Source organism: Arvicola amphibius, chromosome 7, assembly GCF_903992535.2.
Source record: "Arvicola amphibius chromosome 7, mArvAmp1.2, whole genome shotgun sequence".
NCBI classification, from domain to species: domain Eukaryota; kingdom Metazoa; phylum Chordata; class Mammalia; order Rodentia; family Cricetidae; genus Arvicola; species Arvicola amphibius.
Genome location: NC_052053.1, coordinates 1,882,507 through 2,010,558, shown reverse-complemented (window position 1 = coordinate 2,010,558; position 128,052 = coordinate 1,882,507). Strand labels below are relative to the sequence as shown.

At 46.9% G+C, this 128,052-nt stretch overlaps 8 protein-coding genes, 2 long non-coding RNA genes and 1 other non-coding gene across 15 annotated transcripts; 5 read left to right on the top strand and 6 right to left on the bottom strand.

Annotated features, from left to right (window-relative positions):
* Positions 1 to 10,139: 10,139 nt before the first annotated feature.
* Btbd18 (BTB domain containing 18) lies at positions 10,140 to 15,306 on the top strand. Its single transcript, XM_038335741.1, has 2 exons — positions 10,140 to 10,263; positions 13,268 to 15,306. The coding sequence occupies exons 1-2, from the start codon at positions 10,140 to 10,142 to the stop codon at positions 15,304 to 15,306; spliced, it is 2,163 nt and encodes a 720-aa protein (XP_038191669.1).
* A 1,013-nt stretch (positions 15,307 to 16,319) lies between these two features.
* Selenoh (selenoprotein H) lies at positions 16,320 to 17,647 on the bottom strand. Its single transcript, XM_038337759.2, has 4 exons — positions 17,409 to 17,647; positions 17,164 to 17,309; positions 16,920 to 17,050; positions 16,320 to 16,476 (listed from the first exon to the last, which is right to left on the bottom strand). Exons 1-3 carry the CDS (start codon positions 17,504 to 17,506, stop codon positions 16,950 to 16,952), a joined length of 345 nt encoding a protein of 114 aa, XP_038193687.1. The 5' UTR covers positions 17,507 to 17,647; the 3' UTR covers positions 16,320 to 16,476; positions 16,920 to 16,949.
* Positions 17,648 to 18,331: 684 nt separating this feature from the next.
* On the bottom strand, positions 18,332 to 24,683 carry Tmx2 (thioredoxin related transmembrane protein 2). Of its 2 annotated transcripts, XM_038336738.2 has the most exons (8): positions 24,463 to 24,683; positions 22,127 to 22,187; positions 21,798 to 21,911; positions 21,416 to 21,492; positions 20,277 to 20,383; positions 20,041 to 20,106; positions 19,835 to 19,964; positions 18,332 to 19,364 (listed from the first exon to the last, which is right to left on the bottom strand). In XM_038336738.2, exons 1-8 carry the CDS (start codon positions 24,649 to 24,651, stop codon positions 19,218 to 19,220), a joined length of 891 nt encoding a protein of 296 aa, XP_038192666.1. In that variant the 5' UTR covers positions 24,652 to 24,683; the 3' UTR covers positions 18,332 to 19,217. The 2 variants fall into 2 exon arrangements, with proteins under 2 accessions (XP_038192666.1, XP_038192667.1); XM_038336739.1 differs by lacking the exon at positions 18,332 to 19,364 and having other exon boundaries at positions 19,872 to 19,964; positions 20,052 to 20,106.
* A 321-nt stretch (positions 24,684 to 25,004) lies between these two features.
* On the top strand, positions 25,005 to 32,667 carry Med19 (mediator complex subunit 19). The gene is made up of 5 exons (XM_038336723.1): positions 25,005 to 25,233; positions 30,850 to 31,106; positions 31,199 to 31,295; positions 31,536 to 31,630; positions 32,458 to 32,667. The coding sequence occupies exons 1-5, from the start codon at positions 25,017 to 25,019 to the stop codon at positions 32,524 to 32,526; spliced, it is 735 nt and encodes a 244-aa protein (XP_038192651.1). The 5' UTR covers positions 25,005 to 25,016; the 3' UTR covers positions 32,527 to 32,667.
* Positions 32,668 to 33,962: 1,295 nt separating this feature from the next.
* Zdhhc5 (zinc finger DHHC-type palmitoyltransferase 5) lies at positions 33,963 to 59,453 on the bottom strand. Of its 3 annotated transcripts, none has more exons than XM_038336816.1 (12): positions 59,318 to 59,453; positions 54,372 to 55,482; positions 46,680 to 46,801; positions 42,691 to 42,848; positions 40,850 to 41,022; positions 40,600 to 40,702; positions 39,462 to 39,553; positions 38,958 to 39,090; positions 38,523 to 38,646; positions 37,266 to 37,378; positions 35,646 to 36,505; positions 33,963 to 35,265 (listed from the first exon to the last, which is right to left on the bottom strand). In XM_038336816.1, the coding sequence occupies exons 2-12, from the start codon at positions 54,473 to 54,475 to the stop codon at positions 35,100 to 35,102; spliced, it is 2,148 nt and encodes a 715-aa protein (XP_038192744.1). In that variant the 5' UTR covers positions 54,476 to 55,482; positions 59,318 to 59,453; the 3' UTR covers positions 33,963 to 35,099. The 3 variants fall into 3 exon arrangements, with proteins under 3 accessions (XP_038192744.1, XP_038192746.1, XP_038192745.1); XM_038336818.1 differs by lacking the exon at positions 59,318 to 59,453 and adding an exon at positions 58,846 to 59,237; XM_038336817.1 differs by lacking the exon at positions 59,318 to 59,453 and adding an exon at positions 58,554 to 58,795.
* Positions 59,454 to 65,745: 6,292 nt separating this feature from the next.
* Positions 65,746 to 70,352, bottom strand: Clp1 (cleavage factor polyribonucleotide kinase subunit 1). Its single transcript, XM_038337132.1, has 3 exons — positions 70,233 to 70,352; positions 68,007 to 68,631; positions 65,746 to 66,819 (listed from the first exon to the last, which is right to left on the bottom strand). Exons 2-3 carry the CDS (start codon positions 68,610 to 68,612, stop codon positions 66,148 to 66,150), a joined length of 1,278 nt encoding a protein of 425 aa, XP_038193060.1. The 5' UTR covers positions 68,613 to 68,631; positions 70,233 to 70,352; the 3' UTR covers positions 65,746 to 66,147.
* An 8,066-nt stretch (positions 70,353 to 78,418) lies between these two features.
* On the top strand, positions 78,419 to 80,353 carry Ypel4 (yippee like 4). Its single transcript, XM_038337004.1, is given in 5 exon segments — positions 78,419 to 78,691; positions 78,846 to 78,889; positions 79,173 to 79,249; positions 79,252 to 79,280; positions 79,467 to 80,353. Coding segments are annotated over 5 exon segments (558 nt in total). The 5' UTR covers positions 78,419 to 78,550; the 3' UTR covers positions 79,734 to 80,353.
* A 5,377-nt stretch (positions 80,354 to 85,730) lies between these two features.
* LOC121677270 lies at positions 85,731 to 87,884 on the top strand. Its single transcript, XR_006020859.1, has 3 exons — positions 85,731 to 86,092; positions 87,153 to 87,354; positions 87,621 to 87,884. It is a non-coding gene; the product is annotated as an uncharacterized LOC121677270 (long non-coding RNA).
* Positions 87,885 to 99,135: 11,251 nt separating this feature from the next.
* Positions 99,136 to 99,789, top strand: LOC119818567. 2 transcript variants are annotated; one of them, XR_005286160.1, is made up of 3 exons: positions 99,136 to 99,256; positions 99,529 to 99,625; positions 99,732 to 99,789. It is a non-coding gene; the product is annotated as an uncharacterized LOC119818567 (long non-coding RNA). The 2 variants fall into 2 exon arrangements; XR_005286161.1 differs by having other exon boundaries at positions 99,728 to 99,786.
* A 5,604-nt stretch (positions 99,790 to 105,393) lies between these two features.
* Serping1 (serpin family G member 1) lies at positions 105,394 to 116,344 on the bottom strand. The gene is made up of 8 exons (XM_038336073.2): positions 116,260 to 116,344; positions 115,692 to 115,766; positions 114,068 to 114,674; positions 112,611 to 112,745; positions 110,027 to 110,230; positions 109,725 to 109,861; positions 107,181 to 107,400; positions 105,394 to 105,867 (listed from the first exon to the last, which is right to left on the bottom strand). The coding sequence occupies exons 2-8, from the start codon at positions 115,740 to 115,742 to the stop codon at positions 105,614 to 105,616; spliced, it is 1,608 nt and encodes a 535-aa protein (XP_038192001.1). The 5' UTR covers positions 115,743 to 115,766; positions 116,260 to 116,344; the 3' UTR covers positions 105,394 to 105,613.
* Positions 116,345 to 120,537: 4,193 nt separating this feature from the next.
* On the bottom strand, positions 120,538 to 120,643 carry LOC119820056. The gene has a single exon (XR_005286335.1). It is a non-coding gene; the product is annotated as a U6 spliceosomal RNA (small nuclear RNA).
* Between the last annotated feature and the right edge of the window lie 7,409 nt (positions 120,644 to 128,052).

Here is a 128,052-nt window from a genome sequence, read left to right as displayed (position 1 = left end):
AGGGGTATTATTTGTTGTTGGGTTTTGTTTTTTTTTCCTTCGGTGGGCAGGTTGCTTTGTTTTACTTGAGACAAGGTCTCATTGGACCATTGGCTGACCTCAAACTCAAAATCCCTCTACCTTCTCGGTGGTGGGAATGCTGGCATATTACCACCTGATAAGACTGGTATTATTTACTCACTAATTACTAAGCCAAGATGACGAATTAAAAGGGCTCTCTGACTATTTAAAATGCATTTGTGTGCATCTATGTTTGCACATGTGCTAGGCACACATGTCCCACAGCACTCATGTTCAGGTCAGAGGAAAATCTGTAGGGATCCATGCTCTCCTTAGGGGATCATGAGAACTTAGGTCAGGAAGCTTGGCAGTGAGCACTTCTGCCCCAAAGACCTCCTGCTGATGCTATTTCTTATTTATTTTTTACTTTTATTTTTTTAGACAGGGTCTGTCTCGCTGTGTAGCCATGGCTGTTCTGGAATTCTATGTGTACACAGGCTGGCCTTGAACTCACAGAGATGCCCCTGCCTCTGCTTCCTGAGTGCTAGATAAGAGGTGCGTGTTCCTACTGGCTGCTGCAGAGTGACTCTTCATAAAGCTCATCATCTATAGTGGGAATACAGGGGCAAGAGAGAGACTGCAGCCAGACTGCTGTCCTCCTGCTGCTCCTACCCAAGTACTCCAGCACCACCATGTGCCCTTGGCCAAATTATGTAATTTCCAAACCTCTTTCCTTAACAATAAAATAGAACCAACTATCTTTCATTGGAGAGATGGCTCAGGGGATAACAGCTCACTTGCTGCTCAAACGTGAGAACCTGAATTCAGATACCAGCACCTATGTAAAAATACAGACATGGTCATATATGCATGCCTATGGGTAGGACAGAGCCAAGAAGATCGCTAGAGTTTGTTGGTCACCAGCCCAGCTCCAGGCTCAAAGACATAAACCACAGAGTGCTCGACAGAACCCTGGGTATCCGTCTCTAGTCTTTGCATGGGCACACATCGCCCTCATCACAGACAAATCTGTGGGAAGAATAAAAATACACATAAATGTCATTTTTGGTTTTTTTAGCCAGACCTTGCTATATAGCTCCTACTGTTCTGAAACTCACTATATAGCCCAAGGTGCCCTTGAACTTCAAGTAATCCTACTGCTTCAGTCTACAAAGTACCACAATTACAGACAAGTCTGGTAACATAAATGTCTAAAAGTGTCTGGCATATAGTACAGACTAATTAAGGATAAACTATTGTCTGGTGGTGAAGGCACACACCTGTAATCCCAGTACTCAGAAGGCAGAGGCAGGTGGATCTCAGTAGGTGAGTTTGAGGCCAGCCTGGTCTATAAAGTGAGTCCCAGGACAGCCAGAACTGTTACACAGAGAAGCACTGTTGGGGCTGGAGAGATGGCTCAGCAGTTAAGAGCACTGACTGTTCTTCCAGAGGACCAGGGTTCAATTCCCAGCACCCACATGGCAGCTCACAACTGTCTGAAAATGCAGTTCCACAAGATCTGACACATTCACACCAATGCACATAAAATAAAGTTAAATAAATCATAAAAAAGAAGCCCTGTCTCAATAATAATAATAGCTCACCACTGCCCAGTAATAGCAACCAATGGAGCATCTGCTAAATGAAATACACTTTGAACTCTTACTACCTCTGTCTTCTTTTTCTCTCTCTCTCCTTTCTTTTCAAGTGTGTGCTCTGCCAGTGAGTCAATGCTCTCAGCTTATTTTTCCAGCTTTTTTCTTTTTTGTTTCCTTTTCTTTCTTTCTTTGTTTTCATTTTTTGTTTGTTTGTTTGTTTGTTTGTTTGTTTTGGTTTGTTTGGCTTGGTTTGGTTTGGTTTTTCGAGACAGGGTTTCTCTGTGTGACAGCCCTGGCTGTCCTGGAATGTACTCCGTAGACCAGATTGGCCTTGAGCTCACAGAAATCCACCTGCTTTTGCCCCCATGTGCCAGGATTAAAGGCATTAAAGGCATGTGCCACCACTGCCCAGCTACTACCTTTACCTTCCAAAGCACCACTATGGACAGAATACTGCCATTTTATAGATGTGAAGTGGATGGTCACCAAGGTTCACTTATTCGCTCTATGTATGACAGAACAACCGTCTGTCACACTTCTTTATCTATATAACCCAACATTCCTGGTCATTTAATCAGGCTGGTATTTATACTACTGTTTTGAAGACCCTCCTCTTTATTTGGTCTATTGTACTCAAAGACCATACAGGCAGTATAACATTTGTTTGATCTATTTTTTAGTCATAGTGGAATGAGAAAGAAATACATTGTCAAGAAGATAATAGTAAGAACTACCTCATTATCTAAGAATCTTCTCTCGCCGGGCGGTGGTGGCGCACGCCTTTAATCCCAGCACTCGGGAGGCAGAGGCAGGCGGATCTCTGGGAGTTTGAGGCCAGCCTGGTCTACAAGAGCTAGTTCCAGGACAGGCTCCAAAGCCACAGAGAAACCCTGTCTCGAAAATCCAGAAAAAAAAAAATCTTCTCTCATTACTTAGGATATCTTCTATATCCAAACTTCATCCCTGCCAAGTACAACAGCCAAAGATAATTGCTAGAGGCAATCAATATTTGTGAGGCAGAAACAGGAGATACAGCCTGGACCATATGAAGTCCAGCTAGGACTAAATAACCAAAAACACTATCTCAAAAAACAAAAAATAAAACTGAATATAAGTTAATGAATTGAAGTATATTTTAGACATACATAGCTGTTCTCTTTTCCTGCTTCTCTTTTTTATGCATGGAACATTATATTCAATGTTCAATAACCTTCAAAAGTTTAACTTCCCCACCCACAACCGTCACTGAAAAGCAAGATACCATAAAATAATGAAAGATTAGGAAAAAGCTGGGAGAAAAAAAAATAAAAGTATGTCTAAAAAGAAATAGGAACTGGGCCTGGTGGTGCACACCTTTAACCGCAGCACTCAGAGACAAAGGCAGGCAGATCTCTGTGAGTTCCAGTCCAGCCTGGTCTACAGAGTGAGAAGAAAAAGAAGAAGCTGGGCCTGGTGGTGAACACTATAACCAAGCCTACTAGGGACTGAGGTAAAAGAACTGCAGATCTGAGACAGGCCTAGGCAGCACTGTGAAAACATCCTGTTTTTTCTTTAAAAAAAAAAAAGTGAAAAGAGAAGTTCTGTTGGGCTGAGATTTAAATGGCTCAATACGTTAAAGTACATGCTCATCATATACAAAGAAGGCCTGGATTTCAATACTTAGCAACATTCAAATCAGCAGGTGGAGTATAGGATAAAGTGTTGTGCATTATAATGAATCTACGTATTTTTCTTCTTCTTTTTTTTTTTTTTTTGGTTTTTCAAGACTGTGTAACAGCCCTAGCTGTCCTGGAACTAGCTCTTGTAGACCACGCTGGCCTCAAACTCACAGAGATCCATCTGCCTCTGCCTCCCGAGTGCTGTCATCACCGTCCGGCCTATTTTTATTCATTTTTAAATGTATTACATTTATTTATTTATGAACAGTGTGCCAGTGGAGGTCAGAGGGCAACTTTCCAGAGTCTGTTCTCTCTTTCCACCATGTGGGTCCCTGGGATAAAGACCAGGTCAGCAAGCTTAGCAGCAAGCAACCTTACCTGCTAAACCATCTCAGCAGGCAAATTGATTATCATCATCATCATCATCATCATCATCGTAGTTTTTTAAGACAGGGCCTCGGGGCTGGAGAGATGGCTCAGAGGTTAAGAACACTGGCTGCTCTTCCAGAGATCCTGAGTTCAATTCCCAGCACCTACATGGTGGCTCACAACCATCAGTAATGTGATCTGGTGCCCTCTCTGGCCTGCAGCATACATGCAGGCAAAACACTGTATACATAACAAATAAATAAACCTTTAAAAAAAAAAGACAGGGTTGCATCATCATTATTTTAGGTTTTTAAGACAGGGTCTCATGTAGCTCCTAGGTGGTCTCATACTGCCTCTGTAGCTAAGGACGACCTTGAATTTTGCTCTTTCTGCCTCCACCTCCCAAGTGTTGGATTACAAGTATGTGCCACCTCACCCAGTGTTTCTAGAGTGTGGGAATCAAACCCAGGACTTCACATAAACTGACTAAGCATTCTACTGTGATACAGCTCTAATCCCTTATCTTCAGCCCCTTATTCCTCCTCCTTTCTTTTTCCTTCTTCCTTGTCCTCTTTCCTTCTCCCTCTTTGAGACAGCTCAAGCTGTCCTCCACCTCTGTTCTCCTGAAATTAGAAGTGTGAGCCACAAGACCCAGCCTTGATTCTAGTTCTGAAACAGAACAAAACTATAAATGACATGATGAAATGAAAAAGTTCATCCTTCAAAACACTGGCTATCTGTATAAGGAAAAGCAGAGTATTTTTGTTCCTACCGTATGGTGGCTATGTACCCAGAGTGAGTCATTTTTGAAGCCCTGGGGAGGATGGACATATATCATTCATTCCTTTTACAAACTTTACTACCACAAGCCGGGTGTGGTGATGCCAGCCTTTAATCCCAGCACTAGGGCAGCAGAGGCAGAGGCAGAGGCAGGGAGATCTCTTGTGAGTTTGAGCCCAACTTAGTTTAAGTATCAGGTTCCAGGACAGCCAGGGCTGTTATGCAGAGAAATCCTGTTTCAAAAACACAAAACAAAAAAAGAAAAGAGAGAGAGCAAGGATAACAAATTTTACTACCAAAAAAAGGTACTTGATTTAAAAAAAAAAGCCAACCAAGAGGTCATCCCTATTTATTAATTTAACCTTGATAAAAATGCATTAATAAGTGGATAACACATTTTCCTTATACCTTCACAGAATAACCCACAAGGGTATTGTACCTGCTCAATCAAATCTTAATTCTACAGTCAGAGGCGGCATACACAAGTTTTGTTCTATTCCCTTTCTTGCTTGCATCTGCTGCTACTGCTGCTAGTATCCTGACTCTCTTTCAGCTACGGTGCTGCTGCCACCAGTATCTGGACTCTCTTTCAGGTATGGTGTGTGTCTTCATAAACTGCTTCCCCTTCAGGATGTGACAACTGCAACTGAAAATGTCCTGCTTATTCTATTTTCATCCTTTTTCTTTTGTTTTTTTCAAGAAAGAGTTTCTCTGTAGCTTTGGAGCCTGTCCTGGAACTAGCTCTTGTAGACCAGCCTGGTCTCAAACTCAGAGATCCGCCTGTCTCTGCCTCCCGAGTGCTGGGATTCAAAGTGTTTAGAATTTCTTTACAAGCCCTCTCAGGTTTTACGTGGATTTAGCATACCGGAGGAGGCCGCTTGTTCATCCCAACCACCCAAAACTGAAATTATCACACAATAACTGTATTAATTAAATCACTGCTTGGCCCATTAGCTCTAGCTTCTTATTGACTAACTTTTACATATTAATTTAACCCATCTCCATTAATCTGTGTATCGCCATGTGGCTGTGGTTTACCAGATAAAGTTCTGTGTGGCTCCGGTGGGGCTACATGGCTTCTCTCCCACTCCGCCTCCTTTCTCCCAGCATTCAGTTTAGTTTTCCCCTCCTAGTTCTGCTCTACCCTATCATGAGTTCAAGACAGTTTCTTTATTCATTAACCAACAAAAGCAACACATAGACAGAAGGACCTCCCACACCAATGCGCCACCACAACTGACTCAAATCCTTTTCTTAAAAAAAGAAAAAAATAATGGACTGGAGAGTTGTCTCAGAGAGATGCTCTTCCAGAGGTCCTAAGTTCAATTCCCAGCAGCCACAAGAGAGCTCACAATCGTCTATAATAGGATCCTATGCCATCTGCTGGTATACAGGTATACATGCAGAATACTCGTACATAAAATATAAAGAAATAAAGCCGGGCGGTGGTGGTGCACACCTTTAATCCCAGCACTCGGGAGGCAGAGGCGGGCAGATCTCTGTGAGTTTGAGGCCAGCCTGGTCTACCAGAACTAGTTCCAGGACAGGCTCCAAAGCTACAGAGAAACCCTGTCTTGAAAAAAAGAAAGATAGGAAGGAAGGAAGGAAGGAAGGAAGGAAGGAAGGAAGGAAGGAATTTAAAAAAAAAAAACAGTGCTAGGAGTAGAACCCAGGGCCTCCTACATGCTAGTAAAACATTCTACTATTAAGTTACACACGAAACCCCCAGATCCTTTGGGAAAACGTGGTAAATCTCATTAAGGACACATTTAAACACACTGTCTTACTTGCCCATTAAATGTTTTGTTTCTGCAGGTTCTTCTTTTACTACATCCTCTTGGCTATTACATTTCCTTAACCACATTATATAATAGGTAACTTTGAATTGGGTCATTTTTACCCAGAGCAAGACATCATCAGGTATCTACTAAGGGTCAGGGTCAGCAATCCAAACTAGATCATGGTCCCAATGCACACTGGTAAAGAAGTGCTTTACGGATTTATAGTATGGGTTGACATATTCTCTCTCTCTCTCTCTCTCTCTCTCTCTCTCTCTCTCTGTGTGTGTGTGTGTGTGTGTGTGTGTGTGTTTGTGTGTGTGATGAGTTTTTTCTTGTTGCTGTTGTGGGTCTTTGTTGTAGTGCTTTGTTTGCTTGATTTGGTGTTTTAAGACAGGGACTCTATATAGCTTCTCGCTGTCCTAGACCCACTATGTAGACTAGGCTGGCCTGGAATTTACAGAGATCAACTGCCTCTGCCTTCCAAGAGTGAGGATTAAAGACACGTGCCACCATTCCTGGCCTCATTCTCTGTAATTTTTTAAAAATCATTCTTTGTAATACCACCTATAAAAACAGCTATTTCCTGTCAGAAACTGAGTTAAATAAATTGTCTGTAAAAAACTGCAGGAACTCGGCCGGGTGGTGGTGGCACGCACCTTTAATCCCAGCCCTTCCAAGGCAGAGGCAGGCGCATCTCTGTGACTTCAAGGCCATCCTGGTTTACAGAGCAAGTTCCAGGACAGGCTCCAAAGCCACAGGGAAACCTTGTCTTGAAAAACGAAAACAAAACAAAAACAAAAGGGTGCAGAACTCACTTCAAGTAGGTGTTCCCACAACTCCCTTGGGTCACCAGTTCTACAAGATTCAAGGTTGGAATGACATCCTGGGGGGTGGAGTGGGGGGTGGGATGTCATAAACCAGTCCCGTGATCTTTTGTTTTCCCCTCGAACCTTTTTAGTCCTAGAAAATATCTATCTTAATTGGCCACATTGCAAGCAGAAACACATACCGTCTTTTCCTCCCCACAAATGAGGCCTAGACGGACGAAGGCAGGGCCAAGGTTATTTGTCGCCTTTCAAAGGAGACCAAAGAACTGTACCTCGATGTCCCTGGAGCCCGCCCCACTGAGCCGGGAGTCGTGGCCGGGCTCTCGCCGTGCGGCAGCCGAGTCAGGCTCCAGAAGGAGCCTTCCCGCGCCGCCCATACCCCCGTACCTCTCGCGCGCGCGCGCAGCCCAGCCATCTTCCCTGGGCCTCTGCTCCCGCCAAAGCGCTCCTCGCCCTCTGATTGGCTCTCCCGGGAGCCGCCGTCCAATGGGGATGACGTCTTCGCGCACGTCGGGAGCGCTGGGCGGAGGAAGGAAGTCGTCGGAGCCCTCGACGCCTGGCCTCCCGGAGCGCGAGGATGGCAGCGCGCGGTGTGTAGCCCGGGCCGCGTGGCCTCAGGCCCTCGTCCGTCATCACTGCCCGGTGCATGTGGCTGCTGGCTACCCGGGGAGACTGCAGGACCCGTGTGGGCCTAGCCAGCGGTGGCCGTGGGGGGCAGCCCCGACCTCGGGCCTGCACTGGCTCCATGCTCCATTCCCAGAAACCCTCGCGCCCGAGATCCCTCTTCCGAGGAGTTGGGCCCCGGGGCCGAGGCGTGCGAGGCCATCTGCTTTGCAGGACCTTCTGTGACACAGTTGCCTCCGCCTAACCCTCGCTCCCTGGTTTCGGGATTGTGAGCGAGCGCCATCACTGAGACGGTGAGCCCACCTGGGCTGCTTTGCGCAACCTCCCGGCTAGAAACAACTAGAGGAAACACAGGACAGCAGGACCGAATTTACTGCAGAACCGTTCCAGGCTGGGTCTGAGGACAAGGCTAGGTATTGGTACTTTGGAAAGTTTCCTTGTTCATCCACATTTCCTCTGGCTGGTGTGAGAATTAGTGTCACGCCCCCACTCCCCCGTGCCCCCAATCCCTTTTTTTTTAAAAAAAAAAAGATTTATTTATTTATTATATATACAGCATTCTGTCTGGATGTTTGCTTGCAGGCCAGAAGAGGGCACTAGATCTCATTTTGGATGGTTGTGGGCCACCATGTGGTTGCTGGGAATTGAACTCAGGACCTCTGGAAGAGCAGCCAGTGCCCTTAACCTCTGAGTCATCTCTCCAGCCCCACCCCCCAATCCCTTCTTGGTATAAGGCCTCACTTTTTTTTTTTTTTTTTTTAAATATTTTATTTATTATGTATACAATATCCTATCAGTGTGTGTGCCTGCAGGCCAGAAGAGGGCACCAGACCCCATTACAGATGGTTATGAGCCACCATGTGGTTGCTGGGAATTGAACTCAGGACCTTTGGAAGAGCAGGCAATGCTCTTAACCTCTGAGCCATCTCTCCAGCTCCAAGGCCTCACTTTTTAAAATTATGTTTTGAGAACTGAGTTCACTAAATTGCCCATGCTGGTCTGAAGCATATAATACTCCTGCTTGGCCTTCTGAATAATAGCTAGGATTACAGACATGGAATCACCAAGCCCAGCTGATGCTTCTCTTTTCTTAATTTTCCTACTTGCTGTTTTCTTTCCTGATAGTTTTGACGTGAACTATTCGGACTCTTCAGTGCTACCTGAGAGAAAACTCCATAATCATACCGGAAAAAGAACACAGCTGTGGAGTAAGTGGGGCTGGGGGAGTAGGCCTGGTGGGTGGGATCACACACACACACACACACACACACACACACACACACATCCACATCTAAAAACTTAAGTCAGAATATCCATTTTGTTTGGGTGGGAAAAGAGGGTCAAATGCACACCTTTGTTTGCTCTGCTGTTAATCAGGCAATTAACCAAGCTCATGAAGTCCATACATTTGCAAACTGACGAGATCATTCTGGTTCACTTTGATCAATCAACAGTGATTTTTTTTTTTTTTTTTTTTTTTTGGTTTTTTTCGAGACAGGGTTTCTCTGTAGCTTTAGAGCCTGTCCTGGAACTAGTTCTTGTAGACCAGGCTGGCCTCGAACTCACAGAGATCCTCCTGCCTCTGCCTCCTGAGTGCTGGGATTAAAAGCGTGAGCCACCACCATCAGGCTTCAACCGTGACTTTATATATATATATGCAAGGCCTTCCAAATCCTCTTTTCTTGATTGTGCACCCTCTGCTGGTTAGTGTGATAAGTGAGCTTAAAGAAAGGTTCACATGGCTTCCCAGAGTCAGTTTTATAGCCAGCAGTATTGTCTTTCCAAGTGTGAAATTCAAAGTGTACTGACGCGGTGCTCAGGAATGATGTGAATAGTTCACACTATATGAGCAAATGAGAAAGGCTGAAGTATTGAATTTTCTTTTGAGTCCGAGTCTTTCTGTGCAGTCCAGGCTGGCCTCAAACTCATTCCTCCCACCTTTTCCGCTCAGTTGTTTGAGTTACAGACACGTACCACTATCGCCCACATTTGTTGTGTTTGAGACAGGGGCTCACGTAGCCTAGGCTGGCCTTGAACTAGTTATATATGAGAGGATGGATGTCCTTGAATTCCTGATGTTACACTCTGCCTCCCAAAGACTGGAATACAGACATACTTCACCATGTCTGGCTTGTTTAAAGTTTTTTAAAAGCCCTACAGGATAAGTACTGTTATTTCTGTTTCGTGCATAAGAGAAAGGAGTCTCTGAGAAGTTAGGTCACCTGCGTGATGTTATACAGCTAGGTTAGTTAAGAGCAGAGCCAAGTTTCAAATGTAGACTTATCTCGCAGCTTCTGCCTGAAACCACTGTTGCAATAGTCTTTCTTGAGATTATCCTCAGCATAACTTCTCAGCTGATGTTTCTTCAACTTGTTGTCTCTCAAATTTCTCCACCATTTCAAAGACAAAAAATAAATTAGGTTTAATTATACCTCTGAAATATATTATCTCACCCACAGGAATCTGAGCCGTGAAAACTTAGATTTATTGACCAGATACAACATGTGCTCTCCTGCCACTTCCAAAATCCTCTACAGGAATCCCCGGTTCCTCCGGGTAGCTTTTCTGCAGCTTCGTCACCAGCAGCAGAGCGGTGTGTTTTGTGATGCCCTTCTGCAGGCAGAGGGTAAGGAAATAAAGGAGGTTCAGCTGAAAATCACTGTAGACCAAGGTAAAATGAGTCCAAGGCCAGAGGTAAATAATAAACCCAGGAGAATGTTCTTGCCTATAAATATTCTTTGATGGAAAGTTGTTTTGTTTCCAGGATAATCAGTGTTGGGAGGAGATAGGGTATTGGTGGTGGTGTTTTGTTAAGGTGGGGGTCTCACTGTGTCGCTCTGTAGAACTCACTATGTAGACCAGGAACTCACAGGGATCTAGGACTTGTCTCTGCCTCCCCAGGGCAGGGATTAAAGGCTTTCTTTCACCACCACACTTGTATTAGGGTAAGTCTTGTTTTTGAGACAGGGACTCATTCAGCCTAGGCTTTCCTCAAACTCCATGTAGCTGAAAAGGGCCTGGGACTTCTAATTTTCCTGCCTCCTAAATGTACTACCATCCTAATGTGATGCAGAGCTGAGGATCAATCCTGGGGTTTTTTTTTGCATGCTAGGCAGTCATTCTATCAAATGAGCTCTCTCCCCAGCCCCTCTAAAACTCTTCTTAAAAGGAAAATTGTTGGGGACCGGAAAGCTAGTTATGGCTACAAGCACCGACTGCTCTTCCAGAGGACCCTGGTTCAGTTCCCAGCACCCACATTTCAGTTTATCACTGTCTGTAACTCACACATGTTGTGCACAGATATATACGTGCATGTAAAGCACTAAAATAAGGAAAATTTTAAACAGAGTTAAACTGTTACTATGCTTTTTCCTCCTACAATTAAACTAGAATGGGGGAGAGAGAGAGAACTCATTAGCTAAGAACATCTGCTGATTTTTGTACCAGCTTACAACCATTCATAACTCAGGGGATCCAATGCCCTGTCAGCAACAGACACACGTGCATATAGATACATATGAACAAAATATTCATATAATAAATCTGAATTTAAAACATAAAATTAGGAAGTTAAAGGATCACCAATTCAGGGAAAGCCCAGGCTACAGAGTGAGTCATACTCATGCATGCTACTCCTATGTGTACTTAGGCTCAGTCACACACGTATACACGTTTATTTTGTGAGCTGGGAGGTGTGCTGCAGTCCCTAGGTGAAGGTCAGTATCCTCTGGGTTTAAGGACTGAACTCAGATCTGTAGGCGTGGTCAGCTGCTAACACTTTCCATGATAAGCCATCTTTCGAGACCTTGTCTCAAAACAAAAAAGCAAACATAATCTGTCAGTGGTGGCACATACCTGTAATCCCAACACTCAGGAGACAGAGGCATGAAAATTTCTGAGTTCAAGGCTAGAGATAATTCCAGGACAGCCAAAAAACAACCCAAACAACAAAAATGATACAAAGCTGGGGTAGGAGGTGTTGACTGGAGAGATGGCTCATCAGTTAAAAGTACTTATGTTTTGCTGAGAACCTTGGTCCCGTTCCCAGCACCCACATGGCAGCTTAGTGGTTATCCAGTTCCAATAAAGCTAGTGCCCTCTTCTGGTCTCAGGCATCACTGAAAGCAAAACATTTATACAAATAAAATAAAAATATATAAAATTTTAAAAAGTTGGCCTGGAGAGATGGCTCAGAGGTTAAGAGTGCTGGCTGCTTGCTCTTCCAGAGGTCCTGAATTCAATTCCCAGCAACCACATTGTGGCTTACAACTGTCTGTAATGAGATATGGTGCATATGTGTAGGCAGAAGACTATATATAAAATATTTTTTTAAAAAGTCGGGCATATAGCTCAGTTGACAGAGCCTTAGTACAGCTTCATGAAGCTGTAGGTTCAATTCCCCAGAATAGACTACACCAGGCACAGTGGTGCATGCCTGTAGCAGGACCAGCGTTCAGCTCATACTTCAGAGGGAATTTTAAGCCAGCCTAGATCACATGATATTTGGCCTAAAAATAACTAAATATGAAGGTAGCGAGATGGCTCATTGGCTGAAAGTACTAGGTGTGCAAGCATGAGGACCTGAGCTCAAATTCCTAAAACCCAAGTCATAGTACAACTGTCTATGCCTTGACTGCCCCCGTATAAGGAGATGGGAGGCCAAAGACAGAACCCTGGAATCTCAAACACAGCTGGTCTGGTGTAGAGAGCAGGTAGAAGCAAACAGATCCTGTGTCAAAGGAAGTGAAGAGGACAGATAGCCCAGGGTGTCCCCTGACCTGTATGTATATGCTATCTCTCTCACACACACCTGTACCCACAGACACACAAATAGGAGCTAGGGAGATGGCTCAGTTGCTTGTCTTTCGAGCATGAACTCACAAAGATCCACTTGCTTCTGCCTCCCAAGTGCTGGGATTAAAGGTGTGTGCCGCCACACCCAGCAGTTTATAATGGCAGAACATCGCAGAGCATAACAGACAAGAATTTTTTTATACTTATTTATTATGTATACAATATTCTGTGTGTGTGCCTGCAGGCCAGAAGAGGGCACCAGACCTCATTACAAATGGTTGTGAGCCACCATGTGGTTGCTGGGAATTGAACTCAGGACCTTTGGAAGAGCAGGCAATACTCTTAACCTCTGAGCCATCTCTCCAGCCCTAGAATATGGTTTTTAAATACTATAGTTGGAGGTTGCTCATTCATTTCCTGGCCACCCAGACCCGAAATAACCATACAGAAACTGTATTATTACAACACTGCTTGGCCTATTAGCTCATACTTTTTATTCGCTAGCTCTTTTCTATTAATCTGTGTATCGCCATGTGGTTGTGGCCTACGGACAAGGTCACATCCAGTATCTGCCTCCTGCAGTGGCTACATGGCATCTCTTTGACTCCGCCTACTCTCTCTATATATTTTTAGCCTGGCTATATTGTTAAGCCATTGGCTGAAAGCAGTTTATTAACCAATGGCAATAAACATTCGTAACATACAGAGGGGAATCCCACATCACCCTACATTATATGATACTGTTTTTTTGTTTTTATTTTCAAATTAGTGATTTTTGTTATTGGAACTAAAAACAGACCAAAAAAAAAGCATAACAAGTGTGTATTTTCCCCCAGGTGAGGCTGTCCCAGCCCACTGCTGCATCCTGTCTGCCTGTAGTCCCTTCTTCACAGAACGGCTGGAGCGAGAGAGGCCAGTTCAGGGTCGGAAGGTGGTGCTGGAACTGGGAGGCCTAAAGATCAGGACACTCAGGAAGCTGGTGGATTTCCTGTACACTTCAGAGATGGAAGTATCTCAGGAAGAAGCCCAGGATGTGCTTTCTGCTGCCCGTCAGCTCCGAGTCTCCGAGCTGGAAACCCTTCAGCTGGAGGGTGGGAAGTTAGTAAAGGCTCCCCAGGGCCGAAGACTAAACAGAGAGTGCTTACAACCACCCAGTGCCGCACCGATCTCTGCCAGAGTGGTCGCACCCAGCCGCCGCCCCCGCGCTCCACTGCCTGCCCCCCAGACTCCTGGTCCTCTTGGAGCAGTGAGGTTGAAGTCTTCAGGGGAAGAAGAGGGGCCTCACAAAAAGAGCAGCGTAACAGCAGTGGATAGCTTGCCAGAGACCCTTTTACTCAAGAAGAAAGCCAGGGTTTGCTCGACTCAAGAAAGAAGCTCGTCTCCACCGAGCCAGAGAGAAGGGCCTAAGGAGAAGAGTGACCCGGCTCTAGGCCCTACAGCACATTGCCATCCCACCTTGTACCCTTCTGTGGATGAGCAGCTGTTGCCCCGAAAGATCAGGCTGAGTCGCTCCAAGCCATCACCCCATGTCTGCACATCTGGGCCTTCGAGCGTTGTAAGTGGTCCCAGTTCAGTGCCCACAGCTCCTGGCCGGCGTCTTTGGAGGCAGAGAAATGTAAGTGGAACAGCACAGGCAGTGGACAAGCAGAAGCTAGGGGACGTCAGTCCTCTGGAGAGCACTCCAGACCCATCAGATGTTAGGAAGACTGGTGGGGGCAAGAAGCAGAGCCCCGAATTCCGAGCCCTTGCCTCCAGCTCTGTAGAGGAGGGGCAGGTTGGGAGAGTAAAGCTTAGGAAGATTGTCAATGGTACCTGCTGGGAGGTGGTGCAGGAGCCTCCCCTCAGAAACACCCGAGACAGCCCCCAGGTCCCAGGACCCTCAGACGTAGAAGAGCCTTCAGGAACTCTGCTGGCCTCAGTCAATGCGCAGGAAATACCTGCTAGATCCCAGCTGTGTCAGGACTCCCCAGAGAGCCCGGGGCTGCAGGACATTTTGCTCTGTGCTAGCCACTCCCCAGACCACCCTGTGGTGAAGTCAGAGTTTGGGTCCAGCCCGATGCTGATAGGAAAGGAACCTGTGCTGAACCTCGACTGCAGCGAGCCCTACACGTTTGACACAGCCCTGCTAGGCCAGCCCTGTGAAGCTGAGCAGTATCGGATCACAAGCACTGCGGCCACCAGTGAGCTGGAAGAGATTCTGGACTTCATGCTATGTGGTTCAGATGCTGAACCACCAGTAGGATCTCTGGAGAGTCCTGGGGCTGAAGGCTGCAGAACCCCAAGTTATCACCTGTCAGAAACAGGAAAGAATTGGATTGAAGGGGAAGAATGGTGCTTGCCAGACATAGAACTCTGGCCCAGAGACCTCACAGGATTGGAAAAGGAACTGGTTGGCGAGAACAAAGAGCCAGTTGAGCCACTTAGCCCCCTTGTCATGCCCTCTGAGAACACAGAATCAGCTGAGCCCCTTAGCCCCCTTGTCATGCCCTCTGAGGTAAACAGAGAGGCACTTTCCCTGAGAAGCTCTTGGACTCCAGACCTTGAAATTACCAGCTCCCAGCCACTGGATGGTCAGGGAGAAAAACTTCTCCACCTTGACTCCCCCGACTCTTCACAAAGGTCTTACAGGGATCTCTCACTTCCATGCTCAAACTGGGCAGAGACAGGGCTGGATGAGGTATTGTATCCCGTGCCCAAGGCAGTCGGGGAAGTGTCTGCTAACCCTCAACTGCGGGACCCATGTCCTGGCAGTTCTGAAGATGAAGAGGTTGACGTGGAGAACTGGGCAGAGGAGGGCAGGCTGGGGCCTGGTGTTCCCTCTGTCTGGCCTGACCCTTCCTCAGAGTCAGACACAGAGATTGATATACTAACGTAGTGGACAGGCAGGGCAGGGCTCCTAGCAGGGTGACAACTGTTGATCAGCAAAAGGCTTCCTTGGGAGAAAAGCCAAGCACATGTCCCCTCCTCAGCACTGATCTCCCTTCCCCAGGTTTGTGCGCCAGGCAGAAGTTAAATAAATAGCAATACCATGGATAGAAAATTATGAACCTGAGCTATTTCTTTGTAATCCATTTTTCAGTGACAAAATAATTGTGGTCCCCAACTCTAGTTAAGATATAGGAATAGTTAAGACTAGGCCTTTCACAATTCAAGAGATCTGACAGTCACTGAAAATTCAGGGACACTGTTTGTGTTCTATTTAAGGAATGTCTGCAAAAGAATGAAGCTATGTTACATAGAGCACCAGAATGAGTGGGATCTCAAATGTCCTGGCTGGTGTCACAGTCAGCCATGGTCCCAGCCACGGGGCTTACTCACTGCCAGTATGACAAGCCTAGCAAAAGCCTCAATGGGCCTAGATGTTCTCCATAACCACTTCCAAGAAGTAGATTAAAAGTAGTTAGCTGCTTTAAAAACTTTACTTTGGGGGATGCAGAGATGGCTCGGTGGTTAAGAGCACTGTCAGAAGTCCTGAGTTCAATTTCTGGCAAGTACATGGTGGCTCACAACCATCTGTAATGAGATCTGGTGCCCTCTTCTGGCCTGCAGGCATATATGCAGACAACACTGTATACATAATAAATAAATAAATTTTTATAGTTTTGTTTTGTTTTACAAAAAAACAATCTGGTCTTGTAGGCTAGGTTGGCCATGAATTTCCAGTCTTCCTGTCAGTCTCCCAGGTGCTGAGATTGCAGGCATACAGCACCAAACACAGCAACATCCATGTTTTTTATAAGCATTTCACATGTTTTACCATAGACCCTACAATTTCCACACAGAAGTTACTTTACATTATGAAAAATACAAAGACCAACAACAACCCATGAAGCTGGTTGTGTCCGTCCTTTAAGACTAAATTTAAATTTGACCCATGCTCGCAGACACTTTAATTTTAACTTTTATTAAACCAAATAACTTTTACAAGGGCTGCCTCACAACGGAACCATCATTTCTGGTGAGGAAGAAACTATGGCTTCAGGTACATAGCTTAAGTTTGGCCATGCACTATCATAAATGCTTCGACATCTCCAGGGAATGAAAGCTGCAAATAGATAAGGGAACATGAGTAGGTTCCAGAAATCACAGGGACCAAGAGAGACATGCGCAGCCCCAGCTATGGTTAACAACACAAAAACCCAAAATCCAGAGCGCACCCAACATACAAGTGCAGAAAACATGCCAAAGCACTGTATGAAGCACTAGGGACAAAAGTCCACGTGGCTAATGAGGGAGTTGGGGGGGGGATGATTTTATCTTAATCACACAGACTATTACAAAACCCAGAAAAGTGCAGGTAAAGCTAAGTAACAGCAAAGATTCTGGAGGGACCTTAACTACAGAAACTGACATGTCACACCAGTAACATTTCCAAGAGGCATGGAATTAAAATAGTCACCAAAAATAGGTGATTATTCTGTGAGATAGCTGTAAGGGTAAGACTTGCACAGTCTACACCAATGTGCGTCCCTGAGTCATGATGCAAACCTCAGCATGGGGGCTCCCTGCCCAACGTCCTTAGGAAAGGTACTTCTTCAATTCTTTAACCACCTCTTGAGGCTCAGGAAATTTGAGCTTTCGTGGCGGGCCCTTCTTTATACCGGTCCAGAGTTCAGCACCTGGGAAGGATCGGATAAAGCTAAATCATGATGGCACCCACTACCCCATCCCCTCAGTCTTAGGTGCTCGGGTTTCGTTTCCCGCCCCTAACCCCATCGCGGCCTCCACTCACGGCTGTTGTCCGCACGCAGCAGCGTCACCTCGAAGCTGCCCCTCCGCGGCTTGGAGGGGTTCACCTGCACAGGCAGCTCTGGGGCCTCCAGCTGCAGAGCCTGGCTCAGGGCAGCAGCGTGGCGCCCGTAGACGCGTCAGCTCGTGCTGCGGACACAGGGATGATTGCAGACGGGGCCTGTGGTCCCAGCGGCCCGGGTCTACGCTTCCCGCCCGCCCCCTCCCCGCGAATCCCCGGCCCCTCACCAGTGCTCAATGACCACCGCCGGGCCCTCTGCCAATTTCTCGCGCTTGTCCACAGTCTCTGCCGGCGCGGCCTTCCGCTTTCTTCCGATAGGGGCCATGGTGGGGACCTCCGGCGGCAGATGCAGTGTGGGGTTGGGGCGCTGGTAGGACAGGGTGGCGATGCAAACCCGAAGGACAAAGCCGCAGCCCGAATTCGCAGCTTCCAAGTACAAATCTATCGGGGAAGGAAGCGCGGGTAAAGGCACCCACGTGACTTAAAGGCGGGCCCTTCAAGCACGACCATGCTGCCTATCAGAAGGGGGTGGGGGCGGTGCAGAGGACCGGATCAAACCACCCTGTGCTGCCTAGGGGACCTGCACGAGGGACTCAGGGAAAAAGCAAAAACAAAACAAAACAAAACAAAACAAAAAAACACTACCACACAGGCTTAGCGCCGGGTAGGGACTCTCTGTACCTAAACCGTCTACCCCGTAATCTGTGGACCAATTCCACGTGAAGTTTACACCGCATTTCCGTGCTGTTTGTTCAGACTACAGAAACTCGCTAACTGGCACTGAACTTGGAGATCCAAGTTCTCACAGGGGGACACCAAAGGGTGTGGCCTTTTATGTTAAGTGGACTTTAAACCCCAGCCCATTTACTACCGAGGCGCAGTAGCTGGCACCTTTAGTCTCAGGTGACTCTCGGGTGATTTAGGTGAATCAAGGGGATGGTGACTCAGAGGTTAATCCCTCCAACAGATCAAGACCCTCACCCACAAACTTAAAAAAAAAAAAAGGAGTTAATTAGGCTCTAGAGATGTGTTTGGCTTAGAGTCCCTGAGTTCAATGTTCAATATTAGATTCAAAAAACAGAAACAACAAAAATCAGAGCAGTCCCTTTGCAGCTGCCCACTTTCTAATAAAGGAGAAACACCAAGGCAATCAAAATAACAATCCCTTTATTAGGGAAAGCTGTGTGGACAGTAGGAGAAAACGGCTGCCCAGCCTTGGCGCTTTCTTCTGGTCCCACCACGCAAAAGAAACTCTCAAGCTTACATTGCCCTTCCTCTCGGTTCCCAATACAGGCGGATCATTCAATTATATTTCCAACGATGGAAATTCTGGTTGAAGGGTTTTCATCGGATCAGCGACACTTAAATTACAACACACACCCCTTTTCGGTGTTCTGCCTTCATGGATGATCGTGCACCACATGCATACAGGGCCAGCCAAGGCCAGGAGGTGATGTTGGAGTCCCTGGACTACAGATGCGGACAGTCCAGGCCCCCATGCGGCTGCTAGGAACCCTACAGGAGAGCCAGTGCCCTTAACCACTGGGCCATATCACCAATCCCTTAAACTTAACTGTTTCATGAATGCCACAGATCAAACCAGAAAGGCCTAAAGGAAGAACGGCTCCTTGAGGAAGAATTCTTAGTGCTTCAAACTCTGACATCTAATATTAGAGTTTAATTTAGTCGATGCTTTGCAGGCTTACTAGGAGGAATAATGAAACCACAGCCTGGTGATATCCAAGCGTTGAAAAGCAGTTTACACACTGATCCAACCTTGGAGGGAAACCTTTTCTACCTCTATGAGATCATCTCTCCCTTCCAGAAATACTTGGCCAGGGTAGAACAGTCCTTCATTGCTTCATGGTTCCCTAGAATCTTCTTTAAAAACCAGAAGCAGGCACCCTGCCCCAACCCAGGCACAGCCAAACAGGAGAAAACAAACAGCCACAGCCTCAGGCAAGGATTGTGGTTACAGCTGGAATTGGGCCTCAAAGGTGCCGGAAATCCAGAGGCAGCAAGAACAAAGCAGGGTCCTATTTGTCCTTCTTGTTTTCCCCATCTGGCACAGCAGCAGGAGCGGGGCCCACAGGCTTCTCTTCCGACACACTGTCTCCACCCTTTGACAGCTTCTTGGCTCGTTGGTAGAGCTCGTTCAGATTGAATTCTCGAATCACGTTCTCCTATGCAAAAGTGATGAAAACATCAGACACTAGGTGGGAAGGTAAAGTTCAGAGCTGGGGAGTAGGAAGTATTTAGCTAACACAGTCTAGAAACCAGAGGAACCAGAGAGCAGAAATCTGCCCTGACTTTTTTTTGGCATTTATGTGTTTGTTAGCAGTCAATTTTTGTGCCAATATTGTATGTACACACATGCAACTGTGAAGCAAGCCCATGAGCCAGGTGTTACTGCCTCCAGTGTACTGATGAGGACCTAACCGCCTACAGACCACAGGCACCTCACAGAGCAAGTCTTTATGGTTTTCCTCAGTATTAGCAGCAAGCAAATAACAAACCTGATGAGCAACTTACTAGGTGACACCCTCAAAAATGGTGGGCAAGCGGCAGAATTCAGGATTAAACGCAGACTAACTATAGAGCCCATTCACTGCTGTATATCCTTCTCCAAACCATTGCCCATTTCTTCATGTACCTCAGAAAAGGTCCACGAGACAGCTCGTCCTTTCTTGTCAATCTGTGGCCGCCGCATAACCTCCTTGCCACCTTGGAACAGGATCAGGGTAGGGAGTTGTTTGGTGAGGGGTGACGTGCTCACTTTGTACCTACAAGGCCAGAGAGGACTTCTTACATCACTCTAAGAAAGTCTCAGCTCCGACCCTCTGCCAGGCATCTACATACCGTGTGCTAACGTCAGTATAGCGTCCAACATCTACCTTCCCAAAACTGAGCCCTGGGCAGTTGTACCTGCAAAAACATATACTATTTAACATGCTGAAAAACACAGGGATAGATCAAGGGAACTGGAAGTACAGGTAACTAGGTAAGAAAGGGAGAAAGAACTTTGGATGTGCAAAATTAGAGCAAAGTAAGGCAGGCACAGCACTTCATTGACATGCTTCACCCCGCATACTCACTTGAGGGAAAGGTCAGCATAGATGGGAGCAAATGACTGACAATCATTAGACCAATTGGCAAAGAACTCCACGATCCAAGTGACCCTCTTGTCCCGCTCCAGCTCCTCCTGCCACACAGAGGGGAGAGAGAATAGGCTCAAACAGCTGGGCATGCCCTTCCCCATAACGAACCAGTACCCTGACAACCTTCCCAGGTTTGTTGGTACCAAAGACTGAATCCAGTGCCTCACACATGTGAGGTAAGCACTCTATCATAAGCGAAATGGCCAATTTTTTTTAATAACCTAAAAATTTTTTAATTACATTTATTATGTGGGTATAGGCACATAGGCCACTGCCCACTTACAGTTTTCTCTTTCCAGACTGAAGACAGAGGTTTGGTAGCAAGGACCTTCTTTTTATCCACTGAACTTTCTCTTTTAAAAGTCTATCTATCTATCTATCTATCTATCTTTATCTATCATCTATCTATCAATCAATCTATCATCTATCAATCACTCTATCATCTATCATCTATCATCTATCTATCAATCTGTCATCTATCATCTATTATCTATCAATCTATCAATCATCTATCTATCTATCAATCATCTAACTATGGAGGACAACTTTGAGGAGTGGGTTCCCTCCTCTACCTTTCCATGGGTTCCAGGGACCCAGTTCAGGTTGTCAGGTTTATGTGGCAAACACTTTCACCTGATGAGCCAACTTACCTGCCTACCAGCCTTTCCTTTGACAGACTCTTACTACTATGTAGCTGGGGCTGCCCTGGCACTCACTAGGAGCCTACACTGGCCTGAAACTTGCAGCAATCCACTGGGTGAGGGGGCATACACCTTTAATCCCAGCATCTGGGAGGCAGAGCAAGGCGGATCTCTTCGTTAGAGGCCAGTCTGCTCCATGGAGTGAGTTCCAGGACAGGCAAGGCTATATAGAGAAATCTAGTCTAAAAAACAAAAACGAGCAAACAAACAAGCAGGAAAAAGCTCCTGCGGCAGTTCTGCCCCAGCCTCCCGGCCACCAGCGCATGCCACAAGTACCACCAAGCCCAGTACTGACTGCTGTCCTCAAGCAGCATCTTGATGAACAGTGAGCACAGCCCACACAGCAGGAGCCAAGCACAGGAGCAGGATACTCACGTCAATGGTTTTATCACTGAAGTACTTGATGTACTCAGGACCCATGTACAGGGGGGGCTTGCAGGTCATCAGGAACACTGAGCAGAGTTAACATGCATGTCAGAGATAACATATGGGGTCTCTTACAGATTTGCAAACCCACTTAGTATTTCAGACACCAAAGAATACACATGTCTACATAGATCACCAGCATATATTCTTCTTAAAGTACTGTCCAAGTAAATACTTACTGCGTACATATAATTAAAAGCTACAAGTATAATTCATTAGGTGTAAGATAAGGATTGGAACCTGGTTCTCAAAAATCAAGCCTTTATCAAAGATCTTTACTATTCCAAATTATTAATTATAGAACCTTAACGTAATAAATGCAGTTTCTCACCTATACAGAGTGTGAGGTACAGTAGACCCATTCGAATATCCAGGCGGAAGAAGAGGATCGCGTTGGCCACTTTACTGAACATAAAGATGTTACCCACATGCTGCTCCACGGTGACTGGAACAGAGACCAGAGTCAGGCTGGGCACAAGGCTCACTCTGTCCCTCTTCCTGGGGTACTTAGAAGTGGGAACGGGGTGAGAGGACACAGAAGTCCAAGGTCAAACTAGCCCCAGGCAGGAAATGTGGAACTATTTATTTAGTTCATTAAATAATGCTCCTCTCTGATAGCCCGAGTCCTAACCCCCAGCAGTACAAAGCAGGTCGGCTTACTGGATCTGCGGTTCTTCATCATCACAATGGCACTGAGGAACATCAGGATCTCCACTTCTCTCTGGAAGACAGTCAGTGACAGCCACATGGTGAACAAGGCTGATGGGACAGAGGGCAGCATGTGAAATGCAAAACAAGAAATCCAGCTCGGGCTGGTCATAAAGAGATAACTGGAGCTGGCTGAGGTGTAGTGGGACCAACAGGTCAAAAGACCAGGTTCAGAGTCTACCCTTGGCAACTGCATGTGTCTTTGAGCAAGTCCCTGACATTTGGGTCTTCTCTTTTTCCTCCCTCCCCACTTCTGTCCTTGAGACTTGCTCTCACTATCTTGCCCAGGCAATTCTGCCTCAGCCTCTAAAGCACTAGGATTGTCGTGGCACATCACCATGCCCCACTGATTTTTTTGTGTGTGTGCACACCCGTGCCACAGCACACATGTGGAGGTTAGATAACATGCCAGACTCACTTCTTTCCTTCTGTCTCACTGTGCCAGCCAGTGAGGTTTCAAACTCACTATGCTCCTCCCACCTCAGCCTCTCAAGGGTCGGATTCTTTTTCATCATTTGGTTTTGAGGAAGGATCTTGCTATATAGTTTAGGTGATATGTTTTTAATTTTGTTTTGTTTTCGAGAACGTTTCGTAGGTCAGTGATATTTCATTTGTATTTTGATAAATAAAGCTTGCCTAAAGATCAGAAAGTAAAACAGTGGCATTTGATCAGCCTTACAGACCAGGCAGTGGTGACACACACCTTTAATTCTAGCCCGAGAGAGGGATGTAAGACAGCTCTCAGATGCGGTCTCCTAGATTCCCTGGAGGCAGGATTGCCATTTCCGACTGAGGTAGAGGTAAGAGCCAGTGGCTGGCTGGCTGTTTTGCTTTTCTGACCTTCAGGTTGAACTCCAGCTTCTGTCTCTGGGTTTTTATTAATTGTGCTACAGTCTGTTTTTGGTTTTTTGAGACAGGGTTTCACTGTGTAGCCCTGGCTGTCCTGGAACTCATTCTGTAGACCAGGCTGGCCTCAAATTCAAAGAGATCCACCTGTTTCTGCCTCCCAAGTGCTGGCATTAAAGACTTGCGCCCCCACCACCCAGTTTCATAAGGCATTTCTTAAGAGGCACCTTCCAGTGTTACAACTTATAAGGTATGACTCTAGAGCACTGGGAAGGGGGAAATTAGGGTCTTTGGTGTGGTGTCCTTTTGAGACAGGGTCTCACTATGTAGTCTTGACTGACCGGAATGTGTGATACAGACCAGGAGAGCCTACATCAATCTCACAGAGATCCACCTGCCTCTGTCTCCAGAGTGCTAGGACCAGTGGGGTACAACACAAATCCTGGCAAAAGTATGGTATCTTTATGTAAACAAAGTTAATAATCTTGTTTGAGAGTCCCAGAAGTGTGTGAACAAAGAAACGCGGCCTACCCATGGTTACAGTAATACCTTCAGGCCTTGAGTCTGGGTCACTGCCATTCTAACATAAATATTTGTACAGGAAAGGAATATTAGCTCTATGTTCAGTACCTTCACAGCAATGTTAATTGTTCTGAAATTATTGCCCCCCTCCCCGCCTCATGCTTTTGTAGCCTTCCCTGTTTCTCTATCCCCCTGAAGATGATAGGGTGTGCAGTTACAGTGGCCTGGGCAGTCCTGCGGTTGCTTTTCCACCTGAGTCATTTTGAGTTAGCGACCTAAATCGGCCAGCCTATCAGAATTGAACAAGGTAAGGCAGCACTTTCTGATCGGTGTGTGACCTTGGGAAAGTTGCCTACCTACGCTGAGATCAATTTGCCAAACAGACAGATGACAGATGATAGATTAGATAGATAGATGATAGATAGATAGATAGATAGATGACAGATACATGACAGATATAGACAGATGATAGATAAATACATAGACAGATAAATGATAGATAGATGATAGATAGATAGATGATAGATAGATAGATAGATGACAGATACATGACAGATATAGACAGATGATAGATAAATACATAGACAGATAAATGATAGATAGATGATAGATAGATAGATGATAGATAGATAGATGATAGATAGATAGATAGATAGATAGATAGATAGATAGATAGATAGATAGATAGATAGATAGATAGAAAAACGGTATTTCTGCTACTGGTCTGTCTTCCTCGCCAGCGCCCCGGGAAGCCTGGCATCCCTGTAGAACACCGTTCCTGTGTGGAGGAAACCCTGGGTTCTGTTTCCCCACCTTAAGCCAGGACGGTCACGTCCCGAAACGTCCCCCAACACTTTCCCGTGCGCCCGCCGGCCCGGAGATGGTCAAGGTCGGGAGCTACCGAGGCAGGGGGAGCTCACCCAGTCAAAGTCACACGGGTTGCCATCCTCGCGCTGCGTGGGGAGACCGCTGCAGATCGGCGGCAGTTTCCTTACGAGGAGGAACGCGGCGGACAGCAGCGCGGACAGAAGGCAATAGGGCCGGGCCAGCCATCGAGAAAGCCGCGGCACCGAGTACACCAGGGTGATCAGAGGCGCGAGGACAGCCATCTTCCCGGCTCGGTCCCCGCCGGCTCCGTCCCGCCCCCGGCTAGTCCCTCCGCCGCCCCCCGACAGCGAGGCTTCTATTGGGCCGGAGAGCAAAGGCCACGCCTCCAAACCCGGATGTAGATGTGAGTTAGGTAGTCTATTGGTCCGTAGGGTTGTCGCTTTTCCACCTGAGTCATTTTATTGGCTATAGGACCTCCGGAACCGTCTCTTAGAGCGACGGAAGTGGTCGCCGGAAGTCGGCAGGCGGGGCCTAATGTATCCAATGACGAGAAGCCCTTAGAGGACGAGGGTGGGACCCTGCGAGAGCGCTGTCCAATAAACGTCGCTAACGCCGGATCCCGGGTAACCCGGGAGCCGAGGGTGCCATGGAGAACTTCACGGCGCTGTTCGGAGCTCAAGCCGACCCCCCACCGCCCCCGAGCGCCCTGGGCTTCGGGCCCGGGAAGCCGCCCCCGCCGCCTCCGCCTCCTCAGGGAGGGGGTCCAGGCGCGGCCCCGCCGCCGCCCGCGAGCTCGGCCCCCGCGGGCGCAGACAAGTCGGCTGCTGGGAGCGGCCCCTTCTACCTGATGCGGGAGTTGCCGGGTGAGGAGCTCGCCTTCGCCTTCGCCTTCGTGGGGTGGGTCTGGGCGCTTCTGGACGCTGTCCGCCGTCCGTGACTCTGTCACAGCCTGAGCCGTTGTTTGGAACTCGGGAGGCGTGTGTAGCAATGTGTAGTATTTATTGTAGCCCTTTTAGAGAGGTCTCGCCTGTATTCCTGTATTGTATTTTGTAATTGAGAAACTGAAGCATAAAGACTGTGCTTTAGAGATAGGTGTCTTGCAACAGTTTTATTTTAGTTTTGACTGTTCTGTTTTGTTGAGACGGGGTCTCACTGTGTGGCTCAGGCTTGCCTGGAATTCACTGTAGTCCTGACTGGTCTTGAATTCACTTGAGATCCACCTCCCTCTGTACCACCAGGCCCAGCTTCCTCCGGTAGTTTCTTTATCTTTTGCATTATCTGTTCTGATTGTACCTGTTTCTGTAAATCAGTTGACAAATACTGAATTTCCTCCGAGGCAAATGCTGGGTAAGGAATAGAGGAATGAGTGTGAGAAGTGGAGATTGGCAAACTTAGTCTTTAGGTAGCTTTTTTTTTTTTTTTTTGAGATATAAAATATATGGTTTAATGATCGTGCTTGTATTCTTGTTAGTGTCAGTCTTATTACTTTGTAGTTACACTTCACACATCTTAATGTGCTGTTAGCCAAAATAACATCAAGAATAAGATGTCAGCCAAGCCAGAGGTCGTGCACACCTCTAATCAGGAGGCAGAGGCAGACGGATCTCTGTGAGTTCGAGGCCAGTCTGGTCTACAGAGTTCCAGGACAGCCAGAGCTGTTAACACAGACAAACCTTGTCTCAAAAAAACGAAGGAGGGGGGGGAGGGGGAGAGGAGAGGGGGGGGGGGAGAGAGATTAATTTCGCATGGAAAAATAATGGTTGATGAGGCTCCAAAGCTAAGTTGGAATAAAACTATGAATTGGATTGGAAGGCTGGAGATGTACCTCAGCTGGTAAAGTTCATGCTTCACAAGCATGGAGTTCTGGAGACCAGGCATGGTGGTACATGTCTATAATCTCAGCGCTAGGCAGGAAGATCAGGAGTCCAAGGGCATCCTTGGCTCCATCAAAAGTTCAAGGCCAGTCTTGTCTACAGGGGAACTGGAGAGATGGCTCCAAGGTTATGAGGTTGAGGGCACTTGGTTCCCAGAACCCACGTGGGGAGCCTCATAGTTCTCCTTTGCTCCTGCTCCTGGGAACCCAGCACCCTCTGCTGGGCCTCCACAGGTGCTCAAATGGTATGTGGAGTACATTCAAACAGCACAGACACATATACACACAAATATGATAAAAATAAATCTTTCAGTCTGAGTTCATATGTTTAATTCCAGCACTTGGGAGGCAGAAACAGGGTGGATCTCTTCGAGTTTGAGGCCAGCTTGGTCTACATAGTGAGTTACAAGTCGTCCAAGACCAGAAAGAGAGGCTCTGTCTCCAAAAAAAAAAAAAAAATATTTTAATGAATCATTTTTTTAAAAGTATTAGGCTCGGGAGCTGGAGCTGGCTCAGTGGTTAGGAGCTCTTGTTCTTGCACGTGCTCAGAGGCTTATCACTTCTATAGACATCATACGTGCATGTGGCAAACAGGCATGCATGCACTCATACATACAAAAGAAGTAAATCTTAAACCAGGCGGTGGTGGCACATGCCTTTAATCCCAGCTTAATCCCAGCACTCGGGAGGCAGAAGCGGGGCTAGCCTGGTCTACAAGAGGTAGTTCCAGGACAGGCTCCAAAGCTACAGAGAAACCCTGTCTCGAAAAACAAAAAATAAAATAAAAAATAGTAAACCTTTAAAAAAAATCAATTAAAAAATAATATTAGACTCAAGTACCACGATTTGTTTGTTTGTTTTTCAAAAAGTAGGGTTTCTCTGTGTAGCTATGGCTGTCCTGGAACTTGTTTTGTAAATCAGACTCGCCTGCCTATGCTTCCGAGTACTGAAATTAAAATTAAAAGCATGCACCATCGTGTATTATGGGAATTTAAGTAGCAGTTTCCTTCCCCCACTCCCAGGACTGAGAATCACTGAAGGTCTCCCACATTGCTGCACAAGCACTCTACCACTGTTTCTAACTTTGTCTTAACTAAGAAGTATTGTTTTCATCAAGCAGTGCTGGCACACAGCTTTCATCCCAGCACTCAGGGGGCAGAGGCAGGCGGATCTCTGTGAGTTCAAGGCCACCTGGTTTGAAGTTCCAAGACAGCCTCCAAAGCTACAGAGAAACCCTGTCTCAAAATAACAACAACAAAAAAGTTTTGTTTTCTGCACTTACAGAATGTATTACAGAATGTTGAGGTCCAATAATTGGAAGAGGCCATAGTGATGTTAGCAGGATTTAAAATTTCAAGGAGAGAAAAAATGAATCTGCATAGGATTGACATTTTAGGATTTGTTTTCAGGAGCCATGGCTTCTGAAAGAAATTTGTAAGTCATTTTCAGAGAACTAGCAGTTTAAATAGAAGTTAAACTCATGTCTGTATTTTAGTGTTTATTTTATATGTATGAATGTTTTCCTTCATGTGTGTATGTGACATGCGTGTGCCTGGTACCCATGGAAGTCAGAGGAGACATCAGATTCCCTGGAACTGGAATGACATACAAATGCCTATCAGCTGTGTGGGTGCTGGGCATGGAATCTGGGTCATGGTCATGTGCTGAGCCATCTAGCCAGCCTCTGGCACTTACTTTCTTAATTCCCCCTTTGATGCAGTCTTGTGTCATCCGGGATGGCCTCAAACTAGTGTAGCAAGGATAAGCATCAGCTCCTGTGCTTTCTACCCCTCCTCCTGGATGCGGGATTACTGGTGTGTGCCACTTTGATCAGCTTGTTTAGAGATGATGAAAAGCACTAAGTTCCTTATCATCTGTAAGGAGACACCCTGGCAAGCAGAAGGCAGTGCCAATTGTGAGAGGCATTGTGATGCCAAGTACCCCAACCTTGTTGCTCATCGCTCTACAGAGTCATTGACAGCAAAGAGAAGCAGACAGGTGGAGGGAGGCCTAGACCAGAAAAAAAATGCTTATTTCAGAAACATTTTAGTGTGTGACCTGGGCACTAACTAGTCATGTGCACAAAACACCAATCTGCCCTCAGCTTTCCCAAGTAAATAATCATAAACAAGTCACTCTTGCTGTGTGCTGTCGTACTTATCAGTGCAGTTGCCAGGTAACTATGTCTACTCTGTTTGGTCCATATTTTAGCATATGTCTATTCTTTTAAAAAAAAAAGTCAGCCACTAAATATATTGGTAGTATCTTTTTTAACCAGTGAGCCTTGAAAATAATGGAATAGGAGCTGGAGAGATGGCTCAGAGGTTAAGAGCACTAGTTGTTCTTCCAGAGGTCCTGAGTTCAATTTCCAGCAACCACACGGTGGCTCACAACCATCTATAATGAGATGTGGTGCCCTCTTCTGGCCTGCAAGCACACATGCAAACAGAATACTGTATACATAATAAATCTTTAAAAAAGCAGTGAAACACAAAGCTATTGTCCCATTACATAGATAAAAGAAAAGAGCAACAGAGAGGACAGCTAGTATTAGAATTCTGGTTGCTCATATTTTCATTGAGTATTTCTTCCTAAGTAATACTTGATATCATTAAGAGGTTAAGACTGCTCTTCCAGAGGTCCTGAGTTCAATTCCCAGCAACCACATGGTGGCTCACAGCCATCTGTAATGAGATCTGGTGCCCTTTTCTTGCCAGCAAGCATACAGACAGAACACTGTACATATAATAAGTAAATAAGTAAATAAATAAATCTAAAAAAAAAATAAACATATTGGTCACAAGGTAGTCACAGCCACAAAATCTGTTTTCCTGTGGTGACTAGTCTTCCTATTAAAGCTGGGTTCCAGCCGGGCGGTGGTGGCGCACGCCTTTAATCCCAGCACTCGGGAGGCAGAGGTAGGCGGATCTTTGTGAGTTCGAGGCCAGACTGGTCTACAAGAGCTAGTTTCAGGACAGGCTCTAAAGCTGCAGAGAAACCCTGTCTCGAAAAAACCAAAAAGAAAGAAAGAAAAAGAAAGAAAGAAAGAAAGAAAGAAAGAAAGAAAGAAAGAAAGAAAGCAAGCAAGCAAGCAAGCAAGCTGGGTTCCATCTCTGTCCTACTTTGCTCCATTTGTTCCATTCCTCTAGCCCACAGTTTAATATTTGTGTTTATTGTATGTTCCCGAGTTGGGGGTGTTTGAGATGGGATTCACTGCACAGCCCAAGCTGGCCTTGAATGGAGCTATCTTGCCTCATCCTCCTGAGAGCTGGCATTCCAGGCTTACAGGTGTGCGCCACTACATCTGACTATTATTATTATTGTTATTATATTATTATGTTATTATATATATTATGTTATTACTATTGTTATTATAGCCTTAGTGTCTATTATCTGAAATGTTTCGAGTTTTTCAGAATATTTGCATAGAGGAAGTCTGTCACTGGGGGGGGGCTTTGAAGTTTCAAAAGCCCATGCCAGGTCTACACCCTTTCTGCCTGCAGATCAGTAGGTAGCTCTCCCCTCCTCCAGCACCATGCTGCCATCATCCTGCCCACCATGATAATGAATTAAGTGCTCTCTCAGTTTTGAGTTGCCGTGATCACGTCTCTTCGTAGCAATAGAACAGTGACTAAGACAATAGTTTTTGTTTTATAATAGATTCCTCATTAGTATTAAAATATAGTCCTTCATGGGGCTGGAGAGATGGCTTAACAGTTAGGAGTATGGGCTGCCCTTGTAAAAGACCCAGGTTCAGTTCCTAGGGCAGCTCACAACCATCTGACTTCTAGGAGATCTAACCCCTCTTCTGACCTCTGCAGGCACCAGACACACACATGGTACACATGTATACATATAGGCAAAATAAACATATACATAAAGTAAACCTAAAAATTGTTTTTTCCTTCAGTTCCTTTGTTGGACCCTAGAGTCCAATCACTGAGGAGGAGTCGCATCCCCCCCCCCCCAAAAAAAAAAACCGTCTCTCACACATCTGATGTAAAAGCATGATGATTTTATTAATTCTGTCATGGCAGGGTCTTCCAGCATTCAGGAGGCTAGAAAGACCCCAAATGGCTGGTACAGGCTATTTTTAAAGGGAAAAACCACAGAAGGAAGGGAGTCTGGGGGTTGTTCTTTAACTATTATGATTGGCTTATTCAATAGGGCTATTACCAATAATTGGCTGGAGAATGGTTGCCAGATCAGATGAGGTAAAGGGAAACTTCTGAGGGTCACTTTGACCCTTTCCCAGGGCCTAAGTCAAAACATCATTCACTGAGTCAACACCTAAGGGTTATCTTGCCCCATTCAATAACTGAGTTCTATTTGGAGAACATTCACAAGGACTCGGGGAGATGATGGAAAGTTCCCCACATTTCAGTATGTGTGTGGGCAGTTGTTAGGTCCTTGGTTCCCGGGGGGGGGGGGGGGGGGGGGGGGGAGGGGACACTGCTGCTGAGACTGAGAGGGCTCAGAATTGTCAGAAATGACTTCAGAATTGTCTTAAAGTTTTACATCTTCTGGGTTAGTGGCACCAAACAAACAAACAAGCAAACCCTATCATCTGTTTTTGGTATATAAGTTCATTATTGCTGTTTTCTAGGCAGCACAGAGCTGACGGGCAGCACCAATTTAATCACACACTACAACCTGGAACAGGCCTATAATAAGTTCTGTGGAAAGAAGGTGAAGGAGAAGTTAAGTAACTTCCTGCCTGACCTGCCAGGGATGATCGACCTCCCTGGCTCCCATGACAACAGCAGCCTCCGCTCCCTCATCGAGAAGCCTCCTATTCTTAGTAGCTCCTTTAATCCAATCACAGGGACCATGCTGTCTGGTTTCCGCCTCCATACTGGCCCGGTGAGTCCCTTCTTGGGGAGGCCTAAAAGGCACAGAGGAAGTTTTCTGTCTAGTTTCCTCTATTCACCTGGACTTTCCTCTCGTCCCCTCAGTTGCCAGAGCAGTGTCGTCTGATGCACATCCAGCCTCCCAAGAAGAAGAACAAGCATAAGCATAAACAGAGCCGGACCCAGGATCCTGTCCCCCCAGGTAAGAAGCACTTCTCTTCAGCCCAAGTCTGCCTGGCCTTCAGTTAAGCTTAGTTCCTCGGGACGCCCAGATTTCCCCCAAGAAACTCGTGTCTTGACGTTGCTTGGGCAAGCAGGGACTTGGCAGCTGCTCTACCAGCACCTCTCTATCCTTTCTGAACTCAGGTGCTCGGTTTCCTGCAGCCTTAAGAGTGCATAGCAATAGATCTTATGCTCAACAGGCTCTTAATGTCTCCTACAGAAACGCCATCTGATTCAGATCACAAAAAGAAGAAAAAGAAAAAAGAAGAGGATCCTGAACGGAAAAGGAAAAAGAAAGAAAAGAAGAAGAAGAAGGTAGAGGGCTGTCGTAGCGCCTGTTGAGTTTTCCATGTAGCCATTTTTGTTTTCTGTTTAATTTACGTATACAAATTTCCTTACACAGGTACAGTGCCCACAGAGACCAGGAGAGGGCAGCCCTGGAGCTGGAGTCACTATCCTGTGGGGGTGCTGGGAACTGAACTTGGGTTTTCCACAAGACAGTACATGCTCATAACTGGAGCCATCTCTCCACCCTTTTTAAGTAGAACCCTTTGCCTCAAGTTGGACCCAAGATTGAAAACCCAGGGCAAACATTTGACTTTTCCAGTACTGGCCAAGGCTAGTTCTCTTGTTCTTTTTCTCTTTGAGGCAGTACCCTACACACTGAGCCAGATCCAGTCTTGTAAAATTATTGCAGTCCTCCTACCTCTGCCTCCTAAGCAGTTGCAAGAGGTTACAAGTCTATGCTAAGCAGGCTCATCTTGTATTATGAAGGTTTTTGGTTTTTTTTTTTTTTTTTTTTTTTGGTTTTTCGAGACAGGGTTTCCTTGTAGTTTCTAGAGCCTGTCCTGGAACTAGCTCTTGTAGACCAGGCTGGCCTCGAACTCAGAGATCCACCTGCCTCTGCCTCCACGTGCGCCACCACACCTTTAATCTTTAAGATTTGTTGTTTTAAGACAGCCTTGAGATATAGACTTGGTTAGCTGGCCTGGAACTCACTAAATAGACCAGTCTGGCTTCTCAGAGAGATAGGCTTGCCTCTGGCTCTCTCCAAAGCCCTGGGATTAAAGGCGTGCACCATGTCCAGCCAGGTCTGTTTTTGCGTTTCTAAATGTTCTTTCCCCCTTTTCTGTCTCCTCCAGAACCGACATAGTCCAGATCACCCTGGTATGGGCAGCTCGCAGGCCAGCAGCAGCAGCAGCCTCCGCTAACAGGACTACTGAACTCTGCCAAGGATGGCTTTCATGTTATATTGAACCTTGGGGCATCACAGCTAGTCAGAAGCCAGCTCCTGCTACGCTTATGACGAGTTTATGACGAATACACTTTTAAAAAGGGCTGTGCTTTTTTAATGGCTTAGTCCAGTTGACTTTTTTCAGATGGACATCCCTTCTCACAAGAAGCTTTTTTTTCTCCACCCCCCCTTCTTTTGTGCAATTTAGTTTTAGGGTTTTTTCTTTCTTTTTTTTTTTTAAAAAAAAAAAAAACAACAACAAAACGGCGTGTTTACCAGACTAGCTAGTATACCTTTTTAAGAGGCAAGTGCCATTTTGTATGAGTCAGAGTTTAAGAAAGGGCACTACTAAGATAGAAATCTTGCCATTACATTATTTCCTTAGGCTGGGAAATCAAAATGAGAAAAGAGAACATGGTTGAAAAGCAACACTGATTGCTAGTATTTTGTCCATAATGTTCAGAGCCAAGTGCCTGGATGATTTTCAGCCTGTCAGGAAAGCTGGCCCAAATAAGGTATATGCCTGTGTTGATTAACGGGGAACTACAAAGAAACACCCAGAATCACCAGTATATTTTAGCAGGAAAAAAAATACTGGTGTTTGTTTCATTATGCTCCCACTCTTTTTCCTGGGTGCCGGCTCAAGCCTCATGTATGCTAGGTGAACCTCTGGCAAGAAGTATAATGCTTCTCTATTCTTTAGTTTTAAAAAATAGATTGGGTTGTGGTTTTTGAGACAGTGTCTCACTTTGTGACCCGGCAGGCTATAAAGATCTCAAGCTTAGGAGACCTACCTGCCTTTACTTCCCAAGTTCTGGGATCAAAGGCATATACCACCATGTCTAGCTTTTTATTTTCTTAAAAAATATAATTTATTAGCCAGGCAGTGGTTGTACATGCCTTTAATCCCAGCACTCAGAAGGCAAAGGTAGGTGAATCTCTGTGAGTTCAAGGCCAGCCTGGTCTACATAAGCTACTTCCAGGACAGGCTCCAAAGCTACAGAGAAAACCCTGTCGGGGGGTGGGGGGGAAGGGAGCGGGGAAGGAAAAATAATAATTATTTATTTACTTTTATGAGCATTGGTGTTTCGTGTGCATGTATGTCTGTGTGAGGGTGTCAGACAGTTGTGAGCTGTCAACCTGGGTCCTCTGGAAGAGAAGTCAATGCTTTTAATGGCTGAGCCATCTCTCCAACCTGTTTTACTTTCTAAGAGTAAATTAACAAATGACACAAAAGTTCTAAGATTTCAAAAGAGAGGAAGTTTTTGTTACAAAAAGTTAGGTTTCTCTCATCCAGCAGGACATTTAATTTGTTAGCCAGAATAAAAGCAGACCAGAGATTGGGGCTTCTCTTTTGACTTCCCACAAGATCATTCACCTTGCCTTTGCCAGATAAAACACAAGTCGGGGGGAGCTGGTTAGATCAGGATTTATTTTATTCCTTGTTGGTTTAAAATGGCTAATCAGAATAAAAAAATTATAGGGTCTCTGTATAGAGGCTGGGCTCTTCCCTGTTAGACCCCAGCTACCCCCTCTACCCAGCACCATATTGAGGTGGGCTAAGGGGTAAACCCCAGGGAACAATCGGAGGGGCCTGGGCCTGCCACTCCTTCTCTCTATCCCATTTTTGGCATATGATGAAAAATATTGCTTTTTGGATTCTTCTCTTCTGGCCTTGGGTTTGAAGATCATTTTAACTAAGTTATAGGGAAGCATTGAATGGGCTCACTAAGCCAACCACAATCCCTGTCTCCCAAGAATGGGGGGGAAGACTGCCTGATGTTTTTGTAAACTAGGCCAAGCTCTTTTCCTGATCTCCCACCACCGTCATGGAACTGCGACCCCTTTCCTGGGGAAACTAGATGTCAATGAGCCTAGGAAACTCTGCAAGTTCCTTTTCTGACCCAAGAACCCCAGACTTAACTGAGGTTTCTTTCCCAATCACTTAACACCAGCAGAGGGTGCTATTTCCTTAGTTGATAACTGGGACAAAAGAGGGAACCATGGGGAAAAGGAAGGCTGTAATGTCTCTTTTCCTGCTGGTCTAAGGAAAGGGAAGAATAAAATCCCCCTCCTTATATATATATATATATATATATCTATATATCCCTCCCTTGTTTTCCCATCCCAGGATAGATATATAATTTCTTTGATATTTATAATATATATATATATGTACACACACACCTGGTAACGGAGAAGAGGAAAAAAATAGAATCCGTAACAATAATAAAAAAAATTATTTCTGGTTTAAAAATGATCTGGTTCCCTCCAGGGCGAGCAATTGCACAAATGTCCACTGAGTCTGGTCCAGGGATCAAAGGGAAGGAAGGTCTTAAAAGATCAAAAGGGGGAGGGGGTGCCACCCCTGTCTCAGGGCCCCAATTCTCCTCAACCCCATGGCATTTTGTAAAACAAGCCTCATCCTCTTGGAATCGGTGGTTTAAAAATGTCCATGCAAAGTAGGGGAGCCCCTTGAGGGAAGGAAGGTGGCCACCTGAGGCCCTTTGGTGTAGGTGCAGAGGTGTGGGGGAGGGGAGGCGCCAAGATTCACACAGAAATCTCATAAGTGGTACCACCCACCCCTGACACTTTCTTGACGCCTCCCCTTGTGGGACTACTGAGAGCTGGCTGGCCCGGGCCAGGGGAAGCCGAGCCTATATTCTTGGGCTGGCCATTGGATTTGCTGTAGGCGGTCTTGAGCTGTGCTTCATCTCTGGAAGAAGAAGAAACAGAAATCAGGAAAAGATGCACAATGCGTATACAATACAATCACACACAAAAAAGGTCTGATATGGAGGGGGCATCTTTTCCATCTATCTTCTTACCTAAACAATCCAGTCCCTTTGACTTTACTGATACGCTTAAAATGAGACATTCTCTTTTTTTCCCAATTTATTCCTAACCCCAGTTCTCATATTCTGGCAAATAACTCTCAGGAAGATAGTATTAAGGGAATATTATCGATCTTCAGTCTTTAATGAGTTGTTGTCCATCTATCAAATTATGAAAGAGTTCTCAGGGTCCCCAGGGTCTACCTATACTAGAATCATGTACAACCAGACTGACATCACATGGAGGAAAAGACATACTTACTTGGGTGTCAGTAATGGCTGCAATGCCACTTCCTCTGTCTCAGAGACACCAGATGGGGCTTTTTGGCTGCTATAAGACATTGATCGGCCTGGATAGGGGGCAGTTGGGCCTGGTTCAGGGGACCCTACTCCCCGGCCTCTTAGCCCATCTGGTTTGCCAAAACGGGGGACAGCTGGGCGTCCCAGTGGAGTCTTGCTCAGGGGTGACCTCTTTGAATCATCTGAAGAGGAACTAGTACGGGGGGCATGGCCTGAGCCTGGTGTTGACTGAATGCCTGAGTCTCCCAAGCCTGGCTCTTCCTCACGGCCTGCAAGTGGAGGTGACTGTCGTAGCAGCTTCTCTCGTTCCTGGAGGGAGGCCACGATGTGGCGAGACAGATTGTCATATCGGACTGGCGAGGGCTCTCGGTGTGGTGGGCCGGTTGGCACCAAACGTGGGTGCCTCTCGGCTTCCCGCTGCTGGGCCAGCCGGGCTGATAGGAAGGGAGAGGTGTAGCCTAAAGGTGGGTCTGGCTCAGGCCCTGCTTGTACTGACTCAAAATCAGGGCTGTCTGAAGGAGTGAGCAGACTGTCATAGGAGAGACTTCCATTGCGTGTCTGATTGGCCAGGCTCTTATAGGAGGTGGAAGTGGTACCCTCTGAACGAATAGACTGCAACTGGCCCAGCTCAAAGCCCGTGCCCTGGGCCGACTTGAGGCTGGAGGATCGTGAGCCACTGGACAATGGATCAAAATGAAAGCTTTTTCCAAAAGTGGGAGACCGGAAGCTCTCTGGCTCCAAGCTGGGCTCTGAGCGGTAGCTGGGATGGCGGCTACTATCTGCAATTGAGGTTGGTTCCTTCAAGCTGTCTCCACGACTCAACTGTAGAAAAGGAGTAAAATAATCTTAGCATTACTTTTGACAGCTGCCAGACACCTGAGCCCAAAGAGACACTGAAGAACAATTACATGCCAGCGGCACACTTCAAACTTGGACATATGGTTGGCCTTTAACACAAAGCTGGGAATAAATGCCTCATTTTAAGATGCTGGAAATGAGGCTTATAGAGACTAAGTAACTTAGTTTCTTTTTTTTCTTTTTTTTTTTCTTTTTTTTTTTTTTTTGTTTTTCGAGACAGGGTTTCTCTGCAGCTTTTTTTAGAGCCTGTCCTGGAACTAGCTCTTGTAGACCAGGCTGGTCTCGAACTCACAGAAATCCGCCTGCCTCTGCCTCCCGAGTGCTGGGATTAAAGGCGTGCGCCACCACCGCCCGGCAGTAACTTGGTTTCTAAAATCAGATTTGACACTAGTGTTTTGTGGTTTTTTTTTTTTTTTTAATTTTATATTTTTTAAATACAAGTGCTCTGTCTGCACCTAAGCCTGCAGGCCAGAAGAGGGCACCAGATCTTAGTACAGATGGTTGTGGGCCACCATGTGGTTGCTGGGAATTGAACCTGTGGAAGAGCAGCCAGTGCAATTAGTGTTTTTATCTAGTATTTGTCATTGCTCCTTTTTTGATGAAGAACACATCAAGGAAATTCAATTCCATTAATGCCAATAATCAGTAGGATGCCCTTGATTTTTATTTCCCCCACGCTTTCCTCAAGAAAGGTTATGGCCCCACTTCTTAGAGTACACAGTACCTTGGCGCTGGAGGAGTGAGGCATGGCAGCTGACGTGCTGCTGCTGCTGTAGCCCGGTCGGTACTTGTACATGGTAGGTGTAGGGGGGCTGTCCTTGCCCAGCAGACTGCTATCTACACGGGAAACCCAGAGCACAACTGTTATGGAGTTTCTCAAAGTACAGGAAAAGGGCACAGCAGAATCAAGTATACCCAATAAAAGCAAAGTCAAGAAAATAAGACTTTGCTGAAACTAAGTCTCAAGACTCAGCTGGACCTGGTCTTTGGATACAGGACTACAAGTGGTGAGCAGACATACACATGCAGGCTAAACACCCACACACACATAATAAAAATAATAGTAAGTGGGCTGGAGAGATGGCTCAGAGGTTAAGAGCATTGCCTGCTCTTCCAAAGGTCCTGAGTTCAATTCCCAGAAACCACATGGTGGCTCACAGCCATCTGTAATGGGGTCTGGTACCCTCTTCTGGCCTGCAGGCACGCACACAGACAGAATATTGTATGCATAATAGATAAATAAATATTTAAAAAATAATGATAATAATAGTAAGGGTAGGTGTGGCAGTGCACATCTTTAATCCCAGCACTCTCAAGACAGAGGAAGGCAAACTTCTGTGGGTTCAGCAACAGTCTGGTCTACAAAGTTCTTCTTTCTTTTTTTCTTTCTTTCCTTCTGTTTAGTTTTTCTTTTTTGGTTGTTGTTTGTTTGGTTTTTAGAGACAGGGTTTCTCTGTGTAGCCCTGGCTGCTCTGGAACTCATTCTGTAGACCAGGCTGAGCTTGAACTCAGAGATCCACCTGGTTCTGCCTCCTGAGAGCTGGCATTAAAGGTGTGCGCCACCACCCAGGGGAAGGGAGGATATTTTTTTGAAGACCAAGGTTCTTTATAATTTGTGGCGAGCAAATGCACCAAACGTACTAAGAAACTGTCATTCAGGCAAACTCATAGCAAGCAAAACTCGTTACAAAAGCCTGATGACCTGGATTTGAATCCCCAGAACCCTCAGTGGAAGGAAGGTTATCTTTTGTTCTACCTGACACCCTCCCGCCACACACACCATGCACACAGACCATATAAAATTGTAGAAAGTCCATCCAAATCACTGTCTATTACTAACTGGCAGCACTCCTTTTAGCTACCCAAAGAAAACTCCATTCGCTGGGTGCTCTAAGCCCTAATTCAAGCATTACCTCCCGGCCTTTGCTCATCTTTCTACAGCTTACGTGGTACCTTTTCTATCTTCTAAAGCAGCCCTTACCCTCATTAGTAGCCAGGCCAAGGTGCGTTCGCAGCCCGGTGTATCGGCTCAGGTCCGGCTTAGGAGGAGGTGGAGGCTCCGCGTCAGCAGACTGACTCTCTGTTATCTCTAGACTTCCCTTAGACTTTAAAGGAAGGGAGGGAAATCAGACTGAGAAACCACAGTAGGTAACATTAAGTCGGCATAAGAAAAGTACTGGAGAACCAGTTAAGTGTCAGTTTGGGGATAAAAAGGACAAAGGAGTTGAGCATCTATCATCTAAAGAAGTTATATCTTATGAAGACACACAATGAAATGGACTCAGTGTCTGTCACTGAACTTGAAATTTAATGGAGAAAAAATCTGCATTTAAGTACTTTAACACAAAGATGTATACTCAATTCAAGTTTCTATCTCGTTGCCAAGGTTTACCTAGCTTTATTTCCCTGTTCTCACCTTAGTCCTCCTCAGCTCTCCCTGGATGCCATTATCCATGATCTTCACAGTGATCTGCCCATCTGAGACGTCTGGTCGAAGGAAAGGAGGTCTGATTACAATTGTCTTCTCTTTCTTTGGTCTCCCCAGATACCTGTGTAGCAAGAGTAAGAAGGCTTTCATTTACTATTTCATTCAAAATTTCTACTTGTATACAAAGTATGAAGGAAGCTTTCTTAATAAGCAGCAGTCTAGTGTAAAGTTAGTGATTGGATTCGGTGCACATCTTCGGCAAGAGTAGGCCTTTATAAGCAAATGTCGAGCACTGCAGTTAAATTTTATGCATCCTCAACTCTCAAAGGCAATGAGCCACACCTAAACACTATCAGCGGATTCAAAAGTTCACCAAAAGATCAGCGTGTCTCATCCTTGTACACTCACCATTCTAAAAGCAAAGCCTTCCTAAAAGACAGTTTCCATCAGACTTTCCTTACTCAGAACAAGCCAAGGAAGACAAAGGGGTACCTGGGTGCTGGAGAGCTGCAGAGGACACGGCTAACGTTGTTACAGCAGCCATTGGTGAAGGGATTCACACCTCCCCGGAATTTACCTGTAACCTAGGAAACAGAAAGAACCAGGTCAGACTATGCCGAAAGGCAGTGACTGTGCAGCCATTCTTTTTGTTTGCTTTGCACGGTGTTCTCAAGACAGGGTTTCTTTCTGTATCTGTGCAGCCTGTTCTAGAACTTGCTCTTGTAGACCAGGCTGCTTCCCGTGCAGCCATTCTCTCAGGTACAAAGTGACACTTGTAAAGATTATGAACAAGGATTCACCAGGTGGTGGTGGAGCACACCTTTTATCCCAGCCCTCGGGAGAGAGAGGCAAGTGGATCTCTGTGAGTTTGAGGCTAGCCTGGTCTACAAAGTAAATTTTAGGACATCCAGGACTGTTATACAGAGAAACCTTGTCTCAGAAAACAAAAACACAGGGACTCTAGAGTTGGGGGTTCTCAGTTAAAATTCTAAGTCTACCTTATGAAAATCAATCTTCAACATCAGATTCCTGCATTAAGATGGGTTTAAGTAATTTTCTGAATACTGACTAAAATAATCCAGATTCCCTTACATAAATTGGCACAGTGTTTGCATATAGCCTATGTACAAGTTATATACACTAATTTATCTTTCCATCATAGTACTAAAGCAAGCCTGTGCCAACTAGTTTCTATAAAGTCACAGACTAAATTTGTTTGTTTGTTTTGTTTTGTTTTTCGAGACAGGGTTTCTTTGTAGCTTTGGAACCTGTCCTGGAACTAGCTCTTGTAGACCAGGCTGGCCTCGAACTCAAGGAGATCCGCCTGCCTCTGCCTCCCAAGTAATGGGATTAAAGGCGTGCACCACCAGTGCACCGCCACCACCCGGCTACAAGGCCATCTCTTGCATGGTCCAAATAGCTCAAACCTAGTACCTCAGCCTCCTAAATGAGACTCCAAAGGTGCAGCCCCATCAGCAGCTTTGATTCTACTACTGAGGACCTAGGCCCACTTCACCACTCTACATCATCACCTAAGTATTCACTGAGGTTCTGGTTGTTTAAGTTTATGCTCTCCAGCAGCTAAGGGCTTGAGACGTGCCTGTCAGTCTCCTGCCAGTTATCCTAGTACCTGTTCATTCGTTGTACGTCCCCTAGCCACCAGCACCACATGAAATCCTGTAAGGCCAGCTACAGGGATGAAAAACAAGCCAGCCACACACATCACTGCCATTCTGATTCCAAGTAGTCAAGGAAAACAGGGCAATGTTACCTTATTTTCCCCAGTTCTATTACAACCACTTTCCCTTTAAATTTCTTGACTCAAGGACTCAACTTGCCCTCCCAGCCCCATCCCACAAGCCAAAGGGCTCCAAGGATACGTGACAGCAGTGCGGACCCCTGAGAGTTCCTCTATGTGATAGAGGACATAAAGGAGGCCAAAGCCAAACACACCCATAATGTGGGCTGTCAGGGAAAGGAGGAAAAGGAAGAAATATCTGTAGTTCCTGCGACCAATACAGTTGTTCACCCAGGGGCAGTGATGATCAAATTCCTAGGAGCAAAAAAGAGACAGAATAAAAGGTGTCCTTAAAAACATAGCACTAACCTGGGTTAATTCCTGGGACTCACATGACAGAACGAGACAATCAATCCCTGTAAGATGTCCTCTGACCTTCACATGTATTCCAGGCACAAACACACACACACACACACACACACGAAAGCATTAGATTCCTTCTGCTGAAAACAGGAACAAATAACAGAACTTAAGCTTTACTTTTGTATTCATATTCACCACTTAGTCACAAAAATTTAAAGTTTTAAAAGATTAAATTTAAAGTTAGGTGACTGCAGCACATGCCTTTAATTCCAGCACTTAGGAGGCAGTGGCAGGCAGATCTTTTTGAGTTTGAGGACAGCCTTTATCTACAGAGTGAGTTCCAGGACAGCCAAGGCTACACACACACACACAAAAAAAAAAAAAACCCTGTCTTAAAAACCCAGACAAATAAAAAAATAAGCAGTTCTACTTTTTCTGTTAACTGAAAGAGTCCTTCCAGAGGTTGGCCAGAACCCAAATTGATCAACAAATTGTTTGGCACAGTGCCATAAGTGCCATAAGTCTACAACTCCAGTACTTGGGACACAGGAGGATAGCCACAAGTCTGCGGCCAGCCTAGTATAAAAGAGCTAGTTCCAGGCTCCAAAGCTACAGAGAAACCCTGCCTCAAAATAAATAAATGAATGAATGAATGAATGAACGAACGAATAAATAAATAAAATGAATAAATCTTTGTAGGCAAAATAATGTGCTCTAAGGGGTCCAATGATGGCCCAGTTAAAAGCACTTACTGCTCTTGTAGGACCTGGGTGTGGGTCCTAGCACCCACATGTGGCTCACAATCAACCATCAGTAACACTAGTGTTTTGTGAGATAATTGATTACACTGTGTAAAGATACATAATTGTGATTGGTTTAAAAGAAAAAAAACTAAATGGCCAATAGCTACACAGGAGGTACAGGCAGGACTTCTGGGGACAAAGAGAGCTCTGGGAAGAAGAAAGGGAGAGTTGGAGAGTAGCCAACTGGACACAGAGAAGCATGACATGCAGGAGAGGTTAAGAGCCATGTGGCAGCACAAAGATGAATAGAAATGTATTAAGTTATGAGCTAGTTAGAAACAAGCCTAAACTAAGGCCAAGTTTTCATAATAGTAAGTCTCTATGTTGTTTTTCATAAGCTGGGAACCCAAAGAAAAAATCCATTTACTCTAGTTCCTCAGGATCTAACGCCACCTCCTCAGGCACCAGGTACACACATACATAAGAACCAATCTTTTAAAATAATAAAGCTGGAGGGATCTTCCAGAGGACCAAGGCTCAATTCCCCACATGAAGGCTCACAGCTTTCTTTAACTCCATTTCCATGGTTCTGACGTCCTTTTCTGGCCTCCAATATGCACGTAGTACACAGACATGCGTTTAGGCAAAAATACCCATACACATAAATAATAGAAATTCTAATTAAAAGAGAAAAAAGAAGGACTGGAAAGATGGCTCAGAGGTTAAGAGCACTGGCTGCTCTTCCAGAGGTTCTGAGTTAATTCCCAGCAACCACATGGCAGCTCACAACCATCAGTAATGAGAGCTGGTGCCCTCTCTGGCCTGCAGGCATGCATGCAGACAGAACACTGTACATACTTCTACAGTGTGCTCTCACCTCCACACAGTTGTCGCAGACACTGCAGTGGGAACATCTAGGAGGGCGGTAGAAGCGGCAGGTGGCGCACCATTTCATGCGCACCTGGATGCCCTTGATCTCCACGGTTTTGTAAAGAGGAGCTCGGAAATCATCTTCTTTGTCTTCATCCTCTTCAGCTTGAAAAGAGGGAAAATCAACTTAAAAGCAACTGTGCCCAAACTATTAAGTACTAGGAACATAAGGATGTTTAAAACATAACTCCTTAAGACTTATTGTGTGCGTGCATGCCAGACAAGGGTGTTATTAGATCCTCGGTGCTAGAGTCATGGACAGTTGTGGGCTGTGGGTGCTGGAATCAGTCAGGGTCTCTGCCAGAGCAGAGACTTAAAACCACCGAGCAACTTCTCTAGCCTAACTTCTTAAGTACCTAGATACAATGTCATATTTTGTTAAGTCCACAGTTCACATACTGCATGGTTAAGAGCAAAAGGTTTTCTCTAATATCAGGATTAGCAAGAATAAACATTCTCCTTTATTAAAAAATTTTGCCACACATTGTGGCTCATTCCTTTAATCCCAGCACTTGGGAGGCAGAGGCAGGTAGATCAGGTCTACATAGTGAGCTCCAGGACAGCTGAGGCTACCCAGAGAAACCCTGTCTCAAAAAAAAAAAAAAAAAAAAAAAAGAGGGAGAGAGAGAAGTTTTGTGCAGGCATGTGGATCCCTGTGATTTCAAGGCCAGTCTGGTCCACTAAGCAAGTTTCAGGACAGGACAGCCAAGGCTGCTATTACACAGAAAAGCACTGTCTCAGGGGAAAAAAAAAAATGAAGTTTTCAGGCAGCCATGGCTTTAATTCCAAAGCAGGTAGATATCTGTCTTGTGTTGTGTGCCATGCACAAGGTACTGGGCTCAACTCTCAGAATGCAAAGACATCCTACTACTTTGGTAGACACATGCTATATATAAACAAACACACACACACACACACACACAGTTTGTTTGGAGTTTGTTTGACATATGGTCTCAGTACACAGCCCTGGCTAGGCTGAAACTATAGGAATCTGCATGCCTCTGCCTCCCAAGAGCTGGGATTAAAGGTGTGCAATCATGCCAAGCTCATATACAAAATCTTCAAGGATGTAGCTCTGTGACAAGAGTTGTTGCCTAACACATGCAAGTCCCTGGCTTTGATCCTCAGCAATGTAGGAAAAACAAAAAACAAACAAAAAAAAACCACCTTTAAAATAAAGGGAATATGCCAAAATGTAAGAGTTTTCTCTGAGCTGGGCATTGGTGGCAAGAGCCTTTAATCCTAGCACTTGGAAGGCAGAGGCAGACCTCCTCTACAGAGGAAGTTCAAGTACAGCCAGGGCTATACAAAGAAACCCTGTCTCAGAAAGAGAGAGGAGAGGATTATCACATAAGGTCATCAGAGCTTTCTGTATAGCAGGCCACTGAATATCTGACAAACGAACACTAATGACTCACTAAGAACATCCTTCCTTGGTTTTGGAGACTCAAAGTGCCTTCTCCCACAAAAAAATCTAAAAATGATCAGTAACACTGAGGCAAGCTTTCAGAGCACAGCGAGTTCAGGAAAACCGCATCTCACTTGCTAACCCAAGACGGCTTGGAAAGATAATTTACACTTGTGAGGAAAATCAGATGTCGTCAGTAACAATTTTTGTCAGCTTGTGGTCTTTCTACCTCTAGTCCTCCATCCACGAGACTTCCAACGTGACCTGGAAGGCGTACTTCCAGCTTTTCCCGCTCTTCTCTGGCTCTATTTCCTCCTGCTACCCACATGGTAGTCTTTTGTCTTATAAAAAGTTTGCTTTTCTCTTAAAATATGATACCATCTTCAGCCTTCTTTGCTTACTTAAAAGAGGAAATCTAGTATTTGTTGACTCTGCTTCCTCATTTTCCATTCACTGCCTTAAAACAACAGTAATTCAGCTGTACCCTTTTCTTAGACATACATAAACACACTACTGTTAAGATCAATTTTTTGGCTGGTTATTATAGCGGCTTACACCTATAATTCCAGCACTCAGGAGGCCTACCTGGGCTACAGAGTGAGACCCTGTTTAAAAACAGAATTATTTAAAGAATCAATTCTTAGTAACCAAACGGGAGATTCTGAGTCACTATACTACCAGGAAGTCAGTTACCTGACAAATTCTCCTTAGCTTTCACTTTTCTCCTCCTCCTTGTTCAGTCCTTCCTCAATGGCTCCTCTTTCTCCTTGACCCACAATAAAATGGCAGAACTGACCAGGTCTTACTTCATGTCTTTCCTAACCTCACGCTACCTCTCTACATAATCTTACTCCTACCGCTTCACATGCCACAGCTGCACACTCCCAAAGCACAGTATTAACTCCTGCCCACTGGATAACTGGATAACTGTACAGGGAGTATCTCAGACTCACTATCCAAGTCTGAGAGTAGAGCTCGGTGATAGAGTGCTTGTCTAGAGCCTGGGATTTGTCCAGGACCTGGGCTCAGTCCCTAGCATGGAAAAAAAAAAAAGCAAATATACAGCCTCTTTAACATTCAGTTTATAAAACTCAGCATTAAGTTTATCTCCCAAGGTCTGACCCTTGAAACTGCCACAACAGAAGTATCCTCTGCTGTCTAAGTACTGCGGGGCCTAGCCACGCTTAGCTTCTGAACTCAAACGGGATCAAGTATGCCCAGGGCAATGGAGCGGCAGGTTTTTTCTCACTCTTTGCTCTGCCCCATTAAGCTGTCATAAATGATTCTGTTGAATCTACTTTTTGGCCAAAGCCAAGAGCTGTCTGTACACTCTCAAAAGAATTATTTTGTTGTAAATTAAAGACCCCCTTGGGATCAGATGCAGCACATTTTCCAAGGGCCTCATGTAGCAAATGAAGTCCTTCACAATTTGGCTCTGGGTTTCTTTTCTGGTCTGACCATATACTGTATCCTCCAACCTGGTGGTGTCACCATTCCATGGGCACAAGCTTCTGTGTGCGCTTCCTCTGTCTGAAACTGCCCTCCTCTCCCTCAGGCTTCTCACCCATCCTTAGCAGTACTTCACTAGCTTCTCTAGGCAATAAATGCACTGCCGTCAGTGTTCTCAAGAGAACCTTACGCATACTTCCACTACTTCCACTGTACTTTGTACCACACTGTCAGAAATGTCTAGTTCAGAGTAAATATCACTGTACTTAACACCACTCAACCTACAAGCTCTGAGTAAATTTCTGAATAACAAAAATCAAAGAAGCAGACCAAAGTCCCACCCTTAATCAAGATGCTATTTACAGGGGCTGGAGAGATGGCTCAGTGGTTAAGAGCACTGACTGTTCTTCCAGAGGCCCTGAGTTCAATTCCCAGCAACCACATGGTGGCTCACAACCATCTAGAATGAGATCTGGTGCCCTCTTCTGAGGTGTGGGTACGCAGGCAGAACACTGTACATAATAAATAAAAAGACTTATTTAAAAAACAAAAAAAGATGCTATTTATAATTGATTCCTGCAGGGGTGGGGGAAAGAAAAGGAGCAGAAGAGGAAAGAGGGGAACTGGAACTGGCATGTGAAAAATAACTAAGTAAATAAATTAATTAATTAATAAAAACCAATTGGTGCCTGCTGAGAAAGAAGAAATCAGTTTCTCCAATGGAGTGGCACTGGGCATCAAGTCCAGAAGCAGTAGTAGACCAACACAACACAGATTCTGTTTTGCCCGAGTTTTGTTTGTTTCTGAGAGAAAGAACATCAAATTGGGTAGGGAGGGAGATGAGGAGTTATCTTGGAATTGGGGGGGGGGGAGAAGAATAATGATCAAACTAAAAAACCTTAAATAAAATTTAAATAAAAAAGGTCTGACCCAAAGTAAACCAAATAACTAAATATTGTATGATACATATTCCTCTTAACAGTATCCCAGTATCCTAAGACCTTCCAACCCAAGATCTACCCAAATAACTATTTTTAATGATAACAGGGAGTTTACATGAGGACATAGAAAGATCTTACCTCTGGGAAAAATTCCTGGGTCCATAAAGGTGGCCATGCTGAAGTTGGCCAGCACAAAGAGGAACATAATTGCATTGTAGATGGGCACTGCAGGTGACACATTCAGGCTCAGTCCTGGACACCTGCAGACAATAAAGAAAATGAAGGGCTGCCTCTAACACTCTGATACCAGCAGAAATATGAACTGGACAGACTTTACAATGCACCCTTATCTCCTTACAAACCAGACACAAGAACTAGGAATTGACTGTATAATAAATATCAGCTATACTCCTGTCTCTTGAGCAACCTATGGTTTCTGGATTTATGTCCCACTGACCTGATCAACAGCTTCAAGAATGTGGATTCCTCCTGCCTCTCTAGCTCCCCGTCCATCTTCAGTTAACTTTGGAACAATCTCAACTACGTTAGGTTTCACCACTGTCGGCTATCTAGAGGCTAATTATAATGGTTGAGAATTGAAAATATAATAATTCCAGCACTCAGGAGGCTGAGGCAGGTGGGTCTCTAAGTTTGAGGCCAGCCTGGTTGACAAAGTGAATTCCAGGATAGTCAGGCTTGTTACACAGAGAAACCCTGTCTTGAAAAACCAAAATAATAATAATAATAATAATAATAATAATAAATAATAATAATAATACAACATATGAAAATGTCTATCAGAACACAAAAATTAAGTCAGGCACATTAGTGCACACCTGAACACATACAACTGCCAGTTCAAGGTCAGTGTGGGCTCTACAGACAAAAACTGTGTTCACTTTGGCAGCACATATGCTAAAATTAAAATAATATTAGATTATTATGGCCTCTATGCAGGAACGACATACAAATTTGTGAAGCATTCCATAAAAAAACAAAGGACGAAGAACTAGACTTCTGACATCTAAAATGGAGCAAAGAACAAGAGAGAAAAAAATTAGAGAATTTCAGATCAAAGAAATCCTAACTCTTGCAGGGGGAAAAACTAGCCATACATATCTATTATTCATGGCATTCAAATCAAGAGACATGCTTTAGATACCAAGGAAAAAGAGGAGTGCTCATGGTAGTCTGAGCTCATGTTTTCAGAACCCAACTCTTAACAGAAGGGCTGCCCTTCTCTGCTGGTGCCCCAGAGCTCAGACTTCAGCTCTGAACCTTACTTTATCTGCCTTATTTCCATTTCAGCTCAGAGACAACTTCCTACACACCACAAGACAGTGGCTAAATACCCTAATCTGCTTTGTGGCCAAGAATTTAATCTCCAGAATCAGGACAGCATCTGTCCTTGTCCCTTTTACCTGGGCAGTCAGAAGATAGGAAGAGTTTGATGAAGAAAAAGACAGGCCTAGGATATTAGACAACATTCAAGTCTGGAATACTAACTCACAAGAGTCAAGAAAGGTGGTCAGTTCCCATTCAAACTAAAAACACAACTGTAAGCAGTGACCCAAGACTATTCAGAAGCAGTGAGCTTTGTAGTAAGACATAAATAAACCAATGGAACACAAATTTTTTTCTCTACTATCTAGTTTTTCAAATTCAGCCATCCATTTAAAAATTTAAAGTAAATACTACTTATGTGCCAGGCTTTGCAGATAGTAAACATCAATAAAATCATTACATCTCTTTATTGGGCTACACAGAATTGGAAACCAAATAATAGAGACAGATATCAAAGTGAAAACATCCCTTCAGCCAAAATCCCACACTATTAACACACACAGTCTTCTATAAAGTTTCTTCCTCTCAACCCTTGGTTCAGAAAAGATTTCTCATATCTTGGCATGAGTTGGAGCAGAGTTTTAAGAAGGAAGAGTCCCTGTAGGACCCTACTGCAAAGCCTATTTCCTAGGTTTCTTTGGAGGAAAGGAGAGAAACTGAAAACCAGTCACCCAGATCAGGGCCCTACTGCGAAGCCAAGCCTATTTCCTAGGTTTCTTAGGAGGGAAGGAGAGAAACTGAAAACCAGTCACCCAGGTCAGGGCCCCTCCCTGGTACTTAGCTGTCCCTTCAGTTTCCGCCTGAGGAGGAAGAGAAAGGTGACTCACTTCACTCCTCCAGCCTGGAAGATAATTAGAGGAGAACAAGCTAACTGTAGAGCACCGAGGTCCTTAGAACCAGTCACCACAGCCCTCATCTGAGTCCAGTGAGTCTGTCTCTTCTCTCCAGCCCGCCAGTCTGTTTTTGTTTTTTTCAGAGAGGGCCTCTTTGTGCGGCCTATTCTAGCTTAAAGCTTATTATGCACCTTGACACTAACTTTACAACTCTTAGCATCCCTGCCTGGCTCGGCCTCCTGAGTGACCGGCTGTGCCTGAGTGACAGGCTGCGCCACCATACCCACCTCAAAGCTCGGTCTGCTAGATCCCTCCTTTTCTTCAGTTTCATTTCCAACTTAAACAAATCACCTAATTCCTTGTGTATCCTGCCAAACTTCACCTCCCAATCTCTAACAGCACGTCGTCTCAGTGAATGTATAATCGTGAAACTCAGTGTATGGACTGCCAAATAAAGACCGTTCCCACACTGGCAGCATGTCTGAGAGATTCGAATCATTCCCCTTCATGAACAGTATCTTCCACACTCACAGACCTACTGCTTCTAGCCCCAGGACTGTAGCTGGAGACAATCCACCTCAACCGTCTGTGAACAAAGACTGTTCCAGCCACAGCCTATACTCTCCTTGTCTTGAGAAAAAGCTTTTCCACTGCCTGAGCACTACGCCAGATTCCAAGATGACCACCACAACTGTCTGTTTGAATCGGCTGCCTTTGATGGAGAGAGGTGCAGCCAGAGCTAAGGAGAAAAGTCAGGACTTGTCCTCAACTCTGTAAGTAATAATCACAGAGCGCAGGAGCTTAGGGAGTGGCTGCAGCCCAGAAGGCTGACTCACTCTGATGGGATTCCCAGACATAAACCACCCCAGGTAGAACAGGTTCTTCTGCCCACCCATTCATTATGCCTATTTTCAATGCCAAGTAAAAAGGGAAGTGGGGGCTTCAACGAACATGCTCCTGAAACCCTGTTTCCCTAGCCTTTCTAGCCCTTTCTACTACACAAAAGAAAAAGCTAAGTTCCTAGAAAGAAAAAGCCAGTCAGGTTGTAGATTTTAATCCTGTCTCAGCTCACAAGAAACTCTTAAGCTTGCTGCTTCAGTTGCATAATACACACATGAAAACAAAGGGGAATGTCTGAAAAGATACTAAAATCTGCTCTTTTTGTCTCTGTTTGGGACAGGTTGTTCTCTTTCCCACCCAAAGGCTGAGATAGACACATGGCATGCTCTGCTACGAGTCTTTAACTAGCATACACAGCACTGAGGAGTCACCAAACAGAAGACACGGGAAAACCATTATCACTGTCATCAGCTGTCACTCCAGCTGAGGCACTAGAGAGTCAAGCACACTTACAGCCAAGGCCCATGCATTCCACCCAAGCCTAGCTCACTTCTTGACCGTCTGTCTAGTGTTTCTTGATGGGAAGGCTGGAATGAACGTCCCATTTCCTGCTGAGAATTTCATCAAGGAATGCTTTCTTCAAGATTCCATGGGATTCCCAGGTATCTCTTTTGGACTTCCAGCAGTTGAGCCATGTGTGCTGCAGGACCTGGGCACTGACTCCTGGATGAGGAAAACCGTGTGGGAAGGAAAGGAGCAACCACTGCTCAATGAGCCTCCGCAGATCACAAGACTGTTCCCACTAAAATCAGGTGCTGACACCGCCACAGGAATGAAAGGGAAGAGAAGAAAAAAAGCCACAGAGGCTGCCTAAATCTGTAGACAGAAAAGTAGGAAGGGACCTGAGGCTGGAACTAAAAGGAAGTGCATGGATAGGATACTGGAAAGTGCCTGGATTTCTAACCTGCTTTTTATTTTACCAAAAACAGAAATCCCCTACCTCTTCTCTCCAACTTAAGAAACAGAAAGTAGAGACCGCACCAAAGGACACTTTAGAGAAGATCAATGTAGTGATACCCACAGTGCTGCCAGGAGCTCTGAGGCACCCAGGAACGGTAAAGACAGACGCACCAGGAGCTGCATTTATTAAATTCGCCTCATTTGAATCACGACATTCCTACTTTTGGTTTTGTGTACTGAAATTCCATGTTAGATGCCATCCAGGAAAGTTTACACAGCTGAAATAAACTGCTCCAGCTCAACTTTACAGACAGAAGGAAAAACTGAGATCCAGATACATTAACAAAGTATCAAACTCAGTCTCCTGACCTCCGAAGTCAGGCATGGTGACACACGCACCTTTAATCCCAATACTCAGGAGGCAAAGGCAGGCAGACATCTATAAATCTTAATATAATATAAATAATATAAATATAAATATAAAAGACTGAGGTCCGCCTAGTCTACACAATGAGTTTTAAACCAACCAGGGCTACATAGTGAGAATTTGTTTTAGGGAAAAAACAAACAAAACAAAAAACAAAAAACAAAAACAAAAAGCAGCTGGCCGGTGGTGGTATATACCTTTAGTCACAACACTCTGAAGGAAGAGGTAGATGGATCTCTGAGTTTGAGGCCAGCCTGGTCTACAGAGTGAGTTCCAGGACAGCCAGGGTTACAGAGAAACCCTGTCTCAATAAACAAACAACAAAAAGTATTAAACTAGGACAGAGGGGACCCAGATGAGTTATCTTAGATGCAAATTCTAGTACCTAACCAGGAAAGGGTGTGTTTACTTAAGCAGATACTCTTATACCCAAACAGCGAAGAGAGAAATGAGTTAAGGCAGGATATTTGACACTCCTGTCTGAAAGCAGAGGATCAGCTCTACATAGAACCTCAACTACTCTTTGCAGACTTCTCTGGGGCAGAAAAGCATCATTATTTCTTTGATGACCAGACCTAACTGGTAATTTCTGTTCATAGCTTTCCCTACTTAACAAAGCAGCATGGAGGGTAAATTGTTCCTAATTAGCTGAAGCCTACATGCCTCCACTAATTATGTCTGCCAGCTGAAAGGAACTCTTCCTCCTGCTCCCAGTCCGCCAGGTCCCAGAGTAATTATCACCTGGGACCTAGACTGATGTAAGAGCCACTTGTAACCTAGTGAAAAGAACAGGCGGGTGACAGAGCAGTTACAGATTTATGACCCCACGGAAGTGCTCAAAAAAAGCCTTCTTTACCTCTCCATTCAAAGCCATGAACTCTTGCACATGGCACATAGTTTTAAAACTATCCGAGGAACTGAATCTCAAAGGGAGAATGCAAAAAGAGGCCCATTCTTAAGAATGGTGCCTCAGACGGGCGGTAGTGGCGCACACCTTTAATCCCAGCACTCGGGAGGCAGAGGCAGGCGGATCTCTGTGAGTTCAAGGTCAGCCTGATCTACAAGAGCTAGTTCCAGAACAGGTTCCAAAATCAGCAAAAACCCCTCTTGAAGAAAAAAAAAAAAAAAAAAGAATGGCTCAAAAGTGAGCTTATAGAGGAGACACCTGAGTCAGATGGAAAAGAGAAGACTTTCAGAGGTAGCAAGAGCTAGGTGGTGGGGATGCAGACAGCCCAGTGATTAAGGCTACTGGTCTTCCCTAATTGTGGATTCCCATCATCTACATGGCACTCATAAACCTATGTAACTCCGGCTCCTAGGTATCCAACTCCCTTTCTGGCCTCTGAGGGCACCAAAAACAAACAAATCCAGTTAGGTAGTAAAAGTACAATCAAGAGAGTGTACAACTCTACAGGGTAGACATGTGAGACTTTGGTGAGAAACAGGAGCCCATGAACTTACTGTACAGATTAATGAAGGGGACTCATCTACAATTTAAGGCTTTCTTAAATTTGTTTTAGAAACAGAAATTCCGAATAGAGTTAATAACATCTTCTACTTTTCCCCCAAGCTAAGGATGGAATTTAGTGTTCAAAACACCCAGCCACCATGCACAAGACCCTGGGGCACCACAAACAACTTTTGCTGCAGCTGACAACATGAAATAAAGAGGGACCCAATTCAACAGGCATCAAGCGATGGAAAAGTAGGTTAAATAGCTTCAACTATCAGTAAGACAATGCCTGTCAGGACAATTCTTTGTGGACAAACTGGTATAACAAGCCAAGCACTTCAATGGTTCCAGATTAACAAATTAAAAATAAGGATTCTGCATGTCTGATCTCAAAACAGTTTGGAAGAGAAAAACCACTTACTCCACTGAATACTTTAGCTACTCCAAGAGCTTGACTCCCAAAGGGAAACAGGCATTCCCATTAGGTAGGCCTAAAGGTGTGAGCCTGATCCAGTCACAGACCTCTCCAGACCCAGCACAACTGCTACTAATGCACAAAGGTAGGCTACAGGTTTGAGTCTGCTTACACCAAAACAGCAAAAATCAGAGCACGCTCTGACACCAAAGAAGCATCCCTCCTTTGGCTACTCAACACATCCATGCAGCCAACAAGTTACATAGGAAAAGAGAGAAAATGAGGATCTTGGTCCCCGACCACTCCAGAGGTGACTCAACAGTAGAAAGCTCAGAGGGCTAGCTAGTACAGGCTCACTACAAATTCACAGCTACCACACTGGGGACAGCAAAAGGGGAAAATCAGTCTCTTCCGGTAAAAGTGTATTGAAACAGTCTTTCGATCCTAACCAGAAAGGTTGAGTGAGACCCTAGGTTCTAAGTGAGGTAGGTATCTTTGAATGCCAACTACCTTTCCCATCAGAACTAATGAGCACAAGAACTCCAATTCCTTTCAGTGGAAACTAATGCAAATAACTCTCCTAGTATTTTCTTCCTAATAGAGCACACTCTTTCCTGTCTCCAGGCCTTAGCTTTTGGAAGTAAAGAGAAAAGCATCGGGGTTACACTATAAACCAAAACTATCTTATTAGCATAACTTAAATCAATTCTCACGTGCTCAGAAGGCTAAGGCAGGAAGATCATGTATTAGGGCCAGCCTGGGCTACACGGCAAGATCATGTCTCAAAATTCTCAAATCTCAAGGCCAATTACGACATAGCATGGTAAAAACGTGTCTACAGGTCAGGCAGTGGTGGCACACACCTTTAATCCCAGGTGGAGTTCAAGGCCAGCCTCAAAAAAAAAATTAAAAGAAAAGTCTACAACCCCAGACAGAATTCAGGAGGCAGAGGAAAGATTAACACAAATTTGAAGTCAACTGTTCTACTTAGAGGGAATTCCAGGCCAGCAAGGGCAACACGGTGATACTGTCTCAAAAAAGACAAAGAGAAAAACCTTTCTGAGGTACTCAGGTTCCACAATCTCTAGCATGTGTCTCAGACATCTGACTATTTGAAAAGACTAAAGTCAGCACAGCCCGGTGATCCCAGCACTTGAAAGGCAGAGACAGGAGGTTCTATTTGAGTTCAAGGCCAGGCTGTTCTACATAGCAAGTTCCAGGATAGCCAGGGCTCTGTACAGAGATTCTGACTCAAAAAAAAAAAACAAAGAAAAAAAGATTTAAGTCTAATCCAATTCTCTTTCTCTCATTTAAATTTCAAGCCTCTCTGAAGGCGTCTTCCGTCTTCCTTCCTAGTTTAAAACACCTCTGATGGAACTAGATAGGAAATCATCAAAACATCTATGAGTCCAAAGGACAGGAAGCAGAGGGAAGTAGGAAACACCATTAGAGTAAAGGACAGTCATCTATGGCCTTCCGAGAACTATGAAACTAAGAGTCTTCACTTTCCATGGAATGGCCCTCCCACCCCCACGTGCCACTGTTGGAGAAAACTCACGTAAAGGCAAAGAAGAGTGTTGTAGCTCCCACTAGGAATATGGCGGCTGCTGAGACCGGTACATACTTGCTGGGTTTGAACCTCTTTCCAGACTCTGCGGGCATGTTGGAGCTCTGATGAAAGATGTGCCCTGCCGCATAGCCCAGGCCCACACAGCGGCAGAACAGACAAGAAAATGGGATGAGGGAAACAGAGAGGAAAGAAACCGGGGAAAACAGAAAATGCAAAATTATCACCCTTCCCCCTCCCAAACAAAAATAAAGGTCAAAAGATCTCAAACGAAGGAAAGCACATGGGAGGGGGAAAGGTGATTTCAAATGATCAATAACCACCTCCCCAGAATAAAGCAGAAAAGGAGACTAAGAAGCACAACTTGTACAACTTAAAACTTGAAAACAAACAGTAGGCCGTATGCAGGCAAACAGCTGCAGGTGGAAAACATGGAGAGCCAAGCAGATCAAGGTGAAGCTCATGGATGGAGGCAGGTCTTCAAAAAGAAGGGGGCAGGAAGCTTTAGCTCTTCTGGGGAGATGCGAGAGCCCCTCCACAACACCACACTTCCACCTAAGAGGCGTGCACTAGGATTCTATTTTAATCCCAGAAGGAACCTGGGGTCCCTTCAGCTTTGAAGAAAGCCGATCTTTCGCTGCAGTCCTTGTCCCTTTCGGCAGGCTCCTCGGCACCACTCACACCTGGCTTCACCAGCACTGTCTGGCAATGGTGACTGTATTTTATTTACTTCTCTCCTGGTGGCCAAAGCTGGACAACAGCTGTTACAGGGTTGAGTTGTAAATCCTTTTCTTTGAAGGGGGAGAAAAACAGACAGCGGTATTGTCCGTTTTCAATCTCTTCTTCTTATTCCCAAGCCCTTTAAGGGCTTCTTTTCCCAGAGAGTTCATGAAAAACTAAAAGGAAATTTAGAATCCTTGAAGCCATGTTCTTTCAATAAGCAGAGTAAGAGGAAATCGATTTCACCTGGTGACAGTTTAAAAGATTACTGTAGAGAAAGTTCCAAAGATGTCCCTGTTTCCAGGTTAGTCAGTGTCTCTGATCTTTGTCTTCAATCTTGGGCTTCCTTGATGCAGAATTTAACTGGGATATGGTGCTTTACCTGGAGAAAACCAAATATTTTTATCAAAGAAATTCTTTCATGGTATTTCCTTTTTTTTTTTTTTTTTTTTGGTTTTTCGAGACAGGGTTTTTCTGTGGCTTTGGAGCCTGTCCTGGAACTAGCTCTTGTAGACCAGGCTGGTCTCGAACTCACAGAGATCCGCCTGCCTCTGCCTCCCGAGTGCTGGGATTAAAGGCGTGCGCCACCACCGCCCGGCCCATGGTATTTCTTAAGAACCCCAAGGCTAAAGCCCCACAAGCAACTATTAAAAAGTGCCTTTTGAAAGAAGGACTTCACTTCTATGTATGTGGACAGGAACTCTAAATGGAAAGAAAGTATATTCAGAGTCCTTCACCTTTTGAAAGAAGGACTTCACTTCTATGTTTCGGATAGGAACTCTAAATGGAAAGAAAGTATATTCAGAGTCCTTCACCTTTTTTTTTTTTTTTTTTTTTTTTTTTTTTAATTTATTTATTTATTTGTTATGTATGCAATATTCTGTCTGTGTGTATTTCTGCAGGACAGAAGAGGGCATCAGACCTCTTTACAGATGGTTGTGAGCCACCATGTGGTTGCTGGGAATTGAACTCAGGACCTTTGGAAGAGCAGGCAATGCTCTTAACCACTGAGCTATCTCTCCAGCCCCCATCCTTCACCTTTTTAAGGGCTACTCTGTTTGGAAGGAGAGCCTAGTTTTATCTGACCTAAGGTCATACAAGGACTCGCTCTTATAAGCCCATCTCTCCTGACTAAAGTGCAGTAACATTGCATACCAAGAATATAAAGTCTAAAAACAAACAAGGACACAGAAGTGAAGGGCACTACTAAAACAGATATTTCTCTTTGGACAAAGAGAATATTTATTCCCACAATGAAGAAAGGAAGCTTAAAAATAGGACAGCAACTATCATTTCCTTTTTGTGTCTCTCTATGCTTATGCCTTTTAGTGACAACACCACATAAGCAGAAGTTCAATTTTTGGCCTTTTGTAATCATCTATGGGTCCTGGGTAAGAAACGATCTTGCACCAAGAGACGAAAAATTCTCTATGAGAAACTCAATGCAACAAAGGGATTGGTCATTTTCTTCCAAATTCAATAGTTTTTAAGTCCTAACACAGGCCTATTAGGAGGCAAACTAAGCTGCTCATAATCCAGTATGATTAGAGTAGCAATTATTTCTGTTGGTCACAGTAACAACACAACACCGGCACCTTAATTCTACAGGATGCTTTCATCTGTGATCTCAAAGCACTTTACCCGCATTATCTGGTGACAGAGTTCCTTATCCTAGTCTGTAAAATTGAAGGCTAGAGAAGGCCTGAAGCCATTCCACTGAATCACCTGGGTAGCCAAGTTCAGAACCCAAGACATAAGGGTTATGCTGACATAAACCCTTTCTACCACACCATATGCCTAATGATAACCTAGGATCGACAGACCAAGATTTTTGCTTAAGTCAGAATTTTAGCCAGGCGGTGGTGGCTCAGGCCTTTAACCCCAGCACTCAGGAGGCAGAGGCAAGTGGATCTCTGTGAGTTCGAGGCCAGCATGGTCTACAAGAGCTAGTTCCAGGACAGGCTTGATAACTACAGAGAAACACTGTCTCGATAAACCAAAATAAAACAAAAAAACTTTAAGTGAAAGAAGCAGCACTATTGCTCAAGTATTATACTACTTGATACCAACAGCAGCTATTAAAAACACCAAATATGTCCTGAGATTTATAACTTCTTCTCTTACCCAGAACACAGAAGGCAAAGGAACCTGCTACAGTTACCACTCAGGAATGGTGGTGAACACCATTAATCTCAGTACTCAGGAGGCAGAGGCAGGTGGATCACTCTGAGTATCCAAACCACTCTGGTATGTATAGCTTCCAGGCCTGCCAGGGCTACATAGTGAGGCTTACTTTTAAAACAAAAAAGAAGGGTGGGTGGGAAAGAGAAGCAGGCAAGCAACATTAGAATGAAAACCCAAAGACTGTAATAAGTTCTCATGGTCCTAAAAACCAGATCCTATTTAGTCCTGATTTTATGATTATTTCTGTTTGCTGAATTTAGGCCTAAGTATCATTATTAACTGGAACAAGCAAAATTCTTGATCTATACAGTACTATTAAAATAAATGTTTTCCTCAAAACTCCAAAGGAAAATTACATTACTCAAATTTTATGAAAGTTAGTTCATCAGTTTGAACCCTGTGCTGCTGCAGATCCCACCACACAATAAAAGCCACCAGACAACACTGCCATGGTACAGTAGTCATAGAAGGCCATGCAGTTTTGAAACCACATACTGAGATATGAATGAGACCGTCATCTGAAATGTTAAGATATTAGAAGGGACAAGATAAAATAATGGGTTAGGTATAAATAAGAACACACCAAGTCCCAGCAAAGGGATGTGGTGCAGAAAGAGAAGGCACGAAACCGGAAGGGTGAGTGTGGTTCATCAGTCACGCTCTGTGGATCCACAGCGGGCTCAGCCAAGTGCACAAGAATGTGTATGACACACGCTGACTGGGTGGGGGGGGGGATCACGGAGTGAAAATACATATGTGTAAAACAAACACGGAGCCGGGTGTGGTAGCCCACACCTTCAATCCCAGCACTCAGGAGGCAGAAGCAGGCAGCCCTCTGTGAGTTCGAGGCCAGCTTGGTCTACAAAGTGAGTTCCAGGACAGCCAAGGCTATGTAGAGAGGTCCTGTCCCAAAACAACAACAAAAATCTTATAAAACAAGCAACTTAGGATATGCAGTTTGAAGGTTTTAGTTAAGGTTCAATACAAGCAGTTCCTGAGGAGCAGTGCCATTGACAGCACACGTATTATCTGTTCTAATAACTAAGCATTATAGCACAGTACAGTAAACTTGAATCTACTGCAATGGAGAGGCCATATAGAAGAAGGCACAGAAGCTATGAGGTCAATACCACAGCCGAAGTTTAAGAGTATTGCCAACACGGGCTGAGGCTGGTACCCAAGCACCTGTCGATAGATTCTTACAAACATTAGGTGAATTTATACGCTGTCACAAGCCAAAAGAGATGTCTGCTATAGAGAGACACGTACTGGGATCGAAGGATGGAGATGCAAACCTCAGATTACCCTGGACAAGATGGCATTAACCAGGAAGCAAACCCAAGAGGCCAAAACTGGCCTGCAATGGATCATGTATGTGATTCTACGACTGCTTCCAATAACTTGAGTCACTTCCTAGCTCCTCATTTCAGTGGTTTCATTTGGCCAAGTGGTTGAGGAACTTTAGAGCTGTCTATGAATAAGACTCCTATAGATAAAATACTGTCAAAAACATTTAAGCTCCCACTTGTAAAAAGTACAAAGTACTTGAGATATGGAGCACCTGGCCGGTGGGGGGTAAGGAGAAGCAGCGGGTGGACGGGAGAAAGAACAGGTAACCCACTGGACGAAGCTCTGACCAAAGTAAGTATCAGCCGAATGTGGGGCCAGGGGCCTGAGCTACGGAGCGGCGAAAGGGGACCGGGACTCGGTCCCCACTCGGCAGCGGAGCTGACAAACCCCTGGGCCAGAAAACCAGGCAGGGCCCGCCGGCCCGGAGAGAATCGCGGGCCGGGGACGGAAGGGGCGGCGGCTCCGCAACCGGGCAGCCCGGCACCAACCGGTTCCGAGCCCTGGTGCCCGTGGCTCTCCGGACTCTGCGGCCGTCCGTTTCGGGGGCCCACGGAGCCCGAGGAGGGCGAGGGCCTTAACCTCCTCCCCTCCGCGGTCCCCCCTTCCCTAGAGGTCACTCTCCCCTCCCACCTCACTAGCCCGGCACTTCCGGTTCCGCAGGGGCCAGCGTCCCCGGGACTCACCCCCGGCGCGGTGCCCGTCACCGGCCGCCGTCGTGGTCGCCGCCGCCGTCGCCGTCGCCGTCGTCGTCGTCGTCGCCGCCGCCGCCTCCCAGCACTGCCGTCTGGCCTCTGAGAGGCAACGCGCGGCCCCCGCACGCTCCACGCCCGCCCCGCCGCCGCGCGCTCCCGACGGCCGCCGCTCGCCTCCGAGCCGGCGCGCGACCGTGGCCCTCAGCTTCGGGGCGCCGGGCCTCGCGGCGTTCCCATTGGCTCCCCGGCGCGGGCGCGGGCGACGTCTCTCGCGGGGCACGTTCTTCTCATTCATGCGGCTCGCGCCGCCGCGCCCGCCCCCGTCCACTCTCCCATTCACCACTCCCCCACCCCCCCCCCGCCCCCGACGCCGCCCGGCGGCGTGCGCGCGACCGCGGGCGACCGCGGCGACCTCGCCTTCTGATTGGCTGACGGGGCACGGCGCCGCCAGCACGTAGGGACGCGGGAGCGCGCCCGGGAGTCCGTCGTGTCTGGCCGATGGCCGGGAGAAGGGACAGGGGGGCCGGGCGAGCGAGCGTTCTCTCTTCTGTTGTCTGCCTTCCTATTCTAGTGTATCCAAGGAGACCTCCTAAGAAAAGAATTCTTCGTACGTCCCGAAAATACTCAAAAGAACAAGCCGGTGCCCTTTCTTAGTTCATCAGCCTCCTCCGAGCTGGCATGGTACAGTCCTGACAAGCGTCTACGCCAGCCAATCAACGGTAGCCTTTCCGGCTTCCTGCCTTGACTCTTCGTTCATTGGTCAATCGTGTGAGGCCTCGATAGGACACCATCACTGCCACCACTACCGTCACCCCCACCCCCCCCCTTTTTTTTTTTTTTTTGAGAAAAACTTTATTTAAAACAATCCGTGGGCGAAAAGTCTTCAGCGTGGCCAGTTCCCACACCCCGGTAGAATGTCTGAGTGTTGGCATGGCGTGGGCTATGGCTCGCACGTGGAGGGAGGAGGCGGCAGGGTTAGTAGAGCAATGTAAGGCTGGGTCCTGCCAGCTTGGCTAGGGTAGATGAAGGAGTGCCGCTGCCAGCCCCGGAGCCATAGCTCCTAGCGATGGAGTGAAGCCCTAGGAGAGGAGAGCGCGCTGTGCGAGCCGTAGACACCTCCACAGCTACACAAGGGATGGGCGCCTTGACCTCACCCAGTTTGAGAAAGCAGGCTGAAAAGGCAAGGCTTTCTAGAACAGCTCTCGTCCCTGGCGAGCTGCTGGCCGACTCTCACGGCACTACATTTTGCCCTAATTAGCCCGAGACAGCTGCGGACCCTGTAGCTTTGCCATAGGGCTCTCCTCTTACAGCTCCAGGCCGTCGTTCTGTTACATAACAGCCCTTGGAAAATGAGTCCCACCCGCCACTTCCCTGAAGCCAAGGGAAGCGTGTCCAGTTTGATTCCGAAGTTCTCCCTGAGTTGACTTTAAATGTTGCAGATTTAACTTCGACACTTTAGCCTTAGGCCGCAAGTTAATGCACAAATCTACCCTTTGTTCTTTAGAGTCTAGTCTGTCTCCTTCTCTGACATGGTATATATTATCATTTGTACTCCGTTTTTACTACTATTCTCAATCCAGCATTTATTACGACTGATTCGTGTTGACTACTTTTCAAATCCTCAGCTATATGAAAGAGGCGGGTGGGGTGAAACACCTTTCAGGTGTTGGCTCTCTTGGCTTCCAGATGCCGCTCAGGTAGTCAGGCTTGCCCGGCAGGCACTGTCACCCACTGGCCCATCTGCCAGCTCGATTTTTCTACTCAGAACCTGGCGAACAATCATGTCTGTTGGCCAGGCCACACCAAATGGAAAAAGCATTCCACCATTCAGCCAGAGGTACTGAATGCCTTAGCATCTCTAGAGACGTTAGACCGCTGGATTGTTTAGCTCAGCTTCAGCAGGACGAGCACTAGCAAAGCGTAATCTCTGTCCCAAGGATTAACAGAGATTCCATTCTCCTTTCCTTAAGATCGCAAAATGTGTACTCCAGAAAGAAGGTTTCATAGGGTGTAACACAAAAACTTCTGTGATTTCGAGGCCAGCTTGGTCTATAGGCAAGTTCCAGGACAGGCAAGGCTACACAGAGAAACCCTGTCTCAAAAAAAAAAAAAAAAAAAAAAAAAAAAAAAATAGACCAAAACAATATATTATCCAGATCATCACATTTGAAACAAATTACTTTGACAAGTATGTCAAGAAATACCTGGTGCTTTCCTTCTGTATGCTGTGATTACCACTGACAAATAAAGGAACTGCTTTGGGCCTATAGCAAAGCTGTACAGGAACAGAGCTAGGCGGGGAAAACTAAGTGAATGAAGCTGAATGAGAGAGAGAGTGGAGTGAGAGAGAAGCCATGGAGCCCCACTGGAGACAGACAGATGCCCAAACTTTACCTAGTAAGCCACAGCCACGTGGTGATACACAAATTAATAAAAATGGATTAAATTATGTAAGAGTTAGCCAATAAGAAGCTAGAGCTAATGGGCCAAGCACTGATTTAGTTAATACAGTTTCTGTGATTATTTCAGTTTTGGGCGGCTGGGGGGGAACAAGCGGAGAGCAGCGGGAACCAACAAACAGCCTCCCTCCAACAAAAAGACAGCCCTTCTCCTTGTTCTCTGGATCCTAGTCCCTTCACTGCATACTTTCTTCCTTATTTTCATGAGGTAGAAGAGGCACACACGTGACACAGGACATGTATGGAGGTCAGAGGACAACTTGTGGGAGTCAGTTTTCTCCAGGCTGTCAGGTTTAGCAACTGTGCCTTTATCTGCTAAGCCGTCTGGCCAACTCTTGAAAGATAAGTCTGCCCCTAGCATCCTCCGTGTGCAGTACCTTGAAAGTTTATCCCCCACCATGCCAAGACTGTTTTCCAAGGCCAGTTTTGATCCACATCAGTGCTTCCGGATCCATAGGGAGGTTTCTTTGGTTGGTTCCCAGTATGCTTCACATTCTGTCCCCACCCCCACACCAGCCTGTCTCTTTTTCCAGTGCTGAGAGTGGAATCCAAAGCCTTACGCAGCTGAGCAGAAGCCGTGCCCCTAGAACTGCATCCCAGCCCTTTTTGGCCTCTTACCTCCATCTCTTGTTCCTCATTTCCATCTTCACAGCACGTAAATTACTAAATTACAGTGCTTAAAATACTTTCTGTATGTTGGGAGATATTCGATTACACTGTGAACCCCGAGTTTGCATTTGTGCTAATAAAATTAACCTTGAGTCAGGAGGCTGAGTTAGCAAGCAGATCTCAGTGAGTTGGATGCCAGCCTAGTCTACAACGAGTTCCAGGACAGCCTGGACTGTTACACAGAGAAACCCTGTCTCAAAAAATAAATAATAAAAATAAAAAAATAGTTGAAAATTTTAAAATTTTTTATGGAGCTGGAGAGATGGCTCGGCAGTTAAGAGCACTGACTGCTTTTCCAGAGAGTCTGAGTTCAATTCCTAGCCACCACATGGTAGCTCACAACCATCTATAATAGGATCTGATGCCCTCTTCTGGCATGCAGGTATACTTGCAAGGCATTCATACATAAGACATACATTTTTAAAAAAACTTATATAAGCCAGGTATGGTGGCACATGTAGTAACTCCAGCACCTGTACTGTGGAGGAGTTCTGCAGGCTGCACACTGAGTCTGAGAGTGATCCTTGTCTCAACAGTGCACACACGCATTCAGCAGTCAAGAGTACTACATGGGGGGGCTGGAGAGATGGCTCAGAGGTTAAGAGCACTGCCTGTTCTTCCAAAGGTCCTGAGTTCAATTCCCAGCAACCACATGGTGGCTCACAACCATCTGTAATGGGGTCTGGTGCCCTCTTCTGGCCTACAGTCATACACACAGACAGAATATTGTATACATAATAAATAAATAAATATTAAAAAAATATTTTAAAAAAATGGGCTGAAGAGATGGCTCAGAGGTTAAGAGCACTGGCTGCTCTTCCAGAGGTCCTGAGTTCAATTCCCAGCAACCACATGGTGGCTCACAACCATCTGTATTGAGATCTGGCGCCCTCCTCTGGCGTGGGGGCATACATTGAGACAGAATGTTGTATATATAATAAATAAATTTTTTTTAAAAAAAAGAGTACTACATGGTCTTTAATCCCAGCACTTGGAAGGCAGAGGCATGGAGATCTGAGTTGGAGGCCAGCCTGGCTATTGAGCAGGTTCCAGGACAGGCAGGGCTACACAGAGAAACCCCATCTCAAAAAACAAAAAAAGAAAAAAGAAAAAACGAGAGAGAGAGAGAGAGAGAGAGAGAGAGAGAGAGAGAGAGAGAGAGAGAGAGCGCACTTACTACTTTTTCAAAGGATAGGGTTTGATTCCCATAGACAGGTGATGGTGGAGCACGCCGTTAATCCCAGCACTCGGGAGGCAGAGGCGGGTGGATCTCTGAGTTCGAGGCCAGCCTGGTCTACAGAGTGAGCTCCAGGACTGGCAGAGCTGTTACAGAGATTCCCAGAACCCAGAAAGCATTCACAGGCTAAACTTCAGGTCAGGATCTGACACCCTGTTGTGACCTCCCCAGTCACCTGCATGCACGTGGTGCACATACACACACACACACACAGGCAAAATATTCACACACATAAAATGTAAAACACACACACACAGAGACCCCACCACGAGTCATCATCCTCGATCCCATTCTCTAACCATCACTCTCACCAGCAAGTCCATTGGACGTTCAAATATCCCCAAGCACAGATGGTCACACTCCCCTCATCTGCAGCCATCTTTCTGTCCCCCACCAAGTCACACCTCGACACCAACACGAAGACACCCCATTGGCCCCAGGCTTCCCCAGAGCCCCGCCCCCTCGTCAGCTTTCCACACGGCAATCATCTTAAAGATGGAGATGCTGGAAGGAAGTCTGTCGAGTGTGACGTGCCCTGCGTCGGTCTTAGTCCCTTGTCTCCTGCTGCGGTGGATGGACAGTATGCTTGACTCGAATTCATGAGCACTTTCTCTGGTCTCTCCAGCTCCCTGCAGCCCCACCTTTACTTTGTTTGGTTCATTACACCCAACCACACTGCTTTCTCCTTCATTAAGCTCAGGTTTTTTTTGTTTTTTTGATTTTGTATTTTCCTCTACGAGGAAGCTTTTGCATAAATGCCGTTTAACTTTTCCAGGTCTTCTGGGGATGTACTCTCAGAAAGGGCCCTTCCTGACTGTCCCATATGCCCAAATTTAAGCTTCTGTATCCTACTTGCCTTTTTTATTCTTTTGCTGCAAGCTTCATAAAACTTTATTTTGTTCCCCACTTTGAAGTTTCTAATGAGCACGTATGTGCGCAATAAAGAATTGGGGGATAGGGCTGGAGAGAGGCTCAGAGGTCAAGGACTCTGGCTGCTCTTCCAGAGATCCTGAGTTCAATTCGCAGCAACCCCATGGGGGCTCACAACTATCAGTAGTGAGATCTGGTGCCCTCTTCTGGCCTGCAAACATACATGCAGGCAGAACATTGTATACATTGCCCAGCTTTAGTACATTTGAACACAGGAACTTGATTCTAGACAAACAGACAACAGGAAGGATAGCTTTAATGAAAAGGTAATGACCGGGGGATGGAGAGATGGCTCAGCAGTTAAGAGCTCTGCTCTTCCAGAGGTCCTGAGTTCAATTTCCAGTACCTACGTTGTAGCTCACAACCGACTAAAATGAGGTCTGATGCCCTCTTCTAGCAGGCAGGCGTGCAGACAGTTCAGCATACATAAATAAATTTTTAAAAATCGGATGCTTGATGCTCTAGTCTAGCATGTAGGCATGCAGACAGAGCACTCATACATAATTTTTTTTTAAGGCATTGGGCTATCTCTAGGAAATAGAGCTGAAACCATCCCAAGATTATTGCCTGTCTCTCTTTTTTTTTTTTTTTTGATTTTTCGAGACAGGGTTTCTCTGTGGTTTTGGAGCCTGTCCTGGAACTAGCTCTTGTAGACCAGGCTGGTCTCGAACTCACAGAGATCCGCCTGCCTCTGCCTCCCGAGTGCTAGGATTAAAGGCGTGCGCCACCACCGCCCGGTTTATTGCCAGTCTCTAATCTCTGAGTACACCCAGCACTGGAAACAGGTTTACCATCTAAGTGTGAAGCAAGAGGGAACCATCATAAAAACAAGCTTGGCAGGTAGGCATGGTGGCACACGCCTTTATCCCCAGCACTCAGGAAGTAGAAGCAGGCTCAATCTCTGTGAGTTTGAGGTCAGCCTGGTCTAGAGTGAGTTTCAGGACAAGCAAGGTTACACAAGGAAACTCTGTCTCAAAATAAATAAATAAATAAACAAACAAACATACTCAGCTCACAAGTAGGTTCTTGGGTTCTCCTCCTCACAACACTTTAGCAATAAATCTTTCCTATAGTTTCTATAATGCTTCGGTAGAGAAATGAAATTAAAAAACAATCACAACAACTTATGATATGGCAATGTTATTTATTAAAATAATTATTTTCAAGTTTGAACTTTATCTCACTTTCATCTGGTTATATAACAAGAACTATATATGGACCAGAAAGCAGTAACAAAAATCCCCTCATGGTAGCACAGTGGAAGACATGGGATTATCCAGGGTCTTGGAATATTTAAAGTGGCACCTTAGGTGATCTTTAAAAAAATAGTTATTTTCTTTTCATAGTTTCTCCTCTTGGTTCAGAGTACAGGAGTCTAGCTCCTACCGTTGTTGTCTTCAGAGGCAGAGCCTGTGCTTCCTACAAGATGTTCCTCGTCAGCTCCTTAAGATCCCCAAATCTCATTCCTTCTGCCTTGGGTGATGGCCAGATTTCCATGGTCCAGAAAGCGAGGCTCTTGCTAATCACTACTTGAGATCCATGAACCGGATGTCCATGATGAGAAGAAAGTTCTTAGGCAGCGGGCGAGGGGCTGGAGACAGCACAGTAAACACCTGGTGTTCCAGATCCACACTGGTCACCACAATGAACCCAGCCACACTGGTCTCAGAAAGGTTCTCCTCTGTCCCCTCAGCGGTACTGACACTCAGGAGATGGTGTACCATATCTCTGCCAGGGGTGACAGGTACTAACTTGAGTTGATTGTCTTCCTGAGACATGCCCAGAGGTAAACACGAGTCTGGGATGGTAGGTGCCCCAACTTTGTAGATTTTCACATCAGAAAATTTGACATTGAAGGCATGGGGATAGAAACAACCTCGGAATCCGTAGAAATACTCACGGATGCGCTCATCCCTACATTCCCGCCGGAAGTCCTTGGAGCGTTCTACCACACCCCCTGATTTTGGAAGCAACACAGTTCGAACAAAATGAGGCAGGTCCCTTTTCAGTTCGTTGTACAGTCGTTCTTGATCCAGAACCACTACCACGTCCACCTCGAAGGCTGAAGCTGCGTGCACCAGGGCCTGGTACCCGGAGCCCTTAACCCAGCCGCAGGTGTTGATGACGCAGCCGCTCACGGAAGCCCTTCTGTTCACCTCACACCGCTGGTTGAACACGTCAGCTAAACGAGACGTAATCTGGAAAAGATCAAAATGAGAACACAAGACAGATAAAATAAAAATAACACAGTAAAAAAAAAAAAAAATAAATTTTAAAAAAATAACACAGACAAATTTATGTGCACTGGTTTGGTATTTTGTCTGCATGAATGTCCCTCTGAGGGTGTCAGATTCCCTGGAACTGGAGTTACACAGTTACAGGCTGTCATGTGGGTGCTTGGACCCTGGAATTGAACCCAGGTCCTGTGGAAGGGCAGCCAAGGCTCATCTTCCCCGAGCCATCTCTCCAGTTCCCAAATCCATCTATTTCAGTTCCTTTTTAGAATTAAATTGGTACCTGTATACAGGACTGGGAACCCAACCACAAGCCTTGAAATGTGCGTGGCGAGGGAAATACACCCTAAGCCCCCCCCCTCCCCACTTTTCTTTCTTTCTTCCTTCCTTTCTTCTTTCTTTCTTTTTTGTTTTTTCGAGACAGGTTTCCCTGTAGTTTCTAGAGCCTGTCCTGGAACTAGCTCTTGTAGACCAGGCTGGCCTCGAACTCAGAGATCCGCCTGCCTCTGCCTCCCGAGTGCTGGGATTAAAGGCGTGCGCCACCACCACCCGGCTCCCACTTTTCTTTCTTTTTTTTTTTTTTTCTTTTATGAGACAGGGTCTCAGTACAAGACTCTAGCATAAAACCAAAAAATAAAGCCAGGAGATGGTGACAAATGCCTTTAATCCCAGCACTTCGGGAGGCAGAGGCAGCTCACTCTTGGAGTTCAAGGCCAGATTGGTCTACAGAGCAAGTTCCAGGACAGATAAGGCTACTTAGAGGAAATCTTGCCTCGAAAAACACAAATAAATAAACTAATTAAATATAAAAAAATGCTTGGTTTTCTAAGGGGAAAAAAAAGAATACGGCCACAAAATGTTTAGCAATTTGAAGCTGACTTAGGTTTAGATTTCTTCTAAATCCAAAGTGATTAAGTTTGAGGGCAAAAATTTATTGTTTCTCTGTAGCTCTGGAGCCTGTCCTAGAACTAGCTCTTGTAGACCAGGCTGGCCTTAAACTCAGATACCTGCTGCCTCTGCCTCCCGAGTACTGGGATTAAAGGCAAGTGCCACCACCACACAGCTAATTTCTTCCACTTTAAGTAACAAAATGCCCTACTTCCTACCCTGATTTAAGTTTTCCCTCACCCCACCTTAGCTCCAGCACTGACCTTATTATAAAGCTTGATGTTGGTGCCAGGAGTGGTGGAGCCAAAATGGTACACAAGAGGGGCCTGGATGGAGAAGCCTTCCTCCACGTCTGCGGGCCGCTCGATGTAGAGGGCCCCCATGGTCCCAGGGATGGACACAGAGCCCTGGCCCACATCCAGCTCCACATACGTAGGACGGCGGCCCAAGCGCACTGCGTAATTGAGGAGCAGCCGGCACACCGTGGACTTGCCCACATCAGTAGGGCCCACAACCATCACGCGGGGGCCTCGCTCTTCTTCCTTTTCCGCCTGCCTCCGCATCTGCTCCAAGGCGGTATGCGTGTTGAGGTAAAGCAACATGGGCGTGTCCTTAGAGACATAAGCCACCTCGGTCCGGCCGCTCAGCTGCAGAGAACAGCCATGCCAAGTGAAAACAGCCACCTTGGCACCAGCATCAAAGGTGAATTTCTTGTTTCTGGTCAGCTCTGTGCCAAAGATCTCTGCCATGCCAGCCAGCAACTCCAGTTGAACTGACTGAGATGCCTCCACCTCAAATCGAAGCTCTGTTTCTCGTTCCAGTTCAAATTTAGTCGTTGGCTTCTTGTCATCATTGGATTCCTCGCTCATCTTTTCTGTGTAGCTGTGACCTAGAACCCAAATTAAACATCAGACCCAATCATTACATCAGGCCACTGCTGTGGTACAATCTTTCTACACTGTAAATATGTACTGCTATAACTGTTAATAAAAAGCCGATTGGCCGATAGCTGGGCAGAGAAGGATTGGGAAACACAGCCTGACAGAGGGAGAATGCTGGGAAGAGGAAGGACAGAGTCAGAGCAGTCCCTAGCTAGATGCAGAATGAGCTGGACACACAAAATGGAATAGAGATGTTACTAGCCCCGGGACAGCACATGGATTAATAGAAATAGGTTAAGTTGTAAGAGCTAGTTAGTAATAGCCTGAGCTATCGGCCAAGCATTTATAATTAATATTATCTTCCAATAGTTTCATCCCTTTATCTTTTCTGCACAGCTCTATATTGCCTTATGACTCACTGGGTGAGGCAACGATTAATAAAATAAAAACTCAGAGAGAATCCAGGTTCAACCTGAAGATCCAAAAAGCCAAACAGCCAGCCAATGGCTCTTACCTCGACCTCAGTTCAAAATGGCGATCCTGATTCTGCCTCCAGGAATCTCAGAATGAGACTGTGTCTGTGAGCTGCTGCCTCCTGCTGTTTTATATTCCCTTCTAGGGCTGGGATTAAGGCATGCACCGCCCGGTTTCTATGGCAACTAATGTGGCTACTGGTATTAAAGGTGTGTGTCACCACTGCCTGGTCTCCAAGGCTAACAAGAGGAGTTGTTTTACTCTCTGGTCTTCAGGCAAGCTTTATTTATTAAAATACAAATGAAATGCCAGGCCGGGCGGTGGCGGCGCACGCCTTTAATCCCAGCACTTGGGAGGAAAGAAACCCTATCTCGAAAAACAAAACAAAACAACAAATGAAAAGCCACTACAACTGGGTATTTGTTTTCATTCAGTCTCCCCACAGCTAGAAGGAAGGGGTATTTTTGTTTGCTACCCTATCTCTAGTAGGTAGAATAGTAGCGCAACTCGACAGAAAACACTGAGTGAATGAATGACTAGGTTATACAGAGAACACTCCCTACAGATTTTGTTAGACTTTGTTAACAGGAGACTTGATCGCACTGGTTTCTCTCCATCATTCCTTTTTTCCCCCCTGTGTAGCTCTGGAGCCTGTTCTGGAACTAGCTGGGTAGACCAGGCTGGTCTTGAACTCCGACTCCCAAGTGCTGGGATTAAAGGCGTGCACCACCATCACCGGACTCCATCATTCTATTGGAAAAGAAATAACAGATGCCCGCACACCAACTCTCTTAGCCAAAAAGAAACTAGACTCTGAACAGTGTGCAAAGAACAGGACACAGGGTTCAGACTAAGAAAACATTTGCACGTCTGGCTCTGGGACTCCTAGTAGCTACTATAGTCCAATCTACACCCGAACCAACTCTTCAGCTCTCATACGGTGGGAATTTACACGTCCTTGCGTAACGGCGACCACAGTAGGAAAAACAAAACAAAAAAACACCGTAAATTACAATCTACCAAAGAAACGTAAGTTACTAGTTCTGATCCTGAACCAGCATTCGTGGCAGTTATCTCCAGCAACGAAATCTGCCCAGGCCTCGCAGAAGTGAACTGAAGTCCTTAATTAAGCCTTACCTGCACAACCACAGGCCCTAAATGAACGTGACAGAAGCGTCCGGAATGGACCGCAGCACAATCACACACAGAGCTCACTTAGAGACCAGCCGGAAAGCAAATGCGGTTCCGTTCTTGCGCGGTGGGAGAAGGAGCGGTCGCGTAATGCCTCTTGGGACATGTAGTTGGAGTGTGTGTGTGTGGGGGGGGTGGCGAGCGCGCGCCGCCGCTCGGCCCTCTGGGAGTTGTAGTTCAAGGATTGTGCCGTGACGCTCGAGGTGGGCGGGGCAGCGCCGTCACTTGGTGCGGGAAGACCGCAGGAGGCGGGGAGGAGGCGTTGCCGATGCGCCCACGCGCCGGAGGCGGGTACGTGGTCTGTCCCCATCTGCTGTCCAGGAAAGCGAAGGGCGACCAGAAAGGGAGACGCCTCACGGGCTGGATCCTCGGCTCGCCTAGACCACGGTCAGAAAGTTAGCAAAACCCAGCTTCAGCAGGAGACCCAGGCAGAGAGAGGGACATTGGCATCAATCATACCCCTTTGAGGCTGCGCTGAGCTGACAGCTTCCTCCTATGGGTGCCTGTCCTATAAACTGTTTTCCCTGGTTCTTTCTTTTCTGGTCTAATTGTAGCTCAGGATAGCCAGCCTCCGACTCGCAGTGATTTCTCCTGCCTTGGGCCTCCTGAATGCTGGAATTCAGAGACTTGAGCCACCAAGCCAGGATGGTTGTTTTGTTTGTTTGCTTGCTTGCTTGTTTACTTTAGTAAACTTAGAATAAAAGCCCAGTGATTTCCTCCATTTACCTTATTAATCAGTCATTATCCATCAACCTCTGCCAGAGTCTGGACTGTTCTGTAGGTAAATCCGACAGTTATACAAGGTCAGTCATTTACACCACTGCTAACTGGTTCCCCACGTCTACAATCCACTTTTCACGAGCACGGGCCTTTGGAATCTTGTTGGCTCACTGCTTGACTGGATAAATCACAGGCTTCCTTTCCCTGAGCTGTCTCTTGTCTGTAAAATGGGAATAAATCAGTATTCGACCTCTTAAAGTTGTTTTGAAGATTGGATGAGATATATGTAAAACACTAAGCACATTGCCTATAATGTAGCAAGTATCTGAGTTAGCCTTTTAATTAGGTTTCTCTGTGTAACAGTCCTTGCTGTCCTGGAAATAGCCCTTGTAGACCAGGCTGGCTTTGAACTCATGGAGGTCCACCTGCCTTGGCCTCCCGAGATTAAAGGTGTGCACCACCACTGCCCAGTACCTTTTAAGTTTTTATTGTAGGCTGGAGAGACTATAAAAATATCATTTATGGGGGCTGGAGAGATGGCTCAGAGGTTAAGAGCACTGGCTGCTCTTCTGGAGGTCCTGAGTTCAATTCCCAGCAACCACATGGTGGCTCACAACCATCTGTAATGAGATCTAGTGCCCTCTTCTGGCCTGCAGGCATATATGGAGGCTGAACACTGTGTACATAATAAATACATAAATTTTTAAAAAAAATATCATTTATTCATACAGTGTTTCCCAAGTTTTTTTTCAAGTGTTTTATGTCACAACACGCTCAAACCCAGGTCGGTATATTATCTCCAGTTTCCTTTGGGGAGGAAACTAAGATAATCGGAGGCATTTGCCCAAACATTTAGTTATTAGTAAATGTAGGGTTTTTGTTTTGTTGTTGTTTTTTTTTTTTTCCAGACAGTGTTTCGCTGTCCTGACTGTCCTGGAACTCACTACGTAGACCAGGTTAGCCTCAACAGAGATCCACCTGCCTCTGCCTCCAGAGTGCTGGGTTTATTTAAGTGTGCACCACTATGAGGCTTAGAGGTTGACTTTTTGGTGGTTAATTTCGCTTTCCAGCTTGATTGGATTAGTAAACGCTGTGAACACCAGTGAGACACTCTTTTGGGTGTGTGTCTGTAAAAGGATTTCAGAAAAGTGTGAGACTGAAGAGGGAAGATTCACTCTGAATGTGGGCAGCACTGTTCAGGGGGCTGGGGTCCTGGGCTGAATCAGAAGAGGAAGAGGAAAAAGTCATAAGCCCCAGCGGTCCACTCTGTCTGCTTCCTCATCTGGCCAGATGTGAGCAAGGTTCCAACACCACAGCTAGCAGTGGTTCCCATTGCTGCAGCTTCCTTGTGCCAATAGACTCTGCCTCCCAAACCATGTGTCAAAATAGAAACTCCTTTCAGTTGCTTTTGTGCCAAATATTTCATCATAGCAATGAGAAATGTAACTAAAACAGATTCAAACCAAGAACTTAGGGAGTTGGATCCATTTATAATAATGGGCTGGCTGTTAGGTATTGTTCCATGACTGCGCAGGTGCAGAGGGTACATGTTCGTTTAATTCCAGCTAGAACCTGTGTGGTAGTTATGGTAACTGTCATTACAGGTATTGCTTCTTTCTCTTTATTCCCCCCCCACCTTGTTTTGGTTTGGTTTTCGAGATAGGGTTTCTTGTATAGCCTTGGCTCCCCTGGAACTCGCTCTGTGTACCAGGCTGGCCTCGAACTCACAGAGATCTGCCTGCCTCTGCCTCTTGAGTCCTGGGATTAAAGGCTTTCTGGTCTACCTTTCTCTTCCTGGCCCTATCTAGCACTCAGTTTTTTTTTTAAAGATTTATTTATTTATTATGTATACAACAGTCTGCCTCGATGTATGCCCGCACACCAGAGGAGGGTGCCAGATCTCAGTACAGATGGTTGTGAGCCACCATGTGGTTGCTGGGAATTGAACTCAGGACCTCTGGAAGAGCAGCCAGTGCTCTTAACCTCTGAGCCATCTCTCCAGCCCCTAGCTTTTTTTTTTTTTTTTTTTTTTTTACATTCTATTGATTTTTATTGAGGTCTACATGTTTCTCTGCTCCAGACATTAGCTTTTAAATGAACTATTAGGCATAGGCTGATCCTTTACCATTCTTCAGAATTTTAGCACTAGACTTCATTAGCAAACTTCTAGTCTCCCGAAGGAGCTCATCCTTTCTTTGGAACTCATTCTCCTGAGTCTTCTTTGCCTCCACACGCTCCCTCAAGGTGATGTCTCCCAGTTACCTGGAGGTCATCTTTATATGGATATTGCATAACCACCTCATGCTGACTTTAGGAAGAGCCCTCTCCTCCCTTTGAGATGGCTCTCTACTTCGCTTCAATACAGAAAAAGGACAGAGAATACCAATTGTCTGTGCTTGCCCACTCTCTTGTCATTTCCAGTCTCACTAGACACCCCTGCCATCTCCACCCCACCCCCAACCCATCCTGTCTGTGTCCCACTTCTCCTCTCCAGCTAAATCTTTGATCATTTTGTTCTTCTGTTGATTTAAATTTATGGATATCCTTTTGGCTACCGTCTTTAAGTCCATGCCCTAAGGACCTTCCCTTTCCTCTCAAGGCTAGTTCCTCACACTCATCCTCCCCCTAGTTTTCCTTTCTCCTTTGTCTGATCTATCTAATGTTGTGTGTGATGCTGACGATGATGTCGGGGGTGGCAGTGGCCACAACGTACGTGCAGATGCCAGAGAGCAACTGTAGATGCCAGAGAGCAACTTTTCAAGGTTGGGCTCTTGTCCTTCTATTTCATGGATTCTGTCTGGAGATTGAACTCGGTTTTCAGGCAGGCGTTGGCAGCAAGTGCATTTACCTGCTGAGCCTCTCTACAACTCCCGTATTTCCTTTAATTTCTGTTGCCCAGACAAAACTTCCCCTGCCCCTCTCCACCTTTCCCTCTGGATTTTGTTTTCCTGAGAGCCTTGAATGCCTGCTCCTCCCATCTCTACCTATGGAATGCTGGGTTTACAGGCATGCACCTTCATAGCCAACCTGTCTGTCTGAGTCAGAGTCTCACACTCTAGCCCAGAATGGCCTGAAGCTCACTGTGTAGTTCAGGATGGCCTCTTACTGGGATCCTCTCACCTCAGCTTCTTGTCTTTCTTTAGCCAGTTCTTCTTACATCCAAGCCTCTAGTACTACCCTCATGATACACACATGGTCTTTTCGGAATTAACTGACCCCATACTTGTTCCCGATTGAAAATCCAGAACCCCTCTCTCTCCTTAGCCAGCTAGCAGCATCTCTCATTGCTCACAGTCCCTGCCTTGACCCACAGTTTTCATATTCAGAAAGGTATCCTCTATGAAAAACAAATCAAACAAAAATTGTGGGGGGTTTGTCTTGTGTTGGGGACATATCCTGGGTCCATGTTTTAGTGACACAATCCTGTACTACATGGGAAGTATTCTAAGTCAGATGAATTTTAACTGGAAGCTGATTTTAAAAAAAAAAATGTATTCTCTCTACAAGGCAAAAAATTGGCATTATGTCTCTTGAAAGATCAAAAATTTAATAGTACATATTCTCTAGGTTTAGGGGTTATGAATTGAGAATGTTTTTGTTTGTATTGGTTTGGGGCTCTCTATTGCTGATGTCACCATGAAGCCCAGGCTGACCTGGAACTGGCAGTCCTTCTGCCTGCCTCTTTGCCCACATAGAGAACGGTGTTCCGAAGTAACACTAACTCATTCCTAACAAGACTCTCCAATTTGGACGCCAGCTTAAAAAGTTAACCAGAAAGGGAACAAAAGAAAATCACATCACTCTTTACTTAGTGCCTCTTGTGTGTGAGGCACTCCTTTGGAAATGTACATGCTATCTCTCCCAGTCACTTCTCCATGAGGTAAATATCATTAGCTTCAGGGAGCCGAAGAGAAGAGCTGTGTGGCACAGGAGGATTAGTCACTTGCCCGTTGTTCCTGGTGAATAATTGGCAGAGCTAAGATTTCAACTCAGGAGTCTTTGAGATCAAAGCCAGACACTTGGCCGTTGCCTGAAGATGCAAGCAAGCCCTGCTCTGTAAGCCTCTCCTACGTGCAGGGTTTTACACTAGATGATGCGGTCTTGGGTTGCAGAGAGGTTTCCCTGAGGACCTACCTCCGAAAGTGTACAGTCCAGTTAAGGCCCAATGTCCCAAAGACATCTCCATTCGCAGCACATGTTATTTTGGGGGCAGTATTTGGTAAGAGCTTCTTGGGTGCAAGATGTCATATTTGACCTATGGCTTCTTTGGGAGGCATTACACTGAGATGCTAAAGCTTCCAAGTGTTCAGTACTGAGCACACTGGAGAGCCCAGTTTGTCATCTATGACAATTAGTATATCCTCCTTTAGCCTGCATCAGAGCTGATGTCAGAGTTGAAGTGGAAAAATGTATCCTGTCGAGTGTGTGTGTGTGTGTGTGTGTGTGTGTGTGTGTGTGTACTTCCTGGCTCTCGCTCTTTATCTCTCACTTCTCCAGCCCTGCCTCCCTAACTCCATCCCTGCCCTTCCCTCAGGTTCTGTTTCCTTGGTCACAGGGCCGTGCTCCTTAACAACCCATCTTTCCTTTTGCCTACCACCAGCCTCCACACCCCAAAACCAGCCATCCCTCTGCCTCCACTCCCTATCATCACCACTCTAGCCCGGTCCCTCTATGCCTGCCCCCTCCCTCCCTCCCTCCCTCCCTCCCTCCCTCCCTCCCTCCCTCCCAACCCGCCTCCTGTGTCTCCCAGCCCTGCTCTGACGTGGGAGGTGAGGGGGGTGGGGGGGTTGGATGAGTCACAGTGTTATGATGCAGTTCCACAACACACAGCCACATTTACCCACAGACCGAGGTACAGAACGAGAGGCCACCTCTGGCCCCCAGCAGCTGTCCAGCCTGCAGTCCCAGTCCTCAAACCCCCAACGACCTAATCCCATCCCCTTCCCAACTGAAGGAGCGGAAAGAGAAGAGAGAGCCGAGGGATTGAGAGAGACAGACGGAGATCTTTGGAGCAGACCTCAAGGTGAGGGGGCAGCCCTTCTCCAAATCAATTTTCCCCCTTTGCAAATCTTCTCTTCCTGCTGCGTGTTGCTTTCTCCCCTTTGCAAAAGCATTATTCATCCACCCTTTGTCCTCCCTTCCCCCTCCCCGGTGCCTCCGCTCCGCTCCTCTCTCTCTCGGCTTCTCCATCCTTCCCCAAGCTCTGACGATTCTCTCGCACTTATTTCCCGGCAACTTTGGCTCCAAGCTTCAGACATCACCGTTGATTGTTTTCGCCGCTGGTGCAGACCCCCAAAGCCCGCCCTGAGAGCTGGCTGCTCTGCTCATCATTCGGACCATACCATACTGAAAATGCTGGCCCAGGGGGAGGTGGAACCTCAAAGCAATCGAATATACCCATTGTGCACACAAGTCCCCCTCCCCTTTTTTATTCCCGGGAGGCACTGGATTCGCACCCGGTTCCATCGGCCTCTGCCTCATCACTTCTGCTGTCCGCTGCCAGTTTTCCCAGTTGCGAGCCCTGCTGCTCCCCCCACCTCCTACAGTCCAGCCCCAGCTCAGCATCACGGAGCGTCCTCTTCCCAGCACTCACCTTTGTTTTTGTTTTTGTTTTTTTTTTTTCTGCCCCTCACCCGATGACGAGAGATGACAGGGGTGGGAGAACCCAACTCTCCTCCTTGGGATTTTTTTTTTTTTTTTTGGCCTTTTTTGCAGCTTCTCCTCTGCTGGACTAAGAAGCAGGGGACAGGGAGGGAGGCGTGACAATGACAGAAGGACAGGGCTGGGAAAGGAGCAGAAGATGGGGGGGGGGCAAACCTGACTTCTCCCAGTCCCTTGAAGTAGGTGTTTAAAGGTGGAACCTTGAGGGGAACTCGAAGGCAAAGTTGAAGGCAGATCAAGAGAGTGGCACCGAACTGTACAGTAAGGAGGGCCAGAACACAATGTCACCCTGAATTTGGCCCAAGGTGTCTTCCTGGGACCCAGCCAACGGTTGAGAACCAGAAACTGAAGATAGATGGGTCTCACTCAAGGGGATTTGTGGAAAGACTGCATGGCAAGCCCTTGAAGAGAACAGAACAGTCGGGGTTCTTATGGCCACCACAAAGGACAGGAGAACAGCCCGTTTGGCCTGGCAACTCGAGTGATGACTGCTTCCTCTGCTTGGTAGTCCAGCATCGCTAGAGCAGTTAGCGGGCATCTCTGAAGGAGACACAGGCTACCCCACCCACAGCTGCAGGATAGGGCACCTACCTCACCTGCTTATCGGAGTTACCAGAGGACACCTCCCTCCTTATCCCCTGCCTGCAGAACCCTCAGCCACGTTGGGACTGGAGGGTGAGCAGATACCAGCGACTCAAGATTCTTAATCAGAACCCTGCGATTATATCATGCACTGCTGCCCTTGTCACCGGTGTTTGCCCCTTTCTGCCTCGTGCCCCAAAGCCCAGCTCTTAAAAATAAGGAGTCCCCTTACCCGGTTGTTTCCCCGTTAATGTTGCTCTCACAGGATGCCACACCGCCTGGCTTATCCCATGAGTCTGGTCTGATGTGCTGCCTGTCTTCCACGGGTCCAGCTGTCAGGCCGGATGGAGGCAAGATAAGTTTTCTCCTAGGGCTAGGTGCCTGTCTTTAACTCAGAGCTAAGCTAACGGTAAGTAAACGGTGATGAGACCTCAGGACCAGAGGCTAGGAAAACAGCAAGTGCTCCCTCTAGCCTGGGATGTGTAGCTCAGGATGCAGGACTGAGGAACAGCCACGTGTAAGGTCTGAGATATTGAAGAAGCTACCAAGTTGTGTGGAGTTCCAGGGCTCAGGATAACTCCAGGAGAGGGCTAAGTGGGGTGTGTGTGTACCCATCTGCCTGCTCCTTCTTCCTTCTTTCCCAAAATGTGGGCCAATTGTTTTGCAAACAGAGGCCCTGAGAGAGAAAAAAACAAAAAACAAAACCAACAACCGCAACTCAGGAGCGCTTCACTTTTATAAGGTTCTGAGCCCAGGTTAGGGGGCAGTTTTCTCACAGAACTGGACACAGGGGAGTCTCTGCAGGTGATGTTGCTCCTAAGGCAGGGTCTGTGCCAGCAGGCTGCTCTCAGTGGAAAATGCTGGAGGCTGCTGCTGCCTCTTGAGAGCAAGAGGTACCAACTCCCTGGCCATGGCACAAGACTCCTGGAACCGCTGCCAGCACAGAATGGGACTCTAGGGGACAGAAAGTGCAATGGGAAGCTGAGAGCTGATGGCGATGGGGAAGGTGGGAGGGAGGGTCCAGGTGAGCTGAGCCCCATCTTCTTTAGCCGCTCAAGAGCGGCTCCTCGTGAGGTCACATCTCCCCCCTGACGAACCTTCGTTTCTTACCAGGTGATTTCCATTTCTATCTGGTTCTCGTCTGGGGGGGGCCCTGGCAGGGCAGCCCCCCCACACTTCTACCGTCCTGAAACACGGCTCTAGCCAACCTGCTCCGCTGCTTTACCTGCGACCGTCTCTGCGGGGGCTGCACGGCACCAGCCCCTCCAGCCCGCCAGGGCATCGTCCTCCAGCCCGTCATGCCCAGCTGTGACCCTGGCCCGGCCCCTGCCTGTCTACCCACCAAGACTTTCCGCAGCTACCTTCCCCGCTGCCACCGTACTTACAGTTGTGTCCACTGTCGAGCACATCTGGCCAAACACGATGAGCTTATTTCCAAGGTAACGCCGAAGCGGGGGCCCGCCGCCTGCCTCCCCGGGCCCCCCCCCCCCCCCCGAGACAATGGGAGCACCAGAGGTCTCCCGCCACTCCAGCGGGATCTAGGCAGTGGGGTTGAGGCATACCCAGTGGTCACTGTCTGTCCTGTTTCCACAGTCCTTCCAAGGGAGCCACGGCCGGGCCTACCTGTTTAACTCCGTGTGAGTCTACCTCATTCTTTGTGTGTGTGTGTGTGTGTGTGTGTGTGTGTGTGTGCGCGCGCGTGTTTGCTTGTGCTACGACAGCTTTTCTCTTTGCAAAATGGGGGTAAGCCTTCAAAAGGATCAGAAAAGCAGTCTTAAGTTGTGCTGGGTCAAAGAAGGCCCAAGCACTGATCCTAAAGGGGCGGACGCTCTAGTTTCCCCCCAGGTAGAAATCCTTCTGGGTAGGTTGGGACTGACAGAGCAACCCTACTGTGTGCTGGGTCCTTGTTTCCCGAGACAGGGTCAACGTGGGTTGTGGGCCAGCTGAACAGCGCCTCCTGCTCACAGGACTCCACTCGGTAGCTGACATTTTCTGCGAAGCTGCAGGACCACACTGGGCTGGAAATATGTAAGTATTTGAGGAGAGCCGCTTCCTAGATTGTCCCCACGGCTCTCCAGACCCAGTGCACAGACACCAGGCTTTTGCATGGTCCACAGAGGGAGGCTTGGAACCGGGGTTGGCCTAGGTGTGGGAAGAGGAGCCTGGAGGTGCAAGACACCTTTTTCCCATGGTCACCATTTCACTCCCCACCAGGAACAAGCCTTTGAGACCAGCCAGAAATACAAAGAAGGGAAGTACATCATTGAGATGTCACACATGGTGAAGGACAAACGGTTGGGAGCTGAGGGGCTCAGCAGGCCGGGACCCTCCTCCGCATGCCCCCACCTTCCTCACACCAGCAATGAGTACATGCCCCACACCCTGGGGAAACCTGGCTCCAAACGACCACCGCCTCCCTCCCCCCCACCGCAAGCAGTACCAGGTCCCCTCGGAACAGGAGCCTGTGATACCCAGGGGTAGTGAAGGCTCAGGGGCGGGTAGCAGTCAGAGAAATATGAAACCGGGGAGAGGAGATGCTTGCAGCACTGAAAACAGTGATGGCAGGGTGTGAACTCAGGCAGATAGGTCTAGGAGTTATCAAACTTTGATCCGCCTTTTTTTGAATAACCAGGACAAACCCCCTAGTGGTGGGGCTAGACCACAGAATAGCAAAGACTTTGATTGGAGTGAAATTTTGGTGTCAGATATCAGGGCCCCAGAGTCTGAGGGTAGTTTACTCAACCCCATTCTTGGTTTAAAAAAAAAAGACAAGAGATGGGGGCAATAGGAGGAAAAACCAAACCCTAGACCCTGGGAAATCAGTTGCAGGGGGTTCCCATTTCACTCCGCTGTTACCATTGGCACTACAGAGGCACTTTTAAGTATCTAATCTTTGCCATTGGGTGGGGTGGGGAAAGCTACAAGAACAGCCCCCACCCCCAGCTGGCTGTTGCCAGAGAGAGCAGTCTTTACTTACACGGGCATTCCCCAAGGCTCAGCCACTGCTCCCTGGGACCCAGTCCCTTGGAGGCGGTGGATTCTTCGGCGCTGCAGGACCAGTCTTTCCAGTGACTGCCACCAGCGAACGAAACTTTTGTATGATACATAAAGTGTTTGGGTCTATTTTTAATAAAAAGGGGAAAAGCAACTGAGGTGCTGTGCTGGCTTTCCTTCAGTAGGTGTGGGCCGGGTACTGTCCCAGCAGGCACCAGCAAGGGTCCGTTTTTTTTTTCAAAACACCCCCCCCCCAGGAGGCAGTAGTTACTCTGTGTCAAGATTCTCCACCTGTTACACAAGCAGGGAGGCATGGGTTTTGGTGAGCTTGTCCATGGGTAGCATCTAATGTTTCGGGATCCCCAGACTTCCCCCCTAATGCGGCTACTTTTTAATCTGGGCTCAGGATAAGCAGCTAGTGCAAACTCATTCCACAGTTTGGTGAGTTCTAGTTTCTTGTGTCTTCTTGTTTTGTTATCCCTGGTCCTGGAATGTTTTAATCAACTCATGGATACCCTTGAGGCTAAAATGAAAATCTATGGGCCGAGACACGACGGGCAGTGGATCCAGAGTGGGATACAGCTCAACACTATGCATCCACACGGAAGTGGGATCTAAGAAACGTGGTTGGGGTGCACTGAAGTGAAATTTTGATTTGGAGGCGCTCAGCCCCTACAGGGGAAGACCATATATATGTGGTAAAAATCTGTTAAGTTACATCCTTATTTCCAGATCAACCCATGGGTGTTGCAAATACTTATAGGTATGTTTTACTTGCCAGGCATTGTGTTGAACTCCAAGGTTGAACACAGAAGCTAACCATGGCCTGACAACTTCTGGGCTTTTTTTTTTTTCTTCTGTTTAATGGTTAGAAGGAAGGTAGGTGACCTCAACAGAAGATAAAGACTGTAGTACAGAGGAATCTGAGGAGGAACTTTGCCCAGATTTGAAGAGTCAGGGATGGCTTCGCCGTAGAGACCACGATGGAAGGATGGGCAGGCAAAGGACAAGACCAGGGAGAGAGATTGAGACAGAACTGTGTGACGTGGCACACACTTGGCTACTCTGAGGAAACTGTTTTTCTGTGACTAGAAGTGCAAGAGAACGATACATAAAAGATCAAAATGGGAGAACCCCAACCTTGTAACTGGTTCTCAACCTTTTAGCTTAAAGTTCCTCATGTTGCTGTGACCCCAACCATTAAGTTACTTTCGTTGCTACTTCATAACTGTAATTTTGCTGTTATGAATGATAATGTATTTTCTGGAGATAGAGGTTTGCCAAGGGGCTCACGGCCCACAGGCTGATCAAGGACACCACAGAAGCATGGACAAATGACTGTCTTCTATAGTCTAGGCTGGACTTCTAACTTGCTATGTGACTTTGAACACCTGATCCTCCTGCCTCCACCTTGATAGTGTTGGGATTACAAGTTTCTCTACCATATCTGGCTTTATGTTGTGCATGCTGGGCAAGCTCTCTCTCTCTACCGAGCCACACCCCTACCCCAAAACTTAAAAGTAGAAATTGCCAAATAGCTGTTTGTTTTGTGCCAGACAAGAAGCTGTTGTTTGGGGGAAGGGCCCACAGGCAAATGGTCTCACTATGTAGCTCTGGCTTGCCTGGAATTTCCTTTATAGACCACGCTAGTCTCCAGCTCACTTGGTTTTACCTGCCTCCCAAGTGCTGGTATTAAAGGCACCACTATGCCTAGGAAGGGTCAGATAACTTTAACAGCTTGAACTCATGGATTCAGAGTTACCCATACTATCTTAAATACTGTTAACATCAGAACAGAGAGACCGTGGGCAGGACAAAGAACTGGGCAAACACGAGCCAGAAACATCTGAGTGCTGGGGCCAAAGAAAGCGTGTCTGATTCATTGTGCAATTTCACTGATACCAATATTATCTTCTGTCCTTAAACATGAGTTAAGACTCAATTGCGTCTCTTGGTCACATTTCCCGCACCAGAGCAAGCTCAAAACTGCTCAAGGAAGAGTCCTGTGAAAGACAGAAAAGTAAATGGCATGGTTGTGGAGCATGTGAAAACTGTGGGCCTGGCTCAGAGATTAATCTTTTAAGACCTAAGAAATTCTGTCCAGATCTTGGGTGCCCAGGCAGGTCTGCCCCCAAGAGCCATTACCATCAAGTGATATGGTCCAGAGGTCATGCAGAAAACTTCGGATGCAGAGACCTCCTTCCCATAACAAGAGGCAGAGGACACTAGGGATACTGAAGCCTCTCTATCCAGGCAACTCTCCTTTCCTCTTGGCCCTTTCCTTTCCTGTGAACCCCTTATTCCCAGAGGTCTTCTGTGGGCCTCATGACATTTCTCCCCACTTCACCAACTGTCCACCCTAAGCTTTGTCTGAAAACTCAGACACTTAAGGAGCTGCTCCCAGACTTATCCTTAAAAGCTGAAGACTTGAGAGGACATCCTCACACAGCCAGCAGGTGGCATCAAAAACCTCTCACCCCGTCAGTTCAAATCTCTCCGGACAAAATAGATGGGTACCTTCCTCTTGGGCTCCGGACGGAGTCCTAACTTATGAGCGTAACGGCCTTATCCAAACAGCTTAAACTTCTCTAGCGCCCCTGCTATGGGGACGCACGCCGTGTCTAGCCTAGGTATCGCACATGTGAATGGCCCCGTAAACCCAAGTTTTCACCAGGGTAGCTGACTGGTGCCCAGACGGGAGAGAAGACAGCGATGTGGAGGAGGCTGCCGGCACTGGGTAGCACTACAAGGCCGATGCCCTTTTAACATTGCACTGCTCGTTACAGGTGAGGACAGTAGCACAATGTGAAAAGAGCTCCGGCCAGCAGCGAAGGCGTGCGGGCCCTGCCTCCTCCCGGCCCCTGGCCCACTCAGCTCAGCCTTCTTCTCTTCCTCGAAGGAAATAACCAGCTTGTTTTCTAAGTAGTCCAGGTGACCATAGCAGGCTGCCTATCGCCTGCAACCTTTCCGAGAGAACCCTGCCACTCAGAAGCACAGCACCCTCCGACTCGGCTCCAGTCTAAAGTTAACTTCTTAATTTTCGATAAAGGAGCCTTGGAGGTCTCAAGGTGATGTCTCCAGTGGTGGACCTCCAGGACCAGAGGAATGGGATTACAGCTACAGGTACTGAGGCAGGAGAAGCTCCCAGATCTGGGGGTGCAAGCACCGGTTCCTTTCTGAGGTCTTCAAAGCAATCTATGGATGTTAAGCTAATCTGTGGTGTTAAGCCAGATGGTCAGTGATTTGGCTCTTGAGTTAAGGATAAGCTTTCCTCGATGGTGGGATTAGAAGACAAATTTCCTGTTACCCCCACGTTCAGTCCCAATCCTGGGACTAGGGAGCCAGCCAGAGCTACTGACCAGAAGCCCAGAAGCCGGCTACAGTTTGGACCAAAGGGACAGAGGCTGAGAGGCAACTCCTCTGTGGATCCATTCAGATGGTGGAGCAGCCTCAGGGAGACCCCCCACTTTCCATTGCAATAAGGGGGCGGGAGAGGATGGAGGACTGAATTCCACTGGGAGCTCTTCCTCTGGGCTTCCCCCTCCAGCCTCCTCCCACCCCCTCAGGAAGCAGGAGAGGTTCTTTCCCGCCTTCCCAGACAGAGTTTGTTCTTGTAATCTGCAAAACGGGGCCCTGCCCCAGTTTGCACAGTTCCAATGGACGGAAACCAAGGCCCCGCTTGGGTCAGTCGCCAGGCCTCTCTGCTCCTGGAGTTGGGCAAGCCAGTTGGGAACTGGACCAGGCCAACATGGGGCAAAAGGACAAAGACAAGACTACCAGTAAGCTTCAGAGTAGCCAAAGATTCTTCATCAAGGAGTCCCCAGATCTTTCCTTAAAGGAGTGAGGGGAGAGGCAGCTGGGATAGTGAGTCCCTAGGAGCTCACGTGCCCAACTCATTCCTGAGAGGGGAGACCAGCAATACAACAGCCAGCAGGACCCCTCCCCCACCTTGGGCCTAGGAACCATTCCCCCCCCCCCCCCGCTCCTTCCAGAAGCGGGTGTAGAAATAGAGGAAATGGGGGAGGGGAGGCCCTGGCTCAAGTTCTCTCCACTCCCCCTCCTCATTGGCCACCATCTTCCGGCCCCTGCCCGCCAGAGCAGCAGGGATGGGGCCCAGCCTGTGGAAAGGAGAGAAAGGGCAGGTGGGGGGTTAGCTGGAGCAGCAGGGGCAAGGGGCTGGCTCTAACTGTCTCCTCCTGCAATCCCCCCACCTCCTCCCGCAACCATGGCGACGGGAGGAGGAGACCAGGAGGGTCCTGAAAGCCCTGTTCTGTGAATGGGATGAGAGAGGCAGCTGGGAAGTGTGGGGTGAGGGGCGCTTTCCCCTCGACGCCCAACTGTGCCCCTGCCACACCTCGAGGCTGGACCACACGCGCTCGCACGCACAAGCAAACTCTCAGCCATAGTTGCTATACAACTCGCCCCTCAGCCGACACTCACCCCAACTGGAGGGTGGGGGCACAGATCCCCACGTCCTCACACGCCACCGCTACTAGCTAAAGCCAGCCCTATACCCCTACAGCAAGTGGGGCTCACCCCACAAGTTCTAGAGGTGATGAATTCCCTGCAATGCTCTGGCTGCTCTCGGAACACACACGCCAAGTCCCCCCCCCCCGCGACCCCACACCCTCCCAAGCCCAGGGACAGGCAGATGGCTCAGGCTTAGAGCCCCCCACCCTTTCCCACCACGCCCCCATTGGAAAATGACAGTGAGGCTACCTCGGTAAGACACGCCTGGTGCTCCCCAGATAGTGTTTCGAAAGGAAAAATAGAGACCATGCCTCCGAGTGGAGAATGAGGAGGGGAGGAAAAAGCAGGAGAGAGAAAGGCCGGAGCACCCCCTCCCCTCACCGAGAGAAAACCGCAAAGCGCCGAGCTCCCAATACCTACACATCGCTCTTCTTAGGTTCCTCTGCCCGCCACCTCCTTCTTCCCGGGCTCTTTCTCTGCCTTTCCCTCCCTTTTGGCTCCCCTTCCTGGCCTCGCTCCCCTTCTCACGCCCTCTCGTACCCCGCCAGCCTCTCTCCGTCCCCGCCGGACTCGAGGCCCCGCCAGCTGCCTCTCCACCCTCCAGCCGGGACCGGAGCTCCGGGATGGGCTGGCCGCGGCGCTCCGCTCCTCTAGAGATCCGGCTCTTCCCCCCGCGCCCCCTTTCTCCTTCCACACTCCCTGCCGTCCATCTTGAATACTTGGGATTCTTGAATGGAGTGAGCAGGATCCGCTCCCCCAGGCGCTCATTGGCTGTGGGTTAACCCTTTTGAAACGAGATCCTCCCTCCTATTGGCTGCCAGGCTCCCCTCTTCTCCCCCAACCCCCATTCTCCCCGCCTCTCGACAGCCCTCGAGGTCAGGGCGCTCCCGGGCGCCCCCTCCCCTGGCCTCTCATCTCCTGCTCCCTATTCCAACCCAATTCCTGGACCTCCCCCCCCACATAAACACACACACACACACACACACACACCACACCACACACCACACACCACACACACTGCAGGTGTGCAGGTGAAGGCAAATGCAATTCCCGCCAAATGCAACTCCCTGACGGGCTGGCAGAAGCCCGGTTCCCAGATGCCCCTGGTGCTGGACTTGGAGACCTCTGGGTCAATTTCCTGCCTACCTTCAATGCCCCCTCTGACCAGAAGTTCTTCCCTAGCGGTAATTTTCTCCTCGTTTTAGACTCACCCAAAGCAGTGCGGGAGCCTCCTGATATATGCGCCCCCTGGGCCGGGCAGGAAGCTGGCAACTCCAGAAACAAGAGGTGGGGCTGTTCAGAAGAGCTAATCCCGAGTGCCGAGTGCCGCGGGGCAGGCCTGACCCGATCAGGAATGCGCAGCATCCGAAGCCCTGGTCAGTCACAAACCTCTCTCTGAACCAGCGTTGCCCCCATCCCTCCCTCCCACCAGCACCAGTTAGAATCTTTGAGCTGGGGGAATCCTAGAGTTTCGGGAGGAAGGGGATATATCACGAAGTAGGCTAGCTTGGGTCTAGACCCATACTTTCCCGAAACAAGCTTGCATTACTTCCCTGGGCCTCAGTCTCTGCGTTTTGTAAAAGAGTGATCCTGAGCGGAGCGGTCATATAGAATTTTCTGGGTAAAACCGGAAATGGTTCTACATGTGTGTCATCCAAGATGGTAGCCACCCTGACCTACGCAGCTACTGAACACTTGAAGTCTGGCTAGAGTAGAGGACCTGGCTTTTAAATTTAGTTTAATATCACTTTAAATTTCATCAGAATATAGTCATTGTAAGACGAGTCTCTTTACGACTTTTTGCTCTCTACGTTTATGTTATGCGTATTTTTGTTCAGTTTCCTTTTGAGACCATGTGTGGCAACCTCGAGTTTGCTATGAAAACCTGAGGCTAGCCCTTCCTCTTCGCTTTCATATGGTGGCAACTTTATTTGACAGCATAGTACGCGTCTAGAATCTTTGTCCTGGTGAATAACAGAATATTCTTGGATGTTTGCTTCTTTATGTGTGTGTGTGTTGTTTGGGTGGTTTTTGAGACAGTCTTGCTGTGTGGTCCAAATCCACCCCAAATTTCCCACAGTCCTTTTTGCTCAGCCTTCTGAATGCTGTGATTACACCCACTATGTGCCACCTCCCCCCCACCTCCCATCCCCTCTCTCCTCACCCACCCCCTGCGCAGTAAAGAAATCCTTTTATTTTGTCAAAAGTTGTGCAGTCTTCCAGACTTATGTTGCAGATCACCAAGGACGTCAATGCATAGGAAAAGAAGTTCAAAATCCTTGTCCAAAGCTGATTCTGTATCGATACTGGTTTTTTTTAAATGTTGTCATCTACTATAAAATGTATATGGGGGCAGGCATGGAGGTCAGAAGAGAACTTACTGAGATTGGTCCCGTCCTTCCACCATGTAGGGACTGATTGTTGTTTTTTTCCAAGGCTAAAGATGAAGATGTTGCTGGGCATGGTTGAAACAAGCCTGGGATTTCAGCACTTAAGAGACAAACTCCTAAAGATCAGAGGTTCAGGCCATTCTTGGCTACATAATGAGTTTGAGGCCAGCCTGGGCTAAGTGAGAATTGTTTTCAACAGCTAAACAGTAAGACATTGTAAAGATGGAGATGGAGCCTGTCACTTGGAGGTAAGGGCACAGGCAATGTGGATGATTGGTTGTTCATGAGTTAACTTCCACCAATAAAGCCAGTACCTTTCTTAGTACATACACAGCACACACACACACACACACACACACACACACACACACACTTAAGTTCATTCAATATGTGCTTTTAAACCAAGGCCATGTGGGAGCTGGTGTTAACCACAGTGGCTGATGTTTAAGCGTGGTTGGTTGTGGGGAAATGCAATAAGTTCCTTCACTCAGCATATGAAATCCCCGAGTTCCAGGTCCTGCCAGAGCTACAAGAAGACAGGCGGCACATGGTGGTGCCTACCTGCGATACCAGTACTCGAAAGGCTGAGGACGGAGAATTGTCAAAAGTTTAAGATCAATCTGGGCTACACCGCAAGACTATTAAAGAAGGAGGACAGCTGGTACACGCCTTTAATCCCAGCACTTGGGAAGGAGGAGGATCTCTGTGAGTTCGAGGCCATCCTGGTTTACAAGAACTAGTTCCAGGACAGGCTCCAAAGCTACAGAGAAACCCTGTCACGAAAAACCAAAAAAAGGAAAAAAAAAGAAGGATGATGGAGAAGAGAGAGGGAAGGAAGGAAGGAAGGAAGGAAGGAAGGAAGGAAGGAAGAGCTCAGCAGTTGCCTTCTCCATTAATGTTAGTGAAAGATCTCATGGCATCTCCTACCATGAGAAGAAGCTTCTGAGGGAATGAAGGAATGACTGAATTCATTCATTCTCGAGCTGATGCAGAAACACGACTGGCTGGGACTTGGGGAGAAGTGGGGGATATAGTGTTATGGTAAAAATAAAAGGGAGCTGTTCCCCGAGTGGCTGCAGCAGGCAGAGGGCCACAGGTCCCCGAGTGGCGGCAGTGGGCAGCAGGCATGAGACCATGGCAGGCCATGAAGGGAGCCACAGCCGAGGCGGGTGAGAGACAACGGATAGGCACACCATGCAGAGTGAGGTTGGATGTTTCTTTTGTGGGTTATGGAAGGGGAAAGGGGAGAAGGGGAAAACGGGGAAGAGGAGAGGGGGGGGGGAAGGGGGAGAAGTGGGGAGAAGGGATCCAGACTGAAAAGGATGAGAGCTCAGGCTGGAAGCAGAAGGAAGGTCTGCCTGCCTCAGTGGTGGACTGGGGTAGGCAGTGGGCAGGGCTTGTCTCTTAACGGGATGGGACAGGAGAGACCATTATGTATAGGATGCCAAGTATTCACATTGCTATAAGCTAGGACCACTACACATAGAGAGGAGAGCTACACCAGTCTGAATTTGTAGATCAATTGTCCAATTTCTGCTTCTAGAGGGTTCTTCCCGGATAATACACTGTGTGTCAGAAATCAAAGAGATACCTAGGAAATGGTTCTGTCTTCAACATTCCTTTGCTCCCAGGCAAGATTGCTAGAGGAATCCTTTGATGAAAGACAGCTGCAAAGAAGGGAAGACTTGGAATGCAATTTAAGAGGACTGCCTTGTTGGGTGGTGGTGGTGGTGCACAGCTTTAACCCAGCACCTGGGAGGCAGAGGCAGTCAGGATCTCTGTGTGTTCAAGGTCACCCTGGTCTACAAGAGCTAGGTTCCAGGACAGGCTCCAAAGCTACAGAAAAACCCTGTTTTGAAAAATCAAAAAAGAAAGAAAGAAAAAAAAAAGGGGGGGGGGGGTGGGGCGGGAGAGGCTGCCTGGAAGTAGCACCTGAGACTTGACCATCCAAAGCATTTAGTCAGAAGATGATGATGACCAAGGAAGCCAAGAGCACTCCAAGGAGAAGGAACAGCATAAAAGCTGAGCAGTGGAGATATGGCAGTATGTGCTCTGGACTGTATGGAAATTACTAAAAAACCCAGAGCAGGAGCGGCAGAAAAGCAAGCTAGAAGCAGACCCTAGAGTACATCTTTGTAGCCACTGATCGGTTGCAATGACATCATTTTCCTTGAAAGTTCTCTTCCCCTTCCTTCCCCTTACCAAGCAACTCTGCCCATCTGCCCATCTCCCTGGCCTAGCACCTCTGTCCTTAGCTCTCAAGTGCATTTGCCTTGGTCTGAAAGTTCCCCGTTCAACAAGAAGTTGAATAAGAAGTTCTCCCTGCAGACACGGGAGTCTCTCGTTCCCCGTTAGAGGTTTGCTTTTCTTTGCTCTGCATGCCCAGTGCCCAGGTTTTATGTGCATAAAGGGCTTCCTGTTTCATTTGCAGCCTTCCAAAGCCTGTTTGGCTATGTCCAGCCTCAGAAAAGAGACCGGCCCTACTTGTTATGGGAGTGTAGACAGCAACAAAAGCATTGCACCCTGGAGTCGTTTGGCACCAAGCCACCTTACACCATCTCCAGTCTCTCTCCCATAAGAGTTTCAGAATACACCTGGCTACATGCTCTGTCTTCCTTTGTCCCCTAGTCCCCATCACCCTATTAGGATTTGGGCATCTCAAAATAACAACAACAACAACAACACAACAACAAATCAAAATCAAACCTCTCAATGTGACACAATAATATGCCATGTGTGCCAGCCCTCTGCTTTCTGGAAGGAGAAATCATGGAATGAGAGCCACCCCACTGCTTAAATGTCAGCGGAGGTAACGAGCTGGCTGTTATTACCATGGTTCTGGACTCACCGAAGGAGGCTTGTCGGTAGAGCCTCTTCACTTGAAGATGGGCAGAGTTGCTTATTGAGGTCCTCCCTCAATAAGGTGCCTTTTCATCTTCACGGTCTTGCTTCTCTCTGGTGCATTTGTGCCTGGCAACTGACTGTATGAAAAGCTTTGGAATCATAACCTCAGCAAGGTCGCTGGCACGCAGGTGTGCAGAGCAGAGACGCACAGAGCATGCACAGCGAGAGGGACACGTTCAAATAGACAGGAGAGTCTTCATTTCGAGGTACATTCCTTTCTCTGAGGTCTTGATGCGATCCTTGCTTTTCCACAATAGTGATCGCCCTAGGGACTCAATCTATCTTCAAGCCCTTTCCCTAAACTAGGGGAAGGGTCAGCCGGGTCCGGTTCACAGCCCTACTCCTGCGTCTGCCTGTCTTTGTGTACATAAAGCTCATTGGAACACAACCGTACTGCCCATGGCTACATTCTACGGCCGTGGCATTGCCAAGCTGGGTGATTACAGCAGAAAACATGGCTGGCAAAAGTCTAGCGTATTTACCACCTGGCAATTTACAGTAAACTGTTTGCCATAGAGCTGGCTCTTGAGAAGTGTTAGACTTTGTTTATTTTAGAAAAAGGCACTAGAACGCAAGACAGGCAACTGAGATGGACCCGGAAAGATGGCTACGCCTGTCATCCCAGCACTTCGGAGGGCAGGGTGATTGCTTGTCATGAGTTCCAGGCCAGTCTGAACTACATCACAGTAATACCCTGTCTCAAACAACACAACAAAACTGAAGGAGGAGCAAAGGCAAAGAACAGGAGAAGAGGAAAGGAAGGGAACACCAACAGGCACCAGAGATGCCTGGGAATGTCGGTGGGAGGGATGGCAGACCACACACTTTCAGCTCAGCCTAGATACACAGCAATCAGATCTTTCCCAACGTGTCCCCAGGCCTTACGTCCTGTAGTACCATCATCTTTACTCTTTATCTCTCCTCTGCGTCCGGCTCATTTATTTTTACTTCAAACAAATGCATATTTTTTTCTGGGCGGGATGCCAGTCAGTCACATGGTTTACAGTGCATAAATGGTCAAATTGGGATAGGTAACATGTTCATCTCCTTCCTCTCTAGTTTTCCACACGCAATGCAAGTGGCTATGACCCATTGCCCCTTGTCATGCTGTGCGACACTAGGACTTCTCCCTTCCAGATAAGCCTCTCCATGTCCGTTATTTATCCACGTTGTATTTTTCTGTGTGGTCACCCCCAGCCTTCCCATCATCTAGCAATCACCATTCTACTTCCTTCTACTCTGAGACCAGACTTCTCAGTTTCCACACGTGAATTTCACATACATTCAAAGAATGTGCGGCATCTATTTCAGTATGGCAGGCAAGAGTTATTTACCTACCCATTTTTTAAAAATGTGGGGAGTGGGTATGTACACATGGATGTAGGTATGTAGGAGATCGGAGGCATCAGATCCCCTGGAGCTGGAATGACAGGAAGACGTGAGCTAGCCGATGTGGGTGCTGGGAATCAAACTCAGGTCCTCTGCAAGAGCAGACACACCTTTAAGCCCTGAACCATCTCTCCAGCCCTGCTCGCTCATTCAAATTATCAGACTTATTATAGTCAGGTGTGGTGGTGCTCATCTTTAATCCCAGCATCTGGGAGACAGTGGTAGGCAGAACCTCTAGAGTTCAAGGCCAGCCTGGCTCTACATAGTGATTTCCAGGACAGCCAGAGATATATAGAGGCGCTATCTTAAAAATTCTAAATTATATTTTATTGTTTATGTATATCTGTGCATGTGTGCACACATGCCATGGTCCTCAAGCAGAAGTCGGAGGAAACATTTTGGAAGTTCTCTCCTTCTTCCCCGTGGGTCCCAGGCATCGAATTCAGGTCTCCAGACTTGGCAGCAGGTATTTTTAGGCACTGAGCCATCTTACCAGCTGTGTGTGAACATTTTGAAATCCATGTGGTCTGCTTCCGGCCCCAACTCCTGCTGAAAGAGTTCCACTAACACAAACATTACTTCCCAAGACCTCCTTGCTGTTGGTCCTCTCTTCTCATTTCAGTTCCCAGCATGCAGGGCCTCTATTTTTTTTTTTTTAATCACTTGCTGTATTGACTGCATGCATCTTGAAATGTCCGTGGTATCTGGGAGGTCAGTCCCTCCCAGATTGGTTTTTATCTCCGGCTGTTGCTCAGCTCCCTTTCTGCAGGTCTGCCTTTCTTCTCTCGCACCTAAGCACGCAGATTCCTGCAGACTCTGCAGGAATTTATCTTTAGCCCTCTTTCCCATACATTCACTGGGCAAGACTATCACGTGCCTAGTTTCACTTTTGTGTGCATTTTTTGTTTGTTTGTTTGTTTGAGACACAGTTTCACAGTGTAAAGCTCTGGCTGTCCTGGAACTCACTCTGTAGACCTGTCTGGCCTGGACCTCACAGAAATCCGCCTGCCTCTGCTTCCCAAGTGCTGGAATTAAAGGCACGTGCCACCACAGCCTGGCTTTGTTTTGGTTTTTTGAGACAAGGTCTTGCAGTGTTGCTCAGGCTGGTCTTACTCTCACCATCAGGTGGCCTCAACCTTTCCAATGCTGATAACGTCACATCGGCGCAGTACCACGCCCAGCCCTCCAGTCGCTTCTGTAGCGACTTCTGAGCTGGAGGCTCAGATTTCCAACAGCAGACTACAATTCCTTAGACACGTCTCACCTGCCAAACAACCCCAGTTGGTTTCACATCAAGCCCATGTCTTTCTGCACTTCTGCCTTGTCTATCCCTTTGGGCTCTTTTTCCATCTGCTGTTTAATTGTTACTATTCCCAAGGGAGCTGCTCTTGACTCCTCTGTCTTTAGTGGTGATTTTATCCAGTCTTAACTTCAACAATCATTGCCAAATCTACATCTCTGCATGCGTTACCAGCTGTCTCCTTACACTGCCAACAGATGTGGGAGGTGAACAGCTGAGTGGATTCCACCACACCTCTGGCCACGGCATTTTCATTTTGTTTTCAGAAAGTTCGTCCCCAACCCTAAAAGAGGATTTCTCTGTGTAGCCCTGACTGTCCTGGAACTCCGTAGACCAGGCTGACCTCAAGCTCAGAGACCCACCTGCCTCTCTACTTCTCGAGTGCTGAGATATCTATTTTTTTTTAGAGAGGTTTATTTATTTTTATGTGCATTGGGTGTTTTGTTTTGTTTTTGCCTACATGTGCATTCCTGTGAGTGTGTCAGATCCCCTGGAACTGAGGTTAGGGACAGTTTTAAGCTACCCTGTGGGTGCTGGGAATTGAACCGTGGTCCTTGGGAAGAGCAGCCAATGTCCTTAACTACTGAGTCATCTCTCCAGCCCAAGAACCTACTCTTTACTTTCAGTCAACATGATTCATAGGAGACTGGACCCATCCGTCCCGTCAGGGCAGCTCCACAGCTGCAAAGCATTCGTTGTTGTCCATTTCTATGTAACAAATTAGTCCAGATTTGATGGCTTAGAGCAGCATTTCTTCCCCTCACAGGTTTTGTGGCTCAGGTGGGCATCGTGAGGGCATCGTGAGGCTCAGCTGGGTCCTCTGATCGGGGTTTCTCTTGAGGCCATAATCAAAGTGTCTTTCCAGGCTGGGGTTCCGTAGAGGAAGGATCTGTTTCCATGCACACTGTCACCCTTGTTTCAAGAGTCAGTTCCTCCAGGGCGGATGGACCGAGAGCCTCCGTTTCACCGGGTTGCTAAGCTCTTTGCAACGTGGGGCTCTCCAACTCAGTAGCTTTGCATCATCTGCGCCAACAAGAAAGAGAGCCTGCTGGCAAGATGAAGGTCACAGGCTTTGGTAATCTAATCGTGGAAGGGACAGCCCCTCGACGCTGACAGCCTATTGGTCAGAAACCAGTTACTCAAGAGAAGGGAATTACACAAGAGTCTGGATGCCAGGAGATGGGATCACTGGGGGCCATCCCAAAGGTTGTTATTCACGCAAGACTTAGCTAGTCAAATCATAACGATTGATTGGAGGATGAGTATCCGATCAGAGTCAGTCAGTTTTGGCTTGAGAGGTTTGACGTGAATCTTTGGGAAAGCCACAGGGTGGGTCGGTTGGTAGAAGGCAGACTTGAAGCTACTGCTGGTTATGGCTGCCATCGCGTGTGGGAAACTCTGAAAAAAGTGATAAGGTCGTGGGGGATACCAGAGGCGAGTGATGGAGAGGAACACAATTAAATCACTCCTGCAGCTCATGTAGCACAAAGTGACTCCAAACTTGCTATGTACCTGAAGATGACTTTGAACTTCTGCTTCTCCTACCTCTGCCTACCTAATGCTGACATAACAGGTTTGTACTTCCACAGAGGCTGGAGAGGACCTGGGTGTGATTCCCAGCACCTCCATTGTGGGGCACAACCATCTGTAACTCCATTCCAGGGGGTCCTGTGTGGCCTTATGATTTCTGCAGGCATCAATCATGCATTTGGTACACATACCTACAAGGAAAATACTCACATGTAAAAATAAAAGAAATAAATACAATATTTAAATAAAAGAATCCTGATGATGGTGGCCCACACCTTTAATCCTAGCACGTGGGAGGAGGCAGAGGCAGGTGGATCTTAGAGAGTTCGAGGCCAGCCTGGTCTACAAAGCAAGTTTGAGGACAGTCAGGACTGTTAAACAAAGAAACCCTGTCTTGAAAAACCAAAAAGGAAGGAAGGAAGAAAGAAGAAAGGGAGAGAGAGAGAGAGAGAGAGAGAGAGAGAGAGAGAGAGAGAGAGAGAGAGAGAGAGAGAGAGAGAGAGAGAGAGAGGAAGGGAAAGAAACTGAACAACCCAGAAGCAGCAATCCAATAAGCATCGTGTCTCTGTGGCTTCTGCTTCAATTCCTGCCTCCAGATTCCTGCCCTGACTTCTCTCAGTGATAGACCGTTCCCTGGAAGTATAACCTGAAATAGAACCTTGTCTACCTCAAGTTGCTTTTGGACTTGATGGGTTTCTTAATTAATTTATTTATTTATTATGTGATAGTGTTCTGCCTGTGTGTATGCTTGCACACCAGATGAAAGCACCAGCAGGTTGTGAGCCGCCATGTGGTTGCTGGGCATTGAACTCAGGACCTATGGAACAGCAACCTGGGCTCCTAACCTCTGAGCCATCTCTCCAGCCCCAAGCTTGCTCAAGTGCAGGGGTTTCTCTGTGTAGCCCTGGCCGTCCTGGAACCAGCTCTGCAGACCAGGCTGGTCTCGAATTTGGAGATTTCCCTTCCTCTGCCTCCGGAGGGCTGGGATTAAAGGCGTGTGCTACCAAGGCTGGGTAAACTTGCTTTATAGCAGCAGCTGGTCTCGAATTTGGAGATCTCCCTTCCTCTGCCCCTGGAGTGCTGGGATTAAAGGCGCGTGCCGCCAAGGCTGGGTAAGCTTGCTTTATAGCAGCAACTCATTCAGTCACTGATTTGATGACTCACTGCTAAGGGCCAGTATCAGTCTTGTTAGTGTGTTTGAGATGAGGTCTTGTAATGTATCTCAGGTTGGCCTCAAGTTCACAACGCTCCTGCCTCAGTATCCCCAAGTTTTGAGATTGCAAGTATGCACCACCATGCCTGGCTCGGTCCATTCCTCCCGCCACCCCAGAGTGATATTCTCAGTCACCTACCTCTCCACCTTCCTCTAAAATGTCAATCACTCTCACCAAAATTTTTTTTTTTTTTGTCTGTTTGAAACAGGGTCTTGAGTGACCTAAGCTGACCTATGACTCACTGCAGAGATAAAGCTGTCCTTGAGCTGCTGTTCCTCCCCCTCCCCTCTCCCCAGTTCTCCCTTGAACTCTCCTGGTTGATGTAATTATAGAATAAGAGTTGTGCCTTGTTTTTTATAATTGGCTTTGGTGTATTGAGACGGGTCTTATTATTTACCCCTGACTGGCCTCAAATTCATTCTTAGCTTAGCTAGGTCTCAAACTCGCAGCCTTCCTAAACAAATGCCCCAGACACATGTTGGGATTACAGGTGCATGCACTCTGGGCTACCTTAGTAAATCTTCATAAGAATAAGTGGCGCCACCAGGCATGGTGACACGCAGCACTGGGGAGGCAGAGGCAGGCATGGTGACACACAGCACTGGGGAGGCAGAGGCAGATAGATCTACAGAGCTAGCTCCAGGACAACCAGATCTACACAGAGAAACCCTGTGTCAGAAAAGCACACAAACCAAAATGAAGGAGAAGGAGGAAGAGGAAGAGGAGGAAGAGGAAGAAGGAGAAGGAGGAGGAAGAGGAAGAAGGAGGAGGAGGAGGAAGAGGAGGAGGAGTAGGAGGAGGAGTAAGTAGCACCAAAGTAATGAAGTAGAATTTGAATTAGGTTCACAAAGGGGTTCTTTATGCCAGGATAGCAGTTACCTAGAATGAAGTTCTAGGCTCAGCCCCCAGCGCTAGAAAACAAACAAAAAAATAAACAAACAAACACACAAAAAACAAAAAACCCAAACCAGTGAACTTATTAGTGGCTGCAAATGAGAAGACTCAAATATTCCTGAGCATGCTACCAATGTGATAAGACAGTGTCTGCAGTGTAGCGAGGGTTCTCTTTGGACGAAGACAAGAAAACGTTGTGGGAGGAGGTTTGCACTAGACGTAGAAGCAGAAACATTTAAGTGTGCAGAAAGGATTTTCCCTCTTCGTTCTGCTTTAAGCAATATGCTCCCAGTGCCACTTGGAAGGTGGCAGACATTGTGCTTAGAGCTAAGGTATAAGGTATATATGCCTTCTGGGAGGTTTACAACATCATTTCAGTATCAGCATCAGCATCAGCATCAGCATCAGCACAAGCTTCCCTCATTTGGCCAGTGCTAACCTCACTCTGCAAAGGAGCCCCTGGGATGCTCTAGGAAACCAGCCTGCTCCCACAAAGCAGAATTTCTTGGCTAAGGGATTGGGGTTGCAGGGCTGGACGTCTGGTTGAGACAGCAGAGTCCGAGACTTCACTCTAGTCAAGCTTGGAGCCAGCCCAGAGAGCAGTGACTGCGGCTCATTGGAAGAACCCTTGGCCCACGGGCTCCGCTGCTGGGCACTTTCTGCTCAGGCACTGACCTGGAACCCTGAAAGTTCGTATCTGGACCCTCCAATACAGCTTTGGGATTTTAAGCTGCGATAGAAGAGGTCCCTTCCACGCACAAACGTTGAGCCACAGACACCTCTACTAGCTCTCAAGCCTGAGCTCGTGGGTTGGGCACAGAGTTGGGCTACGACAGAAACAGGTAGGACCCTGGTATGAGTGACATTTCTAGTCTTCCCTACTGGTTGACCCTGTTCAAATTATTTCTTAAAAGCTTATTTTTATATGTGGTAAAAATCAATTTGAAGTCCCAGGACAGTGGCAATGAAATACAGGTACACGTACGAACCAGTTGAAAGGGAGTTTGGCATTGGCCGTGGGGCAGGAGAGTCAGCTGTGAGTTCTCTCGGTGGCGGGCAGAGGAGAAGAAGACTAAGGTTTGAGCCTTGAACGTGTCCACATTTATGTTTTTGGAGAGGACTGAATATCGAGCTAAAATGCTTTTTGCTTTGTGGAACAGGTCTGCGGTCACTCAGGGAGAAGCAGAGTGCATCGGGGGAGGGAGCTGTGGGGCCTGCCCGTCACTTCAGAATGATGGATAAGGATAATTCAAGGTTTGTAATTAGTGACAAGAAGCTAGTCAGGGCATGGATGCACCCTTCTTCCTCAAGAGCCCCTCAGGGGTTGGGGCTCGGATGTAAAGTTTTCCCCTTTCCAGACGACAGTGTGTACACATGCGCATATGATACAAGCGTGTGAATGAGGACATCTGTACCTATCCATGGATGTATGTGCATGTAAGTAAATACAGGTGGTACATGCTTACATGTGTGTAAGCGGGCATGCATGTCAAATTGCAAGTCAAAGACATGATCTGACATGGGAGGGATCGCTGAAACATTAGACATTTATCTGTGTCGCGTGAAGAGATTCAGAGAAGTCTGGCCTGTCTCAGTGATGCAGATGGCAGTCCGACCATCCTGTGTCCCCAACCCCACCCGAAATCAGCAGACCGTCGTTCTACGTGCATCTATGGGGGCAGCACCTGAGGTCCCTGTTATAGAAAATAGGGAATCTCATATTTTCCCACAGCATTTCTTTCTAAGATCCAAAATCATGCCGAGCTTTTGGGTGTGTTTATAGCTACATCTTAGGAGACAGAATGGTAGTTTCTTCTAGAAGAGTAGCCTAGTTTGGGAAAAAAGGGATCGGGTGTATTGAGCACCAAGTTCTGGAATTAGACACTGGCGTCTACTCTTGACCCCACTGTTTGTGAGCTGAGACGCTTTGAATAAGTACATTAGTTTAATAAAAGCTTCATTTTTTTTTTTTGAGACAGGGTTTCTCTGCAGCTTTTTTAGAGCCTGGCCTGGAACTAGCTCTTGTAGGTAGACCAGGCTGGCCTCGAACTCACAGAGATCCGCCTGCCTCTGCCTCCCGAGTGCTGGGATTAAAGGCGTGCACCACCACCGCCTGGCTAAAGCTTCATTTTTTTGTCCATAGAAAGGAGATAATAAGGACTGGTGCTACTTGTATATTATGTAAATTTTAGTGGTACAAATTTGAAAGACTGCAAATCTCCCACAATTATAAAAATCATCAAGGATTGCATAATTTCAAAACTGTTGGCCGAGGGGGTTGTAAACTGTACTTACAGTTATTGCTAATGACAGGACCACTTGGGCTGGCAACAGTAAATAACTTCCACCAACACTCGTCTTACGTGGGATTGAGCTGTTGTTTGCGAATGTCATAACTTCTGACCGTGGCATTAATGATGATGTGGTGTTTCTTACCATCAAAAGAAATCATTGAAGAGATCTTCCGCATCCTGGGTTGATGTTATCTCAGCTCATTAAATGAAAGTGTCAGTTCCAAAAAAATCCACCTCCAAAATCAATAACTTTGTAATGGGAATTAGAGATGATCATTTTAAAAAGCTACGAAAAAACCAAAATAGAGTCAGGGAGGTGGCTCAGGAGCTCAGAGAGCTTTCTGCTTTTACAAACAAGGCCCACTCTGGTCTGTGTTGGTAGACACACACACACACACACACACACACACACACACACACACACACACTGAAAACAACGACATCAAAAAGCCTGGCTGAAGTAGTCATGCCAAGAAGTGAATTTTGCAATGCCCACTGTACAAACTAATACAAATTTAGCGTTTAATAAATTAAAGAACAGAATGTAGTAAAACCTTCTACAGGGGTGGGAGGTTTGTTCCACCTTCTCCCAGTTATTATTCTGGAAATTATATTGTTAAATCATGTAAGTTTTGAATTACCAAAATCTCAGCAATGTTCTCTTTTCTTTTCTTTTGTCTTTTCTTTTCTTTCTTTCTCTCTCTCTCTTTTTTTTTTCAAAACAGGATTTCTCTGTAGCTTTGGAGCCTGTCCGGGAACTAGCTCTTTGTAGACCAAGCTGGTCTCGAACTCACAAAGATCCACCTTCCTCTGCCTCCTGAGTGCTGGGGTTAAAGGCGTCCGCCACCACTGCCCAGCTCAATGTTCTCTTTTCATGAATGTGGTCTCCTGTTACAGGAAATCACATAACCTGAATTTAGACTTTCCAGAGAAACAGAACCAGGACTGTGGTTGGAGCTCAGCGGCGGACTAGCCTGCCATGTGTGAGCCCAAGGTATGATTCCCAGCACCAGGAGGAAGAGGAGGAGGGGAGAGGAGGAGGGGGAGACACAGAGGGAAATCAATAAGGTTTGTTTGTTTGTTTTGATCTTTTGAGACAGGGTCTCCGTATGTTGCCTTGTCTAGCCTGGAACTTACTACATAGACCAAGGTGGCCTTGAACACATAGAGATCGGCCTGCTCCTGCCCCTGCTTCCTGAGTGCTGGGATTAAAGGCATGTACCACCACCACAACTGGTCCAGGTTTTTATTTTTGCTTGTTTTTTGTTATTGTTTAGTTTTTGTTTTTCTGGTTGGTAGGTGGTTTTTCTGAGACAGAGTATCCTGGAACTTGCTATGTAGCTGAACTACATCCTTGAATTCCTGGTCTTCCTGCCTGTGCCTCCCAAGGACTGGAGCTGGAGGCATCTGCTACCACACTGTGCTAACCGGGTACTTACTAAGGGATTGGCTCTCACGATGACGGAGGCTGAGAAGGCCCATGCAGGCCATTAATAAACTGGACAATCAGGAAAACTGGTGATACGGCACAGTCTAAGTTCAAAGGTCTCAGAACCAAGGAAGCTTGTGGTGTAACCATCAGAGGCCAAAGGTCTGCGAACTGGGAACTGCCGGTGAAAGTAATAGACTCTAAATTCCAGAAAATCTAGTATTCTGATGACCAACAATAGAAGTGTATCCCAGCTCTAGAAAAAAGAGTGAGTGAATTCATTTCCTTTACCTTAATTTTTTGACAATTTCTATTTATGTTCATGAGTGTAGGTGTCTTAAAAATTGTTATTACATTATATATCCATTTACTGTGCCAATGTGTAGGCATGTGTGCTATGACATTGGTGTGGTGTCAGAGACGGGAAGAGTTTGGTTCTCTCCTTCCACTTTGTAGGTCTGGAGGATTGAACACAGGTCCTCGGGTTTGGTAGCAGGTGCTCCCCCAACCCCCAGCGATCTCATTGGCCCAATGTGTGGTTGTAGTTTTGTTTGCTTCCATGTATGTGCACTGTGTGCATTTGAAGTACCCCAGAGGCCAGAAGAGGGCACCAGATCCCCAGGAACTGGAGTTAGAGGCAATGACAGCCACTATGTGGGTGCTGGGAATCAAAACCAGCACCTCTGCAAGGACAGTCAGTGTCTTAACCACTAAGCCATCTCTCCAGCCCCTCCCTTTACCTTTAAAAAATTATTTATTATATACACAATATACAACATTCTGCCTGCTTGTATGCCTCAGGCCAGAAGAGGGCACCAGTTCCCCTTACAGATGGCTGTGAGCCACCTGTGGTTCCTGGGAATTGAACTCAGAGCCTCTGGGAGAGAAACCAGTGCTCTTAACCTCTGAGCCATCTCTCCAGCCCTAGCTTCTTGTGTTTGTGTTCTAGACAAGCGCTCTGCTACTGAGCCATATCTTGGTCCAGGAATCAAGTTTAAATCCATAATGGGGCAACTTATGATACCGGATCACTGTTATTTTCAGCAAGCTATAGGAATATCAGAAGTAGGGGCTGAGGAGATGACTTAGTGGTTGAAAACACTGATTGCCTTTCCATAGGACCCGGGCTCGACTCCCAGCACCCTCAGGGCAGCTCACACCTTCATGACTCTAGTCAGGGGATCCTGTTAAGATCAAAGATGGGGAGATAAAGACCACTGACGTATATCATCAAGACCACCACCCAAATCAAATTAAGATGAACAATTAATTACAGCCAGCTATTTATCTATTTGTTTTAATTTTTTTTCCTCTTGACTACACAGGCTGCCTCCCACTAAGGTGAGGCCTGAGAGGGTCAGCATTGGCTGTGGAGGAAGAAAAAGTTTTTCTAGCTCAGGGGCAGCGGGTTTCCAAATGGGGGATTTGGCAGGCAAAAGAGGTGGGGTTACAGGAGCAGATCATAAGCATACAGGTCAATGATAATGACCTCCAGAAACAAAGACATGGTTGCAAGGTGGTCATAGCGAGGGGGTTATAGCAACAGGTAGGCCTAGCAAGGTAGCCATAGCAACCCTTCTGAAACAAAGGTAAGGTTGCCAGATGGTTATTAACTTTTTACACAGAGACATAATTGTCATTCCTGGAACAGGCAGTACAGAACCATCTGTAGTTAAAGTTACAGGTGGGGCCTAGCCCAATCCTTGAGAAACAGAGGTTTAATCATAAACAGTAATGATCTTAATTTGTCTTTACTATTAGATGACTTTTAAGCCTAAGATTGGAGGCAGGCTGGTTATTCAATTGAGCACCCTCTTTTGGCCTCTGTGGACACCAGGCAGGCAAGTGGTTATACAGACATACACGCATGCAGGTAAAATATCCATGCACATTTTAAAAAAATATCAACTGCATGGTGAAGATTGTCACGGCTCCATGCAAAGACTGCATGCAAATTTCTGAGATGTTTCATTAGGAAGGAGAGAGAGGGAAGAAAGTCTGGACCACCGAAAATTCAAGGGCAATGTCCATGTGGCTATGCGAGACAAAGCTTCAATAGCGCCACCATGTGGTCAAAATGCTAATTGTAGGAGAACCACGATCACTGATGGTCACTAGAATTTCACACAGGTGGAGCCACGGGAGGAGGCACACAGGAACCAGGTTTGCCCCAGAGCAGGGCTTCAGGCTGGAGACTTCGTGTCCGTCATTCCCTGCAGCCCTCTGTCTTTTTCAAGAGATATGTGTGTTAGAGGAACTGAGGTTAAGGGTGCCACAGAGTCAGCAAAAGAAGAAAAATAAAGTTAAATGCAAATCATCCTGCAGCAGCTTGCAATAAATTTGTTCCTAGTATTATGATATAGACAAATATTTTAGATTTTATTTATTTACTTATTGTTTTTGAGACAGGGAATTTCTGTGTAGCCCCCAACTGTCCTGGAACATCCTCTGTAGACCAGGCTGGTCTTGAACTCATAGAGATCCACCTGCACCTGCTTCCTGAGGGCTGTTTTGTGATATATGTATAGTGTGTGTATGTATGGTGTGAGCGCATGCATGGTATGTTTATGTGTGTGTATGTATGATATGTGTGTGCATGTATGTATGGTATGTGTATATGTATAGTGTGTGTATGTATATATGGTATGTGTATGTGTGTGGTGTGGGCAGGTTGTGAAACAACTTTTGAAAGTTGGTTCTCTCTTTCCACTATGGAATTAGGGGATTGAATTTAGGTCATCAGACTTGTGTTTTCTGCTGCTAAACCATCTCCTTGGCCTGCCTTTCTCTTCCTCCCTCCCTCCCTCCTCCCTCCCTCCCTCCCCCCTCCCTCCATCCCTCCTTCCCTTCCTTCCTTTCTTTTTTACAGGGTTTCTCTATGTAGCCTTTTGGGTGTCCTGGAAATAGCTCTTGTAGACCAGGCTGGCCTTGAATTCACAGAGATCTGCCTGTCTCTGCCTCCCAAGTGCTGGGATTAAAGGTGTGCACCACTGCCCAGCTTTCTCCTCGGTTTTCTTGAGGAAAAACTCAGAGCAACACTTGCTGGAGAGAGTTGCTGAAAGTCTTTCTACAAATAAGAACAATCATTTAGGCAGATTGGAAATGTGGGAGAATGATTTATGTGTTCTTATATCTACACTCTTTGCAGAGTGACTTTAGGGGTCTTGTCTTTAAGAGACAGAGATTCTGTCCTTATTCCATGAATCTGAGCTGGCCTGTTGACCAACTGATCAGTGGAATTAAGCATGCATGTGCTACTTTCTTCCTGGCTTCATATTTAAGAGGCCTTGAAAGCTGGTGGTGGCACACACCTTTAGTTCCAGCAATGCAGGCAGGTCTCGGAGTCTGAGACCAGTCTGGATGGTGGTGGCATACACTTTTAATCCCAGCAATGCAGGCAGGTCTCGGAGTCTGAGACCAGTCTGGACGGTGGTGGCACATACCTTTAGTTCCAACAACGCAGGCAGGTCTCAGAGTTTGAGACCAGTCTGGTTTATACAATGATTTCTGGCTACACAGAGAAACCCTATCTGGGAAAGAAAAAAAAAAAACTAATCAAAAAACAAAGACAGCTGCCAAAACCGATGCTAAACTTATCTTGCCAAGGGTTACTGGAAGCTTAGGCATCCTTATATCCTGCATTTAGCTACTAGCCTGGCATCCTCAACTCAGCACCATGGAGAAAGGGACAAGCCCAAAGGATAAGAGCTTCAAGTTTGGGTACAGCACTGTTAGGTTAGGTGACATGCTATTCTGCCAGCTCCTTCTCAAGTGTCTCAGCTTCTTACAGAAGATTTTCTGGAAGTGGGGGGGGGGGGATGGGGAAGATGGATTTTGCAGATGGCAGAAGTTTCTGGAATGTGGGGCAACAGCGGTGTGTGTGTGTGTGTGTGTGTGTGTGTGTATCCTGGCCATCCTCTACGGTTCCCTACCTAAAACTATCTCAAGCAGCCTGGCTTAACCTTAGGGTTAAATCTTCACCATGTGTGGAAGATGCTCAATCCATGTCTGTGGAGTGACAGCTTCGTGCAGAGACGCCAGGGAATACACGACCTCTAGGCTGTTACTGGATGGGAACCTGAAGGCAAAGGTGTGTGTGGACAGAGCCGGGGAGGAAGGGCTGTGACCAGGCTGATGTCTGGGTTCTTCACCTCATCAGCCAAGGAAGCTAATGGGCTCAATCCCGGAGTTAAGGTCTGCATGTAGAAGAGAATGTGAGACATATTGAGGGGTGGAGAGACACAGAGGTAGAAAGACGAAGCAATAAGGAGGGATGTGGGAGGGGAGCGCAAGGACACGTGAGAGCCAAGACATCAAGGAGTTGATGAGTACAGCCTACAAAACAAACAGACGAGACCAAATTTGGAGGCAGAGAGGGGAAACGTTTTTGTTGTGCTTTTTTAAAGACAGTCTTATTATGTAGCCCAGGATAGCCTACGGAGTGTTGGAATTAGAGGTCCATGCCACCGTGTCCAGGAGAAAACTTTTCACAAAGACTTTGGACAGCCCCAGTGAGCCACGGCAAGTAGCTGGAGCAATTACATGTCTGCAAAACTCCTGGCAGAATCCTACGACTATTCTCCCACCTCGTTCATTGCTGTTGCTACTGTCACATCTTAAAATTTATTTTCTGTTCAGTGCGTTGGTGGTTTCCTTGCAGGTAAGTCTGTACTCCAGGTACGTACCCAGTACTTGTGGAGGGGAAGGGTGTCAGGCATCTGGGAACTGAAATTGCTGTGGGTGCTGGGAATTGAACCCAGGTCTTCTGGAAGAGCAGTCATTGCTCTTTACCGCTGAGCCATCTCTCCAGAACCTTTTTTTTGGGGAGTGGGGGGGCCGACAAATAATCAAGATAAGGATTATGGCAGATAAACTACATTTGTGGTCTTCAATTAACGGCTGTCTATCCCATAATTTCATAATGGCTTTTCACTCTAAATCTGAGATTTCACCATGCTAACTGCGGACAGGAAAATACTAAGCTTGGTGCAGGCAGACATGAGAGAAAGAGGCTGTGCTCTTCCAACAGAGGTCATCCTGGTGGCAGGACATGAAAGACGCGTGCCAAAAAGTGTCACCCAAGGCCATCGAAACCAGCCATCCCCCAACTAACCCGCTAGCTATGGGAGATGCTCCCATACGGCCAGGGAAGCTAATCTAGCCAGATCTGCAAGGCCCCTGGGCAATCCTGAGACTCGGGGGACATAAGAAATGGTCCCCGGTTTTAAGCCCTAAGTGTAGAGCGGCTTATTACACGGTAGCAAGTAGGCGATGCAGGAAGCATGGCGATTCCAGCGCGCTAATATCGAGGCGACTAACACCCAGAGGCAAGAGATGTCTGCAAGTTTTATTTGTAGAGTCTGGTAAACTCGACCCATAAAGCTGCAAAAAGTGGTTTAGAGAGCATGTCGGCGCCCTGGGGGCTGTGGATGAAAACAGTTCCCTCTGCCCGGGCCTAAGGCTGAAGTTGCTGGGGAAGGCAGTGGCGAGGCAATCACGGGGTAAGTGGAAGCCTGGGTGGCCCGGCTGACTAGAGCCCCACTCCTGCCTGTCTCAGGCCCTGGGGTCGTACACCCGGCCCATGAAGACCGGGAACTTGTGTTGCTGGTCCCAGAGCAGGAAGAGGAAGGGCTGCTGAACCTCAAAGATGATTAAGTTTCGGGCCACAGAGACCGCTGAGGCGGCAGCGGCCTCCACGCCCGTCTCTGTCAGCTCTAGCACAGTCTGGTGCTTCATGGAAGACACCAGAAGATCTGGGTCGTCGGTCAGCCCGCACAGGTTGAGATCGTAAGAGAAGTCAAAGAATTCTAGGAGGAAACAAGAGAAAAGCAAAATCAGAGGTCAGTAGGAGCCGGGCGGTGGAGGCGCGTGGCTTTAATCCCAGCAATCAAGAGGCAGAGGCAGGTGGATCTCTGTGAGTTCCAGGCCAGCCTGGTCTACAAGAGCTAGTTCCAGGACAGCCGGGGCTACACAGAGAAACCTTGTCTCGGAATAACAACAACAAAACAATCAAACCCAGGATAAGCAGGGAACTCTTGGTGGGTGGAGATTCTGTTCTTAAATTTCCTGGGTTAGTCTCAAATTCCTTCAGCATCTTCTGTCTCAGTCTCTAAGTCATTGCCTCCTGGTCATCTAAGCGGGAACTTGTTATCAGGCCCAACCATCAACCACTCTCAGGAGTCCAGAAGCCTCACTCTCTGTCCCCTACCCACTCTCCCCTGAAAAAATGGCATCTTACTTCCTGTTTCCAAGGACTTTGAGAAATAAATAGAAATGGATACTATGCTATAAAATAAGATCATGTGAGGGTATAATGCTATACACTGAAATACATACTGACAGAAATACATACTGGTCTCTGTCCTAAATTCCTGACAAAGAACTCCTAGAACCCTAACATTTCCTTAGCAATGGACGTGCTGGCAGCACATTTCGTCTTAATATTTAAGGCTTTTATTTATTTTATTTTATTTATTTATTTATTTATTTATTTATTTATTTATTTGAGACAGGGTTTCTCTGTGTAACCGCCCTGGTGGAACTCTCTCTGTAGACCAGGCTGTCCTCAAACTCATAGAGATCCTCCTGCCTCTGCCCAAGTGCTGGGACTAAGGTGTGGATTACCACTACCACCCAGCTGATATTTATTTTTTGATTTCTGTTCTAAAGCCCTTGCAATTCCTCAGCAGCAGGGGTAGCAGGCATCTCTGTCAATCTGTTATTTGGCTTCTGATGCTGGTTTTAGGAAACCAGATCTAGCTAGGACTGTTTCACAGAGAAACCCTGTCTCAAAAAAAACCAAACAAACAAATTGGTGAATGTGACCAGGAAGTGAATGTCCAAAGTCCATCTGGGTCACCTGTTCCAGTGAACCCCAGTAGAAATATCCCAGAGAGCTAGAGATCTGGACCGCTGTTTGGGCTTGACTCCAATTAGTTCACAGACATGCAAACTTTAGGTAAGTCACAGATAGTCTCTGAGCTTCAGTTTTCTCAGTGACCTCATGGGATAAAGCTCATGTGGCTGAGGAGTAAGTTTCTGATACAAGGGAAGAAGAAACGCTCTAGCATGATGGCAACATTGTAGCACCGCCTCCCCCCTGCTCCTCGCCAGGACTCACCCATCTTCTCCATGATTGACAGCATGTCTTGGTTGTTCTTCACTTTGATCCGAGGCATCACCAGATAGGTGGGCTGGTACCTTGACAGCTCCAGCTTCTTCATGATAGCCTTAAAGACAGTGGGGGTGAGAGCCTCCTCCATGTCTTCAAGTTTGTGCTTCTGGCTCTGGGGCACCATGATGACAAATGTCAGGTTGTGAGAGAGCTGCAGCTGTCCTACCTGGAGAGAACGAGATACAGTCTATGAGCTCTCCAGCCCCAGCTCTTTCCTGGCCTGCCCCACCCCGTACCCTGTTCCTCAAGACTGTGTTTCAACAAGCACCAGCCAAACCTGGCTGCCATGATTTGCCATGAAGTGGGGTTGCCAGTCGGTCAGACTAAAGTGCACCAGTCCGGGTGAGAGCCTGAGGGATGAGCACAAGTTTTGGATCATACCCTGACTAGCTATGTAATAACAGAATAGGATTTGGTTCCCCCACCTCTCTCTCTCTCTCTCTCTCTCTCTCTCTCTCTCTCTCTCTCTCTCTCTCTCTCTCTCTCTCTCTCCCTTCCTCCATTCCTTTCTTCAATAGAGTCTTATGCAACCCAGGATGGGTTTAAACTAACAGATGATCCTGAAATATCTTCTTCATCCTTCTCCTCCTCTCTCTCTACCCTCTCATTTTTCCAGAAGGGTTTCTCTGTATGACAGCCCTGGCTGCCCTGGAACGTGAGTTGTAGACCAGGCTGGCCTTGAACTCATAGACTTCCATCTGCCTCTGCGTCCCGAGTGCTGGGATTAAAGGCGTGCGCTGCCACCACCCATCTGACCCTAAACTTTTGATCTTTCTGTTTTCACCTCCTACAAGCTAGGATCACAGGTCTATACTACCACAGTTAGTTCTATGAGGTGCTGAGAATCAAACCCACAGCCTGGCAAAGCGCTCTACTAACTGTGCTTGAGTTGTAGTTTATTTAAGCCCTGTTTCTTTTATACTTCAAATTATCTCTAGCTTGTTTCTAATATGGTGTCAGAGTCCGGGACCAGCCCGGACCTAAATTATTTCTCGAACCAGGGTGGAGGTATGGGAATAAAAACACAACTCACACAACTATATTGAGAGGGAGTTTTTAGGGATCCTTTATGAAGTCCTGAATTTACATTCTGAAAACCACCTGCGTTTATCATCCAAACAGCTTTTATATCAAAAGGTAAACTGAGGGAGAAGTTCGTTAACACTCTGTTTCCTGGGTAGCAGGGAAGAATGAGTTAGGTCATGTCCATAACTATCTATGCCCACTCTGTCACACAGACCAAGAAACACCTTTTCCCCAGGCAACCTCCTAAATTACAGTAGAAGGAGCAGAACGGCATTAGCATATCCTGACCATTTGTTTTGGATGGTGCTAGTTTGTCTCACTATTAAAGGCTAGGCGACCACCTTCTGTGTGGTAGATGCAAAGTGTGCCTTGCCAGGTTGCTCAGAATTTGGACTGCCGTACCATTAGGAATATGGCCTGTATAATCAGGCCCCATAGGTGCTATACCGTATTGTTTAGGGAATGATGACAAGAAAAAAGTTTGTGCGTGTTTAGTATAATTTTTTTTTCCCTCAAAGTTTTCTGTCTATGGATGCACCATGGATATGAGATGCTGGCTCAAAAAACCTTCCCCAAGACACAGGGATACAGGAATGCTTAGGCATTTACTAATTTACTGCCTAGAATCTTTTGGGCTCCATATTCTTCTTCTGATGGCGACAGTATCTTTCTGTTATATAGCTCTGGCTGTCCTGGAACTCTATATGTAGACTAGGCTGGGCTTGAACTCACAGAAAACTATCTATCTGCCTCTGCCTCCAGAGAGCTAGGGTTAAAGGTATGAACCATCAAGCCCTGCTTGGGCTCCATATTCTGTCCCTTCTCTCTCCCTACCCACTAGAATTATATTGTTCAACATCTGCTAAAGAACTTAATTTAGCCTGTCGTGGTGGCATCTACCTTTAATCCCAGTACTTGGGAGGCAGAAACAGGTGGATCTCTGAGTTCCAGGCCAGTCTGGTCTACAGAGTGAGTTCCAGGACAGCCAGTGGCAACACAGAGAAACATTGTCTCCAAAAAACCAAAAAACAGAACAAAAATATAATTCAACATCTGTGTATACACATACTTAACACATATCTGCACACACAGAGCGATACCTCTATAAGCATACTTATGAACATGCATACTGCACAAAAGTGTACGTACACAGAGGACACAGCAAGCTACCAGTGTACCCGGAGTGGGGGTTAAGAGAGAGAGATGCACAGAATTTTTAAAAACCTCACTTTTTGCCATTTGGTGCAGTAGAGATGAATGAAGAGACTTTAGAATCATGTCTAGACTCATGTCTTCCAGCCTAAACTTCCCTGCCTCCAAAACTAGAGAGAGGAGGAGGAGAAAAGAGGGTGGGACTACAAGGTAGCAGAAATAGAAATGGGGATTTTTGCAAGCAGGCACTCCACCATGATAGGGCCATTGCAGAATGGAAGTCAGCAGGGATGGGAGGAGTCAGGAACTTACCCTGGCCTTCAGAGTCTGGTCACTGAAGTGGGCCATAGGGTACTTTTTGCTGCTCATCATGGGCACTTTAATCACAGCGTTTTTGTAGAGGAAAGATGACTTCTGATTTTTTTGTTCAAATGGTTTCTTCCATTTGGCTAAAGGAAGAAAGGGTGGCTGTAACACAGGTAGGGACAAAAGACCCTGCTAGGGCAGGGTAGGACAGTCACACAGGAATGTGGCTGTGGAACTCTGAGCTGGTGGGACGTGAAAGCGTGACAGGATGGGAGGTAGAACCCCATGAGGCCCACTGCCTGCCTTACCGCTCAAGTAGACAGCATTCAGGAGGACGAGGCGGGTGTCAGAGGGCAGGCTGTCCAGCAGCTGGCTGATCTTGTGGTTGGTGTTCTCGGCCACCCAGGTGTTGATGAGTTCTAAGTTAGCACCACTGTCCGGGCCCAGGGCTCTGGGGCTGCTTCCATACAGGGTCTGAGAGGCATTCACATAGGTGTCCCTGATGGCCAGGTCTGAGGGGCAGGACAGAAGAGTGAGTCCCCCTAACAATCCCACCCGCCTTCAAAGAGCCAGTCTGAGAGTGAACACACTTCTCACGTGTTTTCACTTTGTTTGTTTGTGTTTCCTGAGACAGGGTCTTGCTACGGAGCTCTGGCTAGCCAGCCCAGAACTCAGGTAGACCAGACTGGAACTCACAGAGATCTGCCTGTCTCTGTCCTGGGTGCAGGGATTAAAGACCATCACATCTGGTGGGGTTCCCATGGTTCTTCCTGCTCACTCCAATGAACACTTCAGCATTTTACTGGCGCAGGGACCAGCCCACACTTCTACTGTATGCAAATGTATTCTATGCAAAACAGACTTAAGAAAACGTCCCTCACCTGGCCATGGTGACACATGCCTTTAATCCCAGCACTCCGGAGGCAGAGGCAGGTGAATCCCTGTGAGTTCCAGGCTAGCCTGGTCTACAAGAGCTAGTTCCAGGATAACTAGGACTGTTACACAGGGAAACCCTGTCTTGAAAAACCAAAGGAAAAAAAAAAAAAAGAAAGAAAGAAAACATCCCGCACTAAGAACAGCAAAACTATTGCTAGGCACCCCTGCTGCTTCGGCTTGCTGGTGAGGAGAGCTTAGCTAGGCAGCCCCCTGTGAAGTAGCCTGCACCTGACTTGCCCTTCTGTCCTTTCCATACGCTGCAGGAAAAGACCCTACTTTCAAGCCTCAGTGGACGTTCATGATGAGACTTCTGACTCTTGCTCTTACTGCCCACGTCCACTGGAGAAAATATGAGTGCTTGGAAGAATAGACTGTTGCACTGGACTAAATAGATCAAGGTATTTCCCCAGGCTTGGCTGGTGTTTCACGCAGCCTAAGACCCAGAACCTTAGCAGAAATATGGATTTGGGTGGACGGGATTCAGGTAGCCCTAAAATATTGAATGTAGTGGAATTGTCCATAGCTGAACGGGGCAAAAGACACCACTGGTCGGAAGTAGGTAAGGAATGCAGTATGTAGCGAAACCTCTGAATCATATTTCTTTTTCATATCAAAAATATACATTTTAATGCCAGACATGGTGGAGCATGCCCTTAACCCAGAAACCTGGGAGGCAGAGGCATGAGGATCTCTGTGATATCAAGGCCAGCAGAGTTCACATGGGGAGGTCCAGCTAGCTATGACCGCAGAGTGAGATCTTGTTGAGAGAGAGAAAGAGACAGGAGGGGGAATTGAGATTTGAGGCAATCTCTTTTCCTTTTTTCTTTCTTTCTTTTTTCTTCCCTGTATTTTCTCAGTTTTCTATAACTATGGCTTTCATTGGGAGGTGGGGAGAAAAAAGCCAAGCACAATATCACATGGCTATAATCTCAGCAACCTAGACCAGAGGATTGCTAAAACCTGAGTCTTTAATCCCATCACTCAGGGGCAGAGAGGCAGGCTGACCTCTGTGAGTTTGAGACAGCCAGGACTGTTACACAGAGAAATCCTGTCTTGGAAAAAAACAAAAACAAAAACAAAAAACCCGAGACTACAGAGAGGGCAATCTCAGGAAATAAGTAATCAGAGGAAGAGGGCTGGGAATGCAGCCCAGTGGTGGCGCTGGAGTGGGCCGCAGAGAGCCCTGGTTTAATCCCCAGTACCACAAAGAAGAAGGGAAAAATGGGAGAAAACGCTTTCTTACAAAAGAAAGAAGGGAAAAGCACGCGAGAGAAAGTGGGCATAGGGATGAAGCCACGTGTGGCAGTGCAGAATTCCAGCACTCAGGAGGCTAAGGCCGGAGGAGAACCGGAGTTTGAAGCCAGCCTGGGCGACATAGCTAGCTATTTCAAACAACCAACACGAACCAGACAAACAAAAACCCAAAAGAGAGGCGTTAGACGAACTCTGTGTTTTTTAACCTTTGGAAGTGAAGGGTGCCTCCCACCCCCACCAGCCATTCTGATGCCCCACCCCACCCACTCCTGAGCAGCTCTGCAGAAATGGCCAGCTCCAGGGTCCCAGGCTTACAAGCAACTGCGTCAGATAATTTGTGAGGTTCCTTCTTATCATCTACTGCTTTGATTATTTATTCCTATTATTATTATATTATTATTTACTGGTATTATCTACCTAACATAAACATGTAAATGATAATAAATTCATATAACACAAAAGTACAAAAGATGAATCTGAAGACTCCCTTGACCTAAAACTTAGCAAAAAGTATCTTTTGGTGACTTTCAGCTTCTAACCTTTAACCTCTAGCAGTGTGGTTAACAGATACACAGTATTTCTTAGTCGAGTCTCACAGAGAGGCACCCCTGGAGCCACCTGGAACTCCTGCTGCTGCTCTTACCCATCCTCAGTACCGTCTCTCCGCCCTCCTTCCCCTCCTCCAGACTCCAGCACACTCACCAGGGCTGTGGAAGATCTGCGACACAGAAGTGACACCTTTGGATGAAAAGGCCTTCAGAGCCTGGTGGACACAGGCGAAGTCCTTGGGGTAGGAAAGGACATCCTCCAGGTTGCTCTTGGTGCTGTCTCCAGCCCCTACACCAGAGGACAGGGAGAGAAAAGAGCTCTTGGGGGAGGAATGACAAATACACTACTTGGGACTAGGGCTGTGGGCTGGCTAGAATGGAGGGTGTGTCCCACCATGGTGGGGCTTCAGAGCATCAGAAGACAGCTGTGTCTCAGGAAGAGGGTGGCAGGTGGTGCTGAGTCGTCCTGCTAGGCTTTCCGGGGGCTTTAAACATTCTTCTCCGCTGGTCTCCACCCTTGTAAATCCCACGTATCTGCTCCACACTAACCCTGCCTTAGATGGTTTGGGTTTACAGAGTCATCGTATAAGCAGAGGCCTTAGACCCCTGTTGTAAAAGAGGGTGGGTGTTCTTCATTATTAAACACCATGCGCGTCTTCTCCACGGCAACAGCCAAAACTTGTCAGAAGCATCGCGTCTAGTCCAGGTGTTCTAATGCTTCTCCTATGTTATCTTATTAAATCACCACCAAGCCTTTTACATAGGATATTCATTTTCCTAGTAGATAGAGGGGGCCTGAACTTTTAGAGATTGTGTTATTAATGCATTTAAGGTCCCAGAGCTAATAATAAGATGAATGCAGTATTGGAACGGAAATAAACAGAGTGTAACCAACAGACTAGAAAGTACCTCCCAGGAGACTCTGAGGATGTCTGAGGACAGTCTTGCTGTCACACCTGGAGAGCCAGGTGCTACCAGCATCTTACCAACTATGGTGAGATGTTAGGATTTGGGGTAGTCAGGAGGAGGGATCTTGTATGTGCAATCTCTATGAGCCTTACTGGAATTTTCTATGCTGGGGTGTGAGGGGTGTCACCTCTCTCTCTCTCTCTCTCTCTCTCTCTCTCTCTCCCCCCACAACGAAACCACTCTCATGGTGGTAGAAGTTTTTTTTAATCTCCCAGGGAGTCAAGGTACCACATCGTCTGAGTCTTGGTCTTTGAAGGGAGATCTCACCATCTCTACTTAACCGTCAAGAACTCAGACTCAAGATCGCTTAAGTGAACTGCCCATGGCTGCACAGCCAGGAAATGCATGACCACGACTCTCTCTCAGGTCTGCCTCTGATGACTTCATCTCCCTTATCAGCTTCTATTGCTTTGAACCACGATTGGGACCTTACTTTATATGTTGTTAATGAGTCCACAGGCTTTTATAAGCAACAGGACCTTATTAAATCATTGTTAAATAAAGCAGCGTTCAAGAATGAAGACCTACCACCCCTGTCACGTAGCTCATTTTACAGCTTCTTCTCAGAGACACAGAGGGCTGTGATTGCTGATCCCTAGGGGAGAGTCCCCTGTACAGCCTGGATGGAAGCCACAGTCTTACCGAGAAGGACCTGCGTCAGGAGGCTGGCGATGCTGAATGGGGAGAAGGCCATGTTGGTCTCAGCCTTTTTGGTGGATGAGAAGGCGTGGTAGAGCCTCAATGAAAACTCTGTCAAAGCCTCCGCCAGTGTAGCCTCTGAGGACTTTCTGTCTGAATCAGAGCACTGAGCAAGCGGCTCTGAGCAGAAGGGTTTGGTGGGAGCCTGGGTGGGAGAATCCGTGGTTGTACACGGTTGACTGGAGGGATCCATGGGGGGCTGGCCAGAAGCATTCATGGGGGGCTGGCCAGAAGCATTCATGGGGGGCTGGCCGGAAGCATTCACAGAGGGCTGGCCAGAAGAATTCATAGGGAGCTGGCCGGAAGGATTCATGGGGGGCTGGCTGGGAGAATCCGTGGGTAGTTGTGCCATCGGTTGGGTGTTCTGGGTGGTGTCAGCCGTGTTTTTGGTTGGTGCATTGGTCGTTGGCCAGGTAGAAGACTGTACTGTATGTTTACTGGAACTCCAGGGGCCATCTCTCTCAGGGATGATGTCTCTACTTTCTTCTTGAGTGACCAATGGGTCCTGGATGCTGTGGCTGGCAGCTTCTGAATCTGAGAAGGCTCTATCCTGTGGTTCAAGAAACAGGGTCTCATTTCTTAGTGAGCCACAGTTCCCTCAACCACTCCAGGCAGGAAGACCGTGAGCACACTGTACCAGTTGCTTTTGGTGTAGCCTGGCAGGTGAAGGGCTATTCCTTCAGAAATAGGCAATGCCAGGGGAATTCTCTGCAGGAAACATGGGGTAATTCCAATTTGGTTATCAAGTATTTGTGTTCAGCGACCACCACGCAAGAAGCTGTTTTCTCATTTCTCACTTGCCAGGGTAGTATAGACATTTGCATTGGCGAGTCTTATTTTAGGACTGTGGATGTTCACAGTGCATGTGGTATGCCAATGAGTGTTGAAAACAATTAGTATACCAACAGGAAAGGAGGAATTGTGGGAATAGGTGCACGGTACAGCCTGTAGCCCCGGGGGTCTAGGCATTTGGGAGGTGCACCTTCAGAAGTGGGAAGGAAAGTCTGTAAAATCCGGATCCCTTGCTCAATCGGACGTCAGGTGGTGACTCCCCAAGGTCACCCAGGATGCCAGCTTCCAGAATAACGTCCTGCTTATCCACCGGAAGCAAGCACTCACTCTTTTTCATGAGTTTACTTTTTATCCCTGTCCTCCTAGGCCACGTGGGCCACGGTGCTCTTAAACTTGGCGCGGCCCACGTCTGTCTGCCAGCCTTCTTGCACCCCGCTTTCTACAGACCCTGACCTGGAAGAGCCTGTCACAGCATCAAAGGGGGGGGTGGGTTGTAACTTGGGCCTCGTCTTGCCTTCTATGACCCCACTAAGCTTGGATGGTGAGCTTGGTGGGGTCTATGTATTCTGCCTTTTATATATTGGGTTAAGGAAGCCTGGAGAAGGGTCCGGCCTAAGGTCATTCAGCTAGTGTATCTTTTAATACAGAATTCAAGTCCCTCCTCCTACGGTAGGGCTAGGCTCGAACTTAATCCCAGGAGGAGCTTCCCTCCCTCCCCAGGGCCCAAAGGGGGTTACTCCTCCCCCCCCCCGCCCCCTTCCGAGGGACCACTTACCCCAGCCAGCAGCAGCAGCAGGAGGGTCAGCGGGGTCAGCCTGGAGGCCATCTGAGCAGCGGCGTCAGCTGCGACCTGTGAAGCCAGTTAGCCTCAGAGGCAGCCGTGAGCCCAGGAGCTCAGGGGGTCCAACCAATCCCCAGGCCCGCCCCCATTCCGTTCCGGGCCTCGACCCTTCTTGGTGTGCTCCCGCCTCCTCCCTCTGGGGCCACCTTCTCCCTGGCTCCGCCCTCTGTTTTGTTTTCCCCAAACCGCTTCCCTTTCCCGGCACCGGCTGGCCCTTCTCTCCCTTCACGCCCAGGTCTCAACCCATCTGTTCAATCTCCAGGGTCCCGGGTCCCGCTTAACTAAACAATAAGCCAGGGGCAGCAGGAGAGGAGGGCCAGGGCGAGCTGGGCAGCACAGCTTTGAGGGAGGAGGAGGCAGAAGGCTCGAGGGGAAGCAAGCCTATGGAAACTGCAGCGATAACAAACAGGGAGCTGGAAAGTGGGGGGAGAAGGAGGCTGGAGACCACCCTGCCAAGCCCTCTTGACTTTGTGTTCCTCCCCCAAAGGCCCCGTTACAAAACCTGGTCCAAGTTCTTGGTCGCTAGGCAGCTTCAGGGCAGACTGAGTGGACAGTCGCAGAAGGTCAGTGAGGGTGGGGTATCGGGGGGCAGTCTCAGCTATTGGCTGGTTCAGGACACTGCCCCGTTAAAAATTAAGTATGATTGATCACTAGTGCGAGTTCCCGTAAATCAGGATGGGAAAGGCCTGCCTGGGACAGTCCGGGTCTGGCCCTGTGGACCAGGCTAGTAGTTTAGTCTGATCTCCTCTCTCGGAGAGCGGTGGAAGTGCGTGTAGGATGCGGTGGGACGGGGTGGGGAAGCTTAGTGCTGCACACAGGGGTGCAGAACCACCCGTTCCTCCTGTGTTTCATGGAGCAAGATAAAAGCAGAAGAAACGCAAAACGTGGCCCGCATTTTACAAGAGATGAGTTTTTTTTTTTGTTTTTTTTTTTTTTAAATTTTATAAATGGACAAAGTAACTCTGGAAATAGGCCATTTGATAGTTAAGACATCAAGTCTTAGAAGCAGTTGAATGTCTGGCCTTCCATTGCCGTCCTTTGGAGATATGCCAGGCTTGGGCCTAAGTGTTCTGAAGTCCCCGTGGTTGCGGCCTCCTCCCCATCGGTATACATCATGAGTCTTCCAAGTTTGAGAGCTAGGAGTCTGAGGCTCCTAGCTGAGCCTGGGTTTCAGTCCCTAGCGCCACAACAAAGCACAGAAACCGACAACTCAAACACAGCAACAATCCCAAACCAGCAAACAAAAGTCAAATCCTGACCTGTGTGTATTTATGGTTTGGTTGTCACAATAAGCCGGTTTTGTGAGACCCTGGCAAAGAGGAACCCAGTTAAATAGGATTTTAAGTAGATCCTATGCAATCTTGGAATATGCTTATGATACAACTTTTCGCCATTGTTGTGTATCTAAGATTCACATTTGACTGTATTTGATTTGCTGAGTCTGGCAGTCCTATGTCCTCTGCAAAGCAAGGCCGTTCTCTCTGGGAACATGATATAGATATGAAGTTCTGTGATCGTCTAACTACAGGCCTGACCCCTACCTGGGTTTGCCTTCTTTAGGAAAGCCTGTGGTTGGCACCAGATCTGATGCTTGAAGAAACTCGAAGGACAGGAACAGGAGAGTGGAGCACTCATATGGCTTCCAAGGGACCTTAGAAAAGACCCCGAGTTTGACCTGGCTCTGTGCTTCCTTTTCTTGGGGAGCTCCTAAACCTTAAAGAAGTTCCATAATAGAAGTGCCATCCTTTGAACAGTTTCCTGCAAAATTCAAGCTGTTGTTATTTTTTTTTTTTTTGCTGTGTAGTACTCCATTGTGTAAATGTACCACATTTTTCTTATCCATTCTTCGATTGAGGGGTATTTAGGTTGTTCCCAGGTTCTGGCTATGACAAACAATGCTGCTATGAACATAGTTGAGCACATGGCCTTGGGTATGATTGAGCATCCTTTGGATATATATCCAAAAGTGGTATTGCTGGGTCTTGAGGAAGGTTCTTTCCTAATTTTCTGAGAAATTGCCACACTGACATCCAAAGGGGTTGTACCAGCTTGCATTCCCACTAGCAATGCAGACATGTTCCCTTTTCCCCACAACCTCTCCAGCATAAGTTGTCATCAGTGTTTTTGATCTTGGCCATTCTTACAGGTGTAAGATGGAATCTCAAGAGTTGTTTTGATTTGCATTTCTCTGATGACTAAGGATGTTGAACATTTCCGTAAGTGTCTTTCAGCCATTTTAGATTCCTCTGTTGAGAGTTCTCTGTTTAGGTCTGTACTCCATTTTTTTTTTATTGAATTATGTGATCTTTTGGTGCCCAATTTCTTGAGTTTTTTGTATATTTTGGAGATCAGACCCCTGTCTGATGTGGGGTTAGTGAGCATCTTTTCCCGTTCTGTAGGCTGTCGTTTTGTCTTGTTGAATTTGGTCACTGTTAGGTAAAAGTAACAGATATACACAGCTAGTAAGAGTCAAAGGCAAGTGTCGACCACATCTGGCTGGTGAAATCCTTGGAGTTACTAGCCCAGCCTAGGGCCTGTCTATGGCAGCCATCAGATCCTGGGGTCAGTTCTGATGTCCCAACACTTTCTGGCTGAGGTTACAGTGGAGAAGCAGAGAGGTTTTCTCTGGTTGTAGATCTCTTTCCTGGAATATTTTGGCCACCGCTGTGTACCCTGGGCATTCACGGGGCTTCTGCATTGCAGCTGCGTTCTTGTCTGATGAAGCGGGAGCTGCAGCTGACTAAGTGTGGATGAGCATTTATCCAGCTGGTGTAAAGTTGTGAATTCAGTCCTTCCCTACAGGGGGCAGGTGTTTGTGCTTTCTGTACTTATCTGTGCTTTGTATGACGGAGCTTTGTCTCTGATTTCCTACCACACGCTCCTTTCTGTGGAAGCCACAGTGTTGGCAGCCACAAGTAAGACTGTGATGTGGGTTCCTAGTGTCACCGTCACCGCAGATGAGATCGGCACTTAGTACTTTCATGTACCACTCTCTCTGCACATGGGCGTTTTCCTCCTCGGCTCCACAGAGACTGAGCCTGGAACTCTTACCCTTGAGTGCTCATCCGCAACCTTCCTGCTAAACTCCTGTTCTTTTCTTTCTGGCAGTCTCCAGCTGGTACCAAGAGGTGGACAGAGACAAGGAGTGAAGACTGGAAATTAGATCCAAATATTTGTGGAGACACAAGCTTTCCAATCCTGAAAGCCCCAAAGGACCTCGTTTGTAGCACAAAACTTTTCAGAGTAGAATAGAAACCTTTGATGACTCCCTGTATAGACATTCTGCATTGGTCCGTTCATTTATCTAAGGATACTTTAGGCTTTCAAAGTTATCAGCACAATATCATGTATGTGCCTTGTAAAACTTTAAACAAGTCAGATATTTACAAAACTAAGTCATTGCAGATGCCTTTTAACCACTTCAAGTGTGTTCTTCCAGGATTTCTTAATGTGGAATTCCCCTCTGTATGCTATGAACTCCATTGGTTAATAAAGAAACTGTCTTGGGCCTGCATGGGGCAAAATATAGGTAGGCAGGGAAAACTAAACTGAATGCTGGGAGAAAGGAGGTGGAGTCAAGGAGAAGCCATATAGCCCTGCCAGAGACAGACACTGGAACTTTACCTGGTAAGCCATAGCCTCGTGGTGATACACAGATTAATAGAAATGGGTTAAATTAAGATGTAAGAGTTAGCTAATAAAAAAAACTAGAGCTAATGGGTCAAGCAGTGATTTAATTAATATAGTTTCTATGTGGTTATTTCAGGACTGAGCAGCCATGAACTAACTAAAGGCCTTCCTTCTATATATGTTTATAAAAACACATATAACATACATAATTATTGCTTGTTTGCTTATTTCTTCCTCTCCTTTTCTTTCCCTTCCTCCTCTCTCTTTCTCCCCCACCTCCCAACTCATGCTGTTTTTTAGAAAGGGTCTCATATATCCTTGGATTTAAACTTGGTATATGAGATGACTTGGAACTTCCGATCTTCCTTCTGCCTCCACTTCTGAAGTGCAAGGATTTTACTAGGTTATTTTTACTAGGTTTTGTGCATCTGTGCCTAGTTTATGGGGTGCTGGGGATTGAACCCACGGCTTTATGTATGGTAAACAGGCACTCTACTAACAGAATTACATCTCTATCCCCCCTAATAATTTTGTTTCTTACTTAATAAAGTATAATGAGAATTAGACTGAGTAATTATAGGTAGGCTTAATGTATTCTTTCTAACAGATGCACAACATTCCATTGTATGGTTGTGCCACAAATTTCTTTTTGATATCAGGCATAATGGAATTGGTGCTGATTTACAAACTAGCCCTAGCTTCCTGCTGATTCCAGAAGGTTCTCTCACGTGCTTACATTTACCCTTCTTGCCCGGCAGCTTATCTGATGTCTTTGCTGCCTTCTTGTGTCTAGCATTCATCCCCAGATGTTGGCTATCATCTCTTAGGTCAAAAGGTCCAGGTTTGGTTTGTTCACCCAGATGTGAATTTAGTCTTTGTTGTAGAATAATCTTTTTGTACACTGTGAAGACGTGTCTTTGTTAAGGTACACCTTCTTAATAAAGAGCTGAACAGCCCATAGCTAGGCAAGAGAGGATAGGTAGGTGGGGTCTCCTGAAGAGAAGGGAACTCTGGGGAAGAATCTGAGAAGTGGGGAATCTGCCAGTGAGAGACGGAGGAAGTCGGGTGTACGATACTAAGGAGAGGTAACTGGGCATGTGGCAGAATGTAGATCAGTGTAAACAGGCTAATAAAAGTTTGCTTTTTAAAAAAAAATACGGAATGCGTCACAAATTTAATGTCATCCTTGTGCAGGGGCCATGCTCAACTTGTCTGTAGTGTTCAAACTTTAGTGTATGTGCTGTCAAAGCGAGCACTCTAATGTAAGCTTTAAGAGCTAGTTGGGAACAAGCCTAAGCCAAGAACTTCATACTTAATAACAAGTCTCTGTATCATTATTTGGGAGCTGGTGGTCCAAAGAAAGTTTGACTACACTTTGTATTGATTTTCAATAGTTGTGATAAAGCACAACAATCAATTCAGCTTATAGTTGTATACCCCCTTGCCTGACTCATGAGCTTATTTTTGAAACTAAGCATGTTTGTGGGATCACTTAGAAATTGTTTTATTTTCTGGTGAATTGTGTCGTAGGTCACATGTTGAGGTGACATCTGTTGGGGTCCAGCCTTGACAGAATTCACACGGTCCAGGGTAAGAGCGTGAGGATTAGAATTATTAAACAAAAGGAACAGAGATAGGAGAGAAACAAGAGACAGAAACACAGAACAGCATCGGGAGGGAAATCCGGCGAATACTGATTTCGTTTATCTTCCACATTTTATATACTCCACTCCAAAACGGGACGGGGGAGGCAACAGAACTTCATTAACGCGACAGACTTGATTTCTCCAGCCCTGGGTCAAGGTGGAGCCGATCCAGCTCTATACCCAAAATACTAATCAACCACACCCTCCGTCAGGACATCTTGTTTGTAGCCACACCTGTTGGGGACAACTTTGAGCAAGAAAAAGCTCAGACTCTCTGACCTTAGTCAACGTGGAGCAGACTCACAACTGAGGGCCCTGGCAGAAATAGTGCTGTGATGGCTGTCTAGAGCCTTCAACTTTCCATCATTAAAACTACTTACGGGGAAATGCAGTTCAGAAAGAAAATCCCATGGGAATGAACTTACGGTTTAATCAAAACGATAAAGGTGACATCCGTGAGCCCTTACTCTGCCTAACAAGCAGGATGTCATCAACACTCCAGCAGTTCCTGTCAGTCACCATGTCCAGTGCTGTAGGCCACCACCATCCTAATGCCACTGTGAATATCTTCCTCCTTCTTTCCCGCCTCTCTCCTCTTTCTTCTTTCCTTTCTCCCCGTGGCGATGGAGACTAAATCCAGGGCCTGTGTGGTAGACAAGCACCCCACCACTGATTTACATTTCCAGCCCTTGGATGTTTGTGACAAAGTCGTCTTCAGTAACCCTCATTGGTCCTCAGACTGACTGCGGAAACTCAAGTCGACCCTGAACTGATTCTCTTCCACCCCCCCACGCCGAGAGTACAGGCAGACACCACTACGTGTGGCTTGGCCCTTGAGTTTTTTCAGACAGGATCTCCCTATGTAGGCAGGCTGGCCTTAACCTCCCAAGCCTCCTGCTTCTGACTCCTAAATGTTGGACTTACAGGAGTGCACCGTTGTGCCCAGTTTATGCAGTGCCAGGAACCAAATTCAGGGCTCTATAAACGCTAAACAGGTACTGTCCTCTGAGTTATAGCCCCAGCCTTCGCTTTGAGATTTGTACCACAGTGTACATTCCTGGATATCTCACTTCTTTCACTGAAAACTACACATTAGTACATGCAAGTTCATGTGCATATATGTGTGTGGGTGGACACATTGAGGCCGTAGGACAACTTCAGATCTTGTTCCTAAGGAACCATGTGCTTTTCCCTGCCAGCCTGAAGCTCTCTAGATCAGCCACCTGGCCAGTGAGCCCTGTGACGGCCATGACTCTTCTTCACTAGTACATGTGCCTCCAAACGGGGTTTGCTCTTAAATTGTTTTCTCACTTTTCTTTTTAAAAATTAATTTTAAAAAACATGTGTGTGTGTGTGTGTGTGTGTGTGTGTGTGTGCGCGTGCGCACGCCTGCAGAGATCAGAAAAGTGCACCAGCATCTCCTGGGACTGGAGCTACAGGGATGAGCTGCCCAACATGAATGCCGGGGACCAAATTTGGGACTTGGGTTCAGAGGACAGCTTGAGGGAGTTAATTCTTTTCTTCCAGGCAAATCTTGGGGATCAAACTCCGGTCATTAGTCTCGGCAGCAAGTTCCTTTACCCCATTGATCCATGATTGGCCCCATGCCCGTCTTCTAAAAAGTCAGACCCTCATGTTTGCAAGGCAAGCACTTTACCAACTGAGCCAATCTCCCTAGTCTGGCTGTCTTAAAAAAAAAAAAAATCAGCGATTACGGCATGTGGCCGTGGTTTATTTTCATTTCTGCATAGTTTGCAGTTACATTTCTTCTTTTTAGCTTTGAAAAAGTGGAATCTCACTATATTTCTCAGGCCGGCCCTCAGCGTCTGTGCTCAGTCAGTCCGCCTGCTTTATCTTCCTGTGGGTCACCAGGATGGAACTACCTCGGAGCTGGGCTGTGGATGTACGCCTTACGCCTTGTTAGTCTTCAGTAATTTCAGCGTTCTGCAATTTTATCTCTTCTACCATTGGTAGATATTTGGGTTTCTGCCAGGTGCAGCCTGTTCCGTGCAATGCTACTCTGGACCTAACTGCCTTCAGTCTGTTTCTTTGGGGCTTACCCACAGGAGCATCACGGCTGAGAGATGGTATGTAGCATCAGCTCCACTGACATTTCCAACGTGTCTACCAGTGAGGGTCCTCCCAGTTTACAAAGCAGTGTGATCATTCTTTTTATTTTTTCCCTCCCTTCCTTTATGTATTGTCTCAGGCCAGCCTTGAACCCTTGATTTTCCTGCCTCTGCTCGCCAAGTGCTAGGATATTTGAAGTCTATCACGACTCCTAGCTAAATTTGTGCGTAGTTTGGGATCTCTTTCGAGGCAGGATTTCTCCGTGTAGCCCTGGGTGTCAAGCTACTCTCAAACGGAGATTGTCCTGCTCCAGCCTCTCAGTGCTGGGCTTACCGCCATATGCCACTACAGCTGGTGTTAGCGACGGTGTATTTTATATATTCATGTGGCTGTGCCTGTGTTCTGCTATTTGGTCAAGCATTCTAGAGGAGTCTATAGGGTGATTTTTAAAAATTATATTTATTTATTTATTTTGAGGCAGGGTCTCACTGTGGAGCACTAACTGGCCTGCAACTTGTTATGTGTAGCAAGGGGGCCTCAAACTCACAGAGTTCCACCTGCCTCTGCTTCACAATGCTTGAACTAAAGGTGTGCACTGTCGTGCTGGAATTATTTATTTATTTATTTATTTATTTTGGTTTTTTGAGACAGGGTATCCCTGTAGTTTCTAGAGCCTGTCCTGGAACTAGCTCTTGTAGACCAGGCTGGCCTTGAACTCACAGAGATCCTCCTGGCTCTGCCTCCCTAGTGCTGGGATTAAAGGCGTGCGCCACCACCGCCCGACTCTTATTTATTTATTTTTAAGATTTATTTTTAATTATGCACGTGTGTGTGTGTGTGTGTGTGTGTGTATGTATGTGTGTGCCACGTGTGTGCAGGTGCCCACAGAGAGCAGAAGAGGATGCTGATCGCCCCGGAGCTGGAGCTGCAGAGGCAGTAAGCCGCCCGATGTGGGTCCTGAGAGTGGAATCCAGACTTCTGGAAAACACAAAGTTCTTTGAACTGCTGAGCCACCTCTCCAGCCTCTTTAAATTTTTTTCTTACTATGTTTACTTTTTTTAATTTTTAAAAAACTTTTATTTATTTATTTATTTATTTATTTTTATTTATTTATTATGTCAGTGTTCTGCCTGCATGTATGCCTGCAGGCCAGAAGAGGGCACCAGATCTCACTACAGATGGTTGTGAGCCACCATGTAGTTGCTAGGAATTGAACTCAGGACCTCTAGAAGAGCAGTCAGTGCTCTTAACCCCTGAGCCATCTCTCCAGCCCCTACTACGTTTATTTATTTGTGTGTACATGTATAAGTCAGAAGAAAGCCTGCAAAAAATGTGGATGACAGGGATGGATCTTGGCCCACTGGGCCATCCAGTCCAGGGTGGTTTTGAGATGAGCGTCGCGTTGGAGGAAATCAAGTTGCCCCCCCCCATGATGTGAGACGGTCTCATCCAGTCTGCCAAGGTACTAACAGAACCATCCCTGCACCCCCACCTCTCCAGCAAAGAGGAGTTTTGCCAGGAGAGTGCTTTTGGGTTAGCTTCCACAGTCACGTGAGCCAATTCCTTAAAATAAAATTCTTTTCTATATATATACACATCCTGTTAGTTCTGTTTCTCTGGAGAAACATGACTAATACAGGCCAAACACTCAGGCTCAATATTATGTGCCATCCCGACAGCTGGAGACTATCACGGAGCTTTCAAAAGCTTGTGGCAAGATCCCCTTCCCTTCTGCCCCCTTGGGTAACGCCTTAGCTGATAACCTTCCTTGTCAAGGGTATCAGGTACATTCCTGCCTATCACTGAGCACTGGATTTCAGTTCCCTGGCAGCCTGCAGAATCAGTCAAACAAGAACCATCCCGGACTCCTATTATGATGTCTGAATCCCACCCCCCTTCGCTGTTTATTCTGTTCCTGAAAGCCCAGCCCCTGTGTGGTCCACTGTGACGTGTGTTAGTGGCTAATCAGTCCCTGCCCATCTTATTTGTCCAGTGTCTGGTAGTGTATGTTAGAGCATCCTCTAAGAATAGGGTGAGAATCTCTCATCTCCAGAGTGAAGAGGAAATGACTGGGCCAAAAGCTGCTCTTTCTCAGGGCTGGAGCGATGGCTCTGTGGGTAAAGCATTTGCTGAACTCAGTTTCCTGCACTCACTCTAGGTGCTCATGACTACCTGTCACTCCAGCTCCAGGGGCCCCAGTGCTCTCCTTGGGCCTCCACAGGCACCTGTGCTCATGTGCACACGCACAGACACACATGTTGATGTAAAAACCACATCTTTTAGCTTATTCTGGATTTCATTCTAGATGGTTGTGAGCCACCATGTGGTTGCTGGGAATTGAACTCAGGACTTCTAGAAGAGGAGCCAGTGCTCTTAACCTCTGAGCCATCTCTCCAGCCCTAGAATGCAGATTTAAAATACTGCAAATTACATGTTCTAACGTGGAAGTAGTTTCACAAAGTTCTTTATAGTTTTACAGAGCGGAGGAGGTCGTTGATCAAGATGACTTTAAACTGCCCTGGTCAGCAGACACGTGGAGACAGGGAAGCTGTTTTCACAGGCCTAAGGTGTGATCCGATGGCGTCCTTCACTCGGGGACTGGTGAAAGCCCAATTTCCACTGCGGACAACTTCTGAGAGGTTTTCGTTTATTATCACAGGGCGTTAGTTCAGCCAGAGAGTGGGGCAAGGACTGGCTGTTCCGAAAGGCTAAAAGTATCTCCAGATAAGGTAATGAGCTTCTGAATTTACAGAATTCCGATCCATCTCTGCAGACGCGGTTTCCTTCCAGAAGGTTTTTTTTGGCTGCTGCTCACGGCTACACACAGCTTCTTTTCAGGAATTTTCTTTCACACACATATAAATAATATATATATTTTCATTGTTTGAGACAGGGTTTCTCTGTAGCTTTGGAGCCTGTCCTGGAACTAGCTCTTGCAGACCAGGCTGGCCTCGAAGTCACAGAGATCCGTCTGCCTTTGCCTCCCGAGTGCTGGGATTAAAGGTGTGCGCCACCACCACCCGATTTAATTTTTTTTTTAAAGTGAGGTGAGCCAGGTGGTTTAATCCCACTACTCAGCAGACAGAGGCAGGTGGATCTCTTTGAGTTGGAGGTCAGCCTGGTCTGCAAGAGCTAGTTCCAGGACAGCTAGGACTGTTACACAGAGAAACCCTCTCTTGAAAAAACAAAAAAACAAGACCAAAACAAAACAAAAAAAACCCCAAAACCAAAAAACCAAAAACAAAAAATGTGAGGTGATGGGACAGACATAGTTGACTTCCCAGGGGAGGACTTTATCTCTCTGAGGAACAGATGGGGGAGCGGGGGAAAGGAGAGGAGAAGGAAGAAGGGGAGCTGGGATTAGTAAGTAAAAAATAAAAATAAAAAAGTTACTGTTTCTTTAGATTCCCACTAATTCTGCTAGTGGCATAATGAATACTCTTAGCCAATCTATTGATATCTCATTGTGGTCTTAATTTTTATTTCCTTGCTAACAAATGAGCTGGGCAATCATTCATGTTTATTGACTGTTTTTGTTTGTCGGTTTTACTGCTCATTGTGGTTGTTTCCTTTTCCTTGTGGCCATACAACTAGGCACAGGCACAGGCACAGCCTGGACCACTGAGTCTTCCCTGGACTTGATCTGCCACTCTTTCCTTCATCTGTCTCCATGCCACAGTTAGAATCATTAAAAGATGAGTTGTTTTCTATGGGAAATCATTCTACCACAAAGCCCCTTCGAAAAGGATGTCATACCACATGAATAAGACAATCTAAATTCTCTCCTCTGGTCTTTGAGACTGATGTCCAAGCTGACCTCTGTCTGCCTGTCCAGCTTCCTGTGCATCAATCACCCCCACTTATGCTACCTACCTACACACACACACACACACACACACACACACACACACACGCACACACACGTGCGCGCGCGCGCACACACACACACACACACACGTGCGCGCACACACACACCGTCTTCTGAAAGATTCCTGACTATACCTTTTCTTCTGCACTAACTTTCTGCATGCCCGTTGAACATTTTTTCCCCCTTGAGACAGGTTTCACTTTCTATCCCTAGCTGGTCTTAAACTCTCTGAGATCCTCCTGCTTCTGCCTCCCAAACTGGCATTAAGTGCTGTTATGCCCACCTGGGATTTCTTCTGGTTGGTGTTTTGTAGTGGTGGGAATGGAACTGAGGGTCTCACATGCACTAAGCTACACCCCATCCCCAGGTTGGGAACTTCACTTCATCTTAAAGATTGATTTTTTTTTTTTTTTTTTGGTTTTTCGAGACAGGGTTTCCCTGTAGTTTCTAGAGCCTGTCCTGGAACTAGCTCTTGTAGACCAGACTGGCCTCGAACTCACAGAGATCCGCCTGCCTCTGCCTCCCGAGTGCTGGGATTAAAGGCGTGCGCCACCACCGCCCGGTTTAAAGATTGATTTTTAAAAGTCGTGTAAATGAATCCACCATAGTAGCCCCAAGAGGCATGGACACTACCTGCCCAGACTGGACAAAGAGGTGAGTGGCTGGTCTCCCAACTGGACAGCCCTGTTTCTAGACCCTAGGCCCTGGGACACATCCCATACCTCTCCCCCTACACATAAGCCCCACTTGCTGGTCAGCAAGTGAGACTCCTGCGGGCAGGCCTCTTACCCTCCGCCCACATCTGACCCTGTAATCTATAATTTCCACCTAGCTCCACAAGCCCAACCACCCACCGCAGACTCAGTGGTGCAGGGGCACAGACACCACCTGCACCTATGGGACAAAGAGTGGCCCCTGGAGACACAGACGCTGCCCCAGCTGAGGAAGAGCAGCCCCCAGAGGCACAGGCACTGCCTACACTGGTTGAAGGAAGGGATGGGTAGATGCCAGTGCAAGCACATGTTGGACAACAGAAAGAGAAATATAGTACCATCAGAACCTAGCGATTCTACAAGAGCAA

What these genes read in the sequence shown, in the direction of transcription:
- Btbd18 (XM_038335741.1), top strand. Translation starts at nt 10,140, where the DNA reads ATGTGCTCTCCTGCCACTTCCAAAATCCTCTACAGGAATCCCCGGTTC. An exon ending in TGCCCTTCTGCAGGCAGAGG is followed by an intron (nt 10,264 to 13,267) that starts GTAAGGAAATAA and finishes ATTTTCCCCCAG; the next exon opens with GTGAGGCTGTCCCAGCCCAC.
- Tmx2 (XM_038336738.2), bottom strand. Translation starts at nt 24,651, where the DNA reads ATGGCTGTCCTCGCGCCTCTGATCACCCTGGTGTACTCGGTGCCGCGG. An exon ending in GATGAAGAACCGCAGATCCA is followed by an intron (nt 21,912 to 22,126) that starts GTAAGCCGACCT and finishes TCTCTGTTCCAG; the next exon opens with TCACCGTGGAGCAGCATGTG. An exon ending in TCTCGTGGACCTTTTCTGAG is followed by an intron (nt 19,365 to 19,834) that starts GTACATGAAGAA and finishes ACTTTTGCATAG; the next exon opens with GAGAACGTGATTCGAGAATT.
- Med19 (XM_038336723.1), top strand. Translation starts at nt 25,017, where the DNA reads ATGGAGAACTTCACGGCGCTGTTCGGAGCTCAAGCCGACCCCCCACCG. An exon ending in CCAGGATCCTGTCCCCCCAG is followed by an intron (nt 31,296 to 31,535) that starts GTAAGAAGCACT and finishes TGTCTCCTACAG; the next exon opens with AAACGCCATCTGATTCAGAT. An exon ending in AAGAAAAGAAGAAGAAGAAG is followed by an intron (nt 31,631 to 32,457) that starts GTAGAGGGCTGT and finishes TGTCTCCTCCAG; the next exon opens with AACCGACATAGTCCAGATCA.
- Zdhhc5 (XM_038336816.1), bottom strand. Translation starts at nt 54,475, where the DNA reads ATGCCCGCAGAGTCTGGAAAGAGGTTCAAACCCAGCAAGTATGTACCG. An exon ending in ACACTCTTCTTTGCCTTTAC is followed by an intron (nt 46,802 to 54,371) that starts GTGAGTTTTCTC and finishes TATTGTCTGCAG; the next exon opens with GTGTCCAGGACTGAGCCTGA. An exon ending in TGGCCTGGCTACTAATGAGG is followed by an intron (nt 37,379 to 38,522) that starts GTAAGGGCTGCT and finishes TTTCCCGTGTAG; the next exon opens with ATAGCAGTCTGCTGGGCAAG.
- Clp1 (XM_038337132.1), bottom strand. Translation starts at nt 68,612, where the DNA reads ATGAGCGAGGAATCCAATGATGACAAGAAGCCAACGACTAAATTTGAA. An exon ending in ACATCAAGCTTTATAATAAG is followed by an intron (nt 66,820 to 68,006) that starts GTCAGTGCTGGA and finishes GATCTTTTCCAG; the next exon opens with ATTACGTCTCGTTTAGCTGA.
- Serping1 (XM_038336073.2), bottom strand. Translation starts at nt 115,742, where the DNA reads ATGGCCTCCAGGCTGACCCCGCTGACCCTCCTGCTGCTGCTGCTGGCT. An exon ending in GCAGATCTTCCACAGCCCTG is followed by an intron (nt 110,231 to 112,610) that starts GTGAGTGTGCTG and finishes CCTGCCCCTCAG; the next exon opens with ACCTGGCCATCAGGGACACC. An exon ending in ACCAGACTCTGAAGGCCAGG is followed by an intron (nt 107,401 to 109,724) that starts GTAAGTTCCTGA and finishes CGTTCTCTCCAG; the next exon opens with GTAGGACAGCTGCAGCTCTC.